Raw genomic sequence first — 138,370 nt, 5'->3', positions numbered from 1 at the left:
GACACCACGCAGGGACGGTGATTTTAACAGCACGCTGCGCCGTGCTGGCATGGCAGCGTCATAGCAACCCTCATAGCAACGATAAAAACATTCGCGATAACTATTAAAATATTTATCATAAGCACGAACTGGCTGAAGACTGTGGAAGCAAAGAGCACATTTCTCGCTAGAAATGGTGTCAGAATGTATTTTTATGCCCAAACTAAGTTACAAAACTATATTTTTATCTGAGAGAACAAGGAATATCCGCCATGTTTTCCTCTCCGCAGACGGGAGCTTGTGAGTCACGTGACGTGAGAACACGCCAATGCAAAACAATGGGCTGACAAAATGTTACCATCTCACACTCTGAGAGGCCAGATTGTGAGATGGTAACGTCGTTCCAAGTGGACCAACGTTGCCACTGAACGTTTTCTGATGAGACTGGGTTGGCACTCCAGTCTCTAACTTTCTCACTACCCCCCAGCGCCTCCTCTCCTTTTTCTTTCTTCTCCTTCCCATCCTCTCCCCTTCTGTTTTCCCCTTCTCCCTCTCTTCAACATGCTTGAGGAATGTGTCAGAGCAGCACAAAAGAACAAAAGCTTGACGGGAGGAGGAGGAAGAAGAAAAGGAGGGGTATAGGGAGAAAGTTGATTGAGGTAAAGGAGAGACGGAAAGGTTGAGAGGAGCAGAGCCACGGTTGAATGGGTCTCAATGGCGAGCGGTGCTTTGTCATCACGTGCTGACAATCAGTATCACACACGTTTCAGAGCTCTTCATCAAGCGTGCACGCTCTCAACGGGCACGCACACACATGATGGGTGGGGCTGTCACTGTGCTATACTGCCCGTTTGATTCAGTGGCCTTTCGTGCATTTCTCTATATGTCATGGTAATATGCAAAAGACCTGCATGTGGTGAGGCCGAAGATGGATTTCCCAGCGCCGGACAGTTCTCTATTATAACCTTTGTGTGTGCATCAGTCACTTACGGACTGGGGGCATCATCAATTAGCTTTGTTCTGGACAGGCCGCGTTCGACAGACCACCATAGCAGCAGTAAATCAGACTAATGCTGTGCTTCAACTCACATAGGCTGCATTAGATGTGGACTCTTCAGAAGTACAGGGGCACACAGGACACCGGACCTGCTTGTGCTGTCCAGTTTCCACCGCACACAGGTGCAACTTCTGAAAAGTCCTTGACCTGGCCACTGGCTGACTGAGAATCTTCACAGACCCACTTTGCCTGGAAATTATATCTTTGTGCTTTAATCTGATTGTTTGTTTTCAGTGTTGTCAGAGCAAAACCATATGGAGATAACAGCTGCAAAAAGTGAGTGACAGGAAAGGAGAGAGGATGGGAGATTGGAGTGGAAAAGACAGCTCTGATTTGGCTCACCTCAGCTGCTTGGATTAGGAGGAACTTGTGAGGGCATGCATGCTGTGATTATGTCATGGTGTGTGGCCAAAGACGTGAGTGTGTGTGTGTGTGTGCGCGCGCTCACGAGGGAAACAATGTAAGCACACATCAAATAGACCCGAAGCAAGATTTGGATACAGGTCCGTGCGTAAAAGCCAAACGCACAAGCGTGTATCTTGTTACTGTGAGGCTGTTGTTCACCTGTGTTAGTTGGTGTGTCTTTATAATAAGTCGGACACTTTACTGGTGTGTTAGTGTGTGGACGTATGGTTTGCTGAAGGGAACCTTCTCCCGATGCCTCCTTCCTTCCTCCCTCTCTCTCCCCCAAATCACCCGGGTTACCACGGGCTAATATCGCGGAGCAGTGTAGCGGAGAGGATCATCCATCATGAGTCAATAGTTAACGTCGGCTTTGTCCCGGTGCTATCCATCATAGCGCGTGCGTGCGCGTGCGTGAGCACACATACAGCGTGTGCGTGTTTGTGTGTGTGTGTCTGTGTGTTCTTGAAGTGACTACCTCCGACCCCGAGGGCCCCTGACCCTGGGCTGTCTGATGACGCGCTGTCCCAAATGCCCCCGCGTCTCCTCCTCTCCTCCTCCTCGCTCTCTTCCGTCCGAACAGCGGGGAGGCACAAACGCTTCGAGGAGACACCGCAGACCTGCGCCAGTCCCACCTCTAAATTCCATGTTCTTCTCCCTCTCTGTTCCAAGTCGTTTTTCCTCTGACGCAGGGCCCTATTAAATGGATGGTCCACCGGTGGAGACCAGGAGCTGTATCCCATTACCACTGATTTTGCGCACAGGGAGGGGGTGAACTTGGCCTGTCTCTCCACATGCACACACACTCAAGCACGCACGCATGCACGCTCTGCCACCCATTCTGTCTGGCAGTTGACTGGTTCTTCCTTCACACCGCCCTGCCAAGTCGACACGTTCTGTCAACAGACTGGCTTGGCTACATCCTCCCTGTTCTGCGCTGAAGTCATTTTCCCAAGCAGGTCATTACTGACTGTCTCACAATAGCAAAACACCTCATGCACCGAAACATTGTATATCACATCACATCCAGCCTGCAGCGGCGTCTCGAGCGCGCACAGGAAAATTAGAGCGCGCGGCCCCTTTGGGTGATTCGAGGTACTCGCTTGGATGAGAGGGGCGCACGTTGCCAGCAGAGGGTGGGGGGGTGGGGGGCGTGGTCAGGTGGAAGTCTCCCTGTAATCTGTTGGTCTCCGGGGCGTGTCCTCATAGAAGGAGGGCGTGTGCGTCTCCTCTAGTTGCTTTCTGTGCCATTCATTTGGAGCGCAGCCGCTCATAACGGGCACCGGCACATTGATGAGAGAAGAGCTCTTTTACAGTCCAGCGCTCATCCAGAGACAGAGGACAGAGGTAAGTGGACAGTCAATCCACCGGGTTCGCCCACACACCCAGACCAGACCCAGGCGGGACAAGTGAAGCCTATTGGACGCACAGACGCGCTCCAGCATCACCAGCAGCGCACGGACCTGCAGACCTCGACCTGATAGTTCACCTCAAAACGCAAATTACCTGCAGCAGAACATGGAGCGCAAAATCCCTGATTTCGCCGGACGCTGGGAGATGAAGAGCTCTGAGAACTTCGAGGAACTCTTGAAAGCGTTGAGTAAGTGATGCTGATTTAGTGAAAAACTCTTGATAGCAGCTTGACTCATTTATTTTTTGCGCAAGGGCGGTTTCTCATGACGCTTTTATTTCTGCTTGATGACGCAGATCTGATGTGTCAGCTCAAACTGTAGCTCTCTATCTCAGCACATTGTGGGTCAAATCTTTCTGTGTGCATGCACCAGGGGAGGATCACAGCATGGGTGGGGGGGGAGCTCTTTGTCATTCTGCTCGACCCAAAACTCAGTTCTTGGCCCCTGGCCAGCCTCACCCCTTTTTCTCTCCTCTCCCCCTTTGGCCTCCCCTGCTAACACAATAGAGACAAACGGCGGCACATCTGTCTGTGTCAAAGCCTCGTTTTGGGTGTTTGTGTGTGTCGGGGAAGACCGTTGTGACACGATAAAGTGCTGGACAGTCACATCCTTATTTGAAGTGACAGTCCGGCCCGAGAACAAACACCTGCTGCTGAGACCCACTGTGCGTTCTGCGCTGTGCCCCATCACTGCACAATTGTAGTCTGCAGGCAAGCGTGTCTGTGTGCCCGCGCGTGTGTGTGTGTGTGTGTGTGTGTGTGTGAACGAGAGATATAGACCGAGTCGTCTGTCGTTTATAATCCATTTCCATTGGGTTCCTTGCCAGTGCATACCTGGAATTCATATCATAATCTGTCTCATTCCCTCAACCTCAACTTTTAATATGAAGCTTAATTCAATTTATTCTGAGCAATCATTTTCTTTATTGACAGATGTGTGTGAGAGTGTACGTGTGTGTGAGTGTGTGTGTGTGAGTTTGTCTGTGTTTGTGTGTGGATGGGTGTGTGTGTGGGTGTGTGTGTGTGTGTGTGGGTGTGTGTTTGTATGTGTGTGTGTGTGTGTGTGTGTGTGTCTGTCTCTCTGTGTATCTGTGTGTGTGTGTCTGTGTGGGTGTGTGTGTGTGTGTGTGTGTGCGTGTGTGTGTGTGTGTGCGTGTGTGGTCTAGGCATTCAGGTATTACTCATCTTGAGGGGACCTATAAAAACACAACACATCACATTGTGGGACTTGTCTTCCTTATGAGGACAAAAAGCAAGTCCCCACAAACTAAATCCTTAAATTTCAAAGTAAAGACACACAGACACACAAGGTCATGTTTAGGTTGAGTTAGGGTTATAAGTAGTTACTATTGTTAAGACTGAAGATAATCAACGTAAGTCCATGTAATGTCCTGTGAAGTCATGGACACACGACTGAGTGTGTGTGTGTGTGTGTGTGTGTGTGTGTGAGAAAGAGCGAAGCAGAGTTCGATATCCATAAGAAAGATGACGTGCACTCTCTCGATGTGAAATGTAAGATGATGTTAAACTCCACCCACACTGTTTTACTTTAGCAAATAGATTATTTTTCTTACTACCTCGCTAACACACACAAGGACAGCCACAGACATGCGTCACAGCATGTGTCCTATATAACTTCCCTTTGCATCGGCCTGACTGACAGAGAGGAATGGCCCCTGGTTTCATTGGGGAACAGATCACAGCTGGACACAGCCTGTCAGCACCCACCCTCCTCCTCCTGCTCCTCCCTCCCTGCATCCTCTCTTCCTCTCCTCACTTCTTCTTTCCTCCCCTCCGCTCCCTGTCGTCCCAGAGTCCCAAATGCTTCCTCTGCCCTCTACTCTTTGACCTGTGACCCTGACTGTCCATCTGTCAGTGGGTGCGTTTCCTCATGTGGGCAGGTCTGTGGGAATTTTAAGCATTTTGGTCACAGGTTTGCAAAAGTCTGTTGAGGTAATTTTCTAACTTCTAACAACTGGTAGACACTTGAGAAGCTTCAGCTCCTTCTGTTGAACCCTAAATGGTCCCCAGGCCAAACAGATGTCAGTTACCGTCTGCACGTCGGTAACCGTCTGGAGGTCAGTTTGTTGCCTGGAATAATCAAACATTTTAGGAAGGATATTCTGCTCCGACTCACTATTTCACCAAAGGTCTCTACAGCTAAATGTATTTCAGTATTGTAATGTATTTAGAGATGTTTTACCTACATTTCAAGGTTTGCCTCTCTTTTTTTACAATTATCTGAAAATTGGGTAGTGAATCCACAAAATTATTTGAAATTGGGCTGCAATTAACCCTAATTGATATTATCATTATTTTACAATCTTGATGTAATGAGTAATGAATGTAACATTTCACAAATGGTATAAACTGCATAAAATAGATACACTAGACATTTTTTCCAAACATTAACAAGCTAATGTTTGACTTTTTACTAGGAGCTGAGTAAAAAGTGCATAATTTCATAGTAAAATGTAGAGGAAAATTTGCTTTTAATTCAAGTAGTAAAAATACTTAAGATACCTTCAACTCAACACAAAAATCGAATTCATCATTCATTCATAGTGACGTTCCTGCACTAAGACACAATGACATTTGCATAAAACTTACATAAGACAAAGAAAATGCACACACGCACACACACACACAGGCGCATATGTATATCCAGTACATGCAGTACACACAGTAAGCAGCCTGATGCATGCTGAATGACTGTGCATTTCTCAGTATGTATATATTTACCCTTGGTGACAGGTGGGAATGTGTGAGAGGTGAGAAGTGCGAAACCCAACTCGACGGCAGACACACACTGGTCAACCTACACACACTTCCCCTCACACTTGGGCAGAAATCTTCACACACCACACACAGACCACTGCCCCTCATCTATCTGGCGCTGCCCCTCCTCCCCCCTCCTCCTCTCTCCTCCCTCCCTCTCTCCCTCCATCAGTCCACACCGGTCTGCTCCCTGTTCCCCCCTTTTCCCACGCTGGATCATCAGTTTCCCTCCTTATCTTTTTCAGTGTCCGGAATGGGCTTTGAAATGTTTTCTCTCAAAATATTTATTCTCATTCTCATACGTGTAATTTTCTGTTGGTAAAAAAAGGTAGTTTATGGCAGGAGGCATTTATCATCAGCTGGAAACAAAAAAGGGTATTTGTACAGTTGTATTATTTTTTTGTGTTACTCAGGGCTTATAAATGTGGATTAATTGTGCAAAAACAATGATTATCCCGAAGTAAAGCTGACTCTGCATCCTGTAAAACCTGGTTCTCTCCCACCCTGCCTCCTCTGGGAGACGTCATACTCTATAATACTCACACACACATAGTCAGACAAAATCTGTGAGTGTGTGTGTGTGTACACGCAAAGATAAGTCTGGAGGGGAATGCAGATTTGCTGGGCATGCTTTGTCATATGATCTCATTGTTTCCTCTGTCATTATTGGAAAGAGCTGTGCGATGCAAGACTGCTCCTGTTACCCTGAGAGCGAAACACACACACAAACACACAACCTGTTCTTTTGTATAATTTGTCTGTCTCCTTAAGGAACTATTAACCAATTATTAACACAAAAAGCAACTGTCCTCATGAATCGAGTTCACCTCCCGGTGTTTACTGTTTGCATGGGAATATTCATTCCACGTAACCACAACACAACACAAAACTTGTGTCCTTGTGAGTGGTGACCTTTATACGAACCCCATATCTTCGCTTACAAAGTCTAACCATCATCTCCTTGTCTTACTTTGACTGTTTTTTAGATGTGAATGTGATGCTGCGTAAGATCGCGGTGAAGGCAGCCTCCAAGCCACAGGTGGAGATCACACAGAATGGAGAGACTCTGTCGATCATAACCTCAACCACAGTGCGCACCACCCACATCACCTTCACCGTGGGACAGGAGTTCAACGAGTGCACTGTGGACGGACGCCCCTGCACGGTACACAACGCACACACACGTATCCCTCAACCTTCACTCAGTTCTTCTTTCTCTGCACATGCAGACAGACTCACACACACGTAACTAAACACACACAGCAGTAATGGGTGTGTGGGGTGGGAGCTGACAAAGATTACATCAATCTGTTTCATTTGGCTTTTCATCATATTTGGACTGATAGCATATCTTTACCCCTCCCTTGGTCTCTGAAGGCCGATCATGCTACACAGCGCTCCTTCACACTCTTTACGACCCCCTTTCAACTTCCCGTCCTCACTCCATTACCCCTTCTTGCCCTTTCCTGCCCCCCGTCCCTCCCTAATTCTCCTCATTGCTCGGCCCGTATTCCCACAGATGGCCTCTGTTTGGCCGTCTCCAAAGCAAACACATGCGACCAGCCAGCGCTTTGCTGTACTAACGATGAGCGCATCACAAATTATCACCTCTCAGTGATCGCCTTGCTCCACCTTAGTTGTTTTCTCTCACCATCAGCCGCTCCCTCATCATCTCCCCCTCCCTAAGAATGGCATTGTATGGATCCATCTATCAAAACATGAAATAATTACCATAGTTCTTCATCTTCTCTCTGTCCACAGAGTTTGCCTCGTTGGGAAACAGACAGTAAGATCAGCTGTGACCAGACTCTGTTGAAAGGAGAGGGGCCTAAGACATCCTGGACCCGGGAGATCACCAACGACGGAAAACTGATCCTGGTACTTTTACACAAAATATCCACTGAGGCAGAGTTTAGATTCAGAAACCAAAAGGTTAACACTTCACTGTGGATCACAGAGCACGAGCTAGACTGGTATCTCATAATTACACCAATCTCATCTGACCTTCCATATCTTGTACTGGTGCCTTTTGCCGATAGGTACAAGTATTTTATTACAAAGCCATTTGTAAAACAAGTTGACATGTATAATTTTCCTGTCAGAAGATGAGAGCATGTTGCAATTCGAAATTACAAAAAGCATAAAGGCATGAGAAGTCATGAAAACAGCATCTCATCAAAATAAAAAAAAAGAAGGAATAACCAATAGTTATGTCTGTGATATTTACAGTTAAAAAACAGTCTGCCCACAAACAGAACTAGATGTAATAAGAAACCCGACAACCCTGATAATACAGGTTATTAAGACCTGTTCAAACAAGACGATTTACAAATAACTCATTGACCCGAGTTGGTATCAACACACACACACACACGCACACACACACACACACAGCACACACTCCTCTGTGGAGAAAATTATTTTTGAATTGAACAAACTGTAAATAGCCACAAGGATTTATAGGGCGATGCTGGAGGGTTGGCACTCGAGTTCAAATCTAAGCCAAGTCTAAACCCACAACAGTTTTTTTAAGACGGCGGCAGGAGAGTTGCTGAGCAGAGCATTTTTACTCAACTAAATTTTCCGTAAATTAATTTTCATTTAAGAGTTTGGCTTGGTGATGTCAAATGCGGAAAAGACAGGGAATAAGCTCAGTTTGGAGGTCTGAATGGTTTGTTATAACACATACTTAACTTTTAAAACGACTTTGCAGACAGCATCCATATTGAAACACATTCTCTTTTTTCCTTTCAGACCATGAGAGCTGATGATGTGATTTGCACCAGATTCTACGAGCGACCATGAACACGAGCACTTTTCATCCTTCCCTCTCTCCTGCATCACCACTTGGGTCACCCGCCCCTCCGCTTTGTCGAGGTGGCGATGGGGGATCTAGTCTGTAGTTTAATTCCAGTATCTCTGTTAGCTTCACGACATTAAGTGTGGTAATTGTATCTAGCGTGTCACAGATCTAGAACAGTCTTAGCTTCTGACTTATCCGTCTTTCCAGCTCCATTGCACGTGTTGACCGTATGCTTGATTTGATCAGTGTATGTGTGTGTGTGTGTGTGTGTGTGTGTGTGTGTATCAGCAGAAGAGGTGCGAGACTATATTTGTAGAAGTGTAAACCAATCTATGAGCTCTTGCAGTTCCAGGTCAGTTTCGATGAGTCCCTCCTCTCTGCCCCTTCAGCCCTGTCCAGCAGCTCTAACCTTTTTCTCATGATGACATTTTATATTTATTACTACACTAGAGTCGGATACAGTACTGCTACGGTTTTTACTTTGTGTGTCTTTTATATGAAATGTGATCATTGGAAACTTTCTATCGGAGAACAATAAAGCACGATATTAACTCAGCGTGACGTCGTCCACTGTCTCTCTCCTGCGCTGAAAACGATTAACAGCACTTTAGCGTTGCCTCTGTTTTATGGTTTGTGAGTGTTGCTGTGGAATATGTGCACATTAGATGGCTCCATCTTATTTTAGGCTTTCTGACAGCTGTCTGCCACTAGAATAACTTGTCTGTCCCCTCCCTGCCAGTCTCCCTCTCGCAGTTTTTCTGTCTTTCCGTCCGTCCGTCTCTTCCTCTCTCTTTCTCTCTCTCTCTCTCTCTGTCTCGCTCTCTCAGTCAATCATCTCTGTGCCACATGCCCTCATTATGTTTCCGCTTCATTTTTCTGTCTCTGCTCACTTTCAGTACACATTTCATTTAAATCTGCTCATCTTGCAAATTGACCTGGCATGCAAAGCAACACACACACACACACACAGGCAACCGCAGGAATAACAGAATGAAACCCTCCTCTTTTTATTTTTGTTTCTTTTGTTATTCCGTTTTATTGGTTCATATTCTTTTGTAAAACAGAAAAGAAAGCGCCGCTTGACTCGATATGATGGTTTGACATTTTGGGAAACTCTCATTCGGTTTCTTGTTGAGAGTTGGAGGAGAGGAAGTATCAAGAAATACCTCCACGTCTGTGTCTTTTCGATAGTGGTGTCATTGTTTCCAGAAAACTTCTTGGCAAGACAGACACAACAACATAGTTCTTGCAGGATAGATACCTTTAACTGCACCTCTTTTTTACCAATCTAATAAAGTTGTCCTGCTTTATGACACGTCGTTTTACGTTTACATTGCTTTTGTGAATGTCTATATATTTAGATGGTGCTTTTCTTGTCTTGACTTTCACTCAAAGTGCTTCACAGTAAAGTTTTGCCTTCCACACATTCATGTACTGTATGACTGGGATCGACTCTCTGATTAGTGGACAACCCGCTCTACCTCCTAAACCACAGCCACCGAAATACAAGGAGCTTGGCTGGGGGCCTGGGTAAGAGGAAAAATGTATGTAAAATATTCCTTTGAACCATTGTTCATTTCAAATTTACTTAACTTTGAGCTATTCCTCTTCTGAATTGTGACCTTGCACAACACTCCATCTGTTGTTATAGTAACCAAGCAGGGTGATGAGACAAACAGAGGTCGACCCGGGACCTTTTTTGACCAATCAGCAAATGGTCAGAGGCCGAGCATCAGGGGGCGTGTTCCCAATAGCAGGAAATACCGATTGGATTACAGGGTGGAGCTGATTGACGGCAGATGTGCTTAACAAGGAGTGGGCCGTTCAGGGACCTGGAAAAGGGGATGGGGAGGGAAAGACGGATGGGATGACCCACGGCTCTCACTCACACACACACACACACACACACACACACACACACACACACACACTTACAGTTATACAACAAGTAAAAACTAGATTGGGATGGATTCCTGAGCGAGGGATTTAGTGATTCTAAATCTGCTCCTTTTAAACAAAGTATCTCCTCTTTACTTCTCTTCTTGCCCTGCAGCTGTGTGTAGTTACAGTGTGACCCCAATAAAGTCTCCTCCTCTGCCTCCTGCCCTAATAAACAGGGGTAAATAACTACCCCTCCCTCTCTGTTTATCACCCCCTGGGGCAGTAAAAGGCAGCTGTCTGGCCCCGTTCAAAATGGTCATCCTTCACCGTACCCCCTTTGAAAAAAAAGTCACACACACATGTACACACATATTCACATACCAAACTAAAAACACACATTCTGGGAACTCTTCACGTCCTTCCATCAAATCTCCCATCACACGCCCACACTGTACATGCAGCTCATAAAAACACTGCTGACATCACCCGAAAGGTGCAGAGACAAAACTCCTCAAACATGAAGCGCAAGAAGAGTCGCACACAAAACAAGAACAAAACTAAACGGAGCTCTGCTGCTGACGTCCCTTCTAGCATCGTTATCCCTGCTGTTTGTTGGCTTGGCAGGAAACAGAAATATTCACATATTCACATGCGTATCGACAAAATAGAAAACACCTGTATGTAAATGAATATCCCTGCACACAACTCATGTTCTTCATGTGATATCCTAACAAGGCCACCACAGACTAAATCAGCAGATATCTGAATAGACACCCAACGTTTGTGTCAGGGCACACTGGTTTAGGGGCCCCCGGGGCCACGGCCGAGTCAGGGTGCAGTTTGATAGATGACTCACGTGCAGGGGTGGCGTGGAGTGTGTTTACTCGTCTGCATACTTGAGTGTGTGTGTGTGTGTGTTTGTGTCTGTCACAGAAGGCACGACGGGTGATTTGTGATCTGGTTGAAGACATTTTTGCCGTGCGGGTCAAGTGCATTCTGAGTTAGATTGTAAAGAAGTGGTTTGTAGTGAAGATGCCCTGCAGCGGGTGAAGCATCAGAGCATGCTGGGTAAAATAAGAGGCACAAGCTTTGCGGCAAGTCTGATGTTGCACATACACACATTTTCGTAGAGAGAGCATGCGTGTGACAGTGCGATGACAGATGAGCACCATTAACAAACACGCACACATACTGTACTGTCATCCATGAGGATATTGATTTACAGCCCCACACACACACACCTGCAAGGTAACTGACACACACTCACAGACAGTTAAATGCACTTTACAGCGGTTAGAGTGCACCAATCTCCTGTGGCAAATGCAATTAGACCACCCAGGAACCTCTGAGGCCTCTTGTAAAAGATTGGTCAAGAATAGTAGGCATGAGGGCATACCACACACACACACACACACACACACGGTTCTTTCACATGCACATAAACCAACAGCTTTAGACGCATTCACATACAGAGACTAAAATCTCACACACGGAGCACATTCCTCCCCCAAGGCCAGGCAGTCCGGATTTGGATTTGTATCTGTGCACAATTACACACACTCATAAAGACCAGTCCCCTTAACTTGCCTTTTTTCGGTGAAGACATATGTTTTTATTTTTTATTTTAAATATCTTGCGCCACCCCCCCTTGATCCAGATCCCCACCAAAATTGACCCGTACTGCATCCTCCCAAATTTCGTGGTAAACTGTCCAGTAGTTTTTGCATGATCCTGCAGATCATCAGACAAACGCAGACAAAGACATGGCCGCAGCGGTGGAAAGAAACTGCATCTGCCGTATGATCTTAAAATTCCCTTCTTTCTAAGTGAAGAGGCTGAGTCACCAAGACACAGAGGAGACGTGAGAGAGCGGGGAAGGCATGCAGTCAAGGTCACAGGCTGAAGTCTGGAAATCAAGAGTATATGTTTGGCACCTCGGCTCTTTGAACCACACACAGGACTTTAAATCCGCCCGTCTTCTATGTCTGGGGGGAGGATTCTTCCATTTAAGAAAATAAAATCAAAAAGCGGGGGCGATGGAGAGGCTGAGTCAGAGTTGAGGAGGTGAGGTGAGGACGAAAAGTGCTTCCTTTAACTAAACGTCTAATTAAACACAAAAGATGATTCACTCACTGACACACAAACTGGCAACAGGTATACACACAGATTTTACCATCAGCTCACAGACTGATATCACGGGTCTGGCATCAGCCTCATACTCCAACGTAACTGTGGGACACTGGGTTCACATTATATCAGAGGTGGGCTGAATGAAGTCTTTGTTGAGAGGAAGAATTTAATAAGAAGAGTGATTACAGACAAACGCTGACCTCTGGAGAGACACGGGGAGGGAGAGAGAGAAGATTAAAGATATTTGAAGATGCAATCTTTGTAACTGAGGTCATAGTTAAAGCTGGTGTTGTACTGGACTGAATTATATTGTCGGTTTTATATAAGGAGGAATATGAGAAACACTCCTCAATATCATGCAGCTCAGCACAACTCTATCACATGATCTCAAAGCTGAAACATATCAAATGAATAAAAACCTTTTTAGTCGCTGTCAGAAAAAAGAACATTACAGGTCAAGTAGGTTGTATTAGATGGTTAAGCTGAACATTAAGTGACCACTGAGTTTTCTCACCATGCAATCCTGACTGTAGCACTCATCTTTGTGTACTTTGCACATGTGCTTCTGCACAATCTGTAACATATTGCACATATTTCACAATATTTTTTTTATACCTGAAATTTTCCTGTAGTTTTTTTTATGCTTATTGCTCTTCAGCAGGATTACACAAACACCACTGAACGCAATCCCCATTAAACTTGGTTGAAGAATGAGACACGGGCCAAGAAAGATCCCATTCAATTCTAAATATTTAAAGATGGGGAGATTTCTGACATTTTCCCAGATTTCCCAGGGAATAATACACTGATCATGATGAAAAGAGGCATATTTAGGTAACTGATATCTACGAGTGTATTAAGTCTGGTGCGGCTTTATGGAAGGGGGCTGTTGGACCTTGAAGGAGTCGTGTTCCCTCCTCTAAGTGTCCATAGTCTAGTTCACGCGTGTTTGACACAGCTCTTGAAGGATGAAACACTGCAGTCAAACCAAACGTTACCCAGGGCCTCTTTTAATTACTTCTTTGTGCTGTTAAATAAAGACTGTATCCTACATGGATCGATGCTAGAACCCATGTAGGAAACTAAAGGAAAGTTAAATCTTCCTAACCAGATGCCCAGCATATCCACCGGTGATCATTTACATACATGTGTTCAACAGAATGTGCTCATGTCAAAGAGACATTATGTCACGATGTGTAAACTCACGGACAGGACCTTCTAATGGGCTGCTAATGGAGGATGACACAGGATGCGCTTCACTGACACTCTCGTGACAGTTTCAGGTGACGATCTGAGACAATCTTCCTGATACACAGGAAACACAAAATTAATGCCCAACGCTGGCAAGTGGCCAGCAGGAGTCACTAAAGTTCACAAAGATGGAAGGGCACTTTCAATGTCAAAGTCAAATTTATGGTCAATTGGGTCAAATTTACAGAACATAGACGGGATTGAAATTCTGTTTCTCTCTGATCCCCAGTGTAAATATATAAGTAGACAGAACATATAAGTAGGTAATATGTTAAGTACTCAAATCATGGTGGCTTGGATGAGAGTAGTGCAAACCAGAATGATGAAAACATGGATTGAGAGTGCAAAAATACTTTATGGGAAGTAATGTAATGTAATATACATCCATAGGATGTATTAAATAGCAGTTAAAGATATCAGCAGTTGTTGTAGTCACTCTTTTTTTAAAGGATCAGCTCACTGTAAATATAAACACACACAAGCAAACGTCCACTAATGTGCTTTTGTTGTGGATCAGCTGATTCTTCACAGAGAACAATGTGGATATAAGGGTGTGCATTAAGCTGTGAGAGGGAAAAGATTAGAGCTCAGAGCTGGAGTGAGATCAGTGTAACTTTTACTGAGAGCCTGCATCTGATTACTGCCTACATGAGGTTCAGTTTGTCACCCTCTCTCCCTCTCTCTCTCTCTGTTCTCCTTCCTCCTCTCCCTCCCTCACCCTTTCAATCTCCTTCCTCCTCTGACCAGCTCCAGACGGCAGCGAGGCCCGGGCATACCAGCACGTCATGGCTGACAACAGAGGTGTGCTGTGGTGCAGAGACCCCGACTGATTTATTGGTTGGGCGGGGGGAAAAAATGGCAGATACGAGCATTTCACATTTCAGTATCAGTGTTTTATATTTGACTTAAAAGAGATGTTTATTATCTTGGATCTTTTATGTTCAGCTATTTATGATTAAGTTTATCGTTACACTATAATATATCAAGCCTCAAATTACATAAGGGTTTGACAATCCTATCTTAGTAATCATTGTCAAATTTTCTTAATACACACATCGGCCGATAAAGCCATATCTCAATATACTCCGAGAGGCAGAGGTGGAGGACGCACAACTGCTTTGACAGAAAGACACACAACTGGCTTTTGTTTTCTAACCCTGTTCTAACCCTAACCCTAACCCTAACCCTAACTATTGCACTGCTGAGATGACTGGTTTCCTTCTTCTCCAAGACCTTGACCCTGTGTTGACTGCATATGACAAATAAAACTTGAAACTTGAAACCAATGAAATATCAACATAGTGCAGTACAGATCAAAAGGCCCAGTGTGGAGTCAGGTTTTGGCACAGCTCCGGCCAAACCCGACCGGAGTGACACCTCCGGAGCACCTGGTGGCAGACAGAAAACAGGCTCGTCCGCTGACACTACACTGTCACTACTGTCAACCCTGCCTGCAAGTCAAAGCCACTGTACTACACTAATAATATGTAACACCGTGGTGCTATGGGCTCCTGCTGCCCTCCGTCTATCCATCTAGAAAACAGAGCTCTGTGTCTGACACTGATTTACTGATCATCCAGCAGACAAAATATATCCCATGGACATGCCAACTAATGTAGTACGCCCCGTGGACATTCCTTCTGCAGCTCTTCATTGAAAGGAAAACGGTGGACACACACGCATAAGACATTAACATGGTCACTGGAGCCTGATACAATAGCAGGGATTAATAAACTGACCAATTCCGTCTTTGAGGTAATCAACAATTTTGCATCAGAAACAGACGAAAAGGCCGACCTCTAATTTTTACACTCAACGCTTTTATACAGAAGTTTTAAGACGTCCCTTAAATGGTTAAAAAGGGCAACAAAAAAACAACTTGCCTGTATTTGATTTTCACTCTATTGTGCTGTTGTGTTGACGTAAATGGGCTCCTGCACAGCTTCCACTGGTGTGAAGCAGACCGTGTGTGTGTGTGTGTGTGTGTGTGTGTGTGTGTGTGTGTGTTGGCTCACACTGGTTCCACCTCAGTGCAGGAGTCTGCGGTTGAGCACAGTGAGGTTTGGTTGCGTGCAAGCTCTCACGTTTGACTTTGCACATGGCTGCAAGTGAGCATGACTACGTTCCCAGTCGAGCTGCAGCAACTGGCACCAGCACCCAAAACTGATACCGCAGGTCAATGCAGGTAGTGAATGTGAAATCTTCTTAGATAATTTACATGTCATCAGACATGTCCCAAGAGATTCTCTGGTTGTGATGAAGGAGGTGCGTGAGAAAAGAAGAAGAGAAGCAAGGCAATAATGGCAAGGACACTGATGGAGAGCAATGTCAACCAGGCAGTTACTGCTGAGCAGTGATGAAGAACCTGAGGTCAATTATCCAGTAATCACCATCTTTTCTCCCAAGTGGGTTCATAAATCTAAGCTAATGAAGTTCTACCCATTTTGAGACGTGTCATCCACTTACGAGTTTACCTTCCAAACCCATTAACCCCTGAATCCCAGTCTCCTATCAAATCAATCACAGCATGATGAATCTGGACTGAGGGAGCTGATTTACCCAGGACAGAAAAAGACGTCCAGCTAACATTACTGCAGAAGTGAGAGGATGAATTCAGCATAATGTGAATCTGACATCACCTGATCAATCAGGTAGCCACAAATAGTCCTGGACAGATCTTTGTAATTAGTTATTTAAAAAGGACAAATATTGAAACTGGTGATGAGGCTGTTCAGGCTCAGACAGACTGGGGAGTAAGTTGAAACATAGCGACACCAAGTGGGGACACGTGAGAACTGCTCTAAACAGCTGCCACATTTGTCTGCTGCTTTGAAATAAGATCATTAAATTAACATAACACAACCTTGAAGATTACTGTAAAAGTTGTTGATATGCCAGTAATAATATTTCACATGTTTTCACAGTAATTTCCAAGGTTTTGAATTTGAGCAGTTGCATGCTCTGTTGGGAGGATTCAGAGCTGATAGCAAGAGCAGACTGCAGTCCAGACAGTGATGTGATCAACTCAGCTTTAGTATTCATCTGTAATGACTGATATGTTGTATTCCTAGTGGTACTTTCTGTAGGCAAGTTCAGTTCATCCAAGTAAACATGAATAGTTCACGTTCATAATTTACCATTTAAATTCTGAACTAGAGTTCAAAGTTCAGTTCATTTCATAGTTTTAAGGTGGAAACTGAGAATGAAAGACTTGTTAAAGAAAACCTTATCCATCACTACCCCTTGCCTTTACTGTCGGAAGGTTTTTCAGACAGTGTGTAAAAATCTCTCAGATAATAATAAGGTGCATCGGATCTCGGATGTAGTTGCTGAGTCTGCGTCTCTGCTTTCTCTTGCTCTGTATATGAGACCGAGAGCTGTTGTGTTGCAGGTATGGCCTGCCCCTTTAAGGAACGTTGTAGTGTGTGACGTAGTGCACCAGGGAATTATGGGAAAAACGCTAAAAGTGTGTTTATAAGGAGAAGTGACGGACCACCTAGAGGGGATGTGAGTTTTGCTCCTGCTGTATATCCGAGAAATGAAGTGGCCTGATTCCAAGTAAAGAAACGTCTCCTCCTCCTTATTCACGGAGCGGTCCGGACGGCTGGTTACCGGCCAGACAGCGAGCCAAGATAACCAGTGACAAGGGCGGCTCCTGGTACAGGCGACATAGGAGACTGATTTATCATGACGTGACACATGCAATGAAAAACAATACATTAACGTCACACCATCATCCTCTAACCCCGGGGACGCACCGGAGGTAGAAGCGCTGCGAAAAGCGGTCCGCCTCCTTTCCTCGCCCATGTTAAATACTTGGACTGTTCGCACCACGCTGCCGGGAAGAACCAGGAAGCGCCGCGACCACACACACACACAAGGCACATTATCTCCTGTGGGGGGGTGGCGGCTACAGGCTTGCGTAGGTCAGTCACCTGTGAAGACCCGCATCATTTACCCCTGGACCAGCGCGGAGAAATAATGATGATGAAATGTAATATAAAAAATTTAAAATAATAAAATTAAATATAAACATTTTTTATTAAATGAAATATATAATTTTTTTAATTAAATGAAAGGGGGAAAAAAAAAAAACTGCGCGCGCACACCCTGCGCAGAAGCCCACTGCGCACATTCTGCGCAGAAGCCCATTGCGCTGATCCTGCGCAGAAGCCTACTGCGCACATTCTGCGCAGAAGGCCACTGCGCACTTTCTGCGCAGAAGCCTACTGCGCATATTCTGCGCAGAAGCCCACTGCGCACATTATGCGCAGAAAGCCCCTGCGCACATTCTGCGCAGAAGCCTACTGCGCATATTCTGCGCAGAAGCCCATTGCGCAGGAATTGCGCGCGCAGTTTTTTTTTTTTTTTAATTAAATTTTTCCCTATTTTTATATTTAATTATATTAAATTAACATAGTGTAAGATATCTTGCGATTAATAGGAGAAGTCCTGCCAATATTAGGAGTTTTACACGTTCCCAGTTTCAGTGCGGGAAGGAGTGGGATTCGAACCTGGTTTGCTCGTTCAAGGGGCGAACGCTTTACCGACTTGGCCATCTCAGCTGATGGCTTCGACTCTCAACTAAGCACACTAAATCGATGGACAAATTATCGTGTGTGTTGGTGTCATTTTATGCTGCTTTTGATAACACTTCAGAGAAAATATTTTCTACTTTACTACATATATTTGACAGCCTTACCTAAAAGTTACTTTTATATTTTTGGCTTTTAGATACTGTTAGAGAATAGCCCAGTGGGGGGGGGGGGATATTTTTTGAGAGAAGATTCGAGATTCATCCACTATATGGCTCAACAGATCTCTGATCCATGAAGCTTCCCTCTATCAATTTGTGGTTCGGAGCCGAGACACTGGGCAGAGAAGAAAATACTTGGAATACGTTGCTTGATTGGTCTGCATATGTGTGCCATGAGTGATGGGTAACGTAGTGCGAAGTCGAGTTAGTTGGTTTCGGTTAGGCTAAATCGCGGACATTTTACGGGCACTGAGCAACGACATGGTGAAAGCATTCGATTTAGACAGCGTCTCTCCTGAGGAGAAAGTATTGAAATGTCCCGAGGGTCAGTGAACAGGTAGGAGTAGGGCACGTGACAGTTCTAGGCCAATGGCTGTAGGGTTTTGTGGGATGCCAGGCTCTCATTGGCTGATGAGTTGGCGTATCAAGAGTAAATGAGGAAGGGGAGTGAAGAATACAGTGGTGGATAATAGGAGTGTCGGAGTTACGAACAAGAAGTGTGTCGTGTTCGCTGGACTTTAATAAAGTTACACATAAAGAGTGGTTTCCTGTCGTCTATACGCGAGGACACTACAATATGAACGTGTTCACCGTTCAAATTCATTATTTGTCTTTGAGTTGCGTTCAGTTCATCGTTCTCATAAAAGTGGACGCGTTCAATGAGCGCGTTCTTTTGCGTTCGTTCATGCACAACACTGTCTGTAGGCTTTGTTTGTGTGCATTTAGTTTATTTTAGTTTTAGTTTAGTTTATTTCATTCATAGACCAAACAAAACAATTTAAAAGCACAAACACAAAATCTCAAATCTTGAATGAAAAGGAGCAGACAGATGAATAATCTAATAAAATGGTGCCAATCTTTCACAAGATATGAATTATCAAAGCAAATAATTCAATACAATAACATATATATATAAAGGCTACAGGCAAAATGACTTACCTGACATAATCAGAACAAAACAGAACAAACTTAATGAACACTTTTCATTGAGGTTATTTGCAAAAAGAGGTAAAAGTAATTTGCTTTTTTGGGTACAAACTGTCAAATAATAAAGACGTATAGAATTTTTTATTGGTCTAATGTTAAAAAACAATATTGATTTTCCAGTCAATGGATACAATCCCTACTATGACAGGATAAAGGATTGTGTCTTTAAAATATATCCAATTCTTGACTGGAGGACATGGACACCATGTCCACTTAGCAACATTATGTTAGCCAATTTGGCTCCAAGTCTGGAATACAAAATGATTCAAATAAGATTTAGAAAAATAGAAGAAATTATAAAAAAAAAACGGACCTCTTTATAAAAAATATAAAGAATATAAAGAGGTCCGTTCTAATTGTCCAGTGTATGGAGAGCCCTCTCTAATGTGTCAGTCCTAAATCCTCCGTAGGTTTATCAGTGAGTTGAGATCAGCACACACGAATCACAACTGTATTTCTCATCAGACGATTCAGTACCCCCTCATGTCCTGTAGATGGAAGCATTGTCATGGTGGAAGAGAAAACTCCCATCAGTATGTAGAAGTTTCATCAAAGTGGTGACTCAAAAGTAACAGTGAAAGAATCACATTATTGTGAAGATATTTGCATATTTCCTAAAATAATGTAAAATTTAGCTCAAATACTTGTGTTAACACAAAAAGACACAAGGTTGTACTTGTATGTTGACATTAAACTTGAGAGCAAGGTGCTGAGCGTGGGCTAGCTCCACAAACAACTCACACATTCTTCTTTCCTTATAAATGTGAATTAGTTTTGAAAACTTGAATCTTGATAGATTTGCATTCTAACATTAAATCTTTATAATTTATGATTGTTATCTTTGTTTTCACATCAGAAATTAAAATTTTTCATAGCAGAGAAAAACACAGGTGGAAGAAACAAGATGAACAAATTGTTATATCCTGGCAACTATTGTGATGTCATGATATTATTAGTTACACGTGTTTCACATGTTGGTGGATGTCATCCAGGAACCAGACAGAGGTCGTCCACAGTTACCTGAGCTGCTGTAGGGGTCAAACATTCAAGCAACAGGTGGTATATCTGGTTTTGAATAATTTAACTTTCTTTTACCAAGAATAAAGACTAGAACCTTTTTGATTTATCGCTTTGGCTGAAATATTGACCAACGAACTTTCCATTTCATTACATTGTATTTCTTACCAATTTCTTAATGTAATGTATAAAATGAAAGTTTCATTGTGGGTTATAATAAAGTGAGAAATAGGGAGACGGACTTGGCAACCTACAGTTTAACTTGTTAATAGTACAAATATGAATTAACTTATCAATAAATCAAAGAGGTCAATCATATTCCTCAAAGCTGTTAAAGAAAGAAAGAAAGACGTGTGCCATCTGACAGGTTTAGAGAGAGAGAGAGAGAGAGAGGCTGTGTGTTTGGGGTTTGTCAGTGTGAAGCAGCTCAGAGAGGAGTCAGTCTGCTGTTGGATGGAGGAGGTCTACTGGAGGGAGGGCAGCGCTCAGGATAAATGCGCTCTTTCATTTCAAAGGGAGAGAATTCCGTTATACTGGAGCCGCATATGTACATGGACAGAGACGCAGAGGTGGAACAAACAACAAGAAGAGGGTTTTCTGTTTTTTTCACTTTAGGAGAAGAGGACATGATCGTGGATGCGAAGTTATCAGAGGAACCTCAAACTTTGAGCTTGACGAACGGAGCTCGCGTCCACAGGAGAGTTTGAGCGCCAGGGACGCGCTCGGAGTCCGGAGGGAGAAAAGCGCGCGGCTGATGGACTGTTTGTGAAGGTGTTCCACATTAGTGATGCTTTAATGACCCTGAACTGCGGCCTCTTGTTGGATGGGACAGGTGCACCGATTTCCACGCTCCAAACCACGGGTCACTGACGTGTCAATTAGGATTTCGCCTTGATCCTCATCCACACTGACCACGTTGCCTCCGTGGTGTCACTCATTTACTACTCCGGGGACTTGAACGAGCGCAAAAACAAGATTCCTCCTGTTGACTGGGATTATTTAATCTTAATTTATAACAACGAGCTTCTCTGGTTACCCCTGAAGGGAGCTTTACGCACGTACACGCGCAGCTGACATGCCAATGCAGCATCGTTTGAATGGATTTTACGCATCTCTGGGGGAAAGAGAGAGTTGAAAAAAGTGTGCGTGTGTGTGAATGCGTGTGTGTGGCTGTGAGTGTGTGTACGTGTGCGTGCAGGTAGAGGCCAATGAACTGCATCTCTAGCTCAGGGAAGACCACATTGTGAACAGAGAAAAAAGAGAAAAGAAAAAGAGAGACACTGGTTTTAAAACCTGCTTCATAAATGGAGCTGCGTAAATACCTGATGTGCCTGGAGTTCATCCTCTTCCTTAAAGGTAAGAATACTTCTAATTCCACTTTTTCTTAAGTATTTATTTGAGATAAGATTATTTGTCGCTTTATGATGCTCATCTATCCATGATTGATGCCTCTTCTCTGCCCATGTGCTCTCCCGTCCTCCAGCACTGTCTAACTGAGCAACAGGGTCATTAACTTCCTCAACTTTTCTCCACTTAACAGACAACATTTGTGAAACATGGAGTCTCACCCAGTGTCCCAACGAGCTTTATTCTGTGTGGCAGCAAACGACTGACCGTGGAGACATTCCTAACATGATTGTGTGCATGTGAGTGGAGAAGCAGGCGTATTAAAACATATGGCCACACTCCATTTGCCAAATACATCAAAGATATAGGAAGTTGTGCACTTGTCCAACAGAGTGATGGTTCCTGGTTCGAAGTCTGATCCTTCAGTAAATCTTCCAGCACTGAGGAGGTATTTCCTTCGCGTTGGGGGCCTTCAGCAACCAGAAGATGTTTGGAGTCATCAGAGATATTTGCATGTGTCCTCTACCAAAATGTTACTGGTTCATCTCCACTTACAGCTGACACCCTCTGACCCTGGCAGCTGTGTAATTCGACCTCCAGTATCAGCCATTTCCATCTCTTAGACTTGATGTCTAAAGTTCCCCCTAATAAGGCGTCTGTGCCACGAGTGTTTTCTTCATGAAGCATGAACATCGGCTTCCATGCGTTGGTCCTATCGCTGTGTCACGGCCACCTCCCACACTTCATGGAGCCATTCCTGCTCACCAGGAAGAAACAGAAGAAAAAGACCATTGTTGTCGACAAAAACTTAAGTGTTTCTGCAGCTGATAAGCAGTGGATTAACTGCTGCATCCTAGCATGCAGCCATTAGGCCAACATGAGATCAATAGGCTGAGCAATTAAGTTGTGCAAGGCATGTTGAGCTCATATCTGCTGTGAATCTAACACACAGAGTCTGTAGTCGATATATAGAAGGAGAAGTTGGCATGTGTGCCAGCATTTAACATTTAGTCTAAAGCGTCAGTTTTCATGCTATGTGCGAATACGCTTCACCTTCAGAAGCTGAGGATTAAACAAGGAGAATGCACACAGCATTGAGGTTATTCAAACTGCTGACACACATACACACCTATTCACAGATGGCAGCAGCCAAATGGTGCCTATGATCAAGTTTTACACATCTCCCTCTATTATCTGTTTAAATCAAGCATGTTCTGGGTAATTTTCCTTCATTTGTTTCACCAAGTTACCCATTTGGTTTAATTTGTGTTTTAGCCAATGTGATTTTACCGGGTGTGTGTGTGTGTGGGTGGGATGTTTCATGTACAGGAGCATGTCGGTGAGTGAGTGTGTGTGTGACGTTAATGGTTTCAGCAGGGCTCCCCTGATGCAGGCAGCAGGCACCTCATGTCTGTTACACTCTGTTATGCTTTACTGAGATGTCAAACACAGGTGTGTGTGTGTGTGTGTGTGTGTGTGTGTTTGTGTGTGTGGGCGTGTGTGTGTTTAACTCTGTTTCACCGGCAATTCATAAACTATTGCTATATTATTCTCTCAGCTATCTTCTGTTTTTTTATTACTCTCCTATCATTTGCTCACTTTCATTCCTGTACTCCTCCTCTTCCCACACCCCCGCTCCCCCATGAGAGGGTGACAGCGATGAGAACAAAACCTGATCAAGATAATGGAGAGAAAATCTGTGAATGATGGAGACACCCTGCGCAGAAGCCCACTGCGCACATTCTGCGCAGAAGCCCATTGCGCACATTCTGCGCAGAAGCCCATTGCGCACATTCTGCGCAGAAGCCTACTGCGCATATTCTGCGCAGAAGCCCATTGCGCAGGAATTGCGCGCGCAGTTTTTTTTTTTCTTAATTAAATTTTTCCCTATTTTTATATTTAATTATATTAAATTAACATAGTGTAAGATATCTTGCGATTAATAGGAGAAGTCCTGCCAATATTAAGAGTTTTACACGTTCCCAGTTTCAGTGCGGGAAGGAGTGGGATTCGAACCTGGGTTGCTCGTTCAAGGGGCGAACGCTTTACCGACTTGGCCATCTCAGCTGATGGCTTGGACCCTCAACTAAGCACACTAAATCGATGGACAAATTATCGTGTGTGTTGGTGTCATTTTATGCTGCTTTTGATAACACTTCAGAGAAAATATTTTCTACTTTACTACATATATTTGACAGCCTTACCTAAAAGTTACTTTTATATTTTTGGCTTTTAGATACTGTTAGAGAATAGCCCAGTGGGGGGGGGGGGGGGGATATTTTTTGAGAGAAGATTCGAGATTCATCCACTATATGGCTCAACAGATCTCTGATCCATGAAGCTTCCCTCTATCAATTTGTGGTTCGGAGCCGAGACACTGGGCAGAGAAGAAAATACTTGGAATACGTTGCTTGATTGGTCTGCATATGTGTGCCATGAGTGATGGGTAACGTAGTGCGAAGTCGAGTTAGTTGGTTTCGGTTAGGCTAAATCGCGGACATTTTACGGGCACTGAGCAACGACATGGTGAAAGCATTCGATTTAGACAGCGTCCTGAGGAGAAAGTATTGAAATGTCCCGAGGGTCAGTGAACAGGTAGGAGTAGGGCACGTGACAGTTCTAGGCCAATGGCTGTAGGGTTTTGTGGGATGCCAGGCTCTCATTGGCTGATGAGTTGGCGTATCAAGAGTAAATGAGGAAGGGGAGTGAAGAATACAGTGGTGGATGATAGGAGTGTCGGAGTTACGAACAAGAAGTGTGTCGTGTTCGCTGGACTTTAATAAAGTTACACATAAAGAGTGGTTTCCTGTCGTCTATACGCGAGGACGCTACAATATGAACGTGTTCACCGTTCAAATTCATTATTTGTCTTTGAGTTGCGTTCAGTTCATCGTTCTCATAAAAGTGGACGCGTTCAATGAGCGCGTTCTTTTGCGTTCGTTCATGCACAACACTGTCTGTAGGCTTTGTTTGTGTGCATTTAGTTTATTTTAGTTTTAGTTTAGTTTATTTCATTCATAGACCAAACAAAACAATTTAAAAGCACAAACACAAAATCTCAAATCTTGAATGAAAAGGAGCAGACAGATGAATAATCTAATAAAATGGTGCCAATCTTTCACAAGATATGAATTATCAAAGCAAATAATTCAATACAATAACATATATATATAAAGTCTACAGGCAAAATGACTTACCTGACATAATCAGAACAAAACAGAACAAACTTAATGAACACTTTTCATTGAGGTTATTTGCAAAAAGAGGTAAAAGTAATTTGCTTTTTTGGGTACAAACTGTCAAATAATAAAGACGTATAGAATTTTTTATTGGTCTAATGTTAAAAAACAATATTGATTTTCCAGTCAATGGATACAATCCCTACTATGACAGGATAAAGGATTGTGTCTTTAAAATATATCCAATTCTTGACTGGAGGACATGGACACCATGTCCACTTAGCAACATTATGTTAGCCAATTTGGCTCCAAGTCTGGAATACAAAATGATTCAAATAAGATTTAGAAAAATAGAAGAAATTATTAAAAAAAAAACGGACCTCTTTATAAAAAATATAAAGAATATAAAGAGGTCCGTTCTAATTGTCCAGTGTATGGAGAGCCCTCTCTAATGTGTCAGTCCTAAATCCTCCGTAGGTTTATCAGTGAGTTGAGATCAGCACACACGAATCACAACTGTATTTCTCATCAGACGATTCAGTACCCCCTCATGTCCTGTAGATGGAAGCATTGTCATGGTGGAAGAGAAAACTCCCATCAGTATGTAGAAGTTTCATCAAAGTGGTGACTCAAAAGTAACAGTGAAAGAATCACATTATTGTGAAGATATTTGCATATTTCCTAAAATAATGTAAAATTTAGCTCAAATACTTGTGTTAACACAAAAAGACACAAGGTTGTACTTGTATGTTGACATTAAACTTGAGAGCAAGGTGCTGAGCGTGGGCTAGCTCCACAAACAACTCACACATTCTTCTTTCCTTATAAATGTGAATTAGTTTTGAAAACTTGAATCTTGATAGATTTGCATTCTAAAATTAAATCTTTATAATTTATGATTGTTATCTTTGTTTTCACATCAGAAATTAAAATTTTTCATAGCAGAGAAAAACACAGGTGGAAGAAACAAGATGAACAAATTGTTATATCCTGGCAACTATTGTGATGTCATGATATTATTAGTTACACGTGTTTCACATGTTGGTGGATGTCATCCAGGAACCAGACAGAGGTCGTCCACAGTTACCTGAGCTGCTGTAGGGGTCAAACATTCAAGCAACAGGTGGTATATCTGGTTTTGAATAATTTAACTTTCTTTTACCAAGAATAAAGACTAGAACCTTTTTGATTTATCGCTTTGGCTGAAATATTGACCAACGAACTTTCCATTTTATTACATTGTATTTCTTACCAATTTCTTAATGTAATGTATAAAATGAAAGTTTCATTGTGGGTTATAATAAAGTGAGAAATAGGGAGACGGACTTGGCAACCTACAGTTTAACTTGTTAATAGTACAAATATGAATTAACTTATCAATAAATCAAAGAGGTCAATCATATTCCTCAAAGCTGTTAAAGAAAGAAAGAAAGACGTGTGCCATCTGACAGGTTTAGAGAGAGAGAGAGAGAGAGAGGCTGTGTGTTTGGGGTTTGTCAGTGTGAAGCAGCTCAGAGAGGAGTCAGTCTGCTGTTGGATGGAGGAGGTCTACTGGAGGGAGGGCAGCGCTCAGGATAAATGCGCTCTTTCATTTCAAAGGGAGAGAATTCCGTTATACTGGAGCCGCATATGTACATGGACAGAGACGCAGAGGTGGAACAAACAACAAGAAGAGGGTTTTCTGTTTTTTTCACTTTAGGAGAAGAGGACATGATCGTGGATGCGAAGTTATCAGAGGAACCTCAAACTTTGAGCTTGACGAACGGAGCTCGCGTCCACAGGAGAGTTTGAGCGCCAGGGACGCGCTCGGAGTCCGGAGGGAGAAAAGCGCGCGGCTGATGGACTGTTTGTGAAGGTGTTCCACATTAGTGATGCTTTAATGACCCTGAACTGCGGCCTCTTGTTGGATGGGACAGGTGCACCGATTTCCACGCTCCAAACCACGGGTCACTGACGTGTCAATTAGGATTTCGCCTTGATCCTCATCCACACTGACCACGTTGCCTCCGTGGTGTCACTCATTTACTACTCCGGGGACTTGAACGAGCGCAAAAACAAGATTCCTCCTGTTGACTGGGATTATTTAATCTTAATTTATAACAACGAGCTTCTCTGGTTACCCCTGAAGGGAGCTTTACGCACGTACACGCGCAGCTGACATGCCAATGCAGCATCGTTTGAATGGATTTTACGCATCTCTGGGGGAAAGAGAGAGTTGAAAAAAGTGTGCGTGTGTGTGAATGCGTGTGTGTGGCTGTGAGTGTGTGTACGTGTGCGTGCAGGTAGAGGCCAATGAACTGCATCTCTAGCTCAGGGAAGACCACATTGTGAACAGAGAAAAAAGAGAAAAGAAAAAGAGAGACACTGGTTTTAAAACCTGCTTCATAAATGGAGCTGCGTAAATACCTGATGTGCCTGGAGTTCATCCTCTTCCTTAAAGGTAAGAATACTTCTAATTCCACTTTTTCTTAAGTATTTATTTGAGATAAGATTATTTGTCGCTTTATGATGCTCATCTATCCATGATTGATGCCTCTTCTCTGCCCATGTGCTCTCCCGTCCTCCAGCACTGTCTAACTGGGCAACAGGGTCATTAACCTCCTCAACTTTTCTCCACTTAACAGACAACATGTGTGAAACATGGAGTCTCACCCAGTGTCCCAACGAGCTTTATTCTGTGTGGCAGCAAACGACTGACCGTGGAGACATTCCTAACATGATTGTGTGCATGTGAGTGGAGAAGCAGGCGTATTAAAACATATGGCCACACTCCATTTGCCAAATACATCAAAGATATAGGAAGTTGTGCACTTGTCCAACAGAGTGATGGTTCCTGGTTCGAAGTCTGATCCTTCAGTAAATCTTCCAGCACTGAGGAGGTATTTCCTTCGCGTTGGGGGCCTTCAGCAACCAGAAGATGTTTGGAGTCATCAGAGATATTTGCATGTGTCCTCTACCAAAATGTTACTGGTTCATCTCCACTTACAGCTGACACCCTCTGACCCTGGCAGCTGTGTAATTCGACCTCCAGTATCAGCCATTTCCATCTCTTAGACTTGATGTCTAAAGTTCCCCCTAATAAGGCGTCTGTGCCACGAGTGTTTTCTTCATGAAGCATGAACATCGGCTTCCATGCGTTGGTCCTATCGCTGTGTCACGGCCACCTCCCACACTTCATGGAGCCATTCCTGCTCACCAGGAAGAAACAGAAGAAAAAGACCATTGTTGTCGACAAAAACTTAAGTGTTTCTGCAGCTGATAAGCAGTGGATTAACTGCTGCATCCTAGCATGCAGCCATTAGGCCAACATGAGATCAATAGGCTGAGCAATTAAGTTGTGCAAGGCATGTTGAGCTCATATCTGCTGTGAATCTAACACACAGAGTCTGTAGTCGATATATAGAAGGAGAAGTTGGCATGTGTGCCAGCATTTAACATTTAGTCTAAAGCGTCAGTTTTCATGCTATGTGCGAATACGCTTCACCTTCAGAAGCTGAGGATTAAACAAGGAGAATGCACACAGCATTGAGGTTATTCAAACTGCTGACACACATACACACCTATTCACAGATGGCAGCAGCCAAATGGTGCCTATGATCAAGTTTTACACATCTCCCTCTATTATCTGTTTAAATCAAGCATGTTCTGGGTAATTTTCCTTCATTTGTTTCACCAAGTTACCCATTTGGTTTAATTTGTGTTTTAGCCAATGTGATTTTACCGGGTGTGTGTGTGTGTGTGTGGGTGGGATGTTTCATGTACAGGAGCATGTCGGTGAGTGAGTGTGTGTGTGACGTTAATGGTTTCAGCAGGGCTCCCCTGATGCAGGCAGCAGGCACCTCATGTCTGTTACACTCTGTTATGCTTTACTGAGATGTCAAACACAGGTGTGTGTGTGTGTGTGTGTGTGTGTGTGTTTGTGTGTGTGGGCGTGTGTGTGTTTAACTCTGTTTCACCGGCAATTCATAAACTATTGCTATATTATTCTCTCAGCTATCTTCTGTTTTTTTATTACTCTCCTATCATTTGCTCACTTTCATTCCTGTACTCCTCCTCTTCCCACACCCCCGCTCCCCCATGAGAGGGTGACAGCGATGAGAACAAAACCTGATCAAGATAATGGAGAGAAAATCTGTGAATGATGGAGAGATGAGCTGGGGGGGGGCGGGTGTTTGGGAAACATCATGAGTCAGTTCAGCGAAGATGATAGAAACAGATACTGTAGTCTGGCAAACATCTCATGCAGGACATTTCACAGAGGTGCTATAAGTCAGAGATGTGAATTAGAGAAACTGAGGGTAGGACCAGGAGGGGGGGGGGGGGGGGTAAATATGTTAATCCAATTGAAACATGCAATCAACGTGTTTACATGGACACAAATACTGTGATATTAACCTGTTTGAGATAAACTTCTGTGTAAACAACATTTTCTGATCACGGTCACTTGACATAAGCACCAATCGAATCAAGGGAATTCCGCTCACGGCTCTGTGAGACTGCTGCTGTGGCTGAATTTCTGTTCTTCTATACTCACTGATATTTTGAGCATGGAACTGAACTGTAAATACTCAGTTGGGTGAACATTCTCACCTTCACTGGTCGCTGTTCACTCCCAGTTTGTTTGGCTGCTTTTAAACGTGTCACTTCTTGTAGATGGCGTTGATACCAACATTGATCTCTGTGGATCCTTGAGGTGTTAAAAAGTCAGAAAAACTTAACGTTGGATGATCCAATCAATTACTTGTAGTCCATAACACAAAAACAGCTCTATATCCCAATACACACCTCATGGCTCATGGTCCAAAACCATGCAGCTCACTGTCTGTCAATTATTGTGGCCACTGAAATACATTTGCCATCTCGGCTACGTGAAGGAACCGATGACTTTCAAATTTGTGAAAATGGTGACAGAGGAAGCCGTTCTCATCATCACAGCTGTTGGTAGCTTAATTCCCATGTTCCATGTGTAAGATATACATTTTTAAGTCTAGTAAATAAAGCAGCCGGCAGGAATTTGCGTGGTGACAGTTGTGGTGACATGTTGTGATTGTCATTTCCAGCAAGTGCACGACAGTCGTGTTTGATTCGAGACAACAGAAGATGACGGAACGTGATCATCTGTACAAAATTGCATGGCAGTTGTTTTTGAGATGGTTCACCAAAGATGTGGATTGACTCACCGGCCTGAGAGCCGTGCTACCAGTGTCACCAACAACCCCACTTCTTTTGCACAAAAAGAAGCATAAACTTGCGACTGAAACTGAATGAAAAACATCTGTGAGAAGAGGACAAGTCAGTAGTTGCAGGTTGTTAAAACTACAGTAAGTGAATGCAGAATCAGAGATGCAAGAGAGAAACAGTGAGCGTATCCAGTTTCCCTCTCAAAAGCGAGCGGAATCCCCCTCTGATTGGCCTGACCGAGGTAACCGTCTGTGTGTGCGTTTTGTGGGGAAGTATCTGTACACATGTGTGTTTGAGTAACTGGTGTAGAATAACAGCAGCAGTGCCCTGGCCTCGTCCTGGACTAGTGCAATCACAGAGTTACGTACAGTACGAGAGTTACTGTAGCTTCACATGCTGCTAAATGACACGTCAGGTCAAATCTATTCCAAGAGGTCCTCTAAGAAAACGCATCCAGCATGCCCGTCTCTTCAGGGCTTCAAATGACATCCAGTAGATACACAAGTGATGTGTGTTACATACCAACGGTCAGGAGCTGCAAACAGTCTCTGAGACGGATTCATGTGAAGGAATCGAACACTTATAGCAAATTGTTTTACAATCAGTTCTGGTAAAAAGTGCTCAGCTCTCCCAGGAAGCGTTGATGTTATCTGAGCAGCAGGGAGGATTCTGCTTGAAGATCAAATTCCAACGGATCTTACATGAAGAATAAATCCTTGTAAAATGCACATCAACAAACTGCCTTGACGTGAGAGCATCAGAAGGAAGTGAGAGTTCATTCACTCACTTTGACTCTGACTATACAAACAGGAACAGTAGATCTTGTACCTGCTCCTTTATGTCACATGGTCTGGTTTGGGTAAACAGTATTTACAGGTTTCCTGCAGCCTCTGAGAAAATAAGCATTTTGTCAGTTTTTTTCGTGCTTCAGTTTCCACAGTGTTCACAGTGAACTGTCTGACAGCCGCTGCTCTCCCTGTCCTCCTCACCTCTCTCTCTCTCTCCCTGTAGGTATGAAGGGCAGACTTGTGTGTCATAACAGGGGTCTTACTATACTCCATTTATTTTTCGAACCCACACCCTTCTCTGCCATGCCTCTTCTCTCCCCTCTCTTCTCCCTCTCTCCCCTCAGACTGAACTCCCTTTTTCCTCCTAGGTTGTCTTTGGTCACTCTGTTTATCCATATTCTCAAAGCCCCTCCTTCTTTTCTCTCCCCCCAGTCCACTCTTTAAGGCGATGAGAGAAAATTATATTCTAACTACAGTAAAGTGTACAGTTTGCATGTTTTAAAGCTAGGGTTGGTGTGCTTATAGACTTTTTCTTCCAGAGAGACAGACAAGGAGAATACTCCCATTCCTATTTGCACACTAAATTATTTATTAAATTATTAAAAAGATAATCTAACACATGAAACCCTGAAAACTGTCATTTTAACACCCCTGATTTTGTACATATCAAATAAATCAGATATAAAGCGTTAATCTGTGGTGTGTTCAAGGTCCTTGTCGGAGGTTTTTAGTTTCTTTAGACACAGAAAATGAATCTGCTTCCCTGTTCACAATATTTCTGTTGAGCAATTAAGTTCCCCAGCTGTTGACTGTATATCTTATATTTAATTTACAGAGATTAAAGTTTAACTCACGTCACTCAGGTATTTGCCAAACCGGTTCTTTGAATGTGTCATTCGATGCATGTTTTCACTCCAGAAGGGAATTTCAAATTGGGAATTTCAAAGGGAATTTCCGAATATGTCTGTTTTGTTTTTACTTCCAGTTTTACCCATTCACTCACTCTGAGGTGTATTTATTGTTGTAAAATTGAATTCTGACAGTAGGGCATCTCTATTCAGTTTCAGCTTCTTCGAACTAATTCAAAAGGGTTAACCCTAATCCTTATGAACCTTTGTATATTCTTTTATACATTTGTCCTAGCATGTTCGGTCTTTTTGGAATCTTTTTAGATCTTCAATATACTTTAAAATCAATAAAGTAAATCCAGGGTGAACCAAGTTTGGCTGCACAATAAGAGTTTTGACGTAAAGTTGATAATGTTTTTTTGTCTTTCAGAGTTTTGTCAGTGTTTCAACATAGATGTAAAGAATCCGCGCATCTTCACCGGCCCAGAGGACGCTCTGTTCGGCTTCTCTGTTTTACAGCATGAATCGAATGGAGAGAAATCGTAAGTGTGGGAGAGTGTGAGTGGCAGCGACAGATACACAAAGAGAAATGAATAATTAAAATGTCATAGTTCGTACACAAAAAGATGCACAGTGCTGCGTTAATGTCAACATAATAACTGTGTCATTATGTTGAAGAATGCTGGTTGGCGCTCCCTGGGACGGGCCGCCCAACAACAGGAAAGGAGACGTGTATAAATGCATCGTGGGGGACGAGAGGAACTCAAACTGCAGCAAAGTGAATCTAGGTGAGGAACGAGTCAGCTGAAATCCTCATCAGGTTTAAATGCATAATGTTGCCTGATCATAACACTGGTCTGTCCATGTGCCTCAGGTGAGATTGCTCTCAAGAACGTCTCTAAAAACCTGAAGAACTCTCACCTGGGAATGACCCTCACTCCGGACTCACCTGACGGCTTCCTGGTACGTGGTCTGAACACTGGGAACACTGGGAGGTTTATGTTTTTGCTACATGGCCATTGGGGTCATTTGTTGGAGCCTGAAAGGAGGTGGTGAGGCCAGGTTGGGTTTGTCTGAATGAATCATTTCCTGTTGTGTATTTTTGATCAGACTCAAGACACCACTGTGTGCAGTTCACTGATCCCCCCCCCCCAACCTAAAAAAATTAAATAAATAAACATCAAGGATTATTATAATTAAAATGTTTATTTATCTTGTGCGAACAAGTTATTATCTTATGTGCACAAGATTAAAACAATATCTCCTGACACTGAACTTTACGGACTCCGGAATGATGAGTTGGCAGTTTTAAAACTTTATTCGAACTTGTGTCTGAGTCTCACATCTCAAGTCTTTTTGTTGCTCTCCAATCCTGATTTCTCAAGTTCTGAGGCTTCTGGCTTCCACACAAACACACTTCTGCTTCCACGAGGAGGCAACTCTGTGTGTGAGTGTGTGTCTGTGTGTGTGTGTGTGTGTGTGTGTGCACTTGAACGAGGAGGCAGCTCTGTGTGTGTGTCAGAGTATGTGTCCATATATGTGTGTGTTAGGCAAGCGTGCTTTATGATTTGGTGACTGCCAGTGTTTTTGTGCACAGTTCATGCTAGCCAACATAGCCCACTGTGTGTGTGTGGATACATGCATGTGTGTGTGTGTGCGTATCCTAACCCCAGTGGTCAGGTCTATAACAGGATCGGAATGCGTCTCCGGCCCTTTGTTAATGACAGACCTACCAAAAGCCATAGCACCTCTCTCCCTCTCCTCCGTCTTCCTCCTCCTTACTTTTCTCTCATCCCTCTCTCCATCCCTTCTTCCTTCCTCCCTGCCTGTCTCTGCGCCTGAGGAGAAACGCGTCCATAATAACAGGGCAAGCAGTCCCCATGATGTTTCTCTTTCTCTCATTCTACCCCGTTTCACCCCACATTCGGTCGACCTCTTTTGTCTCCCGGCTGTGTGCATGCATTTCTCTTTTATCTCCCCCCCGCCACACTCTCCCTCGTTTTCTCACTGTGTGTATGAAAGCCAAATGAACGGCACGCTTTGAAGACAGAAATATCTGAAATGTGAAACCCCCCACCCCACGCTCACCCCCTACATTTAACACACATCAGATTTAAATTGCCTTACTGGTCTGGTGTTCCAGCTCTGTTAAACCGCTCATGACAACAGTGACTGCCAACATGTCAACAATAGTCTCTCTTTCTCTGTGCCTATCCCTCATTTTATATCCCCCCAAACCACACCATTGTAGTTTTTCCATGACTCCCCTCGTATAACTTGTTTTCTTTTTGTTCCCCTTCTGCCCTCATTTAGTTTTTATACTCGGGACAAACAGAGATATTTGTCTACGTGTTTAAACCCTTGTCAACAGAGAAACACCTACGCATCTCAAGAGCGGAACACAAATACTTAGGAAATATAAACTGCTCAAATCGACTGCGAATGCTCCTGTAACTGCTTCACCTGTAAAACAGATGCTGTCCCTGTGTGTGTGTGTGTGTGTGTTTGGCAGGCATGTGCACCACTGTGGTCGCAGGAGTGTGGTACGTCTATGTTCAGCACTGGCATCTGTGCCTCGGTCAGCGATGACCTAGAACCAAGAGAGACCATCGCTCCAACAGCACAAAGTAACCGCACGCATGCACACACACACACACTGAGGCAGAGAAACATGCTGCACTGGCCTGTGTTAACCAAACAGAATATTTTTAATCTCCCACATCTGGCAGGGTGCTCCACGTACATGGACATCGTGATCGTGCTGGATGGCTCCAACAGTATCTATCCCTGGTACGAGGTCCAGAACTTCCTCAGCAACATCCTCAGCAAATTCCACATCAGCTCAGACCAGATGCAGGTAAAAGTTCAAATCATGTGCATGTTTTCACTGCCTACAAAATATTGTTTACATCAGTAATGGAAAACTTGTGGTTTTTTGAATTTGAGTTTGTCTCCCGCTTAAATCTCTGGAAGCCCTGAGCTGCTGCCCAGACCAGTAAGACAGGCCGAGTCCCTGGAGTGAAAACATGCATCAAATGACACATTTGGCAAAGAACCGGTTTGGCAAATTTGTCCAGAATGAATTGTGGTATCAATGTATAGGGATGGGAGCCGAGCTAACTTGAGGTTGAGGAGGAATGGAAGCTGGCAAGTTCGGGATCTAGGGACATTATTCTGAGCTTAACAAGTAGAGGAGTGCGAGGTGAGAGGGGGTTTGGGTTTTGAAAAAGGAGGGTGGGGGGTAAGGAGTAGCAGGCAACGTGAGGTGAAGAGGAAATACCTCTGGTTTTTCAATGAATTCAAAAATTCCCCGGGTGCACTGTTTGCTTTAAGAACAGACTCGGTACTTAAAGAGATAGTTCCCCCCAGAAACACAAGATGTTTCAGATGTTGCTTCCCACAAATATGTGCCAGCACAACCAGGAACATGTGTCATTGTTGAAATGCTTCTGTGTGTTTGTGTCTGTGTGTGTGTATGCATGCTCACATTCAGGTCGGTGTACTGCAGTATGGCGAGGTAGCAGTCCACGAGTGGTCTCTGAAGGACTACCAGACCACACATGAGGTGGTGGAGGCTGCCAAGAACATCAGCCGACAGGAGGGACGAGAGACGCGCACGGCATACGCCATCCACATGGCCTGGTAGGCCTGTCAGTCATTGTTCCCTCGCTCCTACTGGCCGATCCCTCTCGTGTTAAAAACATACCGTAGATCTGGCGTGCTCTATGGAAAATGTCTGGCTGTTTAGATTTTGGTGGTCGATTTTTGGTGTTTGGCATTCTTAGGGGGGTTTTCTCCAAATATATCACTCACTATATAATTTGTAATTATAATGACAACCAGGTCTTTTTTCTTCCAGTCTGTTCTTCTGACCAGGCTGCTTTAGATTTATGGCCTACCAAGTTATCTGAAGGATTAGACTAAACATCCCGGGATACTTAAAGCTGCTCCTATCAATATTTTTTGACGGTGTATAAAATAAGTGTGTGTAATATGAAATTTGTCGCTTGTAGTGCCAAACTTATATTATGATAAATCCTCACACTGTTCTCATGAAAACAAAGTTCCAGCTATGGAGCAGGTAAATGGTTTGTATTTATATAGCAGCTTTTATATGACCACTCAGTGTTTTACAAAGTAGAGCTAAAAGGAAAGTGAATATTTTGCCATATGAACATAAACACAGGTTTAATTGAATGATAATGATTCTCCAATTTTATTTGTAAATAAACAACTGTTTGCTCACATTTGCCAATAACAAATTGATGAATAGATTAAATGTCAGATATTTTTCCTTGAGTAAATAAAAAAGTTGTTATTTACTGCAAGCTTTACTCAAGTAGAGATCTTAATATTTCTTACACAGTTTAAATTCACTCCTCTTCATTACTCCTGTACTGTTGTTGGTCTTTCTTCATGGCTTTTCTTCATAGAAAATACAGTGTGTTGGAGGTGTTTTAGTTTGTAATTCAAGTCTAAGGAAACAGTTTTGTAGGTTGAGGGTCGCAACAACCTCTAAGTCTTGAAATATTTTTAAAATGGTTTTTTTTCAAAATAAAATTCTTGCCTTATTAAAGTCATACCCACATAGAGCACCACACCCAGACCTGATGTGTGGCACGACGTCCATTTTGGGATGTGTGTGTTGGAGAGGTGTTCTACTCCTACAGGCACACACACACACACAGGTAATTGGAGAGTTCCTGTTTTTGGGTGCATTTAAAGGTACCAGTTGGAGGAGTTTAGGAAAAACATTTAAAAGGTATTTGAAAAACCGTGACTGGAAAATGGAGCCAGTAAAATTGTGTAACTGTGGCCTTCAAACACCAGCGACGGGAAAATCCGACGACAACCACACAATGTCCACTCTTTGTCTCTCACTGTAACAAGGTCATTGACAGATGGTGAAAACACTACATTAGCTTTGCACATGAGTCTATGTGTGAGTGCCAGGGTTAAGAAAACAGTCCCAGGTTGCAATTGTTGAAATAATTTAAGATTGATTTGATATCAGTTCATTTAAAAACATACCGATTTATGTCAAGACTTATGTAAACATATGCATCACCTCTTTCGCTCTCTGTCCCTCACTCACACACACACACACACACACACACACACACACACACACACACACACACTGATTGACAGATAACAGGGTTTGCAGTGGGCAGGAAAGTGACGGGGTAGAAAAACAGTAAGATTAGCTGAGCTGGTCGGGCTGACTGCTGGCTCAGCACGGCTGCAGGTGTGGCACGGCCTGACCCAGCCTCACCGGCCAAGTCGTGCTCCTACAGCTGCACAAATACACACACCGACATGTACAGTACACACATGCATGGACGAACCCCTACACGCAGCCTACACTTCACACGCATATAGTTTCAATTTCTACATCTACAGAGGCATTGACTGCATTCGTTCCTTGGCCCCTTAACCTTAACCTTAACAGCATGCTTGACTTTTAACCCTTACCCCTAACCTTGTCCTTATTATAAACTTAGACCTAAACCTGAGCTCTTGGCTTAAATAGGTCTTAAAAGAACAGAGAACCTAAAAACTCTCACCTCTCTCACTGGAGGTGTTAAGATTTATCATGACCATGTTTTTGACCATTCTTGCTCTCTGTAACAAAATAAATGTACACAATTTGATCCCATGCTGTAAACTTTGACAGATTAAAAATAATGAATATCAAAAGTGCAGGTCGTGACCCCAACCCTCAACTAAATAGTTGAGTGTAATCAAAACTGAATTCAAACAGACACAGAGAAAAAAGATCACGAGGTGTGAAAAAGTCAAGAAAAAACAGTCATATCTGAATTTAGGGCCTTAAAAGGTCTTAAATATGTTAAAATATTATGTCTTACATCTTAAATAAGTTTGGTAGGTCTTAATTATGTCAATATGCATTTAATGCTATTTCTATGGATTTTTATTATTGTGTTTTGTGTAGTATCTTTTGAGAAATTAAGATAAAATAAAAATGGAAATTATAAATAGGATCAACATGGAACTAATAACCTACAATTATAGCCGTACACTCTGCTTAGCTGTGCAAAAGACAGGGGTAGCTGTCGTCTTTGTCTGTAGTTTATAAAACGGCATTTCAAGGGTTACTGTCTTCTCTGCTATTTTACCTCATCTACAATTATTCACATCTGCCGTACTTTTCATAGGTCTAAAATTTCATTCATTGTGGTTGTGGTTAAATTGAACTTGTTGAAACCTGCAGACAGACAGACGTAACCAATTACGGTAAACCCACCCGTAGTACACGTGTAAAAGGTAAATATTCAAGCCTCAAGTTCTTATTTGGTAAAGCCGCACTAAAGATAAATGATTCAACATTGTGAGAAATATCTTCACTTCTCTGTTCGAGAGTTAGATGCTATTTCATAAGGTAAATATGAGGCTACAGCCAGCTCCCAGTTCGCTTTGCTTAGCTTCCATGATACAAACTGGAAGCATCAGGAAACAGCGAGTCATGGTCTGTCCACAGTCATGGTCTGTCCACAGTAAACAGCATCTGCCCACAATCACCTCTAAAGCTCACTAATTATCATGTTGTTTTTTGGTTGTTAAACATTCCTGAAGTCTCGTCATATCTTGAGATCCTCTGCCAACTGGTGAAGAATTCAAGGAGCTGCTGTTTACGGCCAAGAAAAAAGTCTGGCTCATATAACCCCCAGCGGGTTGTTGTTCCAGTTCAGTTTAGAACAAATTACACAAATATAACATGAGATGTGAAGCAGTGAGGTTTCAACGTTGGTGGATTTCATTGCAGTATAGCTGTGTCCTGTCTTCATGCTAAGCTAAGCTAAAGTCTCCTGGTTGTAGCTTTTGAGACCTGAGACCGGGCACGGCCACACATACAGGAATAAAACGCTTCCTGTGGCGAGGCAAATCGCAGAGTGGCTTCACATGGAGTTTATGTTTGGTGAACTTTGACCCGTAATGTTCGCTTTGCATTCGCCGAGGTGTGACTGTGCCCTCATTCTTCACAAGAGAGTTAATTGTGTATTTTCCAAATTGTTAAACCATTCCTTTAGTTTTCGGCCTTTGCTTTGAAAGAACTTGGTCTCGGCTTGAAAAGGAAAACCACGTTGAAGTAACGGCCTTGGATTTGAATATAGAACTTTAGACTTGAGTTAACCCTTTCGTTTTACAGAACAGCACCAACACCACATGTAATTTTAGACTCCATACATTGAACCATACATTTACCAAAAATAGCATGTATGTTGTGAGCCTCGTCTTTCTGTGCACCAGGGCACAATGTAATGTTGACATGTTAACGACAGCAATGGACTGTGGATTGTAGATTGTCGATGACAGAATGATACACAAACATCAAATAGCCGTCTACAATTGAATTAACCACCGATTTTTATATTGGTCCACCCGTCTGAGACACACTCAGTCAGCCGCACACATCCACATAAAAGTACACACACGCAGACCGCTGCACGGAGTCATTACCGTGCTACTGTGACTCCATAAAATGGCTCGTAAATACGACCAGGCTTCCCAATTAGCTCTGCTCACTTTCTCTCCTCTTTCATCTCCCCTCTCCCATCATTTTGTTTCTTTCATCGCAATTTTTCAGTTTTCCTCCGTTTCAATTCTTCCTCCTTTTTTCCTAATCTGTTTCCGTCTGTCTTGTCTTGTCTTGATGTTCATCCCTCCCGGTCCTCACTGCTCCCTTCGTTTGTGTCTTTCTGTCTCCTACCAAATTCATTTAATTGGAAAATTACACAATCTTAATACCACATCAGAGCAGGATTTGTGCTTTTAGTTTTAACGTTGGGTTTCGTTTTACTGTCTTTTATGATTCTTTTTGGTCTTTTAAGTAGGTTCCCAAGCACTAGATTTGACTTCTTTTATCTCCCCCTTCTCTAACTATAACTACTTTGTTCCAGGTTTATAGTTTCTTTCATCATGTTTCCCATTGTTTCACTCATCTTTATCTATCTTGACCTCTCCTTTACGTCCTCTTATTTCTTCTTTTTTCTCCTCTCCTCTCCTTCTCTGTACCCTATGTAATTTGCAGACTGCATAGGGGAAACAGTTGTTTTTAACTCTGAGTTTCTTGCGGCTGACCACAATGTTATTTTTAGGCCAGGGCTGGAGTTAGGTCTGAAAATGACTGAGTTCACTAGCAGTGACGACTCTCCAGAGTTCAGTGTGTGTGTGTGTGTGTGTGTGTGACTGTGTGGGTTGGTTTGAGGCTCACCAACCCTATTCAACACTTGGAGCAGGTCCTGCTGAGAACAGGTTTCCTGCAGACAAACAGGGTGCGGCCTGGGTCTGTCCGTGTGTGTTTGTCATTTTAGGCTTCCTCTCTGCAACATGGCACAACCGGATGGGAATGCACAGATGCGGTCGCTGTGTGCAGTGACACATGCTCGCTGCGTGCAATGACCAATTTGAGTCAACTGACAGTAAATATATGTGTGTCAACTATGACTAATATAGCTGTGGACCATTTATATCATACTTGGTGGGAAGGGACATAAAGCTAATGTCTCACTCCTTCACTCCTAGTTATTAATATTCTCGGAGAAGCACTTGGAATTGTATGTTATCATATAGAGGAAGTTTATTTGACAAGTTAAGAAACAAAGTAAGTGGATACTCCCTGGTGTCCTCTCGCTCCCTCTGGCCCCTTCCCTCCTTTAACTGTTTTACTTTATTATTTTCTTCCATTTCGACTTTTTTTCTTTTCCAATCCAATTTACATCAGCAAGATTTTCATGATTAGAACCTGACACTTTAACGTCAGCTTCCCTCATATCTTTTTCTGTTTTTGTAGCACAGAGGCGTTCAGTTTGGAACGTGGTTCGAGGGACGGAGCCACCAAGGTGATGATCGTAGTGACGGACGGAGAGTCGCATGATGGAGAGGAGCTACCAGAAGCTCTGGAGGAGTGCGAGAAGAGAAACATCACAAGATACGCCATCGCTGTGAGTACATCCCGTCTGGTTGTGATGGGACATCTTGGAGCTGCTGTCCTAACATAATCCAATCTAGAGTCTCATGATGCTCAAAATGTTCATTCATGAGTTCCCTTTCCCCTCACTGGTAAATCTATCACATCTAACCTACAGTATCAATGGGGTGTGTGTTGCATCTCTGACATTCCACACACATTGCATGAAAGTGGTACACTGACCACAAGCTGTGCACCCTCGAGCAACCACACAATGCCGCCACTCCCCCAGAAATAACATTACCAAATGAACCCCTTGAGTCTACGAAAATAGACGAGTGGGAACAAAAACTCTTCCTTTCCAGCCCCACCCGACCCCCTCAACACACAGAAGCACACTGAGCGGTGGTATGGTTTTAGAGGCAGAGGACCGGACAGAGTCTAGCGGCAGCACTGGTTACAGACCCCTCCCTGTCCCACAAGAGACGCTGGGGAACCTACAGACTCCGCGAGAACCACAGAGGAGAACATGAGCCAGCACTGAGGAGGAGTGGCAGGGTGCCACCATAGAAATTTGTGTAGATGGAGATCAGATATATCTATTGATATATGGGTGGAGAGGCTCGGTTAAAGGTCTGTGTTTGAGTCCTGTGCAGACGTATCATTAAGTCTGATCAGACTGAGCTCCCGTTTAAAAATCGACTCTGTCTTCCTGAATTTGCATCTGAAACTGCCACATTAAAGGACGACATCTTGGGATAGAAGTAGGTTCTGTTCCTGCCCTGGTTCATCCAAGAGAAAACGTGTACTTATTTTCCGTGGTATCCAGCCATGTACATAGCTTGGGGATTTATTTGCCCAGATCTGGAGATTTTCCTCACGTCTAATTCTTCAACAATACAAAAAGTATTGAAAAGTAAAAAAAAAAAATCTTTTTAAACAAGACCATGATTCAGAAATTAGGTTAAAATATCCCGGATACAAATGCTGCCATCTTGCACGTTTGGAGCCAGAGTCTGCTCAGTAGCGATCAGGGGATTGAACAGCGGTATTGTTCCATCGATAATCATGCTTGACCAATCATGAGTCAGCCTCAGCTGTCAATCGTGATGTTTCACCCTTGTTTTATAGCATCAAATAACGAAACAATTGAAACTTACCTGGAAATATAGCCTGTGACCACAAATTAAAAATATATTAGTGTGATAAGATCCAAAGTATTAGTCAAAGAGAAATTCTGCTAAATAAAAAGAAAGAGAATCACTGAAATTATTACTAGTTGTCCTGAAAGGGAAATAAATGTACTGTGGGACATTGCCAAAACCATAGCTACAAATTAAGCAGCCACTAATACTGTCCTTGTTACTCTACAGACCTCACAGAGGGGAGGGAGAAAATGCTTTTTCATATTTGGGGTCAACTAACCCTTTAAAATAAACCAAGGTTGTGTTCCCCTGAGGTCTGAGTCCCAACCATGCAGCTGAAACATGGAGAGGAGAGAAAGTCTTGCCGTGTTAAAACATGCTGTAATGGTTTTATCGCTGTGGTCTGGTTGGAGTCCAACTACCTGAGCACAACCTTAACGCTATAGGTCACCAGCAGCTTGGTATGAGAAAACAGAAAACAGACAGAAACTGGTTCAATGAAAATGACACAAACAGCTTTGAACGACAAGAGAAACAAACAAAAGTGAAAGATGACAACCAGAGAGAATGAGGAGCTTTTTATGGGTCAACTATTTGCCCTGAAAAGTCCAAGTGATGACAGGTAAGGGCTACGTGTAACTGCAGCCACGCTTTGATGTTGCTGCCGCCCCTGTGTGTGTGGGTTACGTGTGTGTGTGTGTGTGTGTGTGTGTGTGTGTGTGTGTGTGTTTGTGTGCGTGCAATGAAAAAGGCTCACAGGGGAGGGCTGAGCTTTCCAAACATGAGCGTGGGCAATGCAGTCTGTGTTTTATACATCAGTGCAGGTCAGGGGCTGTGGATTGTGTGTTTGTGGGGGAGCAGCTCGTGCAGAACCATGTGAAGTGAGCAGGGGCACTTTCATTCATATACTTGAAAACAAACGTGTTGGCAAAATCCTTGAAATCTGGAAATGTGCTTTACATTTAAATAAGGCCGTCGCTTCTTTCTTTTTCTTCTCTGTTCATGACTTTATAAAAACCAGAAGCCGCTGGCTGCCTGCAAGGAATTTCTCGAGATGTTAATGTACATATTTATGTGTCGACTCTTCACGTTACACAGTGCAGCCCCCCCCTCCATCCCATGCCCTTTGAAAACAGAGGATTTCCTTAGTTTGCTTGGCAGCTGGATCCACGGGGGGAGATTCTTGGGTTTGGTTTCTCTTATGGAATTTTTTCTCATTTATACTTCAGGCATTAATCCACAAGCCGCTGCTGCTACAATATATCGTGTGCATCCATCATCTCTTCACCCCCTTGACTGGGCCTCCGTACCTCATTTACAAATCTCTTGGGGCTGCCATTTCCTCTTGTCTTGTGTCTTCCAGTCAGTGTGTTGCCTTTAGCTATTGCTTAATAACGGGTAAATTACACGGGCAGGGAAACAGCTATGAACTGTGTTTATTTTTCAGGTTAGAGAGCTGGATCCGGCAAGTCCAGGTTACTTGCTCTGGGAATGGTGTCGTTCCTCCCCTCTTCCCCTTCATACTATGTCTGTCTCTCTTCAAAACAATCACTCATCACTTCTCATGGTTTCAGTTCCTCTCAAACCGTACAAAATAATATATCTGATACATGCCCACGTATTAGTTTAGGCTCTGTTTTGCTCACTTTCACTGCCTTTGTCTGTTTGCAGCTTAATCCCTCAATGTTTATTGAACTTGTGTTTTCTGCTTATTCATCTATTGTGTTTCTCTTACAATCGTTCTCTCCCTTTTTCTCCCACGCTGGTCTCCAGGTTTTGGGTCATTATATCCGCCGGCAGCAGGACCCTGAGACGTTCATTAACGAGATCAAGTACATCGCCAGCGACCCTGACGACAAATTCTTCTTCAACGTGACAGATGAAGCTGCGCTCAATGACATTGTGGACGCCCTGGGAGACCGAATCTTCACCTTGGAAGGTGAGTGATGCAGGGACGGAGGCAGGGAGGATTCAATGATGCACTCTTTAAAACAAGAAAGCAGTAATGTCAGAGTTTTTCAATTCACTCATGATTAGCCCCTAAGATGTCTCATAAAACCACCTGATCCACTTTGAGGTAGATTTATAAGTGGATCAGTGGAATATTATATTAATATTTAGATATAGATGTGTCACATGATGTCATGTATTGTTATATTGATTGACGTGAAGCAAAAGCATAAAAAAACTGGGAGATATGATTGACGACTGGTTGGGTCGGACATCCAACACTTTATAGCATGTCAGTCTCCTACTCTACTCTTCACTGCACCTGTAAAATAAAGCTGTAAAAACTGAAATTATAAATAGCATAGAAATACAAATGTTGTGTATCTTTTGGATTTTACAGTCCAAAAATTAAGCTCAAGGACAGTAACAGGAATTGATCAAATCCAAATGCTGATTCAACTACAACCATGGATTAAAATACAGATTTATTTACAAGAGTTAGAAAAAAGTTAAGTCAATGAAAAACTTTATAACTTTAGTTTGTTATGTTCATAAAACATAAAACATGTTGTTATGTTTTTAAGTTAATACTGTTTTCATCAGATTGGATTTTGTCAACTTAGAGGAAACAAACACTGGGACTAAAGTGGTAAGAGTCTGTCTGAGAAATGAGGGTTACAAGTAGAAGTATGTGAGTCAGAAGTGGAGAGTTATCATGGTAGAAAGAAAAAAATAAACAGCAGTTCTGCAGAAAAAGCAAGAAAGGGAAAAGAAGGTGGAGAGAGCGGACAGCTATCACAATAACTGAGGGAGGAGGAGAGGAAGACCGATGAAAGGTGATGCCACCTTCAAATGTTTAAGGAAACCAGAGAGGAAAGGAGGTGAGGAAAGGGCAAGGCTCCTGTGGTCTTCAGGGTGGGTGAGAGTGGCGAGGATGCAGCGAGATCAGACGCCGGGGGGGTGAGGAAGGAAGGGAGGAGATGTGTAAAGAAACGTGATGATGGTTGTCTCTGTCCACCTGCAGGGACACTTGGCTACAACGAGAGCTCGTTCCACATGGAGATGTCTCAGATCGGCTTCTCCACACACACACTGGATGTAAGTCAGACCTGAACTCTCATCAGGGTGTGAAGTAAAGTCAAGATTTCTTTATACAGCACATAAAAGGAGTGGAGACAAAGTGCCCTAAAGTCATGGCAAAGTGGATTGAAGATAAGAAGTAAAATGATGATAGCCATTAACTGGTCTCTAAAACAGACTCAAGCTGAATTAAAATCAATATTGAAAAGGCACAGCACTTTAAATTTGATTAAAAATCTTAATGTGTCTTATTTGTTTCTCATCCATGCACTGCTCTTGGTTCTTTAGGATGGCATTTTGTTTGGGATGGTCGGCGCCTATGATTGGGACGGTGGCGTGCTGAAGGAGGGGATCAACGGACGCATCGTGCCGCCCAGAGAGGCCTTCGAGAGCGAGTTTCCACTGGAGCTGAAGAATCATGCTGCTTATTTAGGTACCGACATAACAGACCGTGAAGCAGAGCACTCAAAGGATCAAACTCCATGTGTTAGTGTGTTACTATCACGCTGTTATTGTGTTATCATGTGGAGGGACTTCAAGAATAAAGCTTTCCTGTGTAGTTGGGAAGCTCCCAGAACTCGTTTTTGGGACAGCTTTTAGAAACACAACATGCACAAGCAGGTACAATGGAGATAGATAGAGGGGAGCTAAATTAGGGATAAGAATAAATATAGAATGAATTGCAAAGTTAATGACAATAAAAAAAGTTTTAAATAGTGGATAAAATAGCAACAAATTAAAGATGTAGGTGGGGATTCTGACACCAGACAGACCTTTCCAGGGCAAAACTGAGCCAATGGCCCCAATTCAGACACTGCTCTCTCCCCTTTACCCTTATTTAGTTTTGGTATAATATGATTGAATGTAATTAAATAAACCTGATATTACAAGATGTAAAACAAAATTTGGGCCAAATTTGTTCCAGATTCCCAGTTAAGTAAATTACCACTAAATAATGCCAAACAGTGGTCCTGGGGTTTCCTGGGGCTCCTGCGTGTCTGGTGCTCCAGTGAACCAGCTTCAACTGTGTGGGGAACAGAAGCGTCTTTCTTCCCAATAAACTCCAAAATCCACATAATCCTTTTCAAAACCTCAGAGTTTGATCGTTGTTTGTCTTTCAACGTTTCTGAAAACATTACTCGTGAATGCGCTCCTGTTCTCCAGCCCACTCTCGAATCACAAACGTCTGAGCTCTCCACGTGCCCATAAACACACCACTGCAGTTGACTGCATTAACACAGAGCAGGATACAAACACGGACAGAAAAATTAATTGAAAAAGATGTGAAACATTACTTATCTAAAGCAAGATCAATTAAATAAGGTTTTATGCCATGCCAGCAGTAAAATGTACACTTGACTAGTAGCATATGTGTTAAATGATGCTTGAATATCCTATATGAGTCTGTAATCTCTGACTGAAGGTGGTGGATAGAGCAGCAGTGTGTGATGATGTGTGTGATGACGTGTTTTCAGGTTACACAGTGTCATCTGTGATAGTTGGAGACTGGAGGAGGCTGTATGTAGCTGGAGCTCCCCGCTTCAAACACAAAGGCAAAGTCATCCTGTTTGAGCTCAGTGACGACGGCGACGTCAACATCGTGCAGGCCCTCAATGGAGAACAGGTAAAACCGTTTACCTGGGCCTATTCATTCCTGTCAGTCACTTCACACAACAGAGCAGCAGGAACCTCAATAGTTGGAGAGTAAAGCAAGGACTCCACCTATTGGCCGTAAACTGAAGTGCCGTGTTTCTGTGTGTAGATTGGGTCTTACTATGGCAGTGAGGTGTGTGGGATGGATATCGACCAGGACGGCATCACTGACGTCCTCCTGGTTGCTGCTCCGATGTACCTGGGCTCAGGAAACAAGGAGGCTGGGAGGGTCTACATCTACAGCCTCAGTGGGGTGAGACAGGGGCGACACTGACTCTTCTCTATAAGGATGATTGTATAGTCATCATGAGGACACGCAACAATAATCACCATAATAACTGACAATGAAAACATTAAAGTTTTTATCATCTTTAATGTCTCCACCTTCTTTCCTGTCTCTCAGGAGGAGGTGTTTGTATCTAACGGGACTCTGAACTCAGAGGAGAAGTCCCAGGACGCCAGGTTTGGTTATGCACTGGCGTCCGCCCCCGACCTCAACCACGACGGCTTCACTGACCTGCTGGTGGGAGCCCCGCTCGAGGACGAGCACCGGGGGGCCATCTATGTCTACCACGGAGATGGCATTTACATCAACCACAATTATAAACAGGTACCTACCCTTTTCTTGCAGGTAGAAGCTTTCTGGAACCTGTCAGAAATCAATCAAACTAATGTCCTCTCATGGCTGCCGTCCCTACAGCGTATCGCAGGGTCATCGCTCTCCTCCTCCATGCAGTACTTTGGCCGCAGTGTGAGCGCTCGGATGGACTTGGATGGAGATGAGCTAATAGACTTGGCAGTGGGAGCACTGGGCAGTGCTGTGCTGCTCAGGTGGGTAAACACAGAGAAGGAAAGGCAAAGGGGACAGAGAATTTATTGCCAGGACATATTTTACTTTAACGGCTGCAAGCAGTGGGAGATAATACATCTAACGCTATAAATGTATCGATTCCACATTCAAAAGTAAACAAAACAAAATAATCAATGCATGTATGTAGATTCACATCATCTAAATCTAAAGGACTAATCATTTTTTTCCTAATGCCTGTCCCTCAGCTCTCGCAGCATAGTCCAGATCAACGTGAGTCTGTCCTTCCAGCCGCACTCCATCAACGTCATTCAGAAGACCTGCCAGAGAGGAGGCAGAGAGTCAGCCTGTCTGGATGCGACTGCCTGCTTCACAGCCGTCTCCCGCTCACCTGGACCACAGAGCAACAGCTTTGGTACAACCTTTTGTATTTACATCAGTCCAAAAACTCAGGCCTGCCCTATCTGATTCATACAACAAACTAGAAAAGCACTCAGTAGAGCGCATACCTCCGCCAAGGCCCAACAGTCAAGCTGCACCCAATAGCACACACTCATAGATATCAATCCTCTCAAATATGCCTGATTTTTATCACAAAGATCCATGAGTTATTCCCTGGTGAAAAACATAAAGTAAAAAAAAAGATTTTAAAAGAAATGTCAACTGTCCCTTTTTCAAGAACTGTCCCAAAGTTTACTGTGTTCTCTCCCGGCCCATATCACATCCTTCCACTACGTTTCCTGAAAATCCTTTTGATAGTTTTTGCCAACAAACAAACATCCTCTTCTTGGCAGAGGTCAAAATAAGAGTTGCCAAATGGCCAGGGACTCATTTTCCAGCGCTCACCATCTGTCCTAATTACCGTCTCCCTCCTCAGACCTGTGGGTGTCGGCGATGTTGGATGACAGGAAGTTGTCTGCCCGGGCCCTGTTTGACGACAGCTCTCACAGACAGACCCAGCTGGCCGTCCGAGTCCAAACGGGACAAACTCTCTGCTACAACCTTCCCTTTCATGTTTATGTGAGTGTCTGAACACACACACACAGACTCACACACACACAGAGAAAGAGACAAGGGTGACACTTTTCACCTTAACAATTGTGTTTGTCTTTGGACCCTTAGGACACAGCAGATTACATCCGTCCAATCAGCTTCTCGCTGCGGTTTAAGATCAACGACACAGAGAGTGGTCCGGTGTTGGATGAGGGCTGGCCAACCACTGTCAAGAAATTTGTGAGTGGCAAAATATTGACTCATGACATGATTTAGGGTCAAACATGGTGATGCGTTGGTCGGCACTGTTGCTTCACACCAAGTAGGTTCCTGGTTTGAAATCCGGCTCGACTTGGATCTTTCTGTGTGGGGTTTGCACGTTCTCCCAATGCTTGCATGGTTTTTTCTACACTGCATTTTCCCAAAGTCCAAAGGCATGCAGACTGACCCCCACCTCTCACCCCAGTGTCACCTGGGATTGGCTCTAGCTCCCCCCGACACTCAAAGAGATGAGCGGTGTAGATCATGGATGGATTAATCGATTTTTTAATGGGTCACATTTTCCTTCTCCTTCCTCCGTTAAACACTTTCGACTTGTTCCTCTCCAGATCGCGTTCTTCAAAGACTGCGGCGAGGATGACGTGTGTACCACAGACCTGGTGCTGCAGGCTCATATGGACATCTCTGGCACGAGGTACCGATTTGAGACATTCCTCAGTTCGCTCTCTCGGTTTGTTCGGTAGTTTTCATCCTGATTTTCTCCACAGACAGAAGCCTTATGTGATCCGCAGCCCTCGTAGGCGTCTGGCAGTGGAGGTGCAGCTCCAGAACAGACTTGAAAACGCCTACAACACCAGCCTGACGCTGCACTACTCACGCAACCTGCACTTCTCCAGCCTCAGCATTCGGGTATAGACAACGTTCACACAGCACCACTTCTAACTAATCACACACACTTAGGCTCCCTTACACAACCTCTCTCTTTCTTCATCTCTCTCTTGGCGTAGGAGGATGCCCACTTTAAGATCGAGTGCACGGCGCTCGGTGCCAACAGCCACTCGTGTAACGTCAGCTATCCGGTGTTTCGCTCCCAGTCAAAGGTGCGTCAGTGCAGGAGAGACGGCTCCATCACACTTGACTAAGCCCACTCATACTTGACTCACTGCAGGTGAAACCTGTCCCCTCACCAGCCCGGTCTCTTCTGTGCTTGCAGGTTAACTTCATGCTGGAGTTTGAGTTCAGTTGCACATCTCTGCACAGTCGAGTCCAGATGAAGCTCCATGCTGCCAGGTAGCTCACTGAGGCAGCTCTGGATTACCTGTTAACACGGTTTAGAGACAACTGCTGATAGGGATCCCATCTGTTTGGGTCAAATTCAAAGGATAGAATTTATTGGTCTTCTCTGAAATGCAATGAGGTTTATCTGTTTCTTTCACAGTGACAGTGTGGAGAGGGAGGATACGCTGGGGGACAACAGTGTTCAGCTGCAGAGTTTTGTTCAGTATGAACCGGACCTGTTCGTCAGCAGGTGCGTTTGCACCGCATGAATATATTTTAGCTTCTCTTTTTGTATGTGTTTGAGTATTTATATGATGTTTCTTTTTCCTATGGTTTTGTGCAGTGACTCTAATTTGAACCGATACGAGGTTCACCCCACGCGGACGGTGTCAGAGGGGATTGGACCAGAGTTCTATACACACCTCCGGGTATGTCTCATGTGCTCATGGTGCACATTTAAAGTCACCCTGGACTTTTAGATTAAAGCGTTATTGTTTGTTTTTGTCCTTATAGCTGCAGAACCTCGGCTGCTACTCTGTGAGTAATCTGGTGTTGAGGCTGCATCTGCCCTCTGTGGCTGCAGGAGACAGAGTGTTCATGACTGTCACTGAGGTCTTCTCCTACAACGTGAGTAACGTTTCCCTTCGAGTGTCTGTATCTCCCTTGTTATATCCAATCTGACATATTTAAATTGCCCCCCCCCCCCCCCCTCAGGCTACAGGAGTGAACTGCAGCGTGCTGAGTGATCTGGACCAGCTCAAAGCCAAACACAGAGATGTACGCCCCCTACATCCGGAAGACATGATGCACGACGACATACTGGTGAGGCCTCTGGCAGTACAGCAACTACTGAACACTGTGCAGCGTCAGTACATGTTAAAATGCGTGTTTGTGTATTTATGTGTGTGTGTGTGTAGAACTGCAGCAGGTCGTGGTGCACGGAGGTTGTGTGTGAAGTGCAGCAGCTCCTGAGAGGGCAGGCTGCACTCATTCGTGTCAGCCGCAGAGTCCACGATGACTTCTTCAGAAAAGTAAGACAAACATAGACACACATTCATTTCAGCCCAAATCTTGTGCCCTGTGAAACTAGTTGGTCAACGCAACTGCGTCTCCTTCTGTAGGCCAAATATAAGTCAGTGAGGATAATGGGAGCCTATCGCCTGGCAGCTCAGGAGACTAACCTCATCACCCTGGACACAGGGACAGACTGGAGGGAGGTAAGAAGACTACAGCAGGATTTGAAGAAGTAGCATAATGAGAATTAGTATTAACTTTCTGTTTCCACTCCATTTCTATGTTTTCCTCTAGACTGTACTGGAGGTGCTGAAGGGCCGAGCTATTCCAATCTCACTCTGGATTCTGATCGGCAGTATCATCGGAGGGCTGCTGCTACTGGCCCTCATCATTTTTGTACTGTGGAAGGTATTAGGTTACAAATTACTTCAAATTTGGTTGATAAAGGTTCAGATCATAGCAATTTATATTGCTGCTATTTGGTTTAGATGGGAGAACAATTCCTAGTCTAAAATATGTTAATTTGAATATTATATCATTACTCTCCGCAACCCCAAAAATGAACCCGTAACTCCCAGCTTGAGAATCACTGACATGAAGTATTTATCAAAACATACGTTACAAATACAAGAATGTGCTGTGTTTAAAATATCAATCTCTATGTCCCTCCTCATCAGCTGGGGTTCTTCACACGCAAACAGAGAGCAGAGGATGAGAACCATGAGGACTGAGCCCAACGTCTGCTGCCATGACAACGGTCATTTGCCATGACAACGACCACAGGAGCCGAGTCCACAGATTGGACTGGTTTGGCGACAGAGATGCGACTTGGACCTTCAGGACCAAAGAGAGCATCACGGGGGTCAAACAGAAATGCACTACCCACTATTTCCAGCATCGGGAGCACTTGTGTAAATAATCTTTTTTTTATTGTATGGAACGCCAGTGTTTATTAAACCACAATACTTCTATTTAATATACAGAGATCTTCATGGTTTCACAGTCACTTTGTCGTATGTTTGTCCTTCAAGTTTTGTGTTTGTTCTTTAATGAAATAAAAAGTGTGGAAATGTTTTCTTGTTCTCCGTTTATTCGTTTAATAATGCAGGCAGTAAAAAATAAGAACAAGCAAAAAAAAAATTTATATTTATTCCACTTCAAACTGAAACATTCCAGATATAAACTATAAAAAGGTCGTAGTTGAAATCGTTCATACACAATAAGTAATAGTACTAGTATATAAGTACTATGAGTTACTATGCGGATGAGGCTGTGCCCGTGATGTACGACTCAAGAAGAAAAATGGTTTCATCCACTTGGTTCTCTGCTGAATCTAACCTGGACAGATGATAAGAAGAGTTACACCTCCTCATCAAAGAGGTGACTAGCAACTGTATAAAATGGATTTGTACTTTTGTGTCCTTACTTGTTGATATGAAGCTTTAGGGAATCTAGCTGCTGCTTCTCAGGAGCAGTGATCATCTCCTCCACCTCTTGCAGCTGCTCAGGCTCGGCCCCACTGGCCTGCAAGGAGGCGAGGATGGCCTCGATTCGCTGGGATTTCTCCAGCAGACGCCTGTCAATGGAACATGAAGCCAATCAGCCCATTCGTCTGTAACGCGGCATATTAACTGAACATCTTTCAAAACTGATCACCTCGAATCCTCTGGCTTGAAAACATGAGGACAAGGAATTATTGATGAGAAACTCACTTGCTCTCTTTGGTCTCGAACAGGCGTCGCTCTATGAGATTGGCGACTGTCTGCAGAGAAAATAAATGTGCCAATCAGAAAAAGGCAGGAGGCTGCATCATGGACAGATGAGAATAACTTGTGCTCACTGTTTTACCTTATGGCAGTTCTGCAGCAGCATTCTTGCTGTTGGGAGTTGATTGACGGTGTAAAGATAGAAAGTACGAGAGGGAGCGTAGTCCGGAGTCTTTGGGATTTCCTGAAGATCAAAATCAAGGATGTTTAGGTAGAGTCAAAAAATAAGTACTGGTCCATTTAATCTGGTGGATGATAGTGACATTTCCCCGATAGTCACTTTTATCAGATTCTCCACAGTGATAACCTGTAGTGACAGATCATACTGCAGTGTTTTAAAAGTGTGGTTGTAAAAAGGCCTCATTCACTTGGTGCATCTTAAAAATTTGTGCCAAATAATTTCCAAAGTAGGTTTTTGGATCGGACGTGTTTTGGATTAGTCGCTCATGTTCATTCACTGAGAGAATTGGCTTGAAGAGAGTTGGGACTCGCCTTGTACACCTAAAGACATTACAGTGATCAGTCTGTCTCTTAACTTTGTCACAGTTACAAATTGTGTGTGGTAGCAGCTGAGATGGAGGACAGCTTTGGTTGGCTGTTTTCAAGTGCTTGTGGGAATGAAGAGAAAAAGACCAGTCACTCCAAAACCTACTCAGGGAGTCTACAGCCATTAACCAGTCGAACATAAAAGCTTTTTGAGCATCACTTGAAATTAAATTTAAGACCAAACTTATGATGGAAACACACACCGAGAGTGAAAATACGATTGTTCCAAATAAACACATGTAGGTCTGTTACACTCGATCCCTATTGTTCTTAGTTTGAAAGTCTTGGACACACAGCGCTGTTTGCTTCTCTAGGTTTTAAGCGCCACGCCTACTCGTCATTCTCAAGCCACTTATCGTTAAACTTGCATTTCCCAATGTTTATAAACCAGCTGGCAGGCTGACTAGAAATGCATTAGTTTAACACATAAACCAGAGACAGTGCATTCTGGAACTAATATTTCTTCTTCTGTCTGGTAGAGCAGAGACATTTTTGTGGTGATGTGCCTAAATGACCCATTCAATGTGGATTCTACGCAGAGTAAAACAAAACTCATCTTCCTTTCTCGTGTCAAACTGAGAGTTCAAGAGTTGGGCAAAAGCTTGAAACTTACATTATATGGAATTGAAAGCATCATCACATACCTGGAGCTGGACCAGGTTCTCCGACAGTAATGTATAGAGCATGTCTTTAGCCTCCTTGGCTGGAATCATTGCAAAATCCTCCACTTGCTTCTGCTCCAGGTGACGTTTCCTTAGCAATAGGCGGAATATGCGTGCTGACCGGGAGCCGAACCTGACAACAGATCAACAGTGAATAAAGGAATGAGTTTTTGATGGCAGCATGATCGCATGTAACCACAATGAAACACTCACACACTTACCTCTCCTGAACTACAGACTCCAGTGTGGCCCGTGCCAGATTGGCCAGCGCTCTGTGTAGATCTGACAGATGAGTTAAAAAATATAAAAGCATCTGCATCTTGTGCTTCATAAATGAAAAGATACAAACCAGTGTGACGACTCTTGCTTTAATTTAAAAGGATACTAACAACATACATCCCTCCTCCACTTTCACCAGCCTTTCCCACAAACTCCATCTGGTAAATAAAATAAAGACAAGCTGCTCTTTAAAACAATCCCGGATATGAAGGAAGATTTGAAAATGTAACGTTCCTTGCGGAGGTCATACCGGGTCGTCCACCAGCAGAGTGAGGTACTGGTCTAAGATGGGTCTGGCAATGTTGTAGCTGCTTGGGAGCGACCGGAAAATCTCATTGGATGAGAGGGGCTTTGTGCAGTGGGCTGTGGGCGAGGTGGTCACCTCACTCATCCTCAGCATAGTCCTGACTATCTCACTGCTGGTCTAAGATGTAAAAGGTACAATATTTTTGAAAACATGATAAAGCACAATGACAAACAACAGTATACTAATCTAACTGCGTATATAAAATAGGCAAAGCTTTGTATTAAGATATAACAGATTTTAACCCATCATTGCAAAATTAAAATGATGGTAAAAGCATATTTCCAGATTATTGATCTCATCAAAAATAAATTATCTTCTAATGTAAATAAAGCAGTGAGATGTGGCTTTAATACAGGTCATACTATTATCGAGCAATCTTGTGTAAACCTGACCTGGTCCAGTTTGTTGGCTACAGCACTGATGATGGCCTGGTCTCTGAAGTGAAGATGGAACCTCTCATAATTCACCTGCCAGTAAATCCCCTCATCCCCGTGTGTCTGCACAGCCGAGGGTCAGGGACACAGAGAAAAGTATTTCCATGGTATTAAAGAAGGGAAATAAAATGAAGACATTAAACACAGACAGCAAATGTGTTCACACTCACCGCTGTATCTAGTCTAGGTTTCTTCGCATTCCTTTGGTCCTCTCCCTCCTCGGTCGAGAGTTGGCGTTTGCCCCGTCCACTCAGTGTCATATGTGGCACCTTGTAGCAGTCAGGGAAGCTCTCTGCTGTTTGCGGGGTTGTCTTAGCAGGGGCAGCGGGAGTAGCAGGGTTGTTAGTGGGAGCTGCAGTTGTCTTGTCTTTTCCCCCTGCTCCAGGTTGTGGAGGGCAGCGCTGAAGAAAATGAGTCTCCACTAGGTTGGAGAAGGCAGACGACACTTCACTGTATTCCATGCTGCGTCCCTCTATAATAAGAAACACAAATATAATTTACAGTGACTTTCTATAATTCCATTTCATACAAATCAAGTGTAACAATGAAGTCATTGCATTTAACACCACACGTCAGTGGTGCTCTAAAGTCTATAGTTTCTAGCTCCAAAGAAACTCCAATTCGAAAAAAGTTGTGGTAATGACAAACTTTTGTTCCAGTTTTAAGATATTCAAATTTGTATACTTAAGATTCGTCCTAATATTAGTCTAAGTGGTGATTTGGAGGACCATGGAGCACTTGTTTAGTTTCCCCATCTAGATAGAAAACTTCAGGTGACCACCATGTTGTTTTCTCCTGTCCTTAGTTGATACAGACACTGAGATACTGACCCTCCATGTTCTGTGTGAGACGGTCAGCAACTGTCTTGACGGTGCTGCTCATGGTCATGTGACCTCTCTGCAGTAGCTCCTCTATGATTAGCTCCCCGGTGTCTCCGTACAGGGTTTTTGCGGTGTAGATGTAACGTGGGTAACGCAGAATTCTCAGAATCCGATTACAGCTGGTCAGATACTCGGTGGGACTCCCAGGTCCTTTACGACCTGAGCTGAACACACAGGCCCCATGCTGCACGAGCACACACAGACACTTCTTGACCTAAGTTCAGCCAGAAAAGAAGGTGTGTTACATTCAAGAATCTCTTTGCAAGCATTTAACAAACATAGATCAAAAAGCTAAGATAGCTAGATCATGCTATTTTTGAAAATTTTCTGGCGCAATAACTGATCTGTCATGTAAAGAGAAAAGCTAGCTTCTCATTAAATAGATGAAAAACCCATAGCAAAATTACTAATGCTGAAGAAAAAGCAGGTAACAAAATACAATGTTTGTATGTATATAATATATTACATCGAGGATAGGTTTACTGTCCACCAACATAAGCTCAGCGTATATGATGCTAAATTTGTAACGTATAATAAAATTTCCATGGTCTGAGGTAGAGATAGTATCAGTATAGAAATGGTAAGAGTAGGACTGGTACCAGATCCAATGGGAGTCCAGTCTCATTGATGATGGTTCTTAGATTCAGTGCTCCACTTCTGAGCAGGTGTTTCCCCACTTTCTCCACCACCTCTCCAAAGTGCTCCCGCAGCAGGAGACCACACAGACGCACCTCCTGGAGAGTCATCTGCACAGACACACATACACACACAGGGACACACAAATGATTAAAGGGCTCACGTTTAGTTTTAAGAACAAAGTCAAGTATCAACACAACAATAAAAAGAAACCCTGTATTTTAATATGCACTATATCATTGGCTTAGGTTGACCTTTCCAGAACACACCAATTTAAAATAGCATTTTCAAAGAAATACTGAGATGTATAAAGACACCTAGTCGTGATTGTGGGAGCTTGGAACAGCTATGACTGCTTTAAAAAGATAAATGTGTGAAATGTCTTATTTATATGATGTTGGAGGAGGGCTACTGTTGCTATGTGAAAGACACTGGTTGCTATGTTCATATGTGAAAAAGTGAGATCATCTTGGCCCCTGCTGATTTGAAATTGACCTTCTCCTTCTATTATGCCAGACTCACCCAATTTTATGGAAACACAAATCTAAATGGAGTTCTCCTTTAACCAAGGTTAGGAGACTTGTTTGGGTTAAGTTACTTCAATTAAACTACTACAGACTGGAAATGCCTAGTACCCAGCAAGATGTACAGCACCGGCAAGGGCACTTTAGATGTTAAGATTCGTATAAATTTAATATTATCAAGCAGGTGTCAGATCAGTCCACGATTCAACCTACGATTTGACAACAAAATCAGAAACTCATCCAGACTGATAAAGAAAATTATCTCCAGAGACAAGAAGAAGATGGAGTCCTGCAACAAATGCTGTGGTTCCTATAGATTATCTCAACATCATGGAGACTGTGTCTGGGAAGTTGTGAGGAGACAGTCGGCCTAAATCTACAGAGGAAGTGTTGCAGGATAACAGAGATCCTCAGAGCAAACTAGGGCTGGGCGATATGGCCAAAAATGTATTGGTATATTTATAAGATATAAATATATATATATATATATATATAAATATATATATAAGTCTACATCTATAATTATCTCTCAATGAATGTCACATTATTATTTATTTTCAAATTTAACTTTTTGCAAATCTAATTTATAAGCAAAACACTTGTATCTGTTTACAACGCTTTGAATTAAGCTACTATTCAATGTGTAACTTGAAAGTATTATTACTTTTACTGCACTTTTAATGCCTAAAACTTTCATGTCCAAATATAAGAAGAGAAGTCCCGGTTCCACTCTGCCTGTTTCTAACTACAGACATGTGTCTTCTTGGTTGTGCAGGTAAGTAAAAACATTGTCATATAAGAATCCATACTCCAGCCAATTGAAATAATAAACATTATTTGGAGACATTTCACTGACGCTTGTGTACAGATGAACCTACTTGTGCAGAGCAGACCAGCCTGACTAGCTACCGGCTAGCTAGTGGCTAATAAAGCTGAACATAAAATACACAGACTGTTGTCTTTATACGAACCTTTCTGTACAGAAGAAATCGTTTTAAAGCATTTCCTGAACACACGCTGCTTCTTCTTCTCGTTGTCAACACACACACGAACTCTCACTTCCGCTCTACGGCCGCTCGTCTGGCTGTGCTCGGGTTTCCCCCGGCTCAGGCGCGGTGCATGCCGGGCTGGAGGCGGACAGCTGTCGTCGGTTTTGTGGAGGACCGACGTCAGTGTTTGTGCTGCTCTGGGGAAGATGGCGGAGGCTGCGGCTGTTCCCCCGCATCGATTTTTCTGCCACTGTTGTAAAGGAGAAGTCAATCCCAAACTCCCGGTAAGACGCACGCCTTCCTCCCCGCACCCCTCGCGCTCTCTTGGACAATTCGTGCGGTTGACAAGTCGGCCGCGGTCCGGAATCCCGTTTGTTTCGCTCGGCTGCTACAGCTAACCCCTAGCTAGCCTGTTAGCATGTAGCAGCGTTTGTTGTTGTTAACTCGCTAAATAAACACCTGACACTCGCTGGAATCTTCGTCAAAAAGCAGACACGTAGAGCGAATGTCGACACGTAACATTAGATCGCGTGTGTAAGTCATTATTTGTCATTGTGGACACTCGACAGTTGACATTAGCTCAGTGTTGTTTGTGTTGTGCTCGAGACAACACAAACAGCTGAGAGACAAGAGCTGTGTGTTACTACTTTGTCATTTAAATTGGTGTTAGGCTGTGTTGTTACGCCGGGCTGCTTTCGTTTTCAGAGTTTGTTTCTTGGAAAACACTCCTGGGACGAGAGTTGGGGACTTTTCTGGTTCGCGATCACGTTTAGTTTCAATTTTAAAATTAAAAGTGAAGGCAGACTGACGAGATCTATGTCTGCTCGGACTTCTATTAACCTTCAGCTGCTTTAAACTGCATCTCTTCCCCCTGTACAGTGACCATTTCATATTTAAACCCAAATATGTGTGAATAATGTTTTAAAGAAAGGTTCAGATTACAATAAAAGTAAGGAAATGGCTGAATTAATTAAAAGCAAGGTCATAAAAATAAGTGTTGAGCAGTTTTTTAAACGGGTCGACAGAAGACAAATTAATAATTCAAATTAATCCATTCAAACATAACATATCTGCAGGATATTCTAGCTTCAATTTTTTATGTTTAGGTTTTTATTAAAACTAGCTTCAAGTGTTGATTCAACTTGTGTTTATTCTGGAGGCTGTAGGGCATTTTACAGACAAGCTGAAATGATTATGATTATTATATAATTATATATATATAATCAGTTAGTTGATAGTCAGAAAAAACAAATCTGAACCATTACTCCTAAAGCTTTTTTCCATTTCCTTTATCTCTCCGGGTGTTTTCATATGATGTATTAGTATTTTCAGTTGTTCTCATGATTTGCTCGTTGTCATCACCTTACATGTAAACGTTTAGTATCTTTGGGATCTGAAGACTTCGACTTGTTATTAAGGAGATTGTGATAAACATTTATATTTGTTTAATTACTGTATTGACCAAATCGTTTATCTGTCAAACTATTAAATCACTATCGGATCAACCAAAACTGAAAATGCTGCAAGACTAAATCCCTTTTTATGTTGCGGCTGAGGGTAATTCCTGCCTGCTTTGTCACTGACTCTCTCAATCCTAATGCTTGTCTTGACTGAGCCAACACAGTTTATAACCCCACGACAACCTCAGTATATATCAAGGATCATCTGTCAATCATTTGTCCATTTGTATAACAGAGAGGATAACCATAACTTAAGTATCTGTCTAATCTTTCACAGCTCTGTCTGTATGTTAAAGGAACTCAGGTTGAGGAACTCTTGCTAACATTGAGTGAACAAAACGTGATCTGGCTGACCCAGCGGACAGGAGTCTTTTCCTCATTCTGTTAGTGGTTTTTAGAACACTGCATACGTGAGGTGTAGTTGGCCGACCAGCACTTCCTACTGGGTTACATTCGTAAAACACAGGCCATCATACAAATATGACAGATATTATCCTCTGACACAGTGTTATGTCAATGTCAAAGCCAGTCAGCCCAAAGTCTTTACAGTGATTTATGATTCACTCCAAGGGCTGGGTGAATATTTCCAGCTTGTCTCTACTGTGTGTTCAAGTATGGTGTAAAGAGACATTTCTAAAGCAAACGTTATTTTTTCGGTTCCTGATTCTCTAGGTTGAAATCTTGCAGCTCGGTACTATTTAATACCATTGTCAACTGTTATCGGAAAGTTTGTTAAGGAAATAAGACGTTGGAATGTGTCACCTTTTTCTATTTGTCTGTTTTTCCTCACCTCTGTGACTCAGTCTTTGTTGCGTCTCTTTGCAGGAGTACATCTGTCCGAGGTGTGATTCAGGGTTCATAGAGGAAGTAACAGAAGACTCCAGGTAAGAGATGTCTATTATTGCTGTTATCTTCTCAACACCAAGTCCATAGAAAATAATACATGTTAATTCCTGTTAGTGTTAGTCTACATGATGAAGTTCTGAGGCCTATTCTGCAGTTTAGACGTAGGTTAAAACTAAACTGTCTTCTGTCCCCTTTTTCTCAGTCTCCTAGAGGGTGGTGCAAATGGGATAGATGACACAGCCACACAGTTTGCAGAGGTACAATCTGACAAACATGTGTTTGGAGAACAGGGTGGGGAAGTGCGCAAAAGGGATGGATTGCGATCATTTTGTGTGTTTTAATAACTTTTTTACCCCTCCCCCTTCCCTTTCCCCCCTTTCTTCTCTCCCTGTTCATCATTTTACTATTGTTTCCTCTAATTTCCCTCCTTCTTTTTGAAACCCCATCTTTCTTCAAACCTTGATCTGTTTTCCCTCCCTGTCGTATCCTGATATTCCCGTAGCTATGGCACCTGTTGTTACTGGAGCGGCCGTTTACAACAGACAATGACACCCCTGACTCAGAACCCCGGCTCCCTGGAGGACGGCTGGGAGGTCTCAGTGACCTGGGGGGGTTGGGAGGGGGACCAATCGGGGGGTCAGTCCCAGCAGGCCTTGGGGGACCCATGGGGGGTCTACTAGGGGCCGGGGATCACTGGGGACCGGGACGCCCCCCACGCCTGCACAGCCAGAGAAGATACCGGTCCAGAGGCAGCAGCAGGCCTGACCGCTCGCCCGCTGTAGAAGGGTGAGTCTGTCTTCTGGCTTCCTCAGCATCCTCTTGGCATTTTTCTCCGCCCTCACATACTCCCACTCATTATAATGACAGTGCTATTTATGCCTCTACAATCCTGACTCTTCTTGTTTTTGGCAATTACATCAACTTATCTGTATTCTCTCTTTTCTCTGTGTGCTAGGATTGTGCAACAGTTTCTTGCTGGCCTCTTTGCCAACTCTGGAGTCTCCAGCTCCCCTCCGCTCTCATGGTAAGATGACATCACAGCAGCATCACAGTGTCTGCCAGGGTGGTCATGTTGTTGCCGTTTTTGATCAGCCTGAGTATCTTTTTCAGGACAGGGATGCTGCACTCTAACCCTGGGGACTACGCCTGGGGACAGGGAGGGTTAGACGCTGTGATCACACAAGTAAACCCAACTTATAAGAACATCTGACTTTCTATATGTGTTGCTGTTTAAATGGTCTTCAGTTTACATGGGTGTGTTTTTCTGTAGCTACTAGGTCAGCTGGAAAACACAGGACCTCCTCCAGCAGAGAAAGAGAAGATCTCTTCTCTCCCGACTGTCAATATATCTCAGGAACAAGCAGGTAAGGAAGCAGCGTTGTTTGTTGTGCATCCTTAACTACAAATTTAGATATTTCCTGCTGGATGTGTACAAAGTTGTAAACCTTCAATAAAAACAATGGCTAGGAACACATTTGTCATTATGTAAATAGATCCATATTTGGTTAGAAGTCTTTGCTGCATTTCAGACACAGCATGAACAGGCAGTTGTGTTTATATACTATTTCCACCTGCCAAGAGAAGCCTCTGAAACTGTTAGTGTTTGAGGAGAAATGCCCATTAACCTTGAGAGTATCAACCGTTTGTTCCATAAATTATTTCAAGATAAAGTCCTGTCTTTCTTGGCTGCGCCTTGTGTGAATGCGATGTGTCCTATTTTACCACTGAGCTGTAACATTGTGGTTGATTGTGCAGCCTAGCTGTTGATAGCTGATCTGTTGGGATTAATGACGCTCTATGTGATTATTCAGGCTTTTTGTCTGTGTTTTATTCATTAGTCATCCTCAGCAGCCTTGTATACCTCAAGTCCTTCTTGAAAACACAGGAATATTAATACAAAAGGAAGGATTAAACATGTCTATGGTTTCTCCTTTCAGACTGCTGTATGGAATGTCCAGTGTGCAAAGAAGACTTCACAGTTGGAGAGCCAGTCAGACAGTTACCCTGTAACCACTTCTTTCATTCAGACTGTATAGTGCCATGGCTGGAAATGGTGAGTCACAACAAAGAAGATATACATCGCTTCCTCACATGTAGTGGTACACACAGTGTATGTGATATTAACAGCACTCAGGACGGTCATAGGGGAAATTTTAACACATGTTTTGGCTTCTTGGGAATCCACATAGAAACCTCAGCATAAATTTAAATGGTGATGCTGGCGATATTATATATTTGTTATTGTCAATAAATCCCATGAAGACGCCAAAAACAATAATCCGATAATCCCCTGTCTGCGAAATCAAAGGAAAACATTTAACAGCACCTTATTCACAAGAATAATTTCATTTGAAAACCTTACTAATATCCCAGAACAGCTAAGCACGTAAATAATGCTTCAGATGCATTTGGTGCCCAATGAACATTTCCAGCAGCAGAACCAGGACCCGTGTGTGATATATCCTGAATATAAACATTTCCTTCGTTTATTATAATGAAGGAACGTGTTACCTAGGGAAGCGGGTTGGCTCATTGATTTTAAGGTTTCAAGAATGTTTATTGATTAAACCATTTACTCAATACAAATGAGGAACAAACGTTTGCAGGGAGGCTTCGTTAGCAAAAACAAATTGGTGGTTAAGTAAGTAATAAATAAAGAAGAAGCAATTAAGACAGACCAGAGTTATAATAAATACCGCAATAATAAAATAACATTTGTTTCACGAGACAATAATATACTGTACTGATTGTGTTCTTGAGATTAATAAGCTACATATAAATGTTAGTTAGTTCGAGTGATCATCTCTGGCTTTAGTGCTCTCCTGATACTTGTCAACAATAATACAAAATGTAGGATATTACCATACTTAGAATCACTTTCAGTAAAAGAAGGTCTAATAGATAACATTTGTGCAGACCTTTTGAATACATAGTTTGATGCTAAATTAGAGAGAAGTTGAATTTGGACTTGGCTAAGCTATGTTTTGAGTGACCAGACAGGGATTGTCAAACAAATGCAATCCATTCATCATAGACTACATTTGGATTTGCAAAGGTTCAGCAGTCCTTTTAGATTCAGTCAAACACCAAATCACACACATTTATAGATATCAGACCTTTTTTATTTAATCAAGATTCATGAATTGGTCCTTGGGAATCTCTAAATTCCCAAGATAATCAAATACAATATAAAAGTAATATCCCACCCTTTCACTGGGTTTTAATAGAAACTGGTTCTGTAATCTTTGTGTAATCCTCCTGACAAGTAAACCAACAAACAGCCATGAAAACACAATTTCACTGTCAGAGGTAAAAACAGGAGTAAAATAAGAAAGTCCTCCTGTTAAAACTCTAGTGAGAAAACTGCCCAAGGCTAATGTTGTACTATGTGCATTCTGTTCCATGGCCACGCAGCATGACACATGTCCAGTGTGTAGGAAGAGTTTGAACGGTGAAGACAGCAGCAGCCAGCCCCCATCAGAGTCCCCCTCCCTCTCCATGGACCCTCGCACACAGGAGAGATGGTCCTTCTGAGACGCCCACCCGTTTCATCCCTCCGTTCTCCCTGCCTACGTTCACCAACACACCGGGAAGACAAAAGCGCTTCTCTACTTCCCTCTTTTCATCTCTTTTACAGTTGTAATCATCTCCGTCTATTGTTTCTTTTGTATTTTTATTTTTCTGTTTCAATGCCTTTCTCCTCAACCATGTACACAGATACCTGAACAGACATCTTAACACTCAGTTGAGGTCTGCAAGATCTCTTTTTTTTTTTTTTTTTGCCTAATAACAAACCAGCCTAGATTGATAATGATGATCAAGCCCAAGTCTTCTCTACTTCTTCTCCTTTCCATCTTTCCTGAAATGCACTGCTGCAATACACTCTTGTGAGGAAACTTTATATCATGTACCATTCCCTCTCTAGTCACTTGACGATTCGCTGAAACCTGCAACTGAGCCCTGTACGGCATATTGGAATACAGTAGGGTTTGGCATTTACAGAGCCTGGGCCTAACGACATGAACACCTGCAATAAACTGTAGCTTGTTTAGGGTAGAATGTTTTTTGTTGAGATAGTTTGAGGAGGATGATAGGATGGTGGTTATTTAATTGGTAGTTTTTTGAGATTGCATTGTCAGGGTGTTGATGTTATCGCGACCATCCTCTGTAGTGTTGCTATTTGATAAACAACACAAGCGAGAACTTTAGTACTGCTGTCGAGTCTATCTAGGACATCAAATGGAAGCAAAGGATTCCTCACACCTTTTGGACTCTTCTACATTTGAAAAAAACAAACAGTAAGGGAATGAAATTAAATATCTATGGAGCTCAACCCATGATCTAATGCTTTAGGTTCCAACATATTCCTCCTTGTGTATATATTCTAAACAGATGGCATCCCTCTGTCATTTGATTCCTATTGTTTATGACTTGTCTTTTGTTTCACATTTTTATCACTTTTTTTGATGTAAATAATTTTAGTCCAACTACTTACGGTTTGCAAAGGAAAAAACATTGAGAATGGAGAAACAAATGTGAAATACCTGGTTATTGAAACTGTATATTATATATATGGGAAAAAAATGTCTATGAGGTATTAATAAATGACAAATTTAAGAAGTTTCCTTTTCATTTCTCATAATCCGGTCAACGCGTTTCCTTTTTATATTCTCTCTGCCCCCAAGGATACCTACAAATATTAGAATTGACATGGAATATTTTAAAACAAGATGTGCTTTATTCAAAACAGAAACAAGCGTAGTCGTTTACGAACTCTGTACATTATTTATATAATTTATTCAGTGCTCCGACATGATGAGGACACTTAAAGCATCTTATTACCTGGAAATTAAGGCATCAGTTACACAGCAGCACAGGTCGTTCTGCTGAGGTGTTTCATTCAGAAGTGGTGCATTACGAAGTGCAATTAGCTGAGGTTAATTTAATTAAGTGACCAACAAAATCACAAAAACTGCAGAAAAGGCATGGTCGATAAACAAAAATTGCAGCAGTTATTTTAAAAGAAGTGCATTTAAGTGGCTGAAGACGTACTCAAAGTAATGACCATCTTTGTCGATCGGGAGTTCAATCATTACAAGCTTATCTCGTGAAATGTTGAAATCACTTCTGTACTTCCCAACTTTTCCATCTTTCTTTAAATGCACCGCTGCAATACACTCCTGTGGAGAAATGCTCGACTTGATATCATTTACCATGACCTCTTCACCCCCATGACGACTCCCTGAACTTCAACTTCTATGATTTGGATCTAGTTGAAACAAGTCCCCTGTAAATATGATGTGGTTTTGATCAGTGAGTGTTCCAAGCCAGTGTGAGGAGGGAACGAGCCGGGGCGGTGGAGGGGATGTAGCCCACAGCCAGATCCCAAACTTCAAACTGGATGACGGACGACGACCTACAACACAAAGTGATCAGTATAACCAATTATCATTTAAACACATTCAAACCATCTGTATATGAAGATGGAAGTCATGACCACTCCCCAGAAGTTAAGCCAAACTGTTTCAATCCCCCCCTGGTGGCCGGCTGCAGTACAGGTCATGAAGCCAGCCACCTCCCAAGTTATTGATCAATAAAAAAAGATAGTTTCTAAACATGTGAGGTAATTATTATCACACTGATGTATGTGCAAGTGTTAAGTCATGTGGTAAGTTTCATTAGTTATTGGTTTGTATCGATGGGACCTCGATACCACTGCTCGATTGCACGATCTCTCCTGTGAACTCTGGTTTCGAATTACATTGTTTTCACAAGGTGGCAGCAGGAAATTTTGGCTTAATTTACGGATGGTGGGAAGTCGTCCATCTTTATGGAAAATCTTTGACTAAAAAAGATCCTGTACCTGTTGAGTATGATGAGCACCACTGAGCCGTCTGGTCTGATGAAGGCGGAGAATTCCAGATGTGTGACCTGACTGGCAGACACACCCACTCTCTGAGACCCCTCCCACAGGAACTTACTGTGTAAAACAGGAGATTTGTGATTCTGGTTAAACTGCTGCTCACTGAGGATGGAACAGGAGAAATGGGACATACAGTGCGGTGATGGTTCATGTTCTACCTGAAATGGGCGATGCTGTAGAATGTCGGCTGCTTGTAGAAGACGTCACGCTTTGAGTCTACGATTACAGGGCTGTCCACAAAGTTTTTAACCCAGTTTGGCCCACCAGTCTGATCCAACGCCAGGTTCCAGTCAGTCCAGCCCACGACATAGTGATTTAAGTCCTGCCACGGAGAAAACACCCACAGATTAAAATCTATCCGGTGTTACTTTGTTGTAAGATGTGTTATTTTGTGTAAAAGAATCAACTGGACTGGAGCCTAGTGTTTAGATTAAATGTCACAAAGACAACACATCTACATAAACAAATTCCTCCCGAGTCTGGAGCTGTCTGGAGGCCGGGTGCACCCATGCAAAATGGACAGAATGGAAGGCGTCCAATTTCCTTTGAAGGAGTGAAGACAGACGAAAGAAAACACCAGTTCCAGCTTGCTCTGATGGCCTGCAGGCAGTGTGTGGAGAGTGTGCACCAGAGTGCGACTTGTACACCTGCACTGCAGTATCAGAGGAGGTGACTCACCTTTCCGGTTCAACTCACGGCTTGTCATGACTCACATCTGCTACTGTGGATGTGACTGAACAAGCACAACCCTCCACACGTAAGATAAAGAGGGTCTCACCTCTAGAATGTCATGTGCGTACTGCTCAGCCCGGTCCCAGCTCCCCAGCTTCACCCCTCTGTCGAGCGGGCTCCACCCGGCGCAGGCCTCAGTGCCGAACAGGTAATACTCTGGATACAGGTGATGGGTGGTTCCCAGGCTCAACTCAGCGGGGACAAAGGAGTCCATGTACCAGTGGACTGCCACGCCGTGAATGTACCTTCCTGCATGAACATCGGTTAGGACCTGCAGGAACGAGGGAAGAGAGTGAGAACTGAGTTTCCACGTATAATGAAGGCAACACAGAGCACCACAGTTCTTTTTCAGGGTATCTGCAGGGTTTGGAAAAGCACTGACTTTGCTAGGGCTATCTACAGCAGCCTAAAGCTTATGAAGTCCTAATATTAGCATAAGTTTCAAGTTATCCTGTATTTATTAATCATTTAAAAAAAAAGAACCATACATCAATTTTAGCAACTTATCTTGGTCCAGAGTTGCATTAAGAAAATTGATGTGCGACTGAGAGTAGGGCTCTGCTGACTGTTCCTGAGTCCAGGCTCAAGACTGAGGTGACGCAGCTTTCTGCAGTGAAGCTCCTCAGCTCCCTGACGCTTCTTAAAACATTATTTATGATGTGATGAAACCTATGTGTTGACTATTTTCTATTACTGTATTACTGATGTTCTTTCATGTTATAGTTCTGTCTCATTTGAATGCCTGATCTTATTTGCCTTAGTCCTGAAATTTCTTAATCCTATTTCCACCAGGTAGATCACTTTGTAACTCCATCTAACCATCTTTTGTCTGCTGATTAAATCCATGCCAAGAAGGTTATTCCAGACATTCCTCTCCCAGCTACGCTTTCCAGCTCCACCCGGGGATTCCAAGGCATTCCCAGGCCAGATGGTATATGTAGCCCCTACAGCGAGTTCTGGGTCTACCCTGGGTTTCCTGCCGGTTGGGTGTACCTGATGAACCTCCTACCTTCCATAGGCACCCTGAAGGCCCCCTGATTAGAATTGTTAGTATGTTTTGATAGTAATGTATAAATAAAGTTCGTTATTATTGTTATTATTATTAATATTATATTTTATTATTATCTAATCTGTTTTCTGTTGTTAGTGTTGATTGTAGAGTTCTGATTACATTTCTGCAAAACCAATGAAAACTCAGGTTTAATTAAGTTTACTGTGGCTTTGTCCAGAGTACCTCTGTCCTTGAACTCACCACTTTGGCCCAGTGAGGCAGCAGCAGACGGTTGTCGTCCAGTATGAGGACGTGTGTGTGAGGGAATGATGAGGCATGCAGTGCAGGGCCCAGGTCCAGAGCCACCCAGTCCCGCTGCTCCTCAGGCGTGAAGCCCAGAGCCTGGAAACTGCAGCGAGACAAAGCTTCTTCTCAGTCTGATGGGAATGTTTAGAAGCCATGAGGATGGTTAATAATGTGTCATAGTGTATCCCTCACCTGTAGTTTGTCATCTGTCCGGCAGAGGGCTCATTCCCTGTGGTCAAGGCCCAGAAGGTCAAGTTATATTTAGCGTATTCCTCAAGGAACCTGAGAGGAGAGAGGGAAGCGACCATCAGAACTAATTTTCCATCCCCTCCTGCATCCCATTGAGGTGAACCCACACGTCACCTGATATAGTACTGAGCCCATGTTTTATGCTCCTTGCCACCAGGCTGGCCTTTCAGGGAGCCTTTTCCTATGAGTGCACCATTAGTCTTCATCCAGGCGGGGGCGCTCCAGGCACTGGCCAGAAGAGACAGGGGGCGAGGAGACAGGGCCTGAGCTCGCTGCAGTAGAGGGATCTGAGGAGAGGAAGAGGAGGAGAGATGAGAGGGACTGATGGATGTGTGTGTGTGAGACAAAGACAGAGAGACAGACCTTCAGGTTGACGTCCTCTGGGGCCAGAGAGAAGTTGTCCAGGTTGTAGTCTCCAGCGGAGTCAGCGTAGGTGTACAGACGGGTGGAGAAATCACAGCTTGCCATAGGGACACGCACAATGGTGTAGCCGATACCTGCCAGAGACACAGAACTGGTTACCACAAAGGCTGAATAATCACTCCATATTCTGACTAATCAAAGCCCAGTGGACAAACAACTTTCTGCAGTTATTCACTCTTGGAGCTACAGGAACAATAGCAACCGAAGAATTGTTTTTAAAAAGTTTGATTAAACTTGTTCTTGATGTTTTATGTCTTTTGATTTCTTTACTTTAGCCCCATTTATTTAGCATTTACGGCAGCTGTCTCCGATTTGTAAATCGCTTAACTTCTCAAAAGTAGCTTGAGAAGTTTATTCAGTCTTTTTACTGTATGCAATTTACTTTTTATTGTGTTGGAGCGGTCGCTTTGTGCAAAACTCTAGTTGCTTTATGTTCATGTGTGAAAAATTAACAAGCAAATAATAATAAGTAATACATTTGTATGTACTTCCTTAATATTCCTGGAATGAACATTAACATCATACATTTCTGATGCAGCACTGTGGTATCACATAGCAGCTGTGAGACGAGGCAGGTAGAACATGTAGTTTACCTTCACTGGAGAAATACTGTCGCAGCAGCTGGTCCTGTGCTCCAGCAGAGAGCGACAGGATGTTAATTCCTGCTGCGTCTGTCATCGCTCCACCAAACCCCCGGATCTTCTGGTACTTCTGATAGGGAGCGATGGTCAATCTGAGGCCTGATAGAGACACAAACACACACAAGAGATGCTCTGCACTTGTGCAAATGCCACTGACATTCACAACAAAAGCCCACACCACTCACCTGCCCCGGTGCTGTTCACCTGGACCCGACCCCGGCCCGACTCCAGTCTGCTGCCTGCCACGCTGCTCAGGTAGGAGGAGAACTGTCCCAGCGGGGGCAGGGTCACTGACCCGACACTGTCACAGTACGTGGAGTTACACTCACACACCACGGAGCCATGGCCAAAGTTCCTGGCAACACATGTGTTGCTTTCTGTTGAGAGAAGAAGACGCAGGAGTGAGAAGGTTTAACGACTGTGGAACAAAGAAGAGGAAATGACTTTTAAACAACTGCAGCTGATGAAAAGTAACAGAGGTAACAATAAAGGAAGGTCATATAAAACGTATACATATAACATCAAAAGACTGGGTGATTGGTAAAAATAACAATAGGGACATGCTGTGTTTATAATACAAATCCACACCCAAACACAAAATAAACATAAAAAAGGTTTAAAGTGGCCAATTTAGAGTGCGTAGATATACATAAATAAAATGTGTGCATGTCTTTTTTAGGTTGGCAATACTTCTGATATATTGAACACCCCATGTTATGTTTTCATTTGTTAGTTTTTGGTTTTATTGATCAAAACAATGGAACCAGGACTGGAAAGCAAAACTTTTGAATTAATTTATATTTATAGATATTCTGTGGTTTCAATATTGGAAAAAGTATAAATATTTACATTGAAGTTGTCTTGTTGACCAAGGGAGTTATTGCAAGGAGTTGAGCAGGGATCTGGTTCTCAGCTTAACTACACACCTTGTCTTAAGTGTTGTGTTGTGTTACCTGTTGCGATGATCACTTGTGCTGTGAAGAAGACAAGAGCCACAAGTCCAGCAGCTGGCAGTGACAGAGCCATTTCATCTGCAAACAAAGTAGACCCAGTTGCATATGAATGAAACACTGGTTAATTCAGTTAAACAGCACGTCACAGCAGATGATCTCACCTGACAGGGTCCAGACAGAAACTGTGACATGTCCTGGGAATTAATGGAAATACTAGATTATCTCTACCATCCACTCTCACGTGTCCTTTGTACCAAACCAACACTTCCTGTAACGGCAGTGTGTTGACAGTCATGTGACTTTGTCATGTGAACACCGGTGCATTAACCTGTACCGAACACTAGGAGGCACTGCACCTTCATATAGATAATAAAATAGCTAATAAATAAATGTGGTTAAATTGACCTTTTATACTCTTCTGATCCTATTCAAGATCATTATTTATGTTTTTAGACTTTTGCAGCATGTTTGACCCAAATACATATTTCAGTGACTTTATCTGAGAACAGCTTTGCTCAACCTCTGCATCACTTTTTATTAGTTTCTCAAGTTGTATGAGGAAATATAAACAACAGTGGCCTCTATCTATCTATCTATTTATCCATCTATTCCTCCATCTATCCATCCTACTTGAAATTAAAGATTGTATGAAGATGTTCATAAACATCAAAAAGATTAGATGTTTCTACAGTGGATTTAAAAATGATCAAGAGAGAAATGATTATTACACAAGCACTTGGTTCAACTTTTTATTATCAAAGTAACTTACATGCATCATAATTTACAAATGACAGAAATGGACATTGGTAAGTTTGTATATTCCCAGGACACTGATATCTCTTTTTGACTTTGTGTTTCTCTGTGACTTTACAGGGAGGAACAAATTCTTTCCATCATGGTTGGATTTCGGTTGGTCATAAAGACGAGTTCTTTCTTCCCTTCCTCTGTCAGACCTGATGGGGGGGAAAAAGTAAGTCGAACAGCATCACTTAAAGTATAACATCATAGTGCAAGCTTCAACGTCAGTATCACTTACTCTGTGGATGCTGCAGCCAGTTGCGATCCATGTAGTAAAGATAACAGCTCTCAAACTCCTTCTCGCTGTAGTTGGGCACCGACACCGGGATGAACGGGTCCATTTTGTCGAAACCCGTCTGGTGAGCGGCACAGAGACAGGAAGTCAAAATACAGGACAGCAAAGCAGTTGTGTTCATGCAGAGAAACACATAACTGTTTTCAACAGCATATTAAGAGATGTATCAAGATCACAAACAGACAAAACTATATTCAACACAAGCCCTGCTATAATATTCAAACAAATACAGATATTAGGATATATATACCTCCGACACACAGATGGGTAAACATCGTGGCTGGTCATGAATAGAAGTTGAAATGATTTAACAATAAGCGATCAAAGCATCAGCCATTTTTATTTAGTAAAATGTTATTTGACCCTTCCTTCAGTTTTATAGTTCAGTCCTCGTCCTCCATAAATGGAAAAGGTGGTTGACAGCGATGGATTTATTGGTCCATTAGTAAATTGATCTAGTTAGATGCAGCCGACAGCAGATAAATATGACGGTAATAAATAATCCTGTAAAAGCCCATTGCGACAACACAACAGCAGTACGGCACTCCCAGCTCTCAGGCTTTTAAACTGAGCAAGGCAGACAATGTGAGGACACATTCAAAATCCTGTCATGTTGAAGTTTCTGTTCTAAGCAGAATATTCTGGTTCTCTATAATCTTTAACAAGCTATCAGTATCAGATTAGAGAATAAATGTGGCATCACTCTACACGATATCGTTAAGATTGCTTCTCCAGAGGCAGCGACGCACACTCACGTCTCATGTGACCTCATGGAGACATAAACAAAATGGAGTGGCGTGCAGCGACAACTGGCTCTAATGTTAATAAACAAAATCAGAAGGTAAAACGATTCTGGATAATCAGAGCGGCGCAGCCATGAGGTTGGAATTACAATTTCCTGATTAATAACCAGCGTTAGTAACGAGAAGGAAAGATGAATCTGCTGTCAGATCTTGATGAGAAGTTCGAGAGATAAACGTGATAAAATGACCTCTGACCTCTCCCAGCAGCTCTTGAGGCAAGTAGGCAGATTTTGAAATGAAGAGGGAGCCTGTCTGACACACAGTGGAGATGATGGCGCCTCCAGTCTTAGACAAGAGAGTGCGTGTTAATAAAAAAATATTTGTTATATATATATATAAAATATTCTCATGTAACTATGGTCAATGCCTTTAGTGTGTTCTTCTCACCCAGTCATTGTTCATCAGCTTCCTCAGGTTGTAAACCAAAGTCAGCTCCTCTGGCTCCACCTGATGAAGGTGAGAAACAGAGACACATTAAACATCCCGTCTGTTGACACTGAGATGAAACATGACAGGATTGCAAATATGTTTTCTCACAGCGCTCCTATCCTCCTTCTTGATGGTAGATTTTCCCCACAGGGCGTTGACACCATCCACAGCCACGGCCAGACGAAAGTTGGACTCCGGCTGGCCGCTTTGTAGCCTCAGTTCCTTCATCACTGCCCCGACAACATCGCTGCTGCTCTTCACACGAGATATTCCCTGCGGAAAAGGACACACAATAGAAACCTGAATACACTGTATTGTGAAGGGACATCACACTGAAATATTGACAATACACAACTCTCTAGCAGGAGAAAATCTGTGAAATTGAGTTATGGAAAAGTAATTAAGGTAACTAATGCTGAACGGCTAAACTGCTCCGGAGCAGATTAAGTTAGAGATAAAAAAAATCAACCAGTATAGAGCTCCACCAACAGACCAATCAATTCCTTTGAAACAACATGTAAGGGTTCTGAGAGAAAATTAAATAAATAAAAGCAATACAAATTTGTATCTTAATGAAAGATTTAAATTCTCATCACAGGGAATGATAAACCTCTGTCAGTTGCTGGAGCCGAACCTGACACATGGAGCAATGTGCTCACAGTACCACAGACTGTCTGTATTGATCTGTGCATCTTTACTTGTGGCAGTTGATTAATGGGTAATAAGTGGTTAATGAGCGTTGGTTATTGCATAGGAAATAAATTCTATTTTCGGGCCTAGTAAACAGTCATTTACCGCAAAATTGGTTTAATTTGAAGCCTCTAAAGACCAAACTGTTTGATACAGATGCCAAAACTGGGGATGTGAAACAAAGTAAGTGAGAAATAAAATACCACAACTGTCAGTCTAACCTGCTTTGTCTCATATTGTGCTGTCAGATGGCTGATGATATGAGATCTAACCACATTAAACGCCCATAAAGAGCTCACAGTAACAGCGTCGACTAAAAATAAACCCACTGACGAGCCAGACAGAGCCCGGCAGCGCTGCTGTCCCAAAGTTTCTTTAAATCAGAAGCTTAACAACAGCAGAGAAAAAGGAGAAATTCACGGGCTGCACATAAATTCACTGCTCTTTCTGCCGTTGACAGTAGAAAAACATTGTGCTGATCCATCACCCTGTTCAGTTCATCGGCTATCGATCAGCACTAAGCACAGGCGAGGTGAAAGATGAAACTTTAATGACCCCTTTGGGGCAGCTGCTAAGGCAGAGAGAAAGAACAGCGAACAGATAGAATTAAATCGTGGAGGGTGAGAAAAACTGCACCTCCTGCTGCACAAAAATAGTTACTCAGAAGACTAAAGAGAGCACTCACCATATCTACCAACTGTCCCAGTAAGCTCCCCTCCTCGGTGGACTCCCTCTTTGTCCACACATAACGCTGCTTTGTCTTTATCTGAGAGGGAAAGGTCACAATTTCACTCACTATTTTTATACAAACAAGGTTCTCATTTATGTTACCAGTGTTTCTTTCGCTAAACATTCAAAATGAAAAGTGTTGTGTTATAAATCTTACAATAATCATTCTCATAAATGTCTCGAGCCTTTCCTAACTGCCCAATGGTATGTTTCTATTGGCATTAACTGCATGTGTCAATATGTTTAAGACTGTGATTAAATCAATAGGGCCAAAGTAAACACACTTTGCTATATAAAGTCCTGAGTAAAGTTAACATCCTAAATTTTCCAGAAACATAATCTGATCAGTCTATTATGTGGCTGTTTACTTTATTAGATATTAGACAGTATCGTTTCTTACAGTGATTTACAGGTTACTATACTATACTGTGATTAAAACTAGAATAGATTCAGGTTTGTTCATCCAGCAGTTTAATTGCTTTATGTTTATTAGCATGTGACCTCAACTGCTGTGAAAACACAGTTAAGGCACATTTAAGGAATATTAATGTCTGAGAGCTTGTTGATAATGTGAAAAATTGTTTCCAGCACCACAATCCTTAATTTGACGATGTATATTTAAGTGACTTATATAAATGTCATTTGATGAGTGATGTTGATCCAGCAGGGTTTCCGTAGATTTCTTCAAGTTCAATTTAAGACCATAATAAATTAATTTCGAGACCTAAGTCAAGATGACAGATGTGAGGGAATATCAGAGTTCTAGAATTACTGACACTTCCCAATCATTGAAGATAAAGTGAAGTAGTAGAGGGGACAATGTTACACAGACTGTGTAAGACTCTGCAGAAATCTTGATTAATGCACACTGCCCAACAATTGTTACCTTTGAAAGGAACTGCTCATTGGTTATTTTGAAATGGCGCAGCCATTCCGCAGCTTGTAACGGTTGGTCGAAGCGAGAGGTGTTAAAGGACGAGGGCAGCAGCTCTTTACAGTTTTTCACCCACAGGAAGGCTGTATAGAAAAAACAAAACACAGAGAAGATGTAGAAGGGAAACTCCTGAAACTCTCCCGTCTACCAGGCCACAGCTATGAATCATGTGTGACTGTGTTCGTCTCACCGTCCGGAACGTGCAGCACAAGCCACCCCTGTGTGTGGCAGAAGTGGACTGTGTGGCAGAGAGACATTGTCTTCCCGCTGCCCCTCAACCCGTCTGAACAGCTCTGATGTAAGGTCGACAATAGTCAACGTTTCGCAGAGGTTGTTTACTTTTCTGTCAGCGTGAGTGTTTGCTTTGAAGGATACAGAATAAATATCTGAGCGCAGGTTTGCTGTAGTCAGCTTTCTTCAGGTACGAGATGACCTCTAGAGCGGGCTGCCTCACCATCATGCAGGCTTCATTGAACGTCTTCACCTGTAAAACCAGGCATTCAATCTTGTTGTCCTTGTATTTTACTATTAAAACTTACGTTTATGCAATGATACAAACAAGATCCCACCTGTTGTTGATAGCGCCAGGGGAGTCCATGAGGGAACGCGGTGCTGATGTGTGCAGAGGGCAGAGTGTAATACTGTCCCAAATGTTTCTCACACTGAAATTCCTTGAAAGGCACAAAGAGTGAAGAAATATAAATTAAGTATTGCTACAAACACATATCTGATGCAGCCGGGCTGTTTAACGAAGTGGTCATTGGCTCTGAGCACCATGGTGAGGATATATTCACCGTCTGATTACTCACTGGATTATTTTCCTGGGTCCTGAAAACTGAGAAAGGTTCAGGATCTGACTCAACAGCCACAGACTCCAGCTGCTGCCCACATCCTGAGGTGTGAAGGCTCCTTACATGAGTCACCTGGAAAAATTCAAAAGGGGGAATATTTAATATCCACAGGAACATGTTCAGGGATGTAAAGAGCTCTAATGCAAACATGTACCATGATCTGCATTTATTTTTCATTTCAAGCTCACTTAGATGTCTGACAGGCATTTTCAGGACAAACTCAATTTAAATATTATTTTAAATTCAAATCACACAGATTAACCTTTCTGCAGCAGCTCAGGAAAACCAACTAGAATTGACTAGTTGGTTTATTGACAGACATCAGTTGATGTCCAATGATCAGCTGCTACATTGTTTTCCATTAGCTGTACACGGAGCAGCAAGTTACACAGATCTACACGTTCCTATTCGTATTGAAGCACAGAGCAGGTTATGTGACAGCGCACAGCTTCCTCTCGCTAGCTGTGACCTCACCGTTTGCCGGAGTCTGAAGGACAGTCTGTGCAGCGCCATGATCTGAAACCCAGAGGAGGACACGAGTTCAGGTCCCGTCCACAGACACAGAGATAACCACAGCTGATGATGTGCGTGGTCAGACTGACAGCTCTCACCTTGGGTAACGCACGCTTAGCTAACAGCTAACATCAGCAGCGTAGAGCAGCTTGAGGACGTGCACACGTTCACTTCCGCAAATCTTCACCGAGGAGGATTTCGGGTAACGTCAGGGAGACATACACCTCCTGGGTTCAGGGTTGAAGCTGAAAGTAAAAACCCCACAGCGACCGGAGAAGGGAATATAAGTCAACGAGCCGGAGCCTACATGGGCACCGCCATCATGCAGCTCACAGCCGGAAGTGACGAAATACTATCAGGATTCTGTTCAGCCAATCAGGTGCCAGGAGCCAGGCAACGACAACAGAGGAAAATGGAGTTTTACATGTTTCACCTGTACTAACAATAATAACAGTAAATATTGTATACATTCAAAATGACGATTTAGAAAAATGATTGTGCAAAGGTAGAAAGAAGATTCAGGTGCTTACAATCCAATGATTTACTTAGTAGATTTTTTTTAACATAAAAAATAATTTATTCCTGTTTTGCATGTTAATTGCCACTGGTATATAACACTGGTATATTAATTAATGGTAATGAGAAAAGATGGGTACTCCTGTGCAGTAACTCGAAATGCATAGATAGATAGATAGATAGATAGATAGATAGATAGATAGATGGATGGACGGACGGACGGGCGAACGGACGGACAGACAGACAGACAGACAGACAGACAGACAGACAGACAGACAGACAGACAGACAGATAGATAGATATAAGGTGGAAGGGACAGATGGATACTTAAATTGTATTTGTATGTAAAAACACAAACCAATTGTAATAGAAACCAGGGATTTGTTGTTGTAGATTTGTGCAGTAGTGAGGCCTCACCTGGTCTGTGTATGAAGTTGAAGTCAACCTGAGAAGCTAAACTTGAACAAGGACATCCAGATGTGGACAGAGAGACAGCTCACCTTCAAAGTAAAAGTTTAGGAGGCAGGAGGTTTGATTTGATTAATGAGTAATGAGTGACCCTTACTCCTTGTGCTAGTTGATGGGAACAATATGTCATTTATTTGATCACCGAATATAAACTAGAAGGACACAGACATACACAATAATTTGTCCATCCTCTTTCTGTGATTAGTTTCTCATGGAGAAGAGCAGGTGGGGTGGCCTAGGGGATAGAGTGGACATTCTCCAACTAGAAGGTTGGGGGTTCAATCCCCACTCTTTCCATCTGCATGCTGAAGTGTCCAAAATTTGCAGAACTTCAACCACCTATTAATTGCACATTATTTTACACTATGTAAATTTAATAACGTAAATAAATAAAAATTATTAAATTAAATGAATTCTGCACAGTCGGCTTCTGCGCAGATCGCTTCTGCGCAGGAGATAAAAAAAAATTAAGTAAATAATTCAACACTTTTGGGCACGAATTTGAGGATGTTAAAGCCCTCAAAAAGCCAATTAATTTGCCTGAATACTAATAATAAACATTACAATATCAATAGGGCCTCACGTTCTGTCAGTGCCTGTCAGTGCTCGGGCCCTATATAATGATAGTTATAAAATGTTTACTCTTTACTACATCAGCCTATCTATTTTTTCCTCTTTTGCCAAAATATAACTAGTTTGTAAATCTTTTTTTGCTGTTTAATCCCTTGAACTAAGCAAAAATCAGTAAATATATGAAAACTAAGCTTTTCAGTTCAGACTATGCTGTGTATGCACAGAGCACAGGAGGAATATGGGGCAAGTAGAGACCTACAAGCATTAGTCTTTGTCCCATGACCCCATAGAGAGTTATTCTGGACCTGTGCATAGACACCAAAAACTACACAGCAGTAACATAGGTGTTTAGTAGAATCAGAACAATTTATTAGAGACCACACAACCAAGGTGGTGGGAGTCATGGAAAGTACTGCTGCAAGTACTCATTAACACTATTAATAACAACAGTAAATACATGTTGTGCATAACATCGATTTTTGTATTTCAACTGAATGAAAAAGTATTTTCTGTTAAACTGTGACAGATGAACTTTTTAATAAGTGCTCAGTCCTGAGCTGCCCCCCCCCCCCCCCCTTCTGCTGTGAAGCTCCTGTTACATTACACCGTGCAACTTTTCAGCTGCTCTCTCACAATCCTACCAGCCAACCTATTTTAGCCAAGTCGTCGCCATTTTATTAATCGTCTAAATAGCCCTCCCAGTTCGCCTGTTAGGAACCGCAACGAGATCCTGCGCCGTGTTCACCGTTTAATCTCGTCCTCTGCCTCTGACCACATGAAAATGGCCACGCAGTTGCATTCCCGCACATCCAGGCAACCTCTCTCTCTGCTCTGGTAACCACACACACACACACACACGCACACGCATACACGCATATGTAAACGCACACGCACATGCACACACGCACAGCAGCAGCGCGTCGTCCTGACACGAGTCTGTGCGCAAATACGCAAGCGGCACAATCTGAGCCATTACTATCGAGGGAGGGAGCGACGTAACTTTCCCCGAGAGAAAAAAAAGGAGAGGAAGAAGAAGTGGTGGCAGGACATACAAAAAAAAAAAAACCACAAGCAGCGCCAGTGTAACCAGTCCGCCACCTAGCTGCAGAGAAGCGCCGACCGTCGACTGTACGATTATGAAAACACCCGCGCCAATGTTGTTGCACAGCGGGCTCCGCGCTCAGATGGCACCGAAACTCGGCGTTAGGAGGTGTCTTAACCTCCGCTGGCCTCACTTTAGCAATCAAAGCAACGTCTAATGTACCAGGAGCTGTCGGCGCGAAGAAGAAGAAGAAGAAGAAGCGGAGGAAGAGGAGGAGAGGAGAGCAGGACAGCAACACCTTCACCTCCTCCTGCCCAAACGCAGTTGGCTCCGGGACGCGCTCTCGGGTAAGTAGCCTACGTAGCCTTATTACGGATTGTCATGGCAGTGTGCGTGAGTGTGTGCAGGCCTGACATCAACACAACCAAACCACTGGAGGTTACGGGGATATTTGTGTGTGTGTGTGCGCATCCGCTTTGCGCTAATTTTATCCCTTGTTGCTGAGTGTATGTGTACCCCCCTCACCCCCGTTCTCGGTGCACGGTGATATTTCTTATTTCAATGTTGCTGACACCAGCAGAAGAGCCAGCAGAGGACAGGCGGTTAGAAGAGAAAGGGAGGAAAAAGCAGAGGTGTCTCGGGACTAATCTACAACACCAACCCTGCAAGAGCAAGCACATTTTCATGCTACGTACACCCCCCCCCCCCCCCCCCTCTTAATCCACTTCCATGTTGAGTTTCAATGTGCAACTATGAGTGTGTGTGTTTGTGTGTGTGTGTTTATAGGGGCTCGGATGTGCGTTGTATTTCGTTATAGGAGGTATAGGAGCGACGAAAACAACAACACGTGCATGTGTGTATCATTTGTAAGTGCGACAGCAGAGAGATTTTCAGCGGGTGCGCAAAGTCATCATGGAGAAGGGAGCTCCTGTTGACGTGCTCAGTAAAACCAGCGAGAGGCTGCTCCGGTGCGGTGAACAGCCCCACTGCTGCCCTCACTGTATCTACAGTAGCAATATCAGTCAGCCTACGCAGCTGCGACCTGGGTACACAATGTACGACCAACACACTTTTAATACACCCCAACTAATGTGTGTGTGTGCGAAAGTGTGTGGGTGTGTGTGTGATCCAGGTATTGCGCCTGCTCTGGGGACCTATATCTGTTTACTCAGTCACAATATGGGGACTTGTCTTCCTTATGGGGACAAAAATAAAAGTCCACATAACGCAAATCCATAAATTGAAAAGTGAAGACATGATTTAAGGCTAAGTTTATGGTCAGGGTAAAGGTAAGGGTTTAGAGTAAGGCAAGTAGTAACTATGGTCAAGACAATTTTAGTGTTCGGGTTGGTTTAGGGGACCTTACATTCGAACACCTGCAGGTGTTGAGAAGGCACAGGCACAGATTTGTCCATCTGTTACGTGAAAAACGTCAAAGGTTAGGGGACACAGTTAGTGTTAGAGGAAGAGGCAAGGTGTTAAGGTTATGGTTAGGAGGCAGGGCAGGGGATTAAGGTTAGCGTTAGGGAATAGGGCAGGGGGTTAAGGTTAGGTTAAGGGACAGGGCAGGGGTTAGGACATGGAAATAAAAACAACAGAAAGGAGGTAAGTGAGTTAAAAGGTTAATATGCAGACCAAGTTAGTTGGGATTAGAGTAAGGGTTAGGATTAGGTATGTATCTAGGGTTTGGATAGGGAGAGGCAAGTAGTAGCCTGATTACAGTTAAGGTTAGAGTCAGTCTCCAGCAAATAACTTGAGACTTGTCTTCTTTATGGGGACAAAAATCAAGTACCCATAACGTAAATCGTTAAATCTCAAGGTGAGGTGTGTGTGTGTATGTGTGAGGAGGAGGGAGACTGAAGTGAAATCATCCCTGAACATATGGAGCATCACCCACTGTGTGAGGCTTCATGGTTCATATGTGAGATGCCAACACAGCCACCGGATTTCCAGGGGCAGCGCGGCCATGCTCCTGCTGTTGTCAGGCAGATGACAATGGTGCTGTAGTTATTGATGATAACACCGTCATGGGATGCTGATGATGCCTGGAAATATAGTGGGCCGTTATCATGATTTAATCGGCTCCTCTGCGCTGCCAAGGAGCCAACACGGACTACAGTGTCAAGTCCACCCATCATCCTGTCACTGGGAAAAGCTTCTGGTCTAATGTTAGAATAATTCTGAGTTATGTTTGAGAGGTATAGCTGTGGAGGGTATAAAAAGCTATTAGTATGCACTTTGACTTACGTTGAATGGACTTGCCCTTTTAGGTTTGCAAACCTGCCACTCTACTTCTGTTTTTTAGAGTCCCTTTGCACAATTTGATCATAACTCGTATAACTCCAGATTTCTCCAGATTGACCTGAATCCTCCTCAGTTTGCACCTCTTCATTCAGGTCGGGATTCTGGAGTAGAGGTCATGATAAAAAGTGGCTGATGTGATTTAAGAGGACTGCTGTCCATCTCTGTGCTCATTTTCATTTCACTGTGAGGAGGAGGATGGGCCTTGGAAATGCTTTCCAATACGGTTGCATAACAGCAAGTTATTGGAACAGATGTTGATTTGAGCTCAGCGTGATTCGAGGAAAAGAGGTTTGGGTGTGGGGGGACCAGGAGGCGCGAGAGATAGCCCACTGAGCTCTTGAATGAAAATATTATCTGAGATGCAGTTGTAAGTTTAGGGGGGGGGGGGCGTGTTGAGAGACGGATGTGCTATTTCATAAGAGGCTCTCAGGAGCAATTTGCAGGAATGCTTGGCAGGGTGTGTTTGATTAGAAAACGGATGAGTGTCTTTCTTAATGAGAGAGAATAATGAAGGAAGCATGACAGAAGATGCTGCTTACCTATCTCCAACACGTTGGGTCGAAAACCGGACTGAACATGGTGCGAGTGAGAGTGAAAGTTTTCCTGGTGAGGAGAATGTTATTGTAGGGTGTGTTGCTCTGCTGTAATGTCACATTAAAAGTCCATTTACAATGGGGTCAATGAAAAGCTTACTTGACTTAGAGGAAGCAATGGGAGGAGGAGGAATTTGCACTCCTTTCCAAAAATAAGTTTTACCCTTTCCTACGGATTTGTGTTACCACTACTGAAAAAGGGGGAGGAGGGGAACGGTCAGACCGTGAATAGAGGGATTTAGGCAGGAGAGGAGAAAAAGAACGAAGCGGAGGAGGAAATATGGTTCTGATTAACATGGATACAGCGCATGAGTTGACCATTTTACTGTGTGGTCTACAGGGAGAGAGCGAGGGGAGAGTGGATGGGACTAATAGAGAATGCATGCAAACGCTTTCTGCCAAACATGAAGAGGGGAGTTTCGGAGAGAAAAGACGGTACAGCAGAGGGAAGGGTGGGAGGAGAAGTGCTGGTGGGAGTAGCTGAGAACAGAAGGCGCAAAGACAGCGGGGAGAGGAGGGGAGGAGACTGGATCAAGTGTTTGAATTAGTCAGGAGCTGATTGATTGATATATTGATTTGAGAAAGAGGACGCAAGGTGTAAAGGTTGGAACATAAGTAAAAGCGCGGAGGTTTAACGAGCGTTTGCTGTCGTTCAGAGTTGCCGTTGGCTGTGGATTATTGGAGAAAACTATCTGACGGTGATTTTGAAAGAATGTGAGTAGGTCTTTCTTTCCTGTTAGTGCCGACGTTCTGGGAAACGGCAGCGTTGATTGGTCCCATGGGTTTTCTGTATGATGAGATCATCTCTGTGGACACACACTTCACCACCTCTCTACAGCTGCCTGCAGGAAGGGGACTTTCCCCTCGATTCCCGTACTTTTGCTATTCTGCATCTGAGCTCACTGAAATGACTAATCACTGCCCTCTCTATCTTTCTGTTTCTGTCTGTCCATTCGCTCTCTCTCTCTCTCTCTCTCTCTCTCTCCCCCTCTCTCTCTCTCTCTCTCTCTCTCTCTCTCTCTCTCTCTCTCTCTCTCTCTCTCTCTCTCTCTCTTCTCTCTCTATCTCTCTCTCTCTCTGCCTCAACCTTACTTACTCTCAGTTGGAGCCGAAAAGAGAAGAGAGAGAGACCTTGGCTGGACGAGGACACCCAACTGCGCCTACTTTTTTAGGACAGGAAATCTCCTTATCTAGACCTGCATTTAGCCCATTGACCCTTAACCCAATCAACACCAACAAGTACATTTGAGTGTTATACTGGGCACCCCACTGCATCCTGCTTCTCCCCCCTGACTTCTCTGATGGACCAGAGAGTGAAGGGGGGAACCCCTCCATCCACAAACTCCAATCTGGACCCCACCTCTGCTCCTGAGGACTCTGAACAGGACCGTTTGGCAGAGAAAAAGAGAGGAAGGGGTGATGGGGAGAATGGAGATGTGGGGAAAAAGGAGGAGGAGAAAAAGGGAGCAGGAAGGAAGAGAGAAGGGGACAAGGGGGCAGTGCTGGAGTTGCTCATCGAGGGGCGCTGTGGAAGTTCAGGGCAGCAACAGCTTCAGATCTCTGGCAGAGAGACCAGCTGCCCTGAGGGGAATGTGCGACTCCGGATCGGGGTCCATGCCAAACGCACCAAGAAACCGCCCAAGATCTTGGAGAGCTACATCTGCAAGCCCACCATCAGGACCTATCAGAGACAAAGCAGGGGGGGGCTGCCAAGGGTGGATGGTGAAGGGTCTCTGGGGCAACAGAGCAAAACCAGCTCTACCCCAGATGAGACAACCAGAGAGCAGCGCTCTAGCTTGGATGCTGTCCAGACCACATCCAAACAAACTGCATCTGCTGCTTCACCACAATTGGCCTCATCATTATCCTCGTCGTCATCATCATCATCTTCGTCATCGCAGCCACTTTCATTATCATCAACATTTGCTGCAGCTACCACCCCAACCTCAGTCCCTGCTACTGCCAGCCAGGGGACAAAGTCTGCCAAACAGGTAAGTTAAGGACATAGGCAATTTTCCTCACACACGCACAGATTCCTTCATGTCAGCCTCCGATATCAAACCTGTTATTAGCTGAATTTGACTGGAAAAATTTGAAAAATTTAAAGATGCAGGTAGTTAAGGCATTTAGATGTTATGGAACATCTGTGCTTTGTTTAGTTTTTTACTATATGCTCAGTAATAATAAGGTCAAATGAGCCATTGTGCAGCACATTTAAATAAACACACCTATAAATAGGACAACAGCACAGCAACCACTTGGAGCTATTACAGACATTGGTCCATCAGTCCTTATGACAATCACCCGAGGGGAAGCTTATTGCTTTAGCTGCACAAACACCACTCAGACTGCAGCATACCAAAATTACAGGACAAGTATGAAATGTCAAGCCTTCTCATCTGTATTAGTGGCAATTTATAGCTACCAATAGCACAGCTTTCTCTCTCTCTTTCCATCTCTGCCAGGCTCTCTATATCTGTCCCTCTCTTCTATTTTTACATCCCCTCTTTTCTCTACCTGCTCTCATTTATCTTTCACTCCCCCCTCTGTCCCTGTCCCACTCCCTTCCTAGCTGTTTCTCTGCCTTTGTATTTCTCCTTTCTGTGTCAGCCCCATTCCTGTTTCCATCACCTCACTCTCTCCTTCTCCACAGTTTGCCCTCTTTTCTCTGCCTGATTGAGTCATTTTGTTCTCACTCTCTTTTAATGGTCAGACAAAAACAAAAGCATTTCAGTTATTGTCTCTTCCGCATTGTCCCTCACTGTTGTCAACAGCAAACTAATGGATGTCACAGCCTTTGCTGTCTATGACAGAGATTTCATGTTTGCATTCCCCAGGTTCCTACCAAACTGGCCAATAAGACAGAGGTGAATTCAAATGGCTCATCTGAGAAAGTGAAGAAAGAGAAGCTTCCTACTGTCAATGGCCAGCCTTTTCCGGCAGGACACAAACCCTGCTCACCCACAACAGACCAGACAGCTTCAACTACTCCTTCCACCACATGCATCCAGACACCTTCTGCATCGGAGACCAGAAATGAAGGAATTGCCGCCAAGAAACATAATGGTTTGGTACAGACAGCGAGACAGAAGGGACTATCAAATGGGAAATGCTATGCCGACGTTCTCGGCACTTCCTTGTCATCAAGAATTAAAGTTGGAAAACAAAGCAGTTCTTCCTCTGTTTCTTCCATGGACTCTACGACAATACCTCCAGTTTCTACCAGCTCCCATAAAGAACTTAGCCTTTCCAACAAGAGTAGGCCAGTATCTCCCTCAGTCACCTCGAAACCACAGTCCTCCCCTGCTGCGGAGCTCTCCTCTTCCCAATCCCAAGATCAGAATGTCTCTCTACAGACATCGCTAGAGAAAAAGAGAGAGAAAGAGAAGAAATCAAGGAAAGACAAACGGAAAGACAAAAAATCCAAGCGCGATAGGTTGGTAGCTGAAAGAGCGAAGACTGAGAGCAGAAAGGAGGAGGGCAAAAAGAAGAAAAAGGAGAAGGGGAAAGAGGGAAAATCAAGGCATGGTAAAGAAAAAGTTGAAAGACATAGGAGTGATGATATGTGGAGAGATGAACTAAAGACTGAAAGAGCTAGGGGTGAGAAAAAGAGGGATAAGCTTAGCCCAGAGGGACAAAGAGCAGAAGACAATAATCCAACATGTGGTGTAACAGTTGATAAAGTAGTGAATCCAAGCAGAGCAGAAGAGAAAGACAAGACAGATGACAGTTGTAAGTCAGTTAAACAAGCTGAGCCATTAACAACAACAGGTGACGCAAGTAAATCAAAAGAACAAGAAAGACATTCAGTTGTGCCTCCAAGCCACCCCTCTTCTTCGGCTCCTCCCTCTCTGCCCACCCCCTCTTCCCGTGCCCCCATTTCTCCCCCTTCTTTCCCCCAAGAGCAAGACAGCCGACCACTCAAGAAACGTAAGGCTAGACGGCCAAGCTGGACCAAGCTGGTGCACCGAGCTCAGAGGGCAGAAAATTATGAAGCCGCCTCAGATTCCCAACATAATCCTTCACTAAATTTCCCCCAGAACCCCAAGACATCCTTTCCTGCCAAGGCCACTTTCCAACTGGCCGATAACTCGCACCAAACTTCTATCTCCTTAAGCAGCAGCTCCTCCCCTCTCTCTTCTGCAACCAAACCCCCATCCCCAAAGCACCCAATTTTAGATCTTAGCCCCCCTGCATCCATAACTCCTGCCCGAAAAAGGGGCCGCCCTAAATCCCGAAGCTCTAGTTTAGATGAGCATCCCCCTAGACTTTCTATGAAAGCTATCCCAGCAGCGGAGCCTCTTCTGGGGTGTAATGGAGTTCAGAAAGCCCCTCTACTAGAGCCAAGTCCAATGCTGCAGTGTGCCGCTCAGTCTCAATCCAGCCCCAAGAAGCGTGGCCGTCCTCCCAAACGACCCCTACCCGAGGGACAAAATGGAGATGCACTGAATCCCACTGATGATACAGACGGGAGGAAAGATTTCCATGCTCCTGATAAGGGGAACAGAAAGCTAAAGATCAGGAGGCTCATTAATGAGATGAAGAAAAGAAAGAAGAGGAGACTTCACAAGGTAATGCTGTCTGGATATGTTGGAAAGGAGGGAAGGGGAGTAGAGGCAGCAGATGGCAAGACCTCTCTGAGAACGTGTAAATCAATAGACGCTACAACAGTACACACGTTCTCAGCCCTGTCCTCCTCCTTTGGGAGCAAGCTGGGCCCTCAGATCAATGTGAGCAAGAGAGGGACCATCTACATGGGCAAGAGACGAGGACGCAAGCCTAAAGTCCAAACAGCTAACCTGAATTCCAACTCCCAGAACTCCACTCAGTCGAGTCTGTTTACCAATCCTCCTGAAACAACTCTCTTCTCGTCTAACCAGCCCCAGCCTCCTGCTTCTCACCCCTTTCCTTCCCCATCTCTTACCCACTCTAGTGGGGCTCAGAGTCCCTACAGTGAGGGTAGCCTGGCAGAACCAACGTCTTCCCTACTATTTTCTCACCCCTTCTCCCTCCCTTCCCCATCATCATCCTGTACTTCCCCGCGTCCTCCCTCCTCCTCTTCCCACTCTCCCTTTGTAAAGAAGAGTTGTCCATGTCAGGGAAGGCTTCACTTCCCCTTTCACCAGTCTACATGTAAGCTCTCCTGTCCCATCCCACCACTGCATCACACACCTGGCTCCCCTGGCCACCTCAAAGACACCACCCCCTCCCCCAGGAGTGAGTCACTTAGCGAAGCGACACTGCCTAGCGACAGCGGAATCGGAATGGATAACAACAGTGTTTCCGAGCGAGGGGAGGGGAGGGGAGCTCGAGGCATTCTCAGGTTGGGGTCAGGAATGATTCTTGGGGGTCGAAGACACCCCTCCTCTCTTGTGGACCGTCCCTCTCCTGTCTCCACACCCCCCTCTCATATCCCAAGACACACAAACTCAATCAGCAACTCAAGTAATGTAGAGCGGCACAGAGACAGACACCGGCACAGGCGGAGAGATTATGACTGTTCCTCTTCCTGTACGTGCTTGTGCCCCTGCCCAGGACACAATAAGTGCAGTCATTCAGACTATTATCCTTGCCTTGGGCACAATGCACTGAAGAGACAGAAAAATAAACACAAAAAGAAGCACCAGCAACTGCACATGCAGGATCCAGAGTTTCTCGCCGAACTCGAAGACCTGATCAGTCAATTCAGTGAGGTCCACATCGGTAGGCGAAGTTGGGTAAGGACTGGTCTGGGACAGGGCTTTGATGGGAGTGGGACTTCTACAGGAGGAAGGCGCCATCACCCCTCCTCACATCCTCTCCGCTCCAACATCTTCAGGATCAATCTGAATGGTTTCTACTCTCCTCACCCTTCGTCTTACGCTTCTAATCCCTCCTTCTCCCCCCAGCCTTTCTACCCCTGCCAGCAGGTGCATTGTAACAGGAAGCCTGATCGAAGACAGTGTGGCTGCCCCTCAAAGTTCCAGGAGACCATTGAAAACATGGGCTTTTACGGCGGCTATCCCCCAGCCACAACACTTTACCACCACCTCCCTAGCTCCTACCCGCTTCCCTCTCCTCACCAGTATGCTACCCATCAGCCCCACCATGCCCACTTCCTCCTCAACCCCGCCAGATTCCACAGGCGCAGGAGCAGGTTGCTGAGAGAAGGAGCATTAGGAGGAGAGGTTGAGGGGGATATAGGAGGAGGAGGCAGTGGAGGAAGCCCACATCTCAGCTCAGGGTTCACACCCAGCCTGTCGTGTGGCTGTGGGAGGAGTGATCACAAACACAAACATAAACATCGTCACCGTCACTGCGAGCGAGACATGGATGATGAGGAGGAGTTACACGGGGACGAGGATGAAGACAGCATGGAGCGAGAGGGATTGGCCAGTTCTAAGTCCAGGTCTAGGTTCACTTCGGGGCAAGGAGACGTAGGACGGAAAGGGACAAGAGGAATGGGGAGCATGCTTTCCAAAGAATCACCTTGGTTGTGTGAGAATGGAAATGATTCCTTCTCCTCTGCTGGTGCCGCCACATCATCATCATCGTCTTCCTCAGCTGAGAGGTACAAACACATGTCTCTCACCTCACTGGGGCTGGGTTCCTCTCATCTGTCTTCGTTTGGGGGAGGCTGGGGCGGCCTGGGTCAGAGCTGGATGAAATTCGGCAGCCTGGGAGGGCCAGGATTTGGAAACTCAAACCCCAGCTGGAGGGGCTTCACTGCGGAGCATCGCACAGGCAGACTGATCGCATCGGACGGAGAGGACGACGATGGTGAGGACTTTCAAGAGTCACACCTGTACAGGACACCCCCTTCCCCCCCGCACACCAACCTGTTCACATCCGCCGCCACGGCAACAGGAGGCAGGGGCCCGAGGAGTGGATTGGCCAGCAGGAGTTCAGGAAGTGAAGAGAGGTCATGGAGGAGAGACGAGCCAGCTTGGAGGGAGAGGAGAGAATCGGGTGAGGATGCATGAATGACTTAATCTTTACCAATGTGAATGAATAGGTCAATGACATATTTGTGTATGTGCTTGTTTGCTCAAAATTAGGTTATATTGGTCGTAGTGCTAAAATTGTCGGTTACACTTGGATGTAGTAGCACTGTTTGAACTTCAGTAGATGGAAACTGTGATAAATGCTTCATGAGTTGCAAAGTTGTATTCGAGGATTGTTTCACCTTCAGAAAATATGAATATTCAGAAAACTGGCAGTTATTTAGATGATGTGGGGGATCTGACATCAACTGTGCCTACCATTGAAATACAACAATAGCAACCAAATTGTGATAGATAGTTGAGTAAATAAGTTCTATGCCAAGAGTCTTTGTACAGCAGCTCAGCATGACATATTTTTATATTTGCACTGAAACGAGTGTGTGGCACCAGGAGTTTACCCAATAAACTGACAGCATGGGTTTTCCTCAGGTGTTGTGGACATCAAAGCCTTGGAGGGTGTCTGAGGAAATCAGACTTTTTATAGTCAATTTCAAACTCCTTCTGCTGTGCAGGGGACGTGTCTGACACACGCACACAGACACACACAAACGCAACCACTCAGCAACTACTCTCTGGTGGAATTTTGATAAAGTGTTAGAGCAGGCGGGAGCAGCATCTCGATGGGAATCTGCCAGAAAATCTTTGAAATCTTCCCCGGTCTGCAGCCAACCGCACACTGTTGCAGCCCCGGGCTACCCAGTGAACACAGTCATTAGTTAACCACCAAATTGGCTATTTAAAGACTGGCCTATCCCTCACTGCCGGCCAACAGCAGCCTATTTGACTTGGAAAAATCCAATAAGGCTCGATTGGTCAGTCTTGTCAGGGACTGGAAAATTGAAGAAAAAGATGAATGACCTCAGTAGTGATGGATGAAGGAAAAGCTCGGGGGGGTCAGAGCTGGGGCAAAGAGAGCTTGTGAGGGAAGCGTGTTGTTTTTGTGGAATTCATGTGACATCAGTTCATCATCTAACCAAACACACATGTTTTCAAGTACAGCGTGCGAGCATGGGCACATTCACACACACTTTTTCAATCTCTCTCTCTCTGTCTGCTCAGCCCTTTGAGATTGTTTTGCCACATTAACTGAATCGGCAAAAACTATTTATGTGCAAGAGTGCATACGTGTGCATGCCCACAGTGAAAAGTATACATGCAGCACAGGGTTGGGGTCCATTCTTCTTTGTGTGTATATTTCTGTGTGTGTGTTTGTGCAGATAAATCACTTCTTAATGCATTTCCCAGAAGTGATCTGGTCAGAGGAAATGTTGTGACTCACCTAATCTGCGGCCCGTCCACATGACTCAGCGTAGACTGGCTTCACCTCACACCTCCTGCCGCCTCAATCACTGATCCACATCTGTCTCATTTCCTCTCCGCCACTTACACCCCACCCTCCCCTCCTGCCTCACCCCCTCCCTCCCTCTTTCTGTTCATTTCAATGACGGCAGGTTTACAAGGTGACTCAAGAAGCCGGGGGCAGCAGAAAAGTGTGCCAACGCCGGACAGTGTGGCGGTGAAAAACAAAAGAAGGCCAGGACGGCCCAGGAAGCACCCACTGCCCTTCACTGCGCACTCCCCCGCACACCCATCCGCAGCTCCCTCCTTGTCATCACTCGACCTCTTGCCAGGACACAACCACAACAGAGATGGACAAGGAGCTGGAGGGAGGAAAGAGGAGCGGGTGCCAGAGAGAGATCGAGGAGGCGACACGGTGCAGCAGGTGACAGAGTCAGAGCTGCAGGCTCGGAGGAAGAGAGGGCGGAAGAGAAAACACGGTGACTCTCCCTGTCATCAGAGGTAAACCCTCACAACTGCATCAAAAGGGAACCTGAGCTGGTTGATTTGAAAATTCAATACAACCACTCACTATCACTATATTAACCTATTGTTTTCAGCACTGTGTGCTAAACCAGTGCCTTTTCTTTCTTTCTCTTTTTCCTCTCTATCATTCTATCTCTCTCTCTTCATGCTTTCCTTTTAGTGTCACTGTGGATAATCCAGAGTGTGACGCCCTCCCTGAATGTTTCGAGCAAGCGGATGTGGACCAGGCTCCGTCCCAGCCAGTAATCATCCAAAGAGAGGAGAGAGCTGATAGTCCTCCCAGGAAAAGGTTTCTGAGGGCGGGTCTTTACTCAGATGATTATAAAACTACAGAGTGAGTAGTAACAGATTTTCATAAACAAGCTTTTCTAATGATTTTACCATTGTCAGGTTTTCTGTTTATTAATTTGCTTGGTATGTCTCTCCTAGACCCCCCTCTCAAGCCCAGCAGATTTGCAGAGAGAGTTTGGAGTACACACCTGGGGAGAAGGAGTACACACTTTTACCTGCTCCCATGCATGTCGGTAAGTAGAGAAGAAAATGCAAACACGCCTGTACTTTGTCGCAGCTGTGATCGTCCATTTAAACTCCCTCTGCGTCCTCAAGGGAAGTACCTGAGGCTGAAGCGGATTCATTTCCAGCTACCCTACGATGTTATGTGGCTGTGGCAGAACAACCAGGTATACAGCACTACATCGCACAGAGGACAGAGTGGAAAGTCGATTTTTGGAGTGTAATAAGTACACAGGGATGTAATTCTCTTCTAATTTGGTTACAGCTTCACAGCCAGCCGGCTGTCCCACTGAAGAGGAAGCGGCGTTACTGTGAGTCCTGATTATTAGGGCCATTTTAGTTTGATGTGTTATCGTCAGGTTTAGTTCATGGTCTGATCAATTCTCTCATATCCTTTCTTTCTCTCTTTCTGCTTCCCTCAGGCCGACTGAAGGAGAGATCTCTATCCTCTCACCTGACTGCGGTAAGTTCACAAGGAGAAATGTCCAAGAGTGAAAGTTAAACAGTTTGTTCTATAAATCTCACAAGCATCCCGCCATTTGCTTTTTTTCTTGTACAGGATGAGAGCTCCAGTGACATTACCAGCCTGTTCCCTCACCTCAACATGGAGCCTATGACCAGCACTGACAGGTATGGAAAGAACGCAGCGACTCACATTTCAGGATAAAACTACTTGATGTCAGTGTTGACGGCTAATTTCTCTCCTTGTCTGTCTGGCCAGGAGCTTTGTGGTGAAGCACCACGTGTTCCTTGTGAGGAACTGGGAGCTTGTGAGAGACAGACAGACCCGACTGAGGATAGAGAGGGAGAGGGCGAGAGATGCAGAGGGGGAGGAGAGGGACTCTCGGCATCTGTCCTGCGACGGAGCCAGTGGGAACGACAGCCACATCAAGTCAGGTCCATGAAGCAAGTGTGTGTGTTAGTTTTTGTTTCTGTAGGTGTTTGTGTATGCATACGCGGTTCTCCTCTACATATTTCCATACCATTCATGTGTATGGACTCCCTTTTGCGTCCTGTGCTTGTGTCTTTAACTTTGTGTGTGTGCGTGCGTGTTCTGGTCACAGCTCGTCATCCTCATGTTTGGCTTGTCTCTCCATATCACAGTCAGCAGCTCAAACTAAGCAGTTTTCCAACCACAGAATTTCAGCCGGCAGAAATGTTTCCCCATTTCTGTCATCCCCTCCTGGTATCCAAAAACCCAGCAGGCATCAACTTTCGCCATTAGCAGTGAAACCACACAGTTTCCACCAAAGGCTCCCTGACTGATTGCAGATAAGAATTGAGGGGAAATAAGTACATTAGCATAATTACAGAACAGTTAAAAAAAAAGGTGATGTGCACTTACCTCTCCTGACTCCACTAACATACAGTCCGCTGTTTGACCTCTGACCCTCAGATCAGCCAGTGGGGGTGGAGATGACGGATATCAGCAGTGACCCTCGGCATCAGAGTCAGGACACCTCCAGCTCGCTCACTGCCTACCCCTTTGTGAGTCAACAATGCTACCCAAGGGAAAAATTACGTAATTCCTTTTTGTGAATGCAAATCTCCAAGATGTTAAAAATCTGTTTTTGCCCCCCCGCAGCCCCACAAAACCCAGAACAGACCAGAGGAGGAGGAGGAACGGAAGGAGAGTCTAGGGGAGGAAGAGGTCTGCAGCAGAGAACAGAGGAGGAGACGGCTCAACGATTTACTTTTGACCCTGCAGCATTCATAAGCTAACGGAGGCCGGTGAGCAGAGCAACACACACAGGAAGAGGACTCTGAGATGTATAAGCATTGTTTTGTTGACAGTTTTTGGCCTTTTATGCAGGTGGGACCACTCTGCAAGGGGGACCAGGCCCACCACCGGACAGACAGACACCAAACTGATGTCACAGCACTGCTATGAACAGTGGCAGTGCCGCAGAGGAAAAGCAAGAAGGGAAGAAGAGAACCGGAGAATCACGGAGGCTGAATATGCAAGAAAAGACAAATCGCACACGAACAGATGAGTGTGTTGAACCCGGCGCTCTGAAGGGCATCACACCAAGGATGGAACCATGGCAACTCATCTTTTGTCCAAGCGGCGAGGGATGAGAGGAGCGGAGAGAGACTGTCCCGGATGGAGAGAGAGAGAGAGAGAGAGAGAGAAACAGACCAGCTGAGATGAATTTGCACTAGTGCTGGATGAACAAGCACACTAAAGATTGTATGTACGCTGAGTGGACACACTATAAATGCACACACACATACATTTTGACTGCTCTTACTTCAGCACCTTAAGCAAACTGGGAGAGAGACATTTGCTCACTGATTGAAAGTGGACGTATGTAAAGTACTCTGAAATTGCGGCGAGACAAGGCGCTCACAAACTGCCTCGGAGGGGAAACTCAAATGTAGCCTGGGCACCTAAGTAGGTCAAAATTGAACCCTCGTTTTTGCTTGTTAGGCTTTCAAAGTCACATTGCACCTTTGGGGAAACGACGCGAGGAGAAAGCGAGCCAGTTAAAAATCTGTTGAGGCAGTGTTAAGGTTTTTTTTTTTCTTCACTCTACCGAGACAGTGTCTGCTATGTACCAGTGAATAGGCAGGGGAGGGGGGGCGGGCTTAGCGATAGGAATTTTGGCATCGCCGCTAGAGAATTTCTAATGAGGTTTTAAGAAACAAGTTATTTTTGAAAAAGAAAAAAAAAGAAAAAAAGAGAGAAGGCAGCTTGAGAACTGTCTGCAGCAGAAATGGACAAAATATATTCATGATAGGAATGTTTATTGTTATTGACTATTTTCAGTATTGCTTCCTGGGTGAGGGAGGGAGGGAGGGAGGGAGGGAGGGAGGGAAGGAGGGAGGGAAGGAAGGAGGGAGAGGGGGGGACAAAAGAGTAACAAAAAAAAGTGTGTCTGTTTACTTCAGACTGCCTTTGAGAATGTTTCGCTCTTTGCTCCAGAGCATTGACAATCAGAATGTGCTCGGAGGTTGAGGAAGAGAAAGACGAGAGAGGAAAGGGAATAAAAAACGGATTGGCCCCCAAAAATGCTCTGTAGAAGTGCCATGTTGTCTTGTGTATGTACCTAAGTGAACTCATGCAGTCTTTAAAAGCAATATCTCCTCTGATAAGACCTATGTAAGGACTTCCTTTGTTATGTTTATTTTTTAAGTTGTGAATATTTGAGGTGGACTTTTCTGTACAGATGCGCCATAGATTGTGCTCATCTTAGAAGCGTCGGGCCGAGTAACCATAAGCGTTTAGTTTCATTTGAATGTACATAGAGAGAGACCCGTTTTCCTTCTATCTGCAGTAGCGTGTAAAATTAGTATTATACCTGACAATACTATCTGGATTATACATAAAGGTTATAATCAAATCTACCATTTACTAAGATGTTTTTAAAGCAGATATACAGCTGACCAATATATCAGACATTTCTCCTTAAAATTGACTATGATTGTATATGATTTTTTTTTATAGAACTACATCATTTCTTTTTCTTTAGCCGAGCATACTCCTTTTTTAATTGGTCAGACAATCAGTGACAGTGAATTAGTTTTTCCAGTGTTACATTTTTCGCTCTCTTTTCTGTAGTGCGGCTTCTACTTACAAGCCAAGAAAGTGCAATTTCTTTGACTGTTTACATACCGTATGTATATTTTTCCTCTTTCCTTTTTTTAACTAAGAGCACTACGTTATTGCCAGTGGATGATTAACTTTATAGCAAAGGTACGCACATACAGAGTTATTTCTCTAGTTTGCATGACATGTAACCTTTGCCTGTGGCCTCCGATAACATGCATCTGAAAACAAAACATCAACAACTGTTATAACTCAACGCCATAGAATGTCAGCTCAGATGTTTCGCCTCTATATCCATAATAATAAAAGCATTTTATGTCGACTAGTACTAAACCCTGCAGAGTCTGCGTGTGTCCGTTATCAAAACCTCCTTCCTGTTGTGTGTGTGTGTCTGTCTGTGTGTTTGTGGTTGTGCTGCAGTGATGTTAATCAGCTTGAGCTAACAGTGCTATCTAGTGGTGTCAGATTGTATATCTCACCCCGTGTTGTCCTCTATAATGACCCACAATGGAGGACACTGTCAAAAGAACCCTGTTACAAGATGGGGGAGGGCTGCAGCTCGCCCTGGGAGATTTATTCAACTCGCTCTGCCCTTCACAACGGCCGAGGGCGTCCTGGGACGTTGTATCCAGGCAAAGACGTGACAGGGCATTTCTTGAAGTTAAAGCGTAAACAGGACGTAGGGTTTATTTAGGTATTAACAGCGAGAGCTCCATTGTGACTCTTCATTTCCTTTGCAGTCTGACGAACGCAGGTAGCTTCCTGTTGACATTTCAGTCAACAACATATATAGGATGTGTGATTTCCCCTACATTTCTTAACACGTAAACTACCGATTAATGAAACTTTTACGGTGCAAAAACACGACTCAAACTGCTGAACATGTTCGGTTTATACTGATCATTTTATTTGGTGTATTTACAAACAAGCACATGCAGGAGGTGGACGGTGACTGACACTAGGGGGGCACTCAACTAAATGCAATAGTAGGATACTTGGGGGTTGTCTACAGGCTACATGACACCAATGAGAGAAAGAGAGGAGAGGAGGGAGAAAGGGGGGGGAACAGTACACTTAAACAGACACACAAACACACACACACACACGAGTGAAAGTGCAGGATGTGCAGACACTCATCCCTGCTTTCACTGCCTCACACGCTGCCAGGTACACACTCACATACACACATACACACGCACAGAACCCAGATAGATAGAGAGACACTAGATGGGTCAGATGGAGAGCTATCCCTTTCAAACAAACCTCAAGATCACTAAGTAGCACATCCAATAAATTAACGATTTTCAAAATAAATGCCTTTAGAATATAATCTCACTTTTGGAACAAATATCCACCATACAAAAAATTGATTAACACAGCGTCATGTGTCAATGTGTGAAATTATGTTTGACATATATCTATCTGGACATTTTTTGTTGTAAACATCTATGAAATATCCATTTGATGGCATCTGGTTGTGATGATTAGTTACAAGATATGAGCACTGGTTTAATTTAATGCTACTGGACCCTTGCCATAGTGACAGTAATCTCATGCTACATGGCAGTGACACAATAAGATGAGGAAACTTTGAAGGACTGAATTTTTCCCTGATTAATTGCATTGAAACTTTGCTGCTGAATTAAACTGAGGTCCTTTATTTTTTGTATTTTTTAGAGCACTCTTATTTGAACTTTGAATGATTACTTCAGAATTTGCATGAGAGCATTAAATTATAATCTTGACTTTGTAAAAAAAAAAGTGTTTTTGTTGTACATTTACCCCTATGCATAGTCATGGATACAGAATCTAGAGAATAACGAATAAATACATATTGAACATATTTCAACGTCAGATTCAACAAAGCACTTCCACCACTTCTACTACCACTATCATTAATATCAATGATCATGATCAGCAAATTATGGCAGGAATTACATTAAATACAAAGAGCTGAGGTACGAGGTGAAGTCCAGCCACCAAACCTGCAGACTTTAGAGTAGCAGGTTTGAGTTATGATTGAATGGATTCCCTCATAAGCTTTAAGTTAAGATAGTGTTGAACGAGAGCTGAGCACAGTTTTGTGAGAGGCTTTCCCTTTGACCCACATCGGCCCGGTGAGGTTTTGGACGAGTGGAGAGAAAAGCTACAGATTGCTGTTGTCAGATATTCGTCTATGGCTGAGTGGGACATGTGGGTATTTTCTGGCATTAATTCAAAGCATTAATGGCACAATACAATGCATACAGGTATGAATAATACTATATGTCTAATTATTTGATAGATATGACGACAAGACGATGGAAGTACACAAGAGGGAAGATGTTGGATTTCATACCTAAAAGACACACACACACACACCTTTCTTTTTGTGTATGACAACCACCTGATTTATGTGAGAAGATGTAGATGTAAAGACAAAGAAATAATCCTTCCATTATTACTCATCCACTTCCTCTCAAGCTGCTGCTCGTCTCTCACCACCTGCTTCTTCCTCTTCTTCTATCTTTCTATCTATCTTGGTAATAATCTCAATATATATACCTATATATATATTTATATTTATATATTTTATGTATATTTTACAGTCAAATATAGAAGCAGAAACATGTAAAACACACATGAACCAGGCGATAAAGGTGAGAGGTCAATAGGGGTGAAAGGTCAATAGAGCACAGATGTACACAGCTACAATTCACAACATTACTACGCAGTATGCAACGGGGGCTACGGCCCAGTACTCTGACATGCTTCCTCCACTCGACAACCCGCCGACCACCACTCTCTGCTGCTGACGGATAGAGATATTTACGTGGCTGCCATCGGGCTGTCGACCGCCGCCTCCTCACAACGAGCAGCCGCTGATCTGAAAACGTGTGAATCTGCCATTGGTCGATTGCGCAGATTTCCCCCCCTGTGATCATTTTCAAATCAGTGGCTAAAGGCAAGGAAGGCAGACACTGAGGACTAAAAGGGCATTTAAAGGGATACTTCACTCCGACGTCAACGCTCTTCCTGTGTGAAATGGTCTAAATTTGACTTGAGTCATTATTTCACACCATCTGCTGCAGTCCTGCTGCTAAGATCCATTAGTTGCTACCAAACTGGATGGATTGTGATGGCGGAAAAAAACAACCTCCCTTATGTTGCTGAAGGGAGAGAGCTGCAGCCTGCTCGTGATGAACGAAAAGCAGAGCAGATGGTGTTATGCACTCAACTCAAACTCTAAACCGAGCAAAAGTGTAAAATATCCCTTTCAGAGTAGAGGAGCCTCACCACAACCTCGCCATACTCGCCTAAAATATATATTTTTTTGTTTTGTTTTTTTTCATTAATGATTGAGTGCAGCAGTTACGGCGCCAAAGTCACATGATGAGGGACGTGTAGCCAATAGGTACGAGCCCCTCTTTGTCTCCCTGACGACAGCGAATCCAGTCCTGGTCGACGCCTCCCAGCACCACCAGTTCCTCGCCTTTGCAGAAGGTGAGCTCTGAACCGGCTCCGGCGTGGTCACACAGCGTTCGGATGGACCTGGCGACAGATGGCAGAGAAAATCGCTGAGGCAAAACGGTCAAAATGAAGCAACAACAACCGCAAACACGTACGTCATGTCTAGCTCATGATGTAGCCCGATCGCGGATGAGTCAGAGCACAAGATCACTCAAAGTCAAACAGGTGAGTCACCATTTTTCAAAGACACAAGTTAAAACAAGGGGCATAATAGATTGAAGGACAGACAGAGCCTGATCTGTCTGATCACTCCCCACCCAATGTCATTCTGTCTCAGACATGGACTGTTTACAAAGATGGACAACGAGTCCCCTCTTCCTCCCACCATCCAAAAAGGAAGGTAAAATATCCCGTATTCCAACCATTAACCAACAGAGTCTGTGCACTAGCGACTCGGGGATGTGGCAAAGCAAAATGCCATCCCTCATGTTAAAAATGTCCGTCCCTGAAGTACCTGAGTGGCCGGGGTTTGTCCTTCATCTCCAGTGGCTCAGCCTCTTTCTCTGACTCTGGCTCACTTTCTCCCTGAGGCTCTGTGGCCCCCTTCATATGAGCGGGACTGTTGCTCATGATTCGGGTCAGTGCCGAGACACCAGGAGCCAGCCACTGAGAGGGACGCCTGCAGAGAGACGGAGTATTAGAAAAAAGAGATCGCACACAGTCTTGGATCATAGACAGACACATCTCATGCAGTTTATTCGTGAGATGCGATCAAGTTAATTCATTCATTACATATTTAATGGCGACACATTCACTGGCTCACCTGGTTGGTGGTGTGTGACCCGTCGGGCTGCTGGGTCCTTTAGAGGCTCCAAACAGCCGACCCAGACTCCAGGGAACCTGAGAGCCACTGCTGACCGGGGTGTAGTCGCTGCCTGTCGGGCTCTGGAGGTCCGGTAAATCAGTCTTCACTTCTTCCCTCTTCTGACTCAGCTCAGTCAGATTCTGTTGCAGTCGGCCTCCCCAGCGAATCACAGCGCCCCATCCCTGCTGGATCACCTGTGGTTTAAGAAACAGAAAATCAGCCCTGCAGGAATCTCACAATGGTGACTGATCAAAGACATTAAACTCAGAAGAGGTTACCTGTCCTGCTTGCTGAGTGAGGCTGTCCTCGTCCAAATCAAGAGGTAACGCTCCAATTTCCTTCTCCTGCACCCACTGAAGCTGAGGGCTTGTGTGGATGAGAGAGGCCGGAGCTTTCATGGGCGCAGCACTGACAGGAGATCCTTCGTTCTTTGGATTTGGAGCCTGTGGTGAAAGTTTATCTCTAGCTGCCTGATGTTCTGAGCTTCCAAAGTCCACTTCTGTGAGGCTTTCAATATATCTGCTGCCTGTGCTTTTGGACTGGGACCCCTTTGTTGACAGCTGGAACCTTGCGTCCTGACAGGGCGGACTGGGGATCTCTGGGCTGTGACAGTCTGGCTCTAAGTGGTGGTGTTGGAAGAGCAGGTCGAGGTTGAAAGTGAGCAGGCTGAGGGGCTGCAACACCAGGAGCAGCTCCTCGAACAGAGGCTGGCAGGTGGTGCGGGATAGACGCATGAAGGAGGTGGGACAGTAGAATGTCTCCAACACATCTGTAAAAAGAAACAAAATTACTTTACGGTATTTGCACGATAAGTCTGTATCTTTCGTCCGAAATTTTCCTAAGTTTTAAAAAAATAATTTGTTGTGTCAATTGAGTTTACCCATGGACACTTTGGTCTGTCATTAACATTCTCAGAACAGGTTTGTCAAAAGAGAGTTGTAGGAGCTGCTCAGAATCAACTGAATCACAGAGATTTGTTTTCTTCTTTTTAATATGTGCTGTGCTCGTAGCACATCAAACTGGACCACTGATATCCTGAAATAGACTTGGAAGCGATTGGGATAATTTCTCAGCTCCTTTATCAGAAGATTAAATTATCTTCGTTCCTGACGGTTTCTCAGATTTTGACAGACCCAATGATTTCTTTTCATGAAAGTGAGAGGAGTCACTAAATCATCCTCACTGCTCGACTCCATTTTATCACCTACTGCGAAGTTTCAGAACAAATACAATAAAAAAAACGTTGTGCAAAGACCATTAGCCATGTGCATGCAGAAACCAGCAAAGTACTGGAAACTTACCACTGCACGACTGAAGGTGAGAGAGCCAGAAATCAAGAAACTTGATACTGGAGGAAAAAATACAAAGATGAATAAAATGAGAATTCATGTTCAGGGAAATAAACACAGAGTACAAAACATGATTAATATCTAATATAATGTAATACATTCATGCAACCAGTGGAGCCAGAGAGGCATACTTACTTCAGTAGGCCGAGGAGGAATGCATTGAACCTGTGTTTGCTCTTTCTGAGCTGCGGCAACTCCCCGACTCGAACTTGTAAGTTGAACAATGCTTGTGTTTTATGACCTGAAAGAGTGGGTTGAGTGGATGAGAAGAAATCACACATAAAGAGAGGCAGGGAGAGGGATAGGGAGAGGGAGAGGGAGAGAGAGAGAGGGAGAGAAAGAGATAGAGAGAGAGGTCAGCAGAGGCACTGATAATGTTCAATGAAAAATTGCCGTGAAACTTGGCACTTGCTGACAAATCGATATCTCCATCCTACTGTTCACTTTATTCAGCATTTTAGACATGATAATCAACAAGTATTGGCTGATGCCTGGGGAAATAAGAGGGTGATAAACTCCAGGGAAATAAACCCAACAGCCCGATATTCAAATCTTAAAGCCTCTCTTATGAGCCTTGTTATATTACCTGGCTTGGTTGAGGCCTGGACGAGGCCCCATGCCGAGTTTGGCCTCCTGCCGGCAATCAGGTCACTCTGATGGGGTTTCAAGCCATCGGTCAGCAAGTTGTGCAGGGCGTGGCAGAGGCACTGCAGCACCAGACGGCCCAAAGATGGATTAATAGAGCTGTCTCCTGATAAGGCCTGAGAGGAGGAGGAGAGGAGAGAGGGATGAGGAGAATGGGATGAACACATAGTGGTGGTAAAAAGGGGATAGGATGACGAAGATGATGTGCAGTGATAGGGAGAGCCAAAGGAAGAGATCAGAAAGGATGACTCAATGCAGGGAGGGAAGGAGGTGGGTGGAGAGACATTGGGTGACAGGGTCCGGATGATGGGATGAGAGGTGATTTGGGGTGGGAGTTAGTTGACAAAGAAATTATTACAACAATGAGTCTGGGTAATCTAGAAATATTCTAGTACCTTGTTAACTGAGAGAGACTGAGGAGAGACGGAAGCAAATATGCAGAGTGAGAACGAGAAAGAGAGGGAGGGAAATCATTTTCAGACAAACAACTCTTTTATCACAATATGACATTTTTGTTTCTAGTCATCACGAGATTTGTAATTCGCAATGTGAGTGACATTCATTAGGACAAAGAATGAAAAAGAGTAGAGAGAATAAAGTCAAAAGAAGTACGAGAATAAGGGCGTAAAGTTGGAATTTTACTAGAATAAAGGTGCATAATAATAAAGAAGAGTTATTGTGCCAATAAAGGTGTAATATTACGTCAAAAAAAGTGTCAGAATTCAGAGAATTCTGATTTTGTCATAGGAAGGTCATAACTTGAACTCATTATTTTAGGCCACATGCCTTTTTAAAAGTGAAATATCAGAAGTTTAAAAGATCAGTCTGTCACCTGTGCCAAAATAGGGAATATGGAGCAATTTGTTAAGTTATACTTCAATCAAGGTTTCTAAAAAACAAAATGCTTTTGGAACATCAGCACCACATTAACCTAAGTATCAGGATTTTGCAAGACACAGTGTCTATTTTGAAGAAAGAGACACAGAGAAACATCCTCTTTTGCAGAGGAGGAAATCTTTGATAGTGGTCGACATTGAGTTTATCATTGTTTTCAAAGGGGTTTAGTTTGTCATGAAGCAATGAAATGAATTATGCCTTTATTCTCGAAGTCCCAGAATAGTTTTCCTTCATTTTGGCCCAAACACTAAATCCCAACAAAGAATGTCCTCCTGTGAATCAAAATACAACCAAATTCAGTCATTCTAACTGAAAAAAATAAATAGTCAGCGGTGACTCTGGCAGTGACTGACCTTCTGAACCACAGTCCGAGAGGAACTGAACTGGGCCAAAATGGCTTCCACTGCCACACTGACCGCACTGACCAGAGCTGGAAGAAGAACAATGGTTTACAGTTAAACATAGAAAGTCATTGCTGGGTCAAAGAAAACAGATGCACAGCTGAGCAGAGGACAAACCACACCTTTCTTCTCCTGCAGGCACAGAGAGGACAGGCCAAGACCTCTCATCGGAATCTGCACATCTTCGCCCATCCAGGACGTCTCTGCCCTCTGAACAGAGCCGGCGAACGAGACACTGCGAACAGCTGACAGGGAGAGAAAAATTACTTACGGCGCGATCATGAGCAAAAACATCAAAATCAACGGAATCAAAATGAATCACCACAGACAAAAAAGCGTAAATGAAATATCAGTGTTGTTAGTAAAAGCAATTAAGCAGTGGAGAAGCAATTTGATCAAGGCCGATAGAAGCAGATGGTCGCACTGACGACAAATAGTGTGTGAGCGCATTCTGTAAATAATGCTTCACTGTGGCTAGCATTCAACATCTGGAGCTGTGAAAAACAACTTCTCGCCTGCATCCGGAATAAACACAATCGTGTGCTTTACCTCCACTCACACAAACACAAAAACACACACTTTGAAAAAGCACACACAGGAGAAACTGCTGAGGTAGAAGGGAAACAACTGCGTGACCTACTACAAGAATCATGTAAGATCAAATAAAGGACGGGTGTTGTCTACATGTTTATATAAATGGAGTTATATAAACCAGTTACGTAATGCACACATTCATATAATGAACAGGATGCTGTGCTTAATGGTATACTGCCACACGCAAAAGTAAAACGGTTCAATGAAAATCATTTACATGACAGCATCACCCACCAGCTACTTGGTTTGTTTGCATGAAATGTGTGTCCTTTTCAACACAACGTGCAAAAACAAAAAACACATGGAGACAGATAGGACAACACCAACACAGAGATAGAGAGATAGAGGAGGGGGAGAGAGAGAGAGAGAGAGAGAGAGAGAGAGAGAGAGAGAGAGAGAGAGAGAGAGAGAGATCTTTTTCTTCTGGATGATGTTTGCAGATTTGAAAGAGCAGTGGAGATAAGAAGTATCAGATGACCTGCAGGGAGCAGGCTTGTGATACAGAAAACAGCTTAAGTTACCCAATTCTTTCAAATCTGCAAAATCCCCCTGGGGGTTAAAAAGGTGGCAAAGGTGTGAGGGCCACCATATCCAGAGCCGAGAACACTGAGAGAGACAGACAGGCAGAAGAGAGAGGCCGACAGACCGACAGACCTACAGACAGACAGACAGACAGACAGACAGACAGACAGACAGACAGACATGCAAGCAAGATGTCAGACAAAAGAGAGAGAGTGTGTAAAATGTAGGGGGAGAGCAGAGAGAGAGAGAGAGAAATCTTACTCGCCACACGTGACTGCGGAGGTGCCTGGAAGAGTTTTGGGGGTAGGGGAGGCGCCTTGGGGGTCATAGGAGGATAGAGGTTTGGATAGTAGAGGGGAGCAGCGAGGGCGGGCAAGGTGTGCGAGCGGGGGAAAAGCGGTGAGCTGAGGGAAGAGCCCGCGGTGCCTGGAGGGGGGGCTCCGGGGCGCTCCGGAGGGGACAGGGCTCCGATAGGGGAGAGGCGGGGAGGGGCACCCCTGTGCAGGGGGCAGTTCTTGGGGTGGTACAGATAATAGGTGGGGAGAGGAGGAAGCTCTCTGGACGTCCGGGCCTTGTCGCTGCCGTTGTGTGCCTTTGAGCGCTTTGCTGAATACAGCGAAGAATCCGCAGCACTGAGGCCGGTGGAATACGTCATCATGACATCTATGTTCTTATAGGGAGTGGTGCAGCCGGAGAACTCAGTGGTGCCACTAACAGGGGACTTGGTGTGTATGTATTTCCTCTGTTCTGTGTCACTGCTGTAGAGAGAGTCAAAATTACAAATCGAGTCAAACTCCCTGTCATTAGTTTTAGAGTCGCTGATGGACTGATGCACCGAGTGTGTGTTTTTCTCATAGATATTCCCATAATCTTGAGGAGAGTCTCCAGCTACATCAGCCAGGGAGTCGTAGTTAAACACAGAGCTCGAATCAGAGCTGGAATCGTCTCTGTAGGCACAAGCCTTGCTGGCAGCACGGGTCCACTGCGTGCCGCAGCGTTCGTCTGAGGACTCCCTGCCTGCGTGGTGGTGGGGCCGGGGATCTGAAGTGGGCTGGGAGTTACAGAAGCCTGGGCGGTAGGAAGGCAGGGCGGTGTGCAGGAAGTAGGGTTGGGAGGCCTGGGCTAGAGAGAGTGGGGGGGAGGAAACTTCTCATGAGGAAGGGTAAATTTGAGGGTGCAGCGGTGCAGAGGGAGAGGGCGGGCGCACAAGCGGAGCGGGATGAGGGAGCGAAGCGGAACCGTGGACAAACGATGGAAACAACAGAATGGGGATGGACAGGTGAGAAAAATAAGGAAGAGGAGAGTAAGACAAAAAGATGCGGAGAGAGAAGTGGGAAGGAGAGAGAGATGCAGAAAATGTTAGTGTCAGTCGAGAGAAAAATGCACACTCATGAATGTCCATAGAGATTGTCATCATGTCACATCACAAGGCAAAGAGTGGACGGACAAATCGAGTGGAGTCCATTTTTGAACTTCACTGAGAACCCGCTGCCGTAAAAGAGCGGCAGCGCAATAAAGAGCAAACAGTCGATCAGCAGCTCGTTGGCTGAAGTTAAAACATCACCATCAATCACAGAGGTTTAGATTTTATTAGAGGTGAACGCTCCCAGTTTTATTTGAAGGCAGCTGCTCTCGCTTTCTCTTCCATACTTTCATTTTAGATGGAGACAGTGAGGGGCCAGATGTTTAGTGCTTTACTGCAGTGCTCGCCCTCATCACCTCTGGATCACCTTCTCTCTCTCCCTCTCTCTTCCTGTCCTCTGCTTTTGCTTCCAACCTCTCCCTCTATCCCTTGCTCTCTCGCCCTCTCCCTCCCTCTCTCTTTCCCTCTCTCTTCCTGTCTTCTGCTTTGTACCACTCCCTCACTTGTTCCCTTCCTCCCTCTATACCTCTCTCTTCCTGTCCTCTGCTTTTGCTCCCTACCTCTCCCTCGCTCCCTCCCTCACTCTTTCTCCCTCCCTGTCCTCTGCTTTTGTTTTCTACCTCTCCCTCTCTCTCTCACTCCTTCTCCTCCGCTTTTGCTTTCTCCCACTCTCTCACTCTGCTCTACTTTAGCTTTCTACCTCTCCCTCTCCATCTCTTCCTGTCCTCTGCTTTTGCTTCCTAACTCTCCCTCGCTCCCTCACTTTCTCACTGTTATTGTCCTCTGCTTTTGTTTTCTACCTCTGCCTCTATCACTCTCCTTTGCTTTTGCTTTCTACCTCTATCTCCCTCCACCCCTCTCTATCACTCTCCTCTACTTTGCTTTCTACCTCTCCCCTCTCCTTCTGCTCCCCCCCTTCTCTCCCTCCCTCTGCTTTTGCTTTCTATCTCTCTCTCTCTCCCTCCGTCCCGCTTCCCCCCCTCCACCAGTACACAGTGTAATGCTGAGTCAGTGGACAGACAGACCCACTTCTTCTGTCCACTGCTGCTCCATCACTGTGTCCCTGTCCCACCCTGTGCCGGACACACAGTTTCCCTCACACGCCAGATGACCTGCGAGCGGCTGCTGAGCTACGCGCAGGAGAACGAGTAGGAAAACAATCCTACCTGTTTCACACTGATCTGTTCCTGAGCTGTCACCAACACATGATACTTCCTGTTTGTCCTGCACTGCCTCTCAGCCATTGGACCGTGTGCCTAGTTCCGCCTCCAGGTCTCTTAAAGGTATACACACCCTTTCTTGCCATTGGCCACTGCACTTTGTCATGTTGGTGCAAAGTTTGTGTGTAACTTTATTCTGGAACATGTTATATTTCCAGTCTGTTTTCAATAAAACTATTTAAAAGTATTAATATCCTCTAAAAGAAAAAGGCAATAAAAACAGAAAAATATATGTTGCCTATGAAGTGTTTCTTTCATGAACTTTTTACTAAGTCACTAATTTATTAATTTATTTGACTACCTAAGCCATGAGGTTATGTTTTTATAGGTATTTGTCTGTTAGTGTATTGGTTAGCAGTGTTAGAAAATAAACTGTGGAAGGATGCGGTGTGGGTCACTTAAAAAACTGTTAAATTTAAATTAACCCATAAATTGTTGCTGCTGCAGATCAGGGGGGCGGATCCTGGATTTTTTTGCCCCCCTTTTGTTCTATAGCATTGTGAGATATAACGTTTTTTCTACATTCACATCAATTTCCTAGAGAATGTTAATGGATCTAGGTGAGCAAATATCTATGCGTGTGTAATACTTGGTGCAGCTTGATTGAAATTAGGGCCCTGGTGGAGGTAGTTGCTCTTCTGAGGGTGATTCTAATTTATTTATCTTTCCTCACCTGCACTTGTCCCCCTGCCTGCTTGTTAGTATTATTGTATTTTATTGAAATAAAAAAACAACTCATAATTGCAATGATGTTGTTGACACTATCACAACACATAACTCACATATTAATTCGATTTTTACTACTCAGAGACACATAATGCCAAAGTAATGATAAAACAGAAAATATTTATATCAGAGAATAACAAGCAGATTGGGGCTAAGAGAAGTTGAACAGTTTTATAATGAACCTCCAGCCCACTGCATCCTGACTCTGACAATGCAATACTTGGTTTCTGTGCAGCCCACTGCAGCACTGTATGAGACGAGTAACTTGATCTGAGCTATCTGTGCCACTCAAGGGAGCATGGGTGGGGGTGAGGAGACGGCATCCACAGTAAGAGAGCAGCATATAAACAACCCAAGCTGATGAGATTTTTAAAAAGAGAAAGGGAAGGCATATAACATTTTACAGATAGAAACATAAAACAAAAGAGCTGGAGGGAGAAAGGAGGAAGACACAGAACTCAGTGGGCCCCCCAATAACCCTCCTCTCCTCCCGCTATAAAGTGGATGAATAATTGAGTAAGACAGTGATGACATCACTTTTCAGATAAACATTAGAGGAAATACGTTGGAAAGTTTCCAACCTCCTTTTTATCCTCACATTACCTCAGACCCACTCCCTCTCTTTGTCCCTCCAGCTCTCCCACCTGCTCATGTTGCCTCTCCAGCTTCTACTGTCTCGTTTTCCTCCCCCATCAGAACTCACCCACTGTTCATCCCCTCGTCATCACTTATCCATCACATCACCCATCATCCTATTCCGTGACTCATGCTTCTCCTCCATCTCTTTGTGTCTTGTTCCATTTACACTTTCTCAAAAAATGACTTTATATCTTCATCCCTTTTGGAAGAGATTATTTCTTTCTATTCTTTCCAAGGATAATATTTGTGCCACAAATGAAAAAGATGACTGTTTGTCTGTTTACCTCCATCTGTCTCTCTCCATCATCTCGTTATGTCATCCAATTTACACTGAGATAATCTGATGAGCCTATTTTATCCCATAAACAAATAAAAATTCAACCACTTAGTCATCAAATTAATCTGGATTTCTTTTGAATGATCATTATTTTTATGATCATTAAGCTCATACTCACCTGTAGTTCTAGATTGCAAGTTTCTTCCTCCATCAGCTTGTCCTCTCACCTCCACCTCCTCCTCTTTTTCTTTCTCCTTCCCTTCCTGTTCCTCCCTCTGAACTTCCTCGCCCTCCCACTCTCTGCCCATGGTCCACAGGCTGTTTTCACTGACCGAGCAGCCGATCTTCTGTAACGGGCACAGCTCTGGTTGTCTGCCCCGCTCGTCCGCCCTCTGGAGCATCTCCTTGAGAGCAGCCATTGAGGTGAGAGCTGGTGGTGGCTGCATGAACAGGGCCTGAGCCTGAGAGGTGTACTCCCACGGGATGCCATCGTTGCCCTCCTTCTCTCTCCTCCACCTCAGGTTGTAGAGTATGTCTGGATCCGGCGTGATGACGGTGGGGTCAGGCTCCGGTTCCATGATCACCCTCGTTGGAGGGGAGCCGTTCTTGTTGCGGAAACGCAGCTCTTTGAATGTTGTGACGATCGGGGCCGACCCTGGAGATGACCCTGAAGGAGCAAGCTTCTTTTGGATTTCCTTTTGAGATTTCCTCATTGCCAGGGGCGGAGGTTGCAGAAGGGCGTCACATTCAGGTGTGAATGCTATGAGCCAATCAAATCGCTCAGGCTGAGCAGAGTTGGCAGGGAGAGTGCTGACTTTGAGAGACGGCACAGACGGGGGGATTGGGGGTAAGGGGCGAGGGGGAGGAGGAGGGGGAGGAGAATTGGGTAATTCAGCATAATGGAAAGTCTCAAAGCTCATGTTGTTTTCTTTAGTTTCATGTGTATTGCTAATACCGGTGGTGTAGTAATGATCAGACGTCAGACCACTGTTCCTCTTTTTTCTTTTTGCCATCTCTGTAAATGAGGTGGTTCTTTGTGCGTCCTCTATCTTCTCGCCTTCTCCAGCTACATCTACTCTTCGATGTCCATCCAACTTGCCTCCGCTGCTGCCTCCATTTCTATACATGCAACCAGTGTAATGGTCCTTCTCCTCCTCCCTGTCTCTTAGTCTGAACTCATATGGCTCCACAGACCTAGACGGAGGAAGAGTGTCTCCCTCTTCCTCATCCTCAAACCCTCCGACACAGACACCAAGCTCTGGGCTGAGTTTGAGGAGTTCAGCTTGGGTCAATCCTGCAAGCATCAGCAGCTTACGAATCTCTACATCCAGTGCGTGGAAGGAGGGGGGAGGAGGCAGGACAGGTGGAGGAGGTATGGCAGGGGGAGATGAGGAGGAGACTGAGATAAGAGGTGGAGGAGGAAGAGGCGGGGGCCGCGAAGTGGGAGGTGGAAGGGACAGGGGGGTCTTTTCCTTTTCGACATTAAGAGCAGCGAGACGCTGTGCCTCCTTCCTGGCCAGGTGGCGTCTCCGAGGGGGAGGGATGGGAGGAGTTGGGGTGGGGAGAGATCTAGGGGGTGACGGAGTGGTATAGAGGGTGAGATAAGGGACAGGTTTAGAGGGAGCAGATGCAGGGAGAGGAGGAACACATGGTGGCGATGGAGGTAGGGGTTTCTCGCACCTAAAGGTGGTGAATGTCGGGGACGATGAGTTAGGGGAGAAAGTGGACAATGTAGGAGAGGTGGAGACAGCCATGGAGGTGGTCTCCCTGCTGATATTGATGTACGTGTGGAGGTAAGAGCTCACACTGGCATGGCGGGCAGGAGGTTTGGGGGGCCTGGGCGGTGGCTCGACAGGGGAAGGGGTGAGAGAATCCGGGACGAGAGGTTCGTCGCAGTCTGATGGAGCAGTGAGGTCAACCCCAGCATCAGAGAACTGCTGAGAGACCGACGACTTCATCATCTCCCCACGACTTTTATACAACTTCCAGGAAATGTCTATGTTGCCCATTTCATCCATGACATCCGAGAGATCCTGCTCTTCCAGGTCTCCGAGATCGAATCCCTTCTCATGTAGTCTGGCGATGTAGGCCAGCTTTACCTCCCTGTTAACTTTCTCCAAGCGATCAAGGTGATCTAACCGATCCCTCAGAACATCCCACTGCTGTTCCCCTTCCAGATCCCAGCGGGCCACTTGGATCACCTGGCTGAAGCGCTCCATCTTCCCAAACTCCCCTACTGATTCTAGGAAGTCAAGCAAACCTAGTTTAGTTATCTCAGTATCACCTTTGACTCCTAGATAATCAGGGGATGGGGAATCCAGGGCAGAGGGGTAGCCTTCATCTGGGGAGCACGGGGACATCGGGGAACGTGACCTTCCGGTGAAAGGATTGCGGCCAAGAGGGAGCGATGGAGGTGGGCGTGCGGGAGGCTTAGATTCAAGGCCCAGTGGAAGAGAGTGGTCTTTGGGGGACAAAGTGACAGAAAGATCTTCTTGGTCGTGGGAAGAGCAGATGGACGCAGATTGATCAGCACAGTCAGACTCCAGATCAGAGCAGGAGCTGATGGAAGTGGAGGATGAGGAGGTAGAGGAGGAGAGTGAGAACTCCAGGAGGGAGGGAGGACAGTCACAGCACGAGGGGACCAGAGTGTCATCATCATCGTCATCGTCATCATCATTGTCAGCATCCTCTTCATCATCATCAATATCAATGTCCCCACTACTCTCTTCCTCGTCATCTTCTTCCTCTACCTTTACATTTTTCTTGTTGTCCAGGTCAGCGCTTTCATCGCCATCCTTGTCTTCGTTTTCCAGACTCGCAGCAGGGCGGGAAGCCGACTCCAGCTGGGCCTGTGCCTGTGATGGAGGCTGAGGTTTCTCCTTGGCCCCTTTCCCATCCTGCCTCTGAAGCACAGGGGCAGGAGGAGGAGGAAGCTGTAGCTGCTGCCTCATAGAGATGGTGTTGTTGTTGTTGTGGTTGTGGTTGAACATGCTGTTGTTGTCCTGCGGGGAGCGACCATCGCAGCACAGACACGGGAGGCTCGGCTCGTTGCAATTTGGGTCAAGAGGGAGAACAGCTGGAATCGCAGGAGGAGGAGCAGCAGCTTTTGGTGCAATCTTGGCTGCTGCAGATGCTCGAGTGGTCTTGGGTTTGGGTTTGGGTTTAGTCGATTTGGGGATGGTGGGAACCTGTTTTTGAGCCCCAAACCTGGAGGGGTTCACTGGAGCTCGAGGCTGCACTCCTACCCTGGTCCTGGTGGGTGCAGCGGGGGTCCTAGTTACCCGGCGTGGTGAGGATGCAGAGATTGTGTTCATGTTTTTATCCTCCCTCTGAAAACCAGGGACTTGAGACTTTGGTCCAGCTAAGTTATTTGTCCGTCTGCTGGCGTCAAAGCGCCGCAGCTTTGTGGGCTGGGAGGACTGCATTTTGGGAATGGGACTTTTTTGGGTACTCTGCTCTTTCTGTTGCTATAGAAACGAGTGTTGGAAAGGCTCGGGAGATCCAAACAATGTCGCTCCGTGACGGTCACATCTTGGCTTCACTCCCAAGATCCTGTAACATCAAAGGAGACACACAGTGAATAAGACCACAAGCGAAATCTGCTCATCTAACACCATTTTATTTTGCACGTTTACATTTAGGCAAAATCTTTGAAGTTACACCGCTCATCTGGACCATTCGTTTAGACCTGATCGCTTTGGGCTTCTTGCTTAATAATTATCAAAGTCCAGGTCCTGTGGGGACACAGCAGGGACATGAACACTCACTCTGTCTCAAACACATTTTCAAGTATCACTGCAAATAATGAGATGTGACATGATCAGTCAATTAATCAATTTAGGAAATATCAATTGTTTTGATGATATGAAAGGTACCAAATATTGGATTATAAAATTAAGATAGAGGAGGTGTGACAAGAAATGTGACCATTTACTGAAATTCTGTCAAGAGTAAGAATCATGTTGTGTAAATCTGTTTAGCTTTTTTCTTTTTTCTTTCTGTTACACTGAAATATGTCTTCATGAATCTTTTCATTCTAAAGAAACTGTGATTATAGTGTAATGTGTGATATGTTTTCTTTTAATTCTCTTTTTGTCAGTTTGTATTCTGACTAGGCAGCCAAAAAAAACGAGCCAAATGAAAAATGAAATATTGGCTGGTTCCAGCTTCTCGAATGGGTATTGTTGTCAGTCTTTCATGGTTGTAAATTGAATTTCTTTTGGATTTTGACTGTTGATCAGATAAAACAATCCATTCCGTGATGTCACCTTGGACTCTGGGAAGATCAATGAAGAATGAAAACAAGCTGCAGCCCTTGAATAACGTTCTGTTGCAGGACACTAGCAGAATTACTGTCATGCAGTAGGAAGCGGCTTACAAAACATTGCTTGTGTTCTAGCATTCAGAATTTAAAATCTTTAAATGCTTGGTATTCAGGCGTTATCTCTCTATTCAAAAGCAAACAGCCTCCCACTCACATAGCCCTCTCACATGAAATGTCCCCCCGTCGATAATATGACAATTGTCAGCCAATTTTTTTGCCGTACTTGTCAATCAACGTCTTGATCTGTTCTGCCCGGCTCCACTGAGCTCTGATATTCATGAGTTTACAGCAGTCAAGCTGTCTCCATCTGTGCTGGTCCATCTTTACAAGCAGGACAACCGTGGCTGGGAGATCTACATCAGTCAGAAATACCATCGTGTTCCTACACTGTTTAACTGGGGCATGAAATAATCAGCAGCACTGAACAATACCGAGTCTGCCTTGTATTCACAGACCATCCACCGAAGGCTATACTGCTCACATATTCCTCCCTCCACAGTGCCCTTCACATCACTGAGGAACATGAATCACCCAAGTGCCCCTCTTACACCAGGCCTTTCCTCGGAATGACCATTATAGAAGAGAAAGCCTTGAAACAAAAAGGGAAAAAAGCAGCAAGCCGTCATGTAATCGAACCCATCCTGACGTTACCTCTGCATTTATTGATCCCACATAGCTGATGGAGACTGGGAGGATGGGGGGAGGAGGGAGGAGGAGGGAGGAGGGGGTACCACCAACCGCATCGCCCTGATATACAGGCCCATCCACCCTTATTCAGCCAGAACTCAGGTATTACACATGAAACCCATATTCACGTTAAGATTGATGATACACTTGAGGTTTCAGCAGAACGACTGATATGAACCATAATTAGTGTTAGGAGCGGAATTGCGTGTATCTGGATCGACGCAGCCTGTGTGTGTATGTGTGTGTCTATGTGCTCGTGTGCGCTGATGTGTGTGTGAGTTTGAACGGGAGGATTTTTGCTCAGTGGTGTAGCTTCATTTGAAAACGTGACTAAATAAATGGTACAGGGATGATGATAAAATGGCTGTGGACTCACCATCGGATGCGGGTAAAGACGGATGCTGGTCTCCATCTCGTCGCTCTCTCACATCCCGGACAGTGCGCGAGCCCCTCCGACGTTCGCAGCCTCAGCATCCGCGATCTCGCGAGCATCCCACAACCTCCCTCTCTCCCCCCACCGCCCCCCTCCTCCTCCCTCACCCTCCAGACCAAACCACACCCCTCCCTCTCCTTATCGCCACATCCAATTTGTACTGAGTGATTTTCTGCTTATCCTCCCTCAAGGAATTAAGTTTTCAGCCAAAGTGTTAAGAGCAGTGAGAGACTAATTTCCTGTCATTTCCCTTCAGTCACCATATCTGCTGTTCAATCACGTGTTCATGCGTCTGCAAGGAAATGAATAAGTATGCAAACCTCACCTAAAGTCATCCCTGATTAATATGTCTCAGAGTGCAATTGATTTGCATTCGGAGGCATATTGCCTTTCTTGTAAAGTCAAAAGAAAGGCAAATGCCAATTGCAACAAACCTCAGACCGTGATAGTGACTACATATTATATTGCTTGTAAAGTGTAACTATAAGACAGTTAATTTACTCTTATAGATTATAAACTTAATGTCTGGCATTTTTTGTGCAGTTTCTGTTTAAGTATTTCAAACTACTTTTCCAGATTCATATAAGATCAGCTTGACCTTTGACGATCGAAATCTAATCAGCTAATCGAGTTCAATTTAAGATGATGGCCAAATGTGAAAAAATTCTCTTGATGCATTCCTGAGGGGTCACAGTTATCTTAACATTTGACATTTGACCACCACATTCTAATCAGGTCGTCAATACATCCAAGTGAATACTTGCGACAGATATAACTTAATTATGTTATTAATTTAATGTGATATTATATCACATTAAAAAAATACAAGTCCAAGTGACCTTGACCTTCAATCAACAAATTCAATTCATCTTTGAGTCCAAGTGAATGTTTGTATCAAATTTGAAGACATTTCCTCAAACTGATCTTCAGATACTATATTCAAGAAAAATACAAACATTAATGAGGTAACCGTGACCTTGACCTACGACCCTAAGGTACCAAAGTGAAGTGACTTAATCCTTGAGTCCAAGTAAGTGTTTTTTTTTTTTTTTAAAGTCATATAATGTGCCTTTTGAAGCCACCATAACTTTGACCTTTGACCATCAAATTTGAATGAGTTGATCCTTGAGTCCAAGTTAATGTTTGTACCAAATTTGAAGAAACTCCGTACAGGCATTTTTTAGAGATAATGTTCACGAGATTAGGACGGATGGACGGACGGCCACTGGCTGTCACCAGCATTGAGGCATAAAAATGGCTGAAATTATAACACAATTATCAAAATAGTTGAAGATATAATGCTCTGCCAAGGAGGTTGTTAACGCTCCTGTGCGTTTGGTTGTAATTTTGTAAGCAAGATTACACAAAAACTACCAGATGGACAACCACAAAACAGTTCAGTAGGGTTCAGGGAGGAACACTCAATTTTAATGTGGAACCAGGAAGTTGTAAACTTTTTCACATTGTGAAATTGATCATTTATTTACATTTTCACTTGTTACCCAGGGAATAATTCATGGATCTTAGTGAACAATTATCTGACATATTTGGGGACTGATATCAATGATATCAGATGAACTGATTTGAGGGGACTGTTGTCGGAGATCTGAGCTCCACAGGGTTCACACACACACACACACACACACACACACACACACACACACACACACACACACACACACACACACACACACACACACACACACACACACACACACACACACACACACACACACACACACACACACACACACACACACACACACACACACACACACACACACACACACACACAAAGTGACAAAAATACTGTATGTATATGTTATATTTATTAAAAATATATGGAATTAACAGCATGGCCCGCTGTCCTCAGTAGTCAGGATAGATCTAATGTCATACACATGCATTATCAATGACTACACTGTACATTATGCACTAGGTTCAATAAATACAACAGGAAAAAAATGGCTGTTTGATGACATTTACATCCAAATATCTACAAATGTCTGAAAAGTTCATGAAAGTGCAAGACTTAGAAAATACAGCGTGTTAGATTGGGTCGTGTTGTACGAGTTGGAGGTCTGTCCCTGGTAAAACCTCTATAGAGGGAGAGGAGATAAAACACCTCTGAAGATCAGCATTCCTCCTCAGCATTCCTCCTCACTTGTCTCGTTTGTAGATTTTGTCGGCAAAGTTGAGGAAGATGGGGTGGGGGAGGTTCTGAGCGTGACGAGCGATGAGCTTCTGAAGCCGCTGGTAGCTCTCAGTTTCATATTTGTGGTACAGTGTTGGCATTTGCAGGGTGTTGTACAGCGCTTTGACCTTCTCTATGCAGGCTTCATCGTGGCGTGCGTAACATGTCTGTGAAGGGGATGAAGAGGAAATCAGGTATTGTTATACAAACTAGTTCTGTTCTCTCCCAGAGGTTAGTGACCGCAAACACAGAGGATTCCAGAGATAAACACACAAGAAGCTGGGACTTCAGAAGTGACTGAATACTAACATAACTCTGTCCCCTTCTACACTGAAAATATACTGTACAATTCAAGTATAAACCACATTTCTTCCATTTAATCTGATTGTAGTTGAGTCACACAATTGTCTACGTGTTTAAACAGACGAGATTGTTATGTCTCACCTCCAGCTCTGCTCTCTGTTCAGCTGTCATGATTTCCAGGGCCGTCACAACCAGCCAGCTGCACTTGTTATCCTGAATGTCTGTACCAATCTTTCCTGTAACAGCAGGGTCACCAAAACAGTCCAGGTAGTCATCCTGCAAATGACGCACAGTGGGTGGTTATTATCTTTGCATACTGTGCATCATGTTTGCCAATACATGACGCAAAAGCAGGATGATGTGTAAAAGTCGTTACCTGTATTTGGAAAAATTCTCCCATCTCAAGTAGGATGTGTTTGGCATTATTGTGTTCCTCATCGCTGGTGATTCCGGCCTACAAAATGTATAATAAAACAGTAATGAGAAGAGTATAACATTACTCTGTTACTTTTTCTACAATATTGTGTCAGCTTTCAATGTCATTCCCATCACAGGATTGATTCTGTGATATTAACACACCCACCATGTACATCGCAGCGGCCACTGGGAGGTAAAAAGAGTAGAAAGCAGTCTTGTATTTTACAATAGCTTTGTACCTGAAAAGACAAGGAGATAAATCTTATTTTCAACTGCTTTGGTAAAACAACATTCTCCTTTGCTAATTTATTTTTAAGATTTCCCTACATTACCTCTCCATGGTGAATCTGTTGAAGTCTATCTGACCAGGGGGGGCTGTAATGAGGTCCAATGTCTGGCCAAGCTCTGTCTGAAAAGATGTCTGAAATACAAAGAGATGCAATGAGTGTCCTGTGCTAGCGTGTATGTACGTGTGTGTGTCTCTGTGTACTCAGTCTGGACGTGTAATACCTCAGTAAATAGCTCCAGCAGGTGGACATAGTACGACTGATCCCTGCAGTGTCTGCGAAGCAGCCTGTAGATCAATCCTTCCATGAGAAACGCATCATTGATGGCATCCATACCTATTCCATCCTTAATAACAAGCAGGCAGAATTAACATTAGAAAATGGGCAGTAATAGCGATAAATAGTCGACAATCACATTACAAAAAAATGCCATTTTAGTCTCACCTTCTTGTACCAGCAGGGTTGCCCTCTCCTAGTCACAGATGAATCCATGATATCATCTGACATGAGGAAAAATGCCTGAAGCTGCAAACAACAGAGGCACCGTTGTAACACTTCATCACTTACCAAGTCTTAAACACCGAAACTGAAGAAAAATGTCAACCCATGAGGCTCAAGACATAACACTATTTTATTACAGGTAGATAAATAGAATTATTTGTAAATTGTTTGTATTGTCTTCAGCAGGATGAGGCATGTGGAGCGGTCATGTGTGGCGACAGTGAACATCCACTTACCAACTCAATGCACCAGCCAACAACCAGAGCCCGCTGCACGATGTCCTGGGTGAGCTCAGAGGCCGGGAGAAGCTCCCTGAGAGAGCCAATCACAGACAGGCCGCGGTTCCTCTTGCCTCCAGGGGCATTGTACACCAAAACCTACAAGCAAAAGAAATGGCACACAATCTATAAATGAAGCATTTGCACGCTTACCTTACCAATAAATGTAAACTCTTAGACTCACTTATAATGTTATTTGCATGGTTGTATTTTTTATCAAACTAGTATTTCAGCTTATGGAGCTACGGTGCCTAATAAATGATATTGAGAATGGTTTCTAACTCGTATTTTATGTCTGGAAATCATCTGCATCAGCAATTTGCAAAAACGCCAAAGTACATCATTCCAGGGGACCCAGATAGGTGATGAACCTGGCTGTAGCTCAATGCTTTGGGATGTTATCGAAGTCAGTGCTGATGGAACTTCACAAGCATTGAACTACAGCCAGGTTTTAGCATGCGTTGAGCTCTCTCTCGGCCACCGTACTCGCACCTACCCAGCGGATTTAGGAGCTATCAATCCATTGCATACTGACTCTTTAAGGTTTCTCAAACACGTCTCCGGTTCCCTGACAGTGACACACACACATACCTCTCTCATCCTGCGCAGAGCATCAGCCAGCACCGGGTCGGTGAAGTCCCGCTCCGTCATCTCCGTCAGCAGCTCATCGAACTGCGCCTCGAACAGCTGCGGGTCCGACAGCAGCGGCTTCTTGCTGTGGGTCCCGTTCATGGTCCCGTTGCAGGTGCTGTCTGCCTGCAGGGACGAGGAGCACAGCACAAGAGGACACGCGTTTTTAAACTTCAGCGGAGGCACCGTCCGCCACTTCCCGGGAAGTTTCACGAGCAGGCAGAGCAGACGTCTCATCCCCAACCACGTCGCTTCCGGTCAGATGTCTGCCCGCGCTAACAAAGATTTATGAATCATGTCAGACACCGGCTGATCCGCACGACACCTGCCAGGCTAATGTTGTTAGCTCCATGTTCAACAAACACTGCTAGCATCAGGTGCGCTTCTCCTTCTTCTTCTGGGTTTAAAGGCCAGCTTACGAATCACTGCCTCCCCCTACCGGACTGGCAGGCAAATACAAAGAAAGAAAACTCCTCAAATTCTATCTATTGTTCCAGTTTGCTATGAAAATGTCATTATTTGGCCACATGTTGTTCCCGGTGCTGTAGTTATGGGATAGTATCAATTATTATACACACACACAAAATTATTCTTCTTTTGTTTTCTATGGTGGTTGACAAACAACGTATTGGTGCATCACCGCCAACTACAGGACTGGAGTGGGATTTAGCAGATTGGCAGATTGGCAGATTGGAAGAAAACAAAACTCCTTAAATTAAATTTTCTCTGTTTTACCAGTTTCCCTTGCAACGTCATAATATGGCTTTAAAAGCCTCATGCCCAGAGTTCAGTTCAAGTATCAAGTATTAATCTCTCTTCCAGTGTCAATGTGATGTGATCTTTTCTAATCTGCTACTGAATGATTGTCTTTCCTGTCGATATTGAAGACAATTAATCATAATGTGTTCTGTGGTTTCCTGTAACAGTTCTCACATGTACCTGCTGAATGTCCGTTTTTATTTCATGCCCATTATTTTTATTGTACTGTAAAAAAAAACCTGTGTCCAAATCTCATCCTTGAAACAAACTCTTTTTATTTATTTGTATCTATTCATTTCTTTAAATTCTCCGACTTCCATTCGATTCTATCCTACTATCTACATTTAGTTTCCATGTGCAATCCCTCCTGCAACCTCTGATTTGATTGTGCTTGAAAACTTCAGACAAAAGTTAACTTCTCTGATTTCTTTAGTTGCATCTTCTTCACCTGATGTTTTTTGGCAGTTGGCAAACAGCTTATCAGTGCCGATACGCTTAGCATATACTTTTCTGATTAAAGATTAATTTGATTTGCTTATGATAATATTGTCTTTTCCTGATGATACTGAGGATAATAAATCCTCACATGTATGTGTTTCCTGTATGTACAGCACTCACACATACCTGTTGCATGTTTATCCATTAAAGTAGCTGTGCTATTAAAACCTGTTTGTCCATCTTTCAAAATACAAATAAAAACCACAAAATACAAATCTGCACAAGTAGCAGAATAAAAAACCATAACAACTTAAATATTCAGTCAGAAAAAAATAAGCATAGATCTATATTTAATTCTCCAAATAGTCTGACGTCACTCCATGAATCCCCTGTATCCATTTAGCTAAGCTAGGTGTCGCATAACGGATCAAGATAATATTTATGGGTAAACACGACTTTTCTCACCATAACGACCTTGTCCTTGTGTCCGGGCATTTCAGTGAAACAGCTTCTCTGATTCTTCGACTGAATGTTTCACCGGAGTCTGGGATCTGCTCTTATATCCAGGATGTGGAGGTTGTAGTTTACGCTCCACCTGAGGTCTGCTTTAATATCAAGTAGCAGGACTAAGTTTCCCGAAAGCCTTTGCGAGTGGCGCATCAGGGCGTGGACATGAAAGGCTCCATTTGACATCGAGCGTTTTCATTGGCTGGTGGCATCGAACCAGGATGGGCTCTCATGATGACCGACCAATAGGATTTGAAAAGAGGCGGGGTTTGGTGTGGAGTGGTTGGCCTCGACCATGGTAATCAAAACTTTGACTGGTGCAGAGGAGAAAAGAAAAAAAGGAAAAAGAAAGAGCAAGAGAAATAACTCACCTTACAATATAGTCTGTGACCTCAACATGGGTATTTTTATTTGATGTCTATTATTTATTTCATATGCTGAAATACATAACTTGCATTGAAAGTTTTCTCATTTAAAATCTGGAATACTTAGATACATTTATATTTCAGGTTTCAAGGCTATACCCCGTCAAGCCTGCCATACATATTTTACATTTCTTCAAATAAATATTTTTTTAAAATGCAAGACAGGAGGTAGAAACACAGCTCAGTGCTTTAATAAGAGGGGGGCATGAGTGTGTCTGTGTATGTGTGTAATTAAAAAAAAAATTGTTACATACATGTGGGTGACTCAAAAATGTGCCATTACTGATATGGAGTCAATTTCATCACTTAGAGAACAAATCACAAAAGACTTTCTGACCAATCTGACACACATATACAGATACACTTCAAAGATCCATTATCCAGAGGTTCCTGACTCATCGTGAGTTCACAGTCACTGGTGTGTCTGCGGCCCAAGGCCTTTTCTCCTCAAAGCCCACTCACATCCCATTTGCAAGTCCAAAGGGAACCGAGACGACACGTAGCATGAAGCCCCACCTCATAACAAATAATGTCTGTACAATTATTGCAAGAGACTCATCATTTCATCAGAGCCACAGTGCAGTTTACACCTCTTCATCTCCCGGGATCAGGCTGCTGGAGCCTGTTTCATAGATATGCCTGTGCAACTGAAACCTTTTCAACCCCAATCAAAATCAATTTAGGATGCAGCCGCATGTTGGGAGCACATCTTGAACTCTTTCCCTTCAGCTATCTATTAACACAAACACATTTCAAATGGCTAATATCACAGGGGTTAGGTGCAAGAGGAGGACAAAAAAAGGAATTAAAGATTTTCGAAACATGCAGATAAAGACATTCTGAGGGTTTGTTACGTAGTTACACAGACGGTCAGGATCTAATGCACAGGGTTCCTGCTGTATTCTGGAGGCTGGAGCAGAACATGCACATATGCAAATCAAACCAACGTGTCCAGGGACCACCCACAGAAAGAATACATGTCAAAGGCCAAAGTGTGTCTGTGGCGTGCAGAGCTGTCGTTGTTAGAAATGCTGGTCGCCTTTCGTTTGAAGGCCAGAGTGGAGCTGTGAACGTCTGGAAAAGAAGGGGAAAAAAATTCTTTATGTGAGAGCATCTGGCCTCATCCGATTAGCTTACTTTCTACTTTACTAACTCTATGCTTATTGAGATGCATTTTTTTTATCAATGGAAGTCAATGGAAGACCAAATAAGTTTTTCATGACCACGTCACCTGAGCGATCCTGTGGATATACAGCAATAGACGCATGTCGCATATTGACGCAGTTATAGACTGAATGTACATGTGAGCGAGGGGTTGCAGTAGCATTAATGTTGAGTTTGATCTCCAGTGTTCCAGAGGACTATTGAGAGGGAGGAAGTGAAGATGCTCCTTGTTGGTTGGTCTCAGCCATTAATGGGTTTGTTTTGACCACAGTAGCTAAAAACAAGCATCAAATAACAGTTTCACTGATGTTAAACAGTGAAGAACGTGTCAGCTCTGTGTTGCTGCTCTGAGGGGATTGAAGAGCACCACTAAACAAGGCCATTTGCACAGATGACTTCAGGAATCGGAAGTGACAGGAAGAAAAAGGATGGAGGACTTCTTCAATTTGCCTTCTTTCCTAACAACCCTTCAGTTTTCTACGCCTCCTGTTTAACCCCCCCGATCCCTCCTTCACCATTCTCCCATCCTCACAGCGCAGACTCAGAGTAGAGAGCTCCCGATGACCCATGCGGCGGATAAGGCGTCAGCAATCGATGTAGTGACGCTGAGGACGAGGAGCTCAAATCTCCACAGCTGCGCAGGTGGATCCCCTCTGGCACCCGGCCGCTGTAGTGCCGGTTGTGTCGACTGTCACTGTGGGAGTGGTGGTGTCCGCGGTGTTGAGGGGGATGGTGAGCCTGATGGTTGGGTTGTCCTCGGCTGTTGCTCCAAGGGCTCCGCAACATCTGAAGAGGATTTTATCAGGCAAAGCTTTAGACACATGTTGGACAGCTTGATTAGGATGTTTGAAGATGTAGGAGTAATATAAATTGCTATACTTGTTCTAGGGATAGATGGTTGGCCACTCCCTCGGCTCCACCCCGCCTCTTGGGCCCCTGCCCTGTGCTCCCAGCATGCTCAGAGGAGGGAGCTAGGTTGCGTTTGGAGCGTTGCAGGAAACGAGCCACTAGAACTCGTGTCACCTGAAGGAAAAGAAAGAAGATCAGTGGTGGGGAAACTGGAATTAGACCAACTATAATCCAGCTTTTGCTAAGACGTATGTAGGAACTGTCCAATTCCGTTAACCCCTATCCTTAAAGACTTGCCTTAAGGTCTCCGAGGGAACGGTGGCAGTCTTTAGGTAAACGCAGTGGGGATGTGGGTGGAGGTTTGGCGGGGACCTGCACCCCTGTGGTTGCAGATTTTACGCTGCTTTTCAAGGGCAAAGCTGCAGCAGGAGGAAAAGAAGTGGGCGGCAGCAGACACGCCTCCGAGGACGGACCTGTGGAGTCAGAAGAAACAGGACACAGAGAAAGATTTCTGCTCTAAAGTTATGTGATAAAGAACATATGGGTATTCCTGTAAAAGGCTCATGCCGGCCATTATAAACAACCATTATAAAAGGATCAAACAACATGTTGGTCGGGTTTTACCAAAAAAAACAATACATGATAAATAACACCAAAAGAAAAAGGTACAATTCAAAAACTAACTTCAGTAAAGTAAATAAAAAACAGAGAAAAAAAGGAAACGAAAATGGAACAGCTTGTTTCACTGTCAGTATTCAACATTTTCATGTCTGTCAGACTGTAGCTGTAAGAATGCTGCATATTGGTCATTGTAGAACTATACTGAAATGACACAGTAATAAGAATAAGAGAGTTATCCTGTTTTTAATTGTTACAATGTAACATTCAATGTGACACAAAGTTCAAAAATCTTGGCTACTAAATGTATGCTACTCAAAACCGATGTAGATGTAGAGATGTGGGTTCATTCCTGATTTCTTTTCTTTGTCCAGTAAATACTCCCAGGTTTTACTGTATAATGCTTCCTTTTGGTAAGACAAGTGACGACAAACATGAATAAATCAGAGCGTATTATATGAAAATATTGTTAGAATCTAATTTATCAATCTGTAATCACATCAATGTGAATTTAGAGGCTGCGGAGGAGTTTAATAAATCACAGATTTGCACGTCTGGTCTAATAGTGTTTGATAAATGACGGTCTTTAGCTGCTGAGATATAGATCGTCAGAACAGCTTGGACGTGTTTTCTTTTGGGCTTTTCCCTCTTTAGTGCTGTAGTAAATGTGGGGAGGAAATAAAAGAGGCATTTGCATGTACAAATATTCAGATTTATAAAGCTGATTTTTTGCATTTTAGACCAATAAGACCCCTGAACCTCAGATGTTGAAGCTCTTACCCGTATCTATAGAGACTTTGCTTCCTCCAGTGCCAAAGTCAACTAGAAAGGAAGGGATAAAAGAACAGGTTATGGAAACTGTAAAACCAAAGTAACAGATGTTCCCATGCTTGTGTCTGACTCACCTGTGTCAGTGGAGGAGCCGAGCCCGGGCTCACTGTGTGACCTCACCAGGTGCGGCAGCCGTTCACTATCCCTCCTCACACTCTCTCCATCCTTCTCACTCTTCCCCGCCCTTCGCCGAAGGTACAACGGTTGACGTGGGAGGAGCTGCCCCTGCCCCTGACCTCCGGCCTGCTCGCTGGTGGCTGAGGAGGATGAAGTGAGGGGAAGAGAGGAGGTGGCAGCAGCTCCCTGTGGCAGCTGAAGTTGAATCTCTGGGTTGGAGGACTGCTGTTGAGAGGCAGAGCCCCCTATTGCTTCCAGCTGGGAACAGCTGCTGGCCAGCATGGCCTGGCGACGCAAAACTGGAGACCTGGAGGACGACACAGGAGAATTCAAAAGATTCCTGGTTGATTTTGGATTCAGGCCTTTAGATCTTATCCCAATAAAGTTGTACAATGATGAGTAAACACATTAGTGCCTTAACACGATGTCCTCACCTGTATGTGGGGGAGGCTGTGCTGGGAGAGGAGCAGGAGTTGGACCTCTCTCCTCGGAGGAAGCGTCTCGCTCTCGGTCCTCCTGCCAGAGGACTCTCCGCTGTTTGAGAAGGAGGACCACGGAAGCTGATATACTCCCCTGCGTCGCCCCCGTCTCCCCCCTCACCACCAGTGGACCTGTTTCCTCTCTCCCCCTGGTGCCTTGGCCCAGCATCCATCAGATATGAGTCCTCTGATGGAGACGAATCATCAGGGATGTCCACAATCTCCGACATCAGCAGAGATCCACTGTCCATGGACACTAATAAAAATAAAAAATGATTTTTTGAATAAAAGTTTTTATTATCAAGGCCGGAATCTATGCAGAAACATGTGATCTGAAATGTACACCACTGTGTGATGGGAAAAGTCCCTGTTCATGCAGAGTTTTCATTATTTATTTAATTAAACTTGACATAACCCCTTAAAATAAGCAACTCACCTCTAATCAAGGGATACAGTTATATTTGCTGGACTGTTTACTATCTTAAAGTCCCAACAGGCAAAACCACTGTTGGGAATTCAAATTCACCTTCTCCACTGAATGCAGTAGAAGTTCCTCTCTCTCCAGACAGCTCAGTGCCCTGAGGGTCGAACATTGTTGCCTGAACAGTCACAACAGAGAAGGGTCAGCCCTGGTCATCACACACATGTATACACACAAATCACAGATTCAAATATGCTCACCTGGCTGGCGGCTCTCTGTCCCATCACAGCTTCGTATGGAGGGGGGCAATCAGTGGGGTACAGGGGTACAGGGCTCTCCATGGAGCCATTATAGGTGATGCTAGAGGTTCATACAAAAAATGATTGCTATTACACGTCTTTTGTTATCAAGCATATTGATGTCAACCACCGAAAGTGCCTGTTCTGCTTTTGTTACCTCTGAGCGTCTGTCTCAGAGCTGCAGGTGTACTCAGGAGGATAGTAGGGAGGCGGAGGGATGGGTGGGACAAACTCCTCAAAGTCCATGATGTTGGTCAGGAAGGCGTCCTGAGGAGTGGTGCATTCTGGGTTGACTGAACGAGAGCGATGAGGAGCCAGCTGGGCGGGCAGAGTGGGAAACACAGCAAAACACAACAGATAGATTAATTTTAGGCAGTAACATTGGTTAACGGTGAAACATTAAGACTTAGGGAAACAGTATAGATGAATTGCAGAGTGCTGCTCATTGTTAAACACAAGCCAGCGTGCTGAACGTAGAATGTGCTGTGTTTTTTCTCACCAGGTGCACGAGGTCCAGGGAGAATATGTGAATACTGCAGGTCACAGTGGACAAGGTGCAGATGATGGTGGAGAGAATGCTGAGACCGCAAGCACTGAACAGGAGGTCCTGTAGACAGATATGTATCAGAGGAACCACAGACTATATCTTATTCCATGTTTTACTTATGCAATACAATCATTTGGGTTCACAGGCACATCCAACCCACCTTCAGGCGATGCCGGACTGAGTGGCAGTCAGCGTTCAGGTACAGCACCAGGGTCTCCTCCTCTGTGATGGAGCAGGACTGAGTGGGCGCACAACACACACACAGACCATTCTCCACCTACACACATTCACACACACACACACACACACAGAGGGTTGATGTGAGGTACCGAACTGCACACTACACTATTCCTGGCACGTTCCCTGTGCATCTGGCTGGAAGGGTATTTTCAGCACTTGCATGATATTGTGTACCTGGCAGGTGAGCATCGACTTGACCATCTGTGCGTTCTGACAGGAGAGCATGGAGCCGGCCAGGCTGAGGATCACACACACTGCAGACAGCAGCATGAACAGTGACACCTGTGGAGGAGCACAGAGACAAGGTGTGTGTGGAGCAGGATGTTAAAATGTGTCACAAGCAACTCCAGGTGGAAAAAGAGTGTAAATCTGCTGCTAAGAGGCCTACCCCCACATGTACTGTAGGTTATGTACATCCAAACTTGATCAATTCTAGCTGCTGGACAGAAGCTGTGAAAACCAGAAGATGAGAAATGTCCGCACACTGGCTTATGCTCCCAAACTTTTTTATTTTATCTCCCAGGTAAAGATACAGTTTAGCCAAGTATCTTGAGAAAGGCTTGTGGCCAGAATGTTACCTACAACTAAAGTTTGCGGGATCATCAACTTATGTGTGGACATTTACTACACTTTTTACATTCAGCAAGAAATATACTTTGACACCTTCTGTTTCTAAGCTCATATAAACTCTGAACCACAGCTTTTAAGCAGAGGTGGATGAAAAGTGTAAAATATTTGAATCTATGTTTTCATGACAGCTGAGAAAACTCCATCTGCTGGTGAAGATCGTGACTTATTGGAACTTTTTCATTTCATTTATTATTGAGCTTTAATGATGAATAGCTTAATAATCTGTCAAATAGAGTTAATCAAGTCCCCACAACCTGGGTGGAACGGCGTGAAACGGGGCCCTGGGGGTCTGGGCCTCCCTGGGACTCTTTGCTCTCCAAGACTTGAATTCTCATGTTATCAGATAGAGAGATACATACCACCAGTGTCAACGGTCTCCTCCATGAGATTATTCCAACTATTCCTGAGGCCACCACCTGGAAACAGACAGCACATGTAAGATATCACAGGTATGGATCTATCGTTTCATTGTTAATGCTGCATGTTGTTGTCAGATTGACACTTACAAAGAAACCAGCCCAAAACGGACAGGACTGTCTCACTCGGGCTGAGGAGGTGAAGGCCATGCTGGTGAAGGAGAAGGCCAGGACCATGGCCCCTAGGCCCAGGTGGCACAGTCCCAGGTAGAGGAGCAGCCGTGCGCCACCGGGCCCCCGACCCGACATGCCCCTACGGCTGTCCGACCACCCCCGAGACCCCGAGGCCGAGGCCACGCTGCTGGAGTCTGATGGCGAGGGCATGATCGGCTCATCCGTGGGTGGAGGAGGACGACAGAGGGCTACAAGCTTCACTGTGGTTTCGTAAGACAAAGTTCAGTCTAGTAGAGGGAGAGGTATAAATGCTGGCTTCAGGGCTCCACTCTGTCACGATTATGCACCAAGCTCTCCACTGGCAGGTGCCATAGGTGCTGCGCAATGCCCCATGGTGTGGGCACTACAGTCCAGTCACTGAGTCCAAGAACTCTGTCAGCAGAAAGTTGAGAAAGGAGCAGCCGCTACACACTTGCAGCCACCTTACTCGCCTCACCTGACGTTTCAGCCGTGATGCTAAGGTTGCTCGAGTCAATACAGTGTCTCTTTCACCTCATGCAGCTCACAGGCCGTTACAGCCCACAGCCTATATCCACTGTACACACTTTATCGTCCTCCTACTCAGTCTCTCTCTGATTATATCACAATCACATACAACAGGGTTTCTTTCTTTCTTTCTTCTTTGCACTCTTCACATTATTGTTTCACTCATTTGCTTTTCTGCTGCTCCCTCCGCTCTCCATCTTCTACCTTCCACCTCTCCCCTCCTCTCGCCAGTGGCATTGCGGTAACTGGAGACCCGAGCAGGCCGCAAATTCTGAAGCATCCCACAGAAAAACAGCTGATCGCTCGCTGTTTGCACCCCCCAGCGGCGATGACAGGAGCCGGGCCACTCCGTGTGACCACTCAGGATGAAAAGAAGAAGAAAAAAAAAATCCGATCATGTGCTCTCCAACCCTCCTGCAATCCTACTGCTAGGACCTCGTCCTGTCAGCGACGAGAAGACACGGTGTGGAGAAGCAAAGCTCCGGCATCACATCCGAGAGAGATCACCTCGATATGAACAGGAAATAAATAGCCCCCATCGATTTTCAAACTGCACCAAAAATAGCTGCCTCTCCGGGATGAATCGTTCCCCCGCAGGCTTCGATCTCTTGACAACTCCAGCTCGTTTTTTTTTTTTTTTTTTTTTTTTTTGCGGTGGTCCACACGCACCTAGACCCCCACCACCCCCACCACCATCACCATGTGCCCCCTCCTCCTATTCCGCCTCGTTCCTCCCTGCAGTCACGCGGGCATCCCTTGTGTTAGTGTGTGCGGACGTTTACCTCACTGCCTCCCACCAGACGTCACAGGAACATAACAACATGGCCTGTTTCCAACCTATTGCCCGGCTCTCATGTTTAAATTGAAATCGTTCCAGCTTTATTTCCCTCCTCTTCTTCTCGCCTCTCCTCGGCTCCTCGGCTCTGACACTGCGAGAGGAAATGAATCGTGTTTGCAAACCTGCCCGATGCGTGATGACAAGGCACGCAGAGAACGTGCAGGCCGCTCGGAGATGCGGCAGAGCGCGTGCACACACCGTCTGTGGTGCTGATGCTGCGAGGGAGGGGCGGTTGCCTAGCGACACACTCCACCTCGGGATCCCGCTGCTGCAGCAACGAGAGGAGACAGTGTCGGTGCAGCTCGAGGCCGCGGCACCGGGAGGAGAGTGGTTAAACAGAAGGTAACGTGGGGTCCTGAAGTGGGAACGAGTGTCCCTGAGGGTGCCTGAAATCCCACGATATCAACACCAAGGACTGCATAGGTCAACACACATACTACATAGAACCACTCTTCATTAAGGCGCTATTGGCTGAAGTGCTGTAACTATTTGTCTCTGTTAGAGCTCAATACATAATTTATATGCAGTTAAGGAGAACACGTTTTAGAAAGGCAGGTTATGGAAAAAACTCTCTTCAAGCATCTACATGCTGCCACCTTCATGAAATCATTTGTACTTAAATCGAATATTAAAAGCAGATATCAAAGTGAGAAAGTAATGCACCAGAGTGTCATCCATCAATCAATCAAGTTTTATTTGCATAGCTCATATTCACAAATCACAAATTGTCTCAGAGGGCTCAACACAGAAACTGAAACTGGGGTTTGACTGCACAGGGGTGGAGCTTGACAGCTGAGGGCTCTGGCTCCTATTCTACTTTTAGACACTTCGGGGACCACAAGTAAGCCTGAACTCTGGGAGCGCAGTGCTCTAGTGGGATGACATGGTATGTGAGTTGTGAGGGTGTAACAAAGATAATAATGATGAGCAAAATGTTTGGACTCAAAGCAAAGCTTACTTCATCCTTATGCAAAATGTATGTGCATGGCTCCATCCTTCATCTTTTATACATATGTTTGCACGTATTCCAGTTGTCAAGTTTGATTTTCCATATTGTAAATTTTCTTTTGTAACCTATGTCTACTTAGACTAACAGCCCCACAAGACCTTTGAGGTACATTTGTGACGTTATGTTATGGGAATAAAGTCTTCTTCACTTGACCCCATATAATAAAACCGTGATTATATTATTGTGTCAACATACAGATTCAAAATACAACATACTCATACATTTACAGTTTCAAATTTTTATTCAGCAAGTGGAACATCTGTAAACCTCGTACAGAGTTTTGTGGCAGAACTAAAAAGAAACAAAATGTGACAGAAACTTGTAACAGGAAACTCAGTGTGTCTGTGCAGGATAAAAAGAGACTGTCAGGATCAGATGAGCTGCAGCCATCACACTTCTCTGAAAGCCGCCTGAGCAGAGAGACACATCACGTCAGATGAAGCTAATGTGTGGGTTGCGTTTGGTCAGAGATTTACCAGGCACTTCAAGTAAAAGGCAAGATCCACTAAATCAATAGAAAATGAGGGACACGGGAGCGCTGCTGCTTCCCGGGCTCTTACATCCTGTCCATCCACTTGCTTTATCCATCATTCTTTTATCTCACGCATCCTCTCATATTGCACTTATCACTGTTCCCATCTACCGCATACTCGATTCCATGCATCCGTTCAAATTAAGCCAGTTTACCAGCAGTGTTTGTTTCAGTTTCACCGAACAGCCAACATCAACTTGTTCATTTAATTAATACAAAGAGCATCTTCTCAATTCGTCATTTAGGATATAACGAGAAGATTTCCACGTTATGGAGTCATCTTGTTCTTCTTGTGCTGTAGATTCTGTGGAATTCATTATATTGCTGTGAACTATTGAACCTCATCACATAGAGATACACATAAAGTAAGGAAATGTAAATATAAATCAAATTTGGTTAAAGACGTCTCAGGAGTGTGTCTATGTGCCGCAAAAAATGCAGAGAAATCGAATGTGTGTCTTTCATGTGGCACTGCGGGAAAGGGAAGTCTACGTCTCTTTGCTGTTGAAATATTGACCAAATCAATGAATTGGAAGCAGTGAAGACACAAATAGAAGTGCGTTGCCAAATGCCTTTTATAACTTATGTTCAATTGTCTTATCCAACTGATTTCCAGCCAACAGAATCACTGACACGCCCGTCACCTCGTGAAATCTGGATTTTCAAAAGGTTAACAGAAATTAGTTTTAGGGTAAAAGGGCCTTTTGTGTGCACTTCATGTATATAAATCCACACAAACTCTTCCTGTGCCACAAACTACTACTGTATGTGTTCACTCAAAAGAAATGACTGAAATGGTTCCAATAAGCCGAGGTGTGAATTGTTTTTTACAAGGCTACCAAGTCCAGAAAATATATATTTTTAAAACAGAGCTGAAGTCCATTCAAGACATAAGACGGTGCTGCTGCTGATCAGCCAGAGTAATACAAAGTGGAAATGAAAAATGTAGAACGGTATTAAAGGTGTTTTCTGAGTTTCTATCTGGGTCATCCAAGACTCCACCAACTCTTCATGACATCAAGGCTATCACAGAGGATGTAGCAGCAGAGAATATGTCCAATTTAAAACACAGGCACTTTCTCTGACGAGGAATCCATAAATTATTTTTTGCTTTAAAATTCACTTGCGTGTATTTTGACATTAAACCCACCAGATGGAGACAAAAACCACGTTGTACTGTTTGTCCCCGATGAATACTGAGGTGTTCTTAAATTCGTATTGGGTGTTTCTTCTGTGTGCTCGCCAGTGTCCTGTCTAGAGAAGAGCACAATTGGAGGATTTCTTCGCTGCGCTGCTGGTGATTTTCACCTCTCGACCTGTGGGGCCCTGCAGCACAAAGAACAGACACAACAGACATGTGCATTACAACATCTGTCTGTAGTGCCTTGTTCATGGAGAAGCACATGCTCCAGTGTTATATGTTATGGCGAGTCTCTTCTATCTTACTGGTTTCTTGTTGGATTTCTGTAGTATGTCGCTTGCAAAAGCCAGGAAAGACTAAAGGAAACACAGAAAGATAACAAGAGTGAGAGGTGAGGTTAAGGTCAGTTCTGCATCATGGATCATAATAAAAAACTGCTTAAGGTCAAAGTTTACTGAGGTGTGTGTGAGGAAACTGCGTGTTTTATTCTGGCTCACCTCATCGACGTTAATGCTGGACTTTGCACTGGTCTCAAAGAACCTGATGCCGTGATCCTTAGCCAGCTGTTGACGACACAAGGCTTCATGGTTACAGTGGGTCCGGATGTGGGCAATAATCCCTTCCTGCTTCTTATCTACAGTAACTCATTAAAATCTTATATCACACTCAGCCCCCTCTTCAAACAATCACTCCTTGTTAAAGTTAGAAGACACTCTTTCTTTCTTTTACCTCTCTCTACATGACTTTCATTTTCATAATGCATTTTAGTTTAGCTTGATAGGACAACGACTCTTATTATTTATAAATCTATCCACTATTCCCTGAGGGACGATTTAACACTGACTCCAAATGACACTTCTCCAAATTCTAAACCATATAACACATGAGCTTCAATTAAATTCCTCTCGGGGTCATCTCACCTTCTCTCCCGTCTCTTTGGTCACCTTCCGCTTTGCCTCAATGTCGCACTTATTTCCTAGCAACATCCGACTGACCCCGGCTGATGCGTTCTGGGAAATAGGGAACGCAATTAATTGATTGGTTTACAAAGAGTTTGGGTTGACGGAGGTTGGCAGACACAGATAAAGAGATTAAAGAAATCCGAACATGAGTTGAGTGAAGAACCACGAGGATCTGCACTCCAGAGGCCTTAACAGCAGCTGAAGATAAAATGATTAGATAAGAATGAAGGTAGAGAATCTTTCATAAGGGCACTGACTGTGGGTCTGACTTCCTACTAAAAAGCAATGGTTGATTTAATGAGTTTGTGTAAGGGTACTTGACAAAGCAGTGCGTAAACAGACGCATGTAATACTAAATAGGCTACATCAAATATTCGAAAACCATATTTAAAAAGAGAAGGTAAACCCTCTAACATAAAAGCGATGGAGATTTATTGCATTCATTTGAAGTGAATAAAAGGATAAAAGGTTGAACTCTTCCTTTAAGGTCACCAGTTGTGCGACGGCCACTGGTGACTAAAGGCCTGTACTGGTGACTAACACGAACCCAACTGACTGCGCACTATTTTTAAGTCCGAGGGGGAAGCAGCCTCACCTGCGTGATGCTCTTCATCCAGTTCTGAATGTTCTCGAAGGACTTCTCGTCCGTGATGTCGTACACCAGGATGATGCCCTGACACAGAGGGGAGAGTCAGTCAAAAGGTACAGAGCGAGAACAAAGGGCCAGTGATGTCAGCCCCGACTTTTCCAGGCTGCTTGTGCAGCAGGCGTCTCACCATGGCTCCTCTGTAGTAGGCTGTCGTAATGGTCTTGAACCTCTCCTGCCCTGCTGTGTCCCTATAAAGCACACACACACACTTTATACAAACAGTGAGACACAGAGTTGTAGCTGAAGGCAGAGTGGTGCCTTTACTGTGTATTGTACATCTAATACATATGGCTGTACCACCGCACACACATGCCATGCAGTGAGGGTGTGACGGACAATAACCCACTGTCACAAAGTCCTGATTTGGAGAACGAGGGAGGTTCCTCTTTCCTCTCCGGAAAAATTAAGTTTGGGTCAGTTAGAGAAACGAGGAACACAACTCAACGTGTCAGCTCTTACCAGACTTGTAGTTTCACTTTCTTCCCGTCCACTTCGATGGTTTTCACTTTGAAGTCAATGCCTGGGAGATAACAAGGGGACGGGAGAGGGTGCAGACAGGAGGACAGGGCAGAGAATGAGTTAAATACCTCAGATATGAACTGAAAACACACACACCCAGACAAACACACACGCACACACACACACTGCATAATATAGGTCACCCTCACTCGGGTGGGGAGGGTTTCATGGTTGATTTTGCCCCATGGGTGCCCATGAAGGAAAGATGTTGCTCCCAGGGCTGCAGGACACACTGTCTGTGAGTCCTGCTTTCTTCTTCCTGCTGGACAGATAGACAGCTAGGGGGCAAGGGAGAGAGGGAGGGGGGGATGTCCCGTGCAGCAAAAAAGACTGTGCATGCCAGAGAGCCAGCTATTCTTCAGGGAGCATAGAGATGGCAAAACGAGATAGGAATGAGGGTGGGTGGACCTTCTGAGAGCAGAAAGGAATGAGATGTGAGATCAGGGGAAGAGGGGGAGAGGGGTCAGGGAACACACATTCAACAGGGTGGAGAAGCAAACAAAAACAGATGAGGGACGAAATAGAAGAGAAACGACGGAGAGCTCAGACTAGTTGAGACATGACAACTGTGAGAAACCAGTTGGATCAGGAGCTCGAACCAGGGGAAGAATGAGACCTCAGCAAACACCGTCTCGACTGTTGAAGTTCGAGGGGAAGCGTCAGCTGGTGATGTCACACAGGTTAATCACACAGGTCAACGGGCAGAGATCACACGTACCGATGGTGGAGATGTACGTGGAGTTGAAATTGTCCTCAGCGAAGCGGATGATCAGACATGTTTTCCCCACGCCGCTGTCCCCGATGAGCAACAATTTGTAGAGGAAATCGTACTTTTTCGCCATGACTCAGTTTGAGAAGAGGAGTTTAAATCGCCACTTGTTTTCCTTTGAGTTGTTGTTTCCAAATGTTGCCGTAGAGAGCGGATTCCTCTTCTCCTTTTTTTTTCTCTCACTCCCAGATTTGTCACCGGTAAATTCCGACCCCCCCTCTCTGCGTCTGTCTGCTGGAGAGCGAAACAAACTCCATCCAAAGTTGAGCAATCTACCGCAGATCAGGGCCTCATCGTCCTCGGATCAGCACCAGACTCGTTTCACGGCGACCACACACTCACTTGGTCTCCATTTGTGAAAACACACCGGGGTGGCGACGTGAGTTTTTTTCAGCCTCCAACTTTTTCTCTCGGCACAGATCCCGGATCCGCACGGGAGGCTACGTAGTGAGGGAGTGCTTCGTGGGAGTTTTAATGGCCCAGCCCCTCCGCTTCAACACTAGGTGGCGCTGTTTGATCGGAGAAATAACGGTTTTATTAAACATCACAGGGAAGAGAAACCACTGATGCAGCTTTTCTGGTGTAAAAGTTGATGATCGCCACAGAAACAAAAGGTTAAAGCTGCTGTCTTTACGGGAAACTTTAATTAAAAGTGAGTTGTGAGGTTATTTGTCGTTATTAAAATATATAATCATAATAAATAATAATAATTTCCATGATTTCACGCTCTGCTAATAGAAAATGATCTTAGCATGAACATCATGAGCATTTAGCTTGATGCTGTCAGACTCTACAACACCAAACCGAAATGAACAATAAAATACTCAACTGGTCATGTCACTCATATAAAAGTGTTTGTTCTACTTGCTTGGGCAATCATCCAGTGCCACTACACTTTAGTTTATAACATTTCTATAAAAACCACTCCTGTGAAAGCTTCATATAATGCTCATACTAAGAACTTTCATTATTCATTTTTTTATTTATTTTTTAGTGTCTTGTCTGCCTCATTTTGACATGCCTGTGTGGATCAATAAAGTTGTATCTCATCTTATCTGTGCTGAATAGGACACCCAAAGTGACAGGTGATGTCATAATCATCAGCCAATTAACTCTTACTAAGAGACCTACAACACACACACGAGTTTATTGTTTATTGTGCATTGTTCTTTCACAAAAGATATAAAATTAAAGTAAGCACAAAATATAATTTGTGTAATTTATTTTACATTTTCAATTATAGGGGAGGCATCAACCAGATGACCCCAGAATTAACCACTGCATATATATTTTATATCACTCGTGTAGTAATATGTAGTGTTTCATATACATTAAAGACGTTTTGTATTTGTTAATTAAAAAACATGTAAATGTCTCTCAGTAGTAGAGTTCCTATAAACAATTGAAACACAAAAGTCTGGCTTCAGAACACAGGAAACAGGAAGTAAAGAAAAGTCATCGGTAAATATAAATACATATAATAATAAACTGTCACAATATCAAGCTGATACATGATAATAATAAAAAGAACAAGTTTCAATAATAGTAATTACAAATAAGAAAAAAAATATATATATTTTATCTTCTTTCTCCCGGGTTTTCAGTCCTCCAACAGTTTCCGCTTCGTCACTGAGAAGTTCTTTCTGTACTTCCGGTGAGCGTCCACATCGCAGCAGTCATGCCTGTGAGTATCCCCACGTGTTTCTATGTCGTTTTCAGACCTTATTAGGTGATTTTGACGGAGATAAGTTAGTGTGATAGTAAAGTGTGTAATTTTGTGTTGATGTAGTGTTGATGGAAGTATAGAAATATAAAGATGTGAAGACTTACAGACTAAAAATGGCGAAGCACGTGCAGAGCCCACGAGGCTCCCCGGGTGCTCGCTCAGCACCGGACTTAAAACCGACCAAAAGGAATTTAATACCGACATTAACGTTGTTTTAAGTGACACCTGCCTTTGTGTTAAGGTTAGCGAGGAACGTCTTGTCCGGTTATTCAGTTTGAGCGATTGTTTCCGCGTTTCTCCTTCTTCACATTGGCCATTTTGTTTTTTTGACGTGAAAGTCAACTTTCAAAAATCTCATTTTATCCTTCGATCTCTGTGATTGCACTTAAATATATTGGCCTTCTAATTTTATCATTCGCATTCCTGTAATCTTGCTTTTGGGTCTCTTACTTTGACTTTAAATCTCAATTATAATTCATTATATGAAGATGTAAGAGTTATTTTGTGCTCCTGAATGAGGGTTGTGCCTTTTTATTTTCTTCTTTGAACTGAGAATAAACAAAACATGTTGCAAATCAACCATTACACAAGCATAAGATCTATTTATAATATAATTTCGTTAATTCTAAAGGAGAAATTACTCGTACATTTGTTAAGAGACACTAATAGAAAATTCCCTTCATATTCCTCTTAACATGCTACAGAGCAACCTGAAATGGTTAAATCCACGAGAGCTATTAACGTTGCGTTTGCATGAAAATGGAGGACACTGGGAGGACAATCGGGACACAAATGCATTTGAGAAGCATTCTGTGGACATAGTTTGGTTAGTCTTCACTATTTCCAAAACCCATTTTTGAGAACATCTAACCTCGGACATACACACACACATTTTTATCTTTGCCTTTGTATTGCCCTCTCATTGTGCTCTTCATGAACAGGGTTACTAAAAAGGCGTACAGCAACTCTTGTGGTTGTGACAGACATTCATCAACACTGATCTATTTCTACACGATCGACCACAAGCACAAATAAAAACACAAACTCGCGTCGTCCGACTTCTCGAACCCAGTGTGTCAGGTGATAGTTTCAGGCTATCAACGAGATTTACACTTTGATAATTCTTTGATAACCAACCGGTCATGTGTGATTTCCTTTCAGCTCGCAGAAGATCTCTTGAACCCCAGTCCCGAGTTGGAGAAGAGGAGACACAAGAAGAAACGTCTTGTGCAGAGTCCTAATTCATATTTTATGGATGTCAAATGTCCAGGTCAGTTTGTTTCCATGACATAATAGTCGTACAACAATGTCAGACCATAGTGGTCCTCAGTGATTAGTGGTCATCTTATCTTAGTATATACAACACATTTACCTCAGACATAATCAGGTCGTCTTCAAGTCTTTTTTAGAGTAGAGCAAGGTTTTTCCTCAATTGTCCTGATGACAGCATGAAGGCCTCTGCTGCCACAGCCAGACCTAGTTTCTCATTGACTACGTTCACATGGAAACAATAATCTGACTCTTGACCCTATTCTGAAGGAGACATGACTCTGACTATGGTTGATAGAAAAGTACCTTCATATTCCTGTTAACATGTTACAGAGCAAGCTAAAAAGGTTTAATCCACGATTTTCTCTAAAATTGCCAAAGTCTCGACTCTTCATTATTTACACTCAAACCCAGGACGTGTATCGTCAAGGATTTTTGCAAATGCTTTGTCAATGTCGCAAGGAACTCAATAAGACGAATGATAATAAGACTAATAAATGACGACGTGTCTTATTCAGACTATGGGTTAATATCAGATTATTGGTATCCGTGTAAATGCGTCTATTGTTTAAGATCTTGCAAATTGTCTTACACCCATCGACCTTTTGGAGAAAACAAACTTTTTTGCGTCAGTGCTTTAGTTTTCACCACGGAGTGACCTTGAACACATCCCTTGATTGTGTTTGTAGAAACATTTAGCAGCCGAAGCAAAATGAAGAGTCCTTGAGTTCACAGTTTTTAAATCACATTTGAATCCAAATTCAGGTCACATGTTCTAGGTTATATAAAGGTTTAAAAATCTGCAGTATTATAAAAGGGTTGAATAATTTCCGTTGACAAACTCAAGACTAAGCTTGATTTGCTGCATCGTTCAACTGGAAGACCTCATTTAAATCTAGTTTAAAGATATAAATCCTCATTGTCCTTGGTGCGTTGCCTTTATGTGTTGCCCTTTCATTATTCCCGTAGTGATCGGGGTGTCAAACAAGGCATACAGTGACACTTGTGGTTGTATGTGAAGTGAGCTTCCAGTGACTCCTTTAAACAAACAGCTGCAAGGACACTGAGTACATTCAGTTTGTTTGATTATGTAACAGGTCTGAAGAGTTGGGCTGCTTTTCTTTCTTTCTTCTATAGCAGCTTCGGGGCCTCAGTTAATCATTTGAGTGTTGATTTGCTGTTTGCAGGCTGCTACAAGATCACCACGGTGTTCAGCCACGCTCAGACTGTGGTGCTGTGCGTCGGCTGCTCCACGGTCCTCTGCCAGCCCACGGGAGGGAAAGCTCGTCTGACAGAAGGTACGGGGACACTGCTAAATCACATGCATCGTTAATGTACACGTGACAATGAAAAACAGTTTCAGGGCTATCACCTTTCGCTCCAACGTTCATTGGAACGTGGCAGGGAAAGTTAATATTCAACCTGTGATGGCCTGTTGATTAAATTATAATCTTCAGAAGCAGTTTGCCTTGTAATCCAGCAGAGGGCACTCACTGTTTGCGTGACCTAGTGCATGCCCTCTTGACCTATCAGTGAAGAGAGCTGTTAATGTCACGTTGTTTCCGCACGGAAATGGAGGACACTGTGGACAGTCAGGACACATGCATTTGAGAAGCAGTCTGTGGACATAGTTTGTTTTCTAATCTTATACCGTGCAACTAACTTAGTCTAAAGCATTTCCAAAACACATTTCGTATGTAGAATATCAGAACCTCGAACAAACACACACGCACGCTTGTATCTTCGCCTTTGTATTGCCCTCTCATTGTGCTATCATGAACAGGGTTACTAAAAAGGCGTACAGCAACTCTTGTGGTTGTGACAGAAATTCATCATCACTGATCCATTTCTACACGATCGACCATAAGCACAAATCAAACACAACCTCAAGTCGTCCAACTTCTCCGACCGAAAGCTCCATGAGTTTTATCAGCCTTACCTGTTAGATCC

At 44.0% G+C, this 138,370-nt stretch overlaps 12 protein-coding genes and 1 non-coding gene across 19 annotated transcripts in view; 6 read left to right on the top strand and 7 right to left on the bottom strand.

Annotated features, from left to right (window-relative positions):
• The first annotated feature begins 2,688 nt into the window (after positions 1 to 2,688).
• Positions 2,689 to 8,986, top strand: crabp2a (cellular retinoic acid binding protein 2, a). Its single transcript, XM_062398475.1, has 4 exons — positions 2,689 to 3,038; positions 6,614 to 6,792; positions 7,389 to 7,505; positions 8,382 to 8,986. Exons 1-4 carry the CDS (start codon positions 2,957 to 2,959, stop codon positions 8,430 to 8,432), a joined length of 429 nt encoding a protein of 142 aa, XP_062254459.1. The 5' UTR covers positions 2,689 to 2,956; the 3' UTR covers positions 8,433 to 8,986.
• An 18,380-nt stretch (positions 8,987 to 27,366) lies between these two features.
• Positions 27,367 to 51,716, top strand: itga10 (integrin, alpha 10). Its single transcript, XM_062398999.1, has 30 exons — positions 27,367 to 27,418; positions 32,226 to 32,337; positions 32,474 to 32,583; positions 32,670 to 32,758; positions 34,308 to 34,422; positions 34,525 to 34,652; positions 35,289 to 35,437; positions 40,611 to 40,761; positions 43,646 to 43,811; positions 44,847 to 44,920; positions 45,191 to 45,335; positions 46,378 to 46,526; positions 46,665 to 46,808; positions 46,959 to 47,165; positions 47,256 to 47,386; positions 47,612 to 47,778; positions 48,241 to 48,383; positions 48,486 to 48,596; positions 48,965 to 49,050; positions 49,124 to 49,265; positions 49,364 to 49,456; positions 49,570 to 49,646; positions 49,795 to 49,884; positions 49,978 to 50,062; positions 50,148 to 50,261; positions 50,349 to 50,456; positions 50,552 to 50,665; positions 50,756 to 50,851; positions 50,943 to 51,056; positions 51,326 to 51,716. Exons 1-30 carry the CDS (start codon positions 27,367 to 27,369, stop codon positions 51,377 to 51,379), a joined length of 3,516 nt encoding a protein of 1,171 aa, XP_062254983.1. The 3' UTR covers positions 51,380 to 51,716.
• A 2-nt stretch (positions 51,717 to 51,718) lies between these two features.
• Positions 51,719 to 57,795, bottom strand: polr3c (polymerase (RNA) III (DNA directed) polypeptide C). The gene is made up of 13 exons (XM_062398882.1): positions 57,655 to 57,795; positions 56,123 to 56,269; positions 55,473 to 55,737; positions 54,813 to 55,114; positions 54,601 to 54,705; positions 54,152 to 54,325; positions 54,008 to 54,059; positions 53,844 to 53,904; positions 53,605 to 53,755; positions 52,497 to 52,598; positions 52,361 to 52,410; positions 52,075 to 52,224; positions 51,719 to 51,986 (listed from the first exon to the last, which is right to left on the bottom strand). Exons 2-13 carry the CDS (start codon positions 56,267 to 56,269, stop codon positions 51,905 to 51,907), a joined length of 1,641 nt encoding a protein of 546 aa, XP_062254866.1. The 5' UTR covers positions 57,655 to 57,795; the 3' UTR covers positions 51,719 to 51,904.
• A 1-nt stretch (position 57,796) lies between these two features.
• On the top strand, positions 57,797 to 64,598 carry rnf115a (ring finger protein 115a). Its single transcript, XM_062398883.1, has 9 exons — positions 57,797 to 57,956; positions 59,958 to 60,016; positions 60,181 to 60,235; positions 60,481 to 60,764; positions 60,934 to 61,002; positions 61,089 to 61,161; positions 61,249 to 61,342; positions 61,916 to 62,031; positions 63,393 to 64,598. Exons 1-9 carry the CDS (start codon positions 57,879 to 57,881, stop codon positions 63,510 to 63,512), a joined length of 948 nt encoding a protein of 315 aa, XP_062254867.1. The 5' UTR covers positions 57,797 to 57,878; the 3' UTR covers positions 63,513 to 64,598.
• A 96-nt stretch (positions 64,599 to 64,694) lies between these two features.
• On the bottom strand, positions 64,695 to 70,473 carry gba1 (glucosylceramidase beta 1). Its single transcript, XM_062399595.1, has 12 exons — positions 70,358 to 70,473; positions 70,197 to 70,274; positions 69,429 to 69,620; positions 69,196 to 69,342; positions 68,543 to 68,676; positions 68,294 to 68,466; positions 68,123 to 68,212; positions 67,886 to 68,033; positions 66,680 to 66,904; positions 66,060 to 66,223; positions 65,842 to 65,958; positions 64,695 to 65,394 (listed from the first exon to the last, which is right to left on the bottom strand). The coding sequence occupies exons 2-12, from the start codon at positions 70,267 to 70,269 to the stop codon at positions 65,289 to 65,291; spliced, it is 1,569 nt and encodes a 522-aa protein (XP_062255579.1). The 5' UTR covers positions 70,270 to 70,274; positions 70,358 to 70,473; the 3' UTR covers positions 64,695 to 65,288.
• A 459-nt stretch (positions 70,474 to 70,932) lies between these two features.
• dap3 (death associated protein 3) lies at positions 70,933 to 76,607 on the bottom strand. Its single transcript, XM_062399550.1, has 13 exons — positions 76,337 to 76,607; positions 76,200 to 76,241; positions 75,684 to 75,797; positions 75,444 to 75,545; positions 75,250 to 75,358; positions 75,065 to 75,157; positions 74,827 to 74,957; positions 73,897 to 73,977; positions 72,630 to 72,794; positions 72,480 to 72,539; positions 72,288 to 72,377; positions 71,233 to 71,350; positions 70,933 to 71,149 (listed from the first exon to the last, which is right to left on the bottom strand). The coding sequence occupies exons 2-13, from the start codon at positions 76,236 to 76,238 to the stop codon at positions 71,064 to 71,066; spliced, it is 1,188 nt and encodes a 395-aa protein (XP_062255534.1). The 5' UTR covers positions 76,239 to 76,241; positions 76,337 to 76,607; the 3' UTR covers positions 70,933 to 71,063.
• A 1,775-nt stretch (positions 76,608 to 78,382) lies between these two features.
• On the top strand, positions 78,383 to 93,838 carry LOC133965141 (histone-lysine N-methyltransferase ASH1L-like). 5 transcript variants are annotated; one of them, XM_062399547.1, is made up of 14 exons: positions 78,398 to 79,184; positions 82,837 to 83,725; positions 84,572 to 88,682; positions 90,169 to 90,517; positions 90,702 to 90,875; positions 90,971 to 91,065; positions 91,148 to 91,221; positions 91,320 to 91,365; positions 91,477 to 91,517; positions 91,614 to 91,684; positions 91,776 to 91,951; positions 92,451 to 92,542; positions 92,640 to 92,785; positions 92,868 to 93,838. In XM_062399547.1, the coding sequence occupies exons 2-13, from the start codon at positions 83,036 to 83,038 to the stop codon at positions 92,769 to 92,771; spliced, it is 6,051 nt and encodes a 2,016-aa protein (XP_062255531.1). In that variant the 5' UTR covers positions 78,398 to 79,184; positions 82,837 to 83,035; the 3' UTR covers positions 92,772 to 92,785; positions 92,868 to 93,838. The 5 variants fall into 5 exon arrangements, 2 of the variants coding, with proteins under 2 accessions (XP_062255532.1, XP_062255531.1); XR_009923853.1 differs by lacking the exon at positions 92,868 to 93,838 and having other exon boundaries at positions 78,391 to 79,184; positions 91,776 to 91,964; positions 92,640 to 92,689; XR_009923854.1 differs by lacking the exon at positions 92,868 to 93,838 and having other exon boundaries at positions 78,391 to 79,184; positions 91,776 to 91,960; positions 92,640 to 92,686.
• A 1,651-nt stretch (positions 93,839 to 95,489) lies between these two features.
• On the bottom strand, positions 95,490 to 113,042 carry rusc1 (RUN and SH3 domain containing 1). The gene is made up of 11 exons (XM_062399546.1): positions 112,940 to 113,042; positions 107,731 to 111,104; positions 102,334 to 102,456; positions 102,164 to 102,240; positions 100,855 to 101,029; positions 100,404 to 100,509; positions 100,221 to 100,267; positions 99,198 to 99,688; positions 98,878 to 99,113; positions 98,569 to 98,733; positions 95,490 to 98,135 (listed from the first exon to the last, which is right to left on the bottom strand). Exons 2-11 carry the CDS (start codon positions 110,975 to 110,977, stop codon positions 97,970 to 97,972), a joined length of 4,833 nt encoding a protein of 1,610 aa, XP_062255530.1. The 5' UTR covers positions 110,978 to 111,104; positions 112,940 to 113,042; the 3' UTR covers positions 95,490 to 97,969.
• Positions 113,043 to 114,803: 1,761 nt separating this feature from the next.
• Positions 114,804 to 119,413, bottom strand: fdps (farnesyl diphosphate synthase (farnesyl pyrophosphate synthetase, dimethylallyltranstransferase, geranyltranstransferase)). 3 transcript variants are annotated; one of them, XM_062399719.1, is made up of 10 exons: positions 119,269 to 119,413; positions 117,568 to 117,732; positions 116,935 to 117,075; positions 116,642 to 116,722; positions 116,421 to 116,543; positions 116,243 to 116,331; positions 116,077 to 116,149; positions 115,870 to 115,947; positions 115,635 to 115,769; positions 114,804 to 115,357 (listed from the first exon to the last, which is right to left on the bottom strand). In XM_062399719.1, exons 1-10 carry the CDS (start codon positions 119,296 to 119,298, stop codon positions 115,157 to 115,159), a joined length of 1,116 nt encoding a protein of 371 aa, XP_062255703.1. In that variant the 5' UTR covers positions 119,299 to 119,413; the 3' UTR covers positions 114,804 to 115,156. The 3 variants fall into 3 exon arrangements, with proteins under 3 accessions (XP_062255703.1, XP_062255702.1, XP_062255701.1); XM_062399718.1 differs by lacking the exon at positions 119,269 to 119,413 and adding an exon at positions 117,970 to 118,049 and having other exon boundaries at positions 117,568 to 117,881; XM_062399717.1 differs by lacking the exon at positions 119,269 to 119,413 and having other exon boundaries at positions 117,568 to 118,049.
• Positions 119,414 to 120,994: 1,581 nt separating this feature from the next.
• Positions 120,995 to 127,599, bottom strand: fam189b (family with sequence similarity 189 member B). Its single transcript, XM_062398444.1, has 14 exons — positions 126,437 to 127,599; positions 126,290 to 126,346; positions 125,475 to 125,582; positions 125,221 to 125,337; positions 125,013 to 125,120; positions 124,671 to 124,831; positions 124,475 to 124,574; positions 124,320 to 124,392; positions 123,749 to 124,049; positions 123,272 to 123,621; positions 123,147 to 123,188; positions 122,046 to 122,221; positions 121,779 to 121,922; positions 120,995 to 121,685 (listed from the first exon to the last, which is right to left on the bottom strand). Exons 1-14 carry the CDS (start codon positions 126,668 to 126,670, stop codon positions 121,428 to 121,430), a joined length of 2,229 nt encoding a protein of 742 aa, XP_062254428.1. The 5' UTR covers positions 126,671 to 127,599; the 3' UTR covers positions 120,995 to 121,427.
• A 1,476-nt stretch (positions 127,600 to 129,075) lies between these two features.
• On the bottom strand, positions 129,076 to 133,887 carry rab13 (RAB13, member RAS oncogene family). The gene is made up of 8 exons (XM_062399658.1): positions 133,375 to 133,887; positions 132,597 to 132,657; positions 132,265 to 132,325; positions 132,084 to 132,161; positions 131,447 to 131,536; positions 131,024 to 131,089; positions 130,832 to 130,882; positions 129,076 to 130,711 (listed from the first exon to the last, which is right to left on the bottom strand). Exons 1-8 carry the CDS (start codon positions 133,496 to 133,498, stop codon positions 130,640 to 130,642), a joined length of 603 nt encoding a protein of 200 aa, XP_062255642.1. The 5' UTR covers positions 133,499 to 133,887; the 3' UTR covers positions 129,076 to 130,639.
• A 1,102-nt stretch (positions 133,888 to 134,989) lies between these two features.
• The window catches only part of rps27.2 (ribosomal protein S27, isoform 2), a 4,725-nt gene continuing 1,344 nt past the window's right edge, over positions 134,990 to 138,370 (top strand). The window contains exons 1-3 of the mRNA XM_062399223.1: positions 134,990 to 135,109; positions 136,313 to 136,421; positions 137,608 to 137,718. Of these exons, the coding sequence (XP_062255207.1) occupies positions 135,104 to 135,109; positions 136,313 to 136,421; positions 137,608 to 137,718 (226 nt within the window). The 5' untranslated portion in view covers positions 134,990 to 135,103. The remainder of the gene's footprint in view (positions 135,110 to 136,312; positions 136,422 to 137,607; positions 137,719 to 138,370) is intronic.
• LOC133965649 (small nucleolar RNA SNORA13) lies at positions 137,355 to 137,486 on the top strand. The gene has a single exon (XR_009923892.1). It is a non-coding gene; the product is annotated as a small nucleolar RNA SNORA13 (small nucleolar RNA).

Source organism: Platichthys flesus, chromosome 11 (genome assembly GCF_949316205.1).
Source record: "Platichthys flesus chromosome 11, fPlaFle2.1, whole genome shotgun sequence".
Lineage (NCBI taxonomy): Eukaryota > Metazoa > Chordata > Actinopteri > Pleuronectiformes > Pleuronectidae > Platichthys > Platichthys flesus.
Note: the sequence above shows the minus strand (reverse complement) of the source record. Positions and strands in the feature narration are given on the sequence as shown.

What these genes read in the sequence shown, in the direction of transcription:
- crabp2a (XM_062398475.1), top strand. Translation starts at nt 2,957, where the DNA reads ATGGAGCGCAAAATCCCTGATTTCGCCGGACGCTGGGAGATGAAGAGC. An exon ending in GGAACTCTTGAAAGCGTTGA is followed by an intron (nt 3,039 to 6,613) that starts GTAAGTGATGCT and finishes ACTGTTTTTTAG; the next exon opens with ATGTGAATGTGATGCTGCGT. An exon ending in TGGACGGACGCCCCTGCACG is followed by an intron (nt 6,793 to 7,388) that starts GTACACAACGCA and finishes CTCTGTCCACAG; the next exon opens with AGTTTGCCTCGTTGGGAAAC.
- itga10 (XM_062398999.1), top strand. Translation starts at nt 27,367, where the DNA reads ATGGAGCTGCGTAAATACCTGATGTGCCTGGAGTTCATCCTCTTCCTT. An exon ending in ACATCTACAGCCTCAGTGGG is followed by an intron (nt 46,809 to 46,958) that starts GTGAGACAGGGG and finishes CCTGTCTCTCAG; the next exon opens with GAGGAGGTGTTTGTATCTAA. An exon ending in TGTTTCGCTCCCAGTCAAAG is followed by an intron (nt 49,457 to 49,569) that starts GTGCGTCAGTGC and finishes CTGTGCTTGCAG; the next exon opens with GTTAACTTCATGCTGGAGTT.
- polr3c (XM_062398882.1), bottom strand. Translation starts at nt 56,269, where the DNA reads ATGACTCTCCAGGAGGTGCGTCTGTGTGGTCTCCTGCTGCGGGAGCAC. An exon ending in TCTCACACAGAACATGGAGG is followed by an intron (nt 55,115 to 55,472) that starts GTCAGTATCTCA and finishes TTCTTATTATAG; the next exon opens with AGGGACGCAGCATGGAATAC. An exon ending in AGAACCTGGTCCAGCTCCAG is followed by an intron (nt 52,599 to 53,604) that starts GTATGTGATGAT and finishes TTTGATCTTCAG; the next exon opens with GAAATCCCAAAGACTCCGGA.
- rnf115a (XM_062398883.1), top strand. Translation starts at nt 57,879, where the DNA reads ATGGCGGAGGCTGCGGCTGTTCCCCCGCATCGATTTTTCTGCCACTGT. An exon ending in AAGTCAATCCCAAACTCCCG is followed by an intron (nt 57,957 to 59,957) that starts GTAAGACGCACG and finishes GTCTCTTTGCAG; the next exon opens with GAGTACATCTGTCCGAGGTG. An exon ending in CAGCCACACAGTTTGCAGAG is followed by an intron (nt 60,236 to 60,480) that starts GTACAATCTGAC and finishes ATATTCCCGTAG; the next exon opens with CTATGGCACCTGTTGTTACT.
- gba1 (XM_062399595.1), bottom strand. Translation starts at nt 70,269, where the DNA reads ATGGCTCTGTCACTGCCAGCTGCTGGACTTGTGGCTCTTGTCTTCTTC. An exon ending in GGTGAACAGCACCGGGGCAG is followed by an intron (nt 69,343 to 69,428) that starts GTGAGTGGTGTG and finishes TGTCTCTATCAG; the next exon opens with GCCTCAGATTGACCATCGCT. An exon ending in GGACAGATGACAAACTACAG is followed by an intron (nt 68,034 to 68,122) that starts GTGAGGGATACA and finishes GTCTCGCTGCAG; the next exon opens with TTTCCAGGCTCTGGGCTTCA.
- dap3 (XM_062399550.1), bottom strand. Translation starts at nt 76,238, where the DNA reads ATGGCGCTGCACAGACTGTCCTTCAGACTCCGGCAAACG. An exon ending in CCTTCAGACTCCGGCAAACG is followed by an intron (nt 75,798 to 76,199) that starts GTGAGGTCACAG and finishes GAATTTTTCCAG; the next exon opens with GTGACTCATGTAAGGAGCCT. An exon ending in GGACCCAGGAAAATAATCCA is followed by an intron (nt 75,546 to 75,683) that starts GTGAGTAATCAG and finishes GTGCCTTTCAAG; the next exon opens with GAATTTCAGTGTGAGAAACA.
- LOC133965141 (XM_062399547.1), top strand. Translation starts at nt 83,036, where the DNA reads ATGGACCAGAGAGTGAAGGGGGGAACCCCTCCATCCACAAACTCCAAT. An exon ending in GAGGGAGAGGAGAGAATCGG is followed by an intron (nt 88,683 to 90,168) that starts GTGAGGATGCAT and finishes CAATGACGGCAG; the next exon opens with GTTTACAAGGTGACTCAAGA. An exon ending in GAAGAGGAAGCGGCGTTACT is followed by an intron (nt 91,366 to 91,476) that starts GTGAGTCCTGAT and finishes TGCTTCCCTCAG; the next exon opens with GCCGACTGAAGGAGAGATCT.
- rusc1 (XM_062399546.1), bottom strand. Translation starts at nt 110,977, where the DNA reads ATGCAGTCCTCCCAGCCCACAAAGCTGCGGCGCTTTGACGCCAGCAGA. An exon ending in CCAGGCCTCAACCAAGCCAG is followed by an intron (nt 100,510 to 100,854) that starts GTAATATAACAA and finishes CCACTCTTTCAG; the next exon opens with GTCATAAAACACAAGCATTG. An exon ending in TCACCTTCAGTCGTGCAGTG is followed by an intron (nt 99,689 to 100,220) that starts GTAAGTTTCCAG and finishes TTCTTTTTACAG; the next exon opens with ATGTGTTGGAGACATTCTAC.
- fdps (XM_062399717.1), bottom strand. Translation starts at nt 117,843, where the DNA reads ATGAGACGTCTGCTCTGCCTGCTCGTGAAACTTCCCGGGAAGTGGCGG. An exon ending in TGGCCGCTGCGATGTACATG is followed by an intron (nt 115,948 to 116,076) that starts GTGGGTGTGTTA and finishes TACATTTTGTAG; the next exon opens with GCCGGAATCACCAGCGATGA. An exon ending in GAGAATTTTTCCAAATACAG is followed by an intron (nt 115,770 to 115,869) that starts GTAACGACTTTT and finishes CGTCATTTGCAG; the next exon opens with GATGACTACCTGGACTGTTT.
- fam189b (XM_062398444.1), bottom strand. Translation starts at nt 126,670, where the DNA reads ATGCCCTCGCCATCAGACTCCAGCAGCGTGGCCTCGGCCTCGGGGTCT. An exon ending in GGAGACCGTTGACACTGGTG is followed by an intron (nt 125,583 to 126,289) that starts GTATGTATCTCT and finishes GCTCCTCCACAG; the next exon opens with GTGTCACTGTTCATGCTGCT. An exon ending in ACCATCTATCCCTAGAACAA is followed by an intron (nt 121,686 to 121,778) that starts GTATAGCAATTT and finishes AATCCTCTTCAG; the next exon opens with ATGTTGCGGAGCCCTTGGAG.
- rab13 (XM_062399658.1), bottom strand. Translation starts at nt 133,498, where the DNA reads ATGGCGAAAAAGTACGATTTCCTCTACAAATTGTTGCTCATCGGGGAC. An exon ending in CCAAAGAGACGGGAGAGAAG is followed by an intron (nt 131,090 to 131,446) that starts GTGAGATGACCC and finishes TGTCGTCAACAG; the next exon opens with CTGGCTAAGGATCACGGCAT. An exon ending in AGAAATCCAACAAGAAACCA is followed by an intron (nt 130,712 to 130,831) that starts GTAAGATAGAAG and finishes TTTGTGCTGCAG; the next exon opens with GGCCCCACAGGTCGAGAGGT.